This window comes from Nicotiana tabacum, chromosome 9, assembly GCF_000715075.1.
Source record: "Nicotiana tabacum cultivar K326 chromosome 9, ASM71507v2, whole genome shotgun sequence".
Classification (NCBI taxonomy): domain Eukaryota; kingdom Viridiplantae; phylum Streptophyta; class Magnoliopsida; order Solanales; family Solanaceae; genus Nicotiana; species Nicotiana tabacum.
This window is the reverse complement of record NC_134088.1, coordinates 30,292,282-30,436,460: the sequence shown is the minus strand read 5'-3', so window position 1 is coordinate 30,436,460 and position 144,179 is coordinate 30,292,282. Positions and strand designations below refer to the sequence as shown.

The following is a 144,179-nucleotide window of genomic DNA, read 5'->3' as shown; positions in this document are numbered from 1 at the left end:
CATGTTATACACGTGGAACACTTTTTCGATACGCTTTAGGCCGGCACCACCTCCCCCTCTCCTCACCTTCTTCATCCTTTGAGATTTTCTTTTTCTTTCGATTTTGTTTTTTTATCTGATATATTGTTTTGAATCATGACTCTTCTTTTGTGATCTATTTTTGAGGTTTGGAATCATGTCATACTCAAAGAAAAGACTCATTCTTTGTGATATGTTTTGGGGATTGTGAATCTCTTTTTTTATTGTCATATGTTTTATGGAGGTTTTGAATGCTGACTTTTTTTCCGATCTGTTTTTTGAGGTTTGAATCATGCGATATAAAGACTCTTTCTTTCGGATCTGATTTTTGTGGATTTCAATCATGTGATACTCAACTGCTATCTGTTTTATTGGTTTTGGTTCATCTGATATTCGAACTCATGCTTTTGCTACTGTAGTACCTAACAGACCTTAGAGAGTGTCTAGACAAACTCTTTATTATGGCAAAATACCTTAAAAACCCCCTAAATTCAACATGGATTATTAGTTTCAACCCTAAACTATTCGTGCTTTTAATTACCCCTCAACTTGGCCTTTTGAGAGTCATTAACCCCTGTACGTTGATGTGGCAAAGAGTGTGGCTGCACTCGCCTGCCACATGTATTTTTCCGGTATATGTAGCATTTTTTTAAAAATAAAATATATTTTTACCTTTTTCAGTATGTTACTTCTTTAGATAATTTTTTTCGAATACAATTTATAATAAAACTTTGATAGAAATATATTATTTAGGCTAAATATTTTTATTTGGCTAAAAATAATAAAGTTTTAGTTAATCTTTTTTTGAATTTGACATGAAAATAAAGATTTATACAATTGAAATAAATAGTCAAGGCATCTAAAAAGTTATAAAAAATACATAGTTTGAAATTAATTATTTTGGCTATAATCTTTTATATAGCTTTAAATTATGGTGCTCTAAAAATATATTTTTTTACAGATTTTACCTGAAAAGGTAAAAATAAACAATTGAAATAAATAATCATTGCATCAAAAGAAGTAATAAAAAGAGTGTACAATTTCTTCAACTGTGTACAATTTCTTCTACTATAAAAAGAGGACTCTTTTTATTTCTTCTTTTGATGCGGTGACTATTTATTTCAACTGTGTATTTTTACTTTTTCAAGTAAAATATGTAAAAATATATTTTTAGAGCGCCATTTAGAGCTATATAAAAAATTATAGCCAAAATAATTAATTTCAAATTATGTATTTTTTATAACTTTTTAGATGCCTTGAATATTTATTTCAATTGTATAAATATTTATTTTCAGGTAAGGGTGGCATGTGGGCCGGTTAGGACCGGGACCGGCCCAGGACCGCAAGCCCACATGAGTGGTGGGCCTAAACGGTCCTAATCGGATAGGACCTGGACCGTGGGGTGGTGGGCCGGTCTCATAGGCGAGGCCCGCGAGATCGGGACCGGGACCGGGACAGGCTAAGAAGTGGGTCGGTTCAAGCGGTCCTATCCGGGCCCAACGGATAAATGTTTTTTTAAATAAAAATTGACCGTTTGTCCATTTAAAAACTAGCCGTTTGGTCTGCCAAAATAGCCATTTAACCTCCAAACTTTTTATAATTGCACTTTTTTCCTATTTTTAACTATAAATACCCCCTCATTCTTTCATTTTTCTCACAAAATCATCAATCTCTCTCTAATATTCTTCTATAATTGCTTACTTAATTGTTACAATTTGTGCAAAATTGTGAAGTTGGTGAATTGAAGTCTTTAAGTTTTCAACGATAATTATTTTTCAACAAGTTGTTCGTCAATTCGGTAAACTCATTCCAACTCTTAAGTTTTAATATTATAGTTTTGTTTGTTTTATTTACTTTGCTTGATTAATTAAGATGGCTTATTCCTTAAAAAAATGTTTAGTAAAAATAAGGAAAAATCCAAGAGTGGTGAATCTAGTGGCCAATCTATTCCTCCTCCACTTCCCCCGGCTCCCCGGCCCAAACCTGTTACTCGTCCTACACCTCCTATTCTTGATAGCGATAATAGTTTATTACAATTTACCGAGAGTCAATTTTGCCATAATATTGCACCCGGTGAACAATTAAACTATGAATATATGAATGCTCTTTATGGTAATCCAACTATTGATGAAAATGATGATGAAGAAATAGATTTTGATGAAACGCAATCGGATGACGATACACCCACTAGTCCTGCTCCTGAAGTTAACCCAACTAATAATAATCCAAATGATCCCCCGTCTGACCCTCCTGTTACTGCCCCTACTTTTTCTAGACAACCTTCTAAACGGGCAGAAACATCTCTTGTTTGGCCATTTTTTACTCAACTAAGAGAAAAAAATAGGGCTAAGTGTAAAACTTGTGGCAAAGAGTTAGTTTTTAAATATGTTGGAAGTCGGGGAGGGACGGGAAGTTTGACTAGACACATATTGCTACACCCTCAAGATAAAGCTAGATATTTTCGTATGAAAGCTTTGGCCGAGGGGACAAGTGCACCTAGTCAGGCTGACTTTAGTACCGGGTCAAATCAATTTCAACCGGGAATTAACACTGTTACCGGTGGTATTTTATATTATGATCCAAAAAAAGAACGGGAAGAATTGGCAAAAATGGTTACTGTTATGTGCTTACCTTATAGTTTTCCTTCTGACCCTCACTTTGTGCATTATATTAGAAATGTTTATAATCCTACTTATAAAGGTTTTCCTCGCACAACCGTAAAGAGTGATATTTATAAATATAAACATGAATATGAACAATATTTGCGCTATTTATTTACTCATATAAATTATCGTGTTGCTATTACAACTGATATTGGTAGAAGTGGTAATGATTGTGATTACCTTACTGTTACCAGTCATTGGATTGATGAGGATTGGATAATGCAAAAGCGCATTATTGCTTATAGAATAATTAATTCACGTCACACAGGGCAGTTTATTTCTAGCACGATTACGGATATTTGTAGATATTTTTGCATTAGTGATAAAATAATGTCAGTTTCAATGGATAATGCTACTAGTAACACAAATGTTGTAGCCTTGCTTACCACTACACTAAGTCCTGCATTTAGTAACATTTTTCATGTTAGATTTATTTGTCATATTTATCATTTAATTGTGGGTGATGGTATGCGAATTTTAAATGTTGAAATTGAAAAGGTTAAAATGACTCTTAATTGGCTTTTTTATTCAAACCGTAGAAGTAGACTTAGAGAATATTTTAAAAGATGCGATGAATTTGGCCTAAGAGAAAGAAAGGTTCCTAAACCTTGTCCAACTAAATGGAATTACATGTATGAAAGTTTAGTTATTGCATATGAATATAGAAACCCCATAAACTCAACGTTTAATGCTCATGTAAGTGATGATGATGAGCACCTTACAAATGCGGATTGGGCTAATGTTAAAATGCTTGTAGACTTTTTAGAAAAATTTCGTATTGCTACAAATGAATTTTCTGGGCAATATTATCCTACTATTTCTATCTGTTTAGTTTATATTGCAGAACTTGCAAATTTGTTTGATCATTTTTCAGAGGGTGGGAAAATTTATCAACTTGCTATTGATTCCATGAGAAAAAAATTTAAAAAATATTTTTTCCCTATTCCCCCTATTTATGGTGTTGCTGCATTGTTAAATCCTACTATGAAATTAGGAAGTCCTCAATTTTGATATGAAACTGTTTATAATGGTTTAACACTTGAAGATGAGGAGTTGTCTAGACTTGCGGACGCAATATCCTCAATTAAAATAAATGTTCAAACTATTTATAATGCTTATCAAGTTGCATTAGATCATGCTGGACCAAATGTTCCAATTCTTTCTTCTTCTAGTTCTCAATCATCTAAAAGAACTGCGGGAATAAGAGCACTTAATGCTTGGGCAGGGTTCAGGGGTTCTCAAGGTTCTAGTACTAGTGATCTTTCACAACTAAATGAGCTTGAAGTTTATTTGTCATAGGGAATTGAGGAAGTGAATCCCGACGGCTCCTTAATATTTTGGAATGATGGAAGGACAAAGAAAAATACTTTCCGGTTCTTTCAAGGATGGCCCGAGACATTTTAACTATTCAAGATTCAACAGTGGCATCAGAGAGCGCTTTCAGTCAAGCAAGACTTCAACTCGGTGATTATAGAGCATCTATGAGGGAGAGCTTGGAAAAATCAGTACTTTTCAGAGATTGGATCCGTTCGGAAAGAAGAAATTTTGGACTTGCTGAATCATAACCAGAGGTAGACGAAGCTTACGAAGAAATGCTAGCTGAACTTGCGGAGGATGATGCTTCGCCTGGAAGCGGTGATGACCAAGCTTCATTTCCGCCACCACCAACGAAAATTCCTCCGGACCTTGAAGGATTTATAAAATTTGTAAGAGATACCATGTAAATTAATATGTAACTTGTATTTTGGCACATCTTGATTAGTTTATTTTTCTTCTCAATGGTGGTATTAGCACATTGTTGTGCTCATTCCATAGGGGGGAGTAAGACTAAGAAAGATATTGTCATGATTCTTTAATGCTATAATAAAAATATAACGCATTGCTTTGAATATCTCTTTACAATATTTTTGTCTTTTTATATATCTTAAGCTATACATATAGTATAATATAGTATATACTATACTATATATATATATATACATCTTACTATATACATAGTATATAAGCCATATTCGATAGTATACATCTTGATATAGGACCGTTTGAGCCCGCTTAGGTCCGGGACCGGCCCACTTAACATAGTATATATGTATATTCATTTTAATAGGATCAAGTGGCGGGCGGTAATCCGCCATGCCTTCTCAATTAAACTAAAACAGAAATCACCTGTTTGACCGGGAACTGGACTTGTTTCACACCTCTCATCTGGCTTTTATATTCCTGGAAGGTTTCCACCAGTTAAAGATTTCTATCTTAATTTATTTGAGAATTCTTAATCTAGCTAATTCAGTACCCTTATATTTAAAGACTGGCGGTAATCCGCACAATCAGTAAGGATAAGAATTGAAATATACTTGAATTTTATATATAGTTTAATGACTGTATGGAAGGTTAAAAACCTTTACTCAAGCAAGGGGTCTGTCATAATATAATACATACTTTTATTGAGCCCATGTGTCTAGCAGTTCTAACCGTGAAAGAAGATGCTCTTTTAACTCCTTTATCGAGCTGAGGTTCACGACTGGCTAGACGAAGCCACTAAGGCAAAGCCAATAAGAGCAGTGTTATATCAGACTGTACCAACCATCTTGACACCAAGTCAAAACTCTATATATAAAACTCATTTATATTTTAATAGATGTCGTCGCTTTCATGGTGTATATAGGAGTGAAGTTAGATACTCAACATAGATATGAAGTCTCTTAGCCGGACATCGTCATGGCCAGAGAGGAGAGACTAGAAGAAAAGCTAACTAAGAAAGACAAAAATATGTACCTTGTGGCCAAGAAGCAAGGCCCTGAAGATGAAGAACCGAAAACTTTAATTTACTTGTTCTTCTATTACAAGCTACCAGCTACAAACTTCAAACTATAAACTAACTCTTTACTTACAACTTAGAGAGAGAGAGAGAGAGAGAGAGAGTTTAGAGAGAGAGAGTCTCGACTTCTGCCTCTGAAGAATGAACGAATGAATTCTATAAATAGAAAAAGAAAAAGAATTTATGAATAGTAAAAAGTGAGTCTCGTGGGTCCCTGTTACAGTGTATCTACTGTTGAAAAAGTGTATCTACTGTTGATGAACAGTGTATCTACTGTTTGAGTGGGGTCCAGCGACTTCACTGTTGTTGTGGGTCCGGCGGCTTCACTGTTTTTGTAGGGTCCAACTGTTTCACTGTGCTGGTCTCTTTTCCGCTTCTTTCATTTTGCGGATGCATTCTTCTGTATCATTTAAGTCTTCTTCAGATAATATTCTTTCTGCTTCAATGGGCTAAAAATCTTCAACGATATCATCATTGCTTGTTTCACTCTGCATTGACGTATCTGATTTTTCATATTGATTAATGTAATGAAGTAAATTTCTTTTGATCTCTTCCAAGTATTTATTAATTATCTCTGCTTTATCTCTTTCTTGAAAGGAGATCCTTCTGGCAATATGTCTTACTGAACTGTCATCAATTACCTCTTTCTGAGGTTTGCTGGAATATTCTTGGATTTTCATCTCGATTGAATCCAAGAGTTCTTGACTATATAAGGTCTTTGTTTTGGGATCCTTCTTCATTAACTTGTCCTAAAAATTATTGTAAAAAGTCTTGTATAAGCATGGGACTTGTTCTTCAGTGACTCCGACTTCTGGATTCCATTTGTGTATCCAGGGAATAGAAAATTCCAGAAAGAAATAAATCTGGTTGATTTTGTCTGGGTAGCAGATATCATCTGCGTGATATAAATTATTTATAAAAGGAGAAATTTTTATCCATTCTTTGTATAACATGAGAAATGGATTAGGTAAATTTTTTATTGTTGGACCGTGGTATGACCACCAATTTAGAAACCAGTTAGGAATTGGCTCTGCAAATATCTTTGCACATACTTTAATAAACCAAGTATGTTTGTGTCTGTCATTGTTGTAGTATAATATTTTATCAAATGCTTGGATATAATCCCAATAAGTAAAATTCATTTATTTTTGTTAAGGCTTATCTGCCTTTCCTTCATTGTGGATATACCCTAGTCTTCAACAGATATAATCTGTTTAATTATAATCTTCGAGAAGTTATAAACGTTCTCGTCTGTGCTATACCCAGAAAAGTGCTGAAAATCTGCACTGCCAGTACTGGTTAGTATTGTTTCATAGTAGGAACGGGTTTTGTATGACTCACCCGGATAATATAACCCATTTATTAAATACCTTTGGAATATCTTCCATGGTTCTTCTTTTCTCTGAATGTCAGAGTTTTCTAAGAGAAATATCATTTCTCTTTTCGACACTTTCTCGTATGACTTGATATCATCATTGTCATCTTTAGTAATGGAAGCAAAAGTATCACTTTGCTTAACAGAAGTATCTTTCTATTTTTGAGCAGTCAAATATGCCTGCAAATGTGTATATAACGGATTGTCTTCTGGAATATCTTCCAGATGGACGGATGGTCCGATCGATGCTTCTTCTCTGAGAGATATCCTCTCATTGACTAAACTTCTTCTTCCCATTTGTATAACTGGGGAGTTTGATGAGGATCCGTATGACGATCCTGAAGGTGATGACCTTCCTCTGGGTTGTGGGGACGATCTTCCCCAACCTCTACCTCTTCCCCTACCCCAGGGGGGTTCCATCCTGTAAATATTCACGAGATAAGAAATCTGGCAGAGAATTATCAATTCTCTTTATATTGTATTTCAAAATCAAAAGGGGCTAATTGAGCCTGCCATCTTGCAAATATCATTTTCGAGGCATCATGTTTAAAATCTTTGTTAAACATATATTTAACAGATTGTGCGTCAGTTTTTATCAAAAACTTTTGATTGTGTAAGTCGTCTTGAAATTGTAAAACACATTTTACTATGGTTAACATTTCATGTGCCACAGTAGCGTATTTTCTATGGGGTTCAGACCATTTACCAGAGTAGAATCTAATCAGATATTCATGTTTATCATTGGGATTTATCTGTTTCAAAATCCCTCCGTAACCAATATTAGACACATCAGTCTCTATAATCTTTTGCCATGCAGGATTAGCAAGGGTTAAGCAAGGTAAAGATTTAATACGTTGCTTAATATTTTTGACCAAAGTAGTGTGACTATCAGTCCAAGGATTTTTATAATTCTTTTTTAGCCGATCATATAAGGGGGCTAAATCACGTGACAGATCTTTATAAAAAAGCGAAATATAATTTAAACTTCCCAAAAATCTTTGTAACTGAGTTCTATCAGTAATAACATTAGGAAATTTTGAGGCAAAATCAATCGATCTTTGAATAGGAGTAATCTTTCCTTGACAAATATAATGTCCTAAGAATCGAATGTTAGTTTGGAATAAACTCATTTTTTGTTTTGAGATTACCAAACCATTTTGTATAACAATTATTTTGAAAATATCTAAATGCTTAATATGCATTTTAAGTATTTTGGAAAATACCAAAATGTCATCGATATAGACAATGACGAAGTCTAGATAGGGGTTGAAAATATCATTCATAATTTTTTGGAATTCTGAAGGGGCATTTTTCAGACCAAAAGGCATAACATTCCATTCATATTGCCCAAATGGAACATTAAAAGCAGTCCTATAAGTATGCTCTATAAATATTTGAATCTGCCAATATCCAGATTTTAAATCAAAATTTGAAAATATATTGGTGTCATATAATCTAGACAATAAATCTCTTTTATTAGGAATAGGATACCTAACCCACTTCAAATATTTATTTAAGGGCTTATAATTTATGACTAATCTAGGAACACCACGTTCCTTTTCAGCTGCGTTATTAACATAAAAGGTTGTACATGACCAAGGAGATTTTGAGGGTTTTATCAAACCCTTTGATAGCAAACTATCAATCTCTTTTTTGCAAAATTCTACCAATTCTGCGTTCATCTGACAAGGTCGAGATTTAGTAGGAATATCATCCTCAGAGAAATTGTCTTCATATGAAAGAGTGACAATATGCTTTTTTCGATTCCAAAAAGCACTAGGATGCTCAACACAAATATCAATAGCAATTTGCTCAGAAATCAATTTGATTTTTTCTTGTACTTTAGTAGAATTTAAAGTGTCAAATATATTCATACTAAACAATTCTAATTGTAAAGAATCAACATGTTTTTGCTTCATATCAATTAAAGCATTAATATCTCTGGTTACTGGATCTGTAACAAAAGTATAACTTATCTCTTTATCCTTATAGGTAGCAGTAAAACCTTTCGAGTCTATGCTAGTAAAAGGATAAATAGCGTTGATAAACGGTATTCCAAATATAATAGGAGGGTATAAATGGTTTTTTACTAAAAAAAGAAGTGAGGAATACAGACTTTATTCTGACAAATACCCGTATTAGGAAGTTTATACTTTATATCTAAAGCATGTCCGGATGCAGATCTAACCATATGAGTAGTCTTTTGAAAATATTTCGTAGGTACTAAACCTTCTTGAATGCAGCTAACATCTGCTCCACTATCAATCATGACAATGTTTGTAATTGAAAAACTATTATCAATGAGAATAGTACATTTGATATACCATTTATGAGCAGTAATAATTTGCATCATTCCAAGAAACATATCATGTTTAAGATTAAAACTAATAGGTTTTTCTTCAATATCATTTTCAAAAATACCTTTGTTTTTATCATTAGATTTCTCAGCTAGAGAATTGATTTTCTCAATCTGAGTAATCCTATGATCACAAATCATTTGATTTTGTTTAAGAGATTTGATCTCTCCTTTCATGTTATCAATTTCAATTTTTAAATCATCGAAAGAAGAATCTCTTGCTGCAGTTGTATTTTTGTTTAAAAGACGGTTATTAACCTCTAGTAAAGAATAAGGCGAAGAATATTCTAATTCTTTTTCAAAAGGTTTTGAAAAACTAGAACTTGAATTAGAACTTGAACTAGCAGCCAAATTAATAATTTTTTCACGAAGTTTTTCATCAGTAACTTCTTTTAAAAGTTCTATTACATTATCAGAAGTAATAGTTTTCATGTTCAAATTTTCAAATTGTGATTGTAATTTATAAAATTCATCATCACAAGCACATGTATCACCTTTGCAAGTTGTACAAGTATTATCAACATTTTTATCACTATCAGATAAATCAAGTAAATCTATTTCAGCTTCTGATTCTGACTCAGAATAATAATCCGATTCTGATCCAGAAGGGTATAAAAAACCATAAACCTTATCACGTAACTCATCGTCTAGTCCTAAGGTTTTCAGCTTTTGAAGCTTACAATTCGGAGCTATATGGCCAAATTTACCACACTTATAACACTTAATGTCAGCTAGATCTCTCTTAGACCTATATTTGGTAAATCTAGTAGCCTTGCGATGGGCTTTCTTAGCTTCTCGTTCTTCTTTGGATCTATATCTAGATCTCTTTCTCCTATAAGGACTGTCTTGGTTTGGGTATCTATGATACTTATGTTTCTTCTTTTTATGAGTAGAAGTCTCGGGTAAACCGAACTGGGTGCAAAAGTCCCCTAATTGGTTTCTTTCCTTAAGCTTATCCATCTTAAGCTATCTGGACAATCTTAATTCATTGCACAGGTTTAACCCTTCCTGTGTGCAAATTCCTATTAACTTACTATAGGTATAGTCTGTGTATGAAATTTTCCCATAACTACCTCTTAAAACCTTTCTAACTCTTTCGGCAAATAAAGAGGGAAGGCCATCTATGAACTTAGCTTTCCAATGTTCAAGCTTATTTTCAGGTAGTTCCATCACTCTACTGATAAAGGTGTCTTTATACCACCTAAACTCACTTAAAGTCTTACATCTAAGGCTATTAAGGAGAGTACGAACAGTCTCATTCTGATTGGTAAATATACCATTAAAGTGTTCTAATATAGTAAGAATATGAGTGTAAATAGCATCTTCTCTATTTGCTACTAGAGCTATGCCTAAGTTATCATTTCCATCCTCAGTGGCTTTGGCATTAATAACCATTGCCCTTTCATCGATAGTCAAATAATTGTCCCACCAGCCACGAAGTTGGCCAGTAAAACCTGCAACAATCATTCTGCAAATATTTCTATCTGTATTTTTCACACTTTTATAGATAGTTGCATACATAAGCATTCTATTCACAAGAATAGTTAATTGTCTATCAGTCAATCCATCAAGATTCCATTCGTAAATTTTGTAACCGCTGTAAGACGTATTAGTCTGATTCCAATCACGTTCCTCTATTAAAACATCTTGAGGAGTAGGACGATTGTAATAATAAGTCTGCATTCTAGGTTTATCAGCATATCTGCTATCTGCAAACTTACTATTCTTTTTGGGGTAACTTCTGAGTTTATTAAACTCTGACAAAACATCCTTTTTATAGTCAAAAGTAGAATCTAATTTATCAGCAAAATTATTTGATAAATCAATGGGTTTGATATTCAAACCGGATAACTTTTTATCAAGAAATTCTTCTAAGTCACCAAAAGATTTAAATTTAAAATCCTGAATATCAGGGAGTCTTTGAATATGAGTAAGAACAATTTGAGGTTCTGATTTGCTTTTTGAAGAAGAGGCAATATCAGTCAAAGTCTTTCTAGTACTCATATCCTTAATCAAGACTGTTAAATCATCAAGTTAATTATTAAGAAAACTAATGTTTGCAGAATATGGACAATAAAAAACTTTGACTGATACTCAACATAGATATGAAGTCTCTTAGCCGGACATCGTCACGGCCAGAGAGGAGAGACTAGAAGAAAAGCTAACTAAGAAAGACAGAAATATGTACCACGTTAATAATAGAGTGGGTCTCGACTTCTTGGCCACAAGGTACATATTTCTGTCTTTCTTAGTTAGCTTTTCTTCTAGTCTCTCCTCTCTGGCTGTGACGATGTCCGGCTAAGAGACTTCATATCTATGTTGAGTATCAGTCAAAGTTTTTTATTGTCCATATTCTGCAAACATTAGTTTTCTTAATAAAAAACTTGATGATTTAACAGTCTTGATTAAGGATATGAGTACTAGAAAGACTTTGACTGATATTGCCTCTTCTTCAGAAAGCAAATCAGAACCACAAATTGTTCTCACTCATATTCAAAGACCCCCTGATATTCAGGATTTTAAATTTAAATCTTTTGGTGACTTAGAAGAACTTCTTGATAAAAAGTTATCCGGTTTGAATATCAAACCCATTGATTTATCAAATGATTTTGCTGATAAATTAGATTCTACTTTTGACTATAAAAAGGATGTTTTGTCAGAATTTAATAAACTCAGAAGTTACCCCAAAAAGAATAGTAAGTTTGCAGATAGCAGATATGCTGATAAACCTAGAATGCAGACTTATTATTACAATCGTCCTACTCCTCAAGATGTTTTAATAGAGGAACGTGATTGGAATCAGACTAATATGTCTTAAAGCGGTTCCAAAATTTATGAATGGAATCTTGATGGATTGATTGATAAACAATTAACTATTCTTGTGCATAGAATGCTTATGTACGCAACTATCTGTAAAAGTGTGAAAAATACAGATAGAAATATTTGCAGAATGATTGTTGCAGGTTTTACTGGCCAACTTCGTGGCTGGTGAGACAATTATTTGACTATCGATGAAAGGGCAATGGTTATTAATGCCAAAGCCACTGAGGATGGAATTGATAACTTAGGCATGGCTCTAGTAGCAAATAGAGAAGATGTTGTTTACACTCTTATTCTCACTATATTAGAACACTTCAATGGTAGATTTACCAATCAGAATGAGACTGTTCGTACTCTCCTTAATAGCCTTAGATGTAAGACTTTAAGTGAGTTTAGGTGGTATAAAGACACCTTTATGAGTAGAGTGATGGAACTACCTGAAAATAAGCTTGAACATTGGAAAGCTAAGTTCATAGATGGCCTTGCCTCTTTATTTGCCGAAAGAGTTAGAAAGGTTTTAAGAGGTTGTTATGGGAAAATTCCATACACAGACTATACATATGGTAAGTTAATAGGAATTTGCACAAAGGAAGGGTTAAACCTGTGCAATGAATTAAGATTGTCCAGACAGCTTAAGATGGATAAGCTTAAGGAAAGAAACCAATTAGGGGACTTTTGCACCCAATTCGGTTTACCCGAGACTTCTACTCATAAAAAGAAGAAACATAAGCATCATAGATACCCAAATCAAGACAGTCCGTATAGGAGAAAGAGATCTAGATATAGATCCAAAGAGGAACGAGAAGCTAAGAAAGCCCATTGCAAGGCTACTAGATTTACCAAAAATAGATCTAAGAGAGATCTAGCTGACATTAAGTGTTATAAGTGTGGTAAATTTAGCCATATAGTTCCGAATTGTAAGCTTCAAAAGCTGAAAACCTTAGGACTAGACGATGAGTTACGTGGTAAGGTTTATGGTTTGTTATACACTTCTGGATCAGAATCAAATTATTATTCTGAGTCAGAATCAGAAGCTGAAATAGATTTACTTGATTTATGTGATAGTGATAAAAATGTTGATAATACTTGTACAACTTGCAAAGTGATACATGTGCTTGTGATGATGAATTTTATAAATTACAATCACAATTTGAAAATTTGAACATGAAAATTATTACATCTGATAATGTAATAGAACTTTTAAAAGAAGTTACTGATGAAAAACTTCGTGAAAAAATTATTAATTTGGCTGCTAGTTCAAGTTCTAGTTTTTCAAAACCTTTTAAAAAAGAATTTGAATATTCTCCGCCTTATTCTTTACTAGAGGTTAATAACCGTCTTTTAAACAAAAATGCAACTGCAGCAAGAGATTCTTCTTTTGATGATTTAAAAATTGAAATTGATAACTTGAAACGAGAGATCAAATCTCTTAAACAAAATCAAATGATTTGTGATCATAGGATTACTCAGATTGAGAAAATCAATTCTCCAGCTGAGAAATCTTATAATAAAAATAAAGGTATTTTTGAAAATGATATTGAAGAAAAACCTATTAGTTTTAATCCTAAACATGATATGTTTCTAGGAATGATGCAAATTATTACTGCTCATAAATGGTATATCAAATGTAGTATTCTCATTGATAATAGTTTTTCAATTACAAACATTGCCATGATTGATAGTGGAGCAGATGTTAGCTGCATTCAAGAAGGTTTAGTACCTATAAAAAAATTTCAAAAGACTACTCATATGGTTAGATCTGCATCCGGACATACTTTAGATATAAAGTATAAACTTCCTAATACGGTATTTGTCAGAATAAAGTCTGTATTCCTCACTTCTTTTTCCTGGTAAAAAACCAGTTGTACTCTCCTATTATACTTGGAACACTGTTTATCAACGTTGTTTATCCTTTTACTAGCATAGACTCGAAAGATTTTACTGCTACCTATAAGGATAAAGAGATAAGTTATACTTTTGTTACCGATCCAGTAACTAGAGATAATAATGCTTTAATTTATATGAAGCAAAAACATGTTGATTCTTTACAATTAGAATTGTTTAGTATGAATATATTTGACACTTTAAATTCTACTAAAGTACAAGAAAAAATCAAATTGATTTCTGAGCAAATTGCTATTGATATTTGTGTTGAGCATCCTAGTGCTTTTTGGAATCGAAAAAAGCATATTGTCACTCTTCCATATGAAGACAATTTCTCTGAGGATGATATTCCTACTAAATCTCGACCTTGTCAGATGAACGCAAAATTGGTAGAATTTTGCAAAAAAGAGATTGATAGTTTGCTATCAAAGGGTTTGATAAAACCCTCAAAATCTCCTTGGTCATGTACAACCTTTTATGTTAATAACGCAGCTGAAAAGGAACGTGGTGTTCCTAGATTAGTCATAAATTATAAGCCCTTAAATAAATATTTGAAGTGGGTTAGGTATCCTATTCCTAATAAAAGAGATTTATTGTCTAGATTATATGACGCCAATATATTTTCAAATTTTGATTTAAAATCTGGATATTGGCAGATTCAAATATTTAAAGAGCATACTTATAGGACTGCTTTTAATGTTCCATTTGGGCAATATGAATGGAATGTTATGCCTTTTGGTCTGAAAAATGCCCCTTCAGAATTCTAAAAAATTATGAATGATATTTTCAACCCCTATCTAGACTTCGTCATTGTCTATATCGATGACATTTTGGTATTTTTCAAAACACTTGAAATGCATATTAAGCATTTAGATATTTTCAAAATAATTGTTATACAAAATGGTTTGGTAATCTCAAAACAAAAAATGAGTTTATTCCAAACTAACATTCGATTCTTAGGACATTATATTTGCCAAGGAAAGATTACTCCTATTCAAAGATCGATTGATTTTGCCTCAAAATTTCCCGATGTTATTACTGATAGAACTCAGTTACAAAGATTTTTGGGAATTTTAAATTATATTTCGCCTTTTTATAAAGATCTTTCACGTGATTTAGCCCCCTTATATGATAGGCTAAAAAAGAATTATAAAAATTCTTGGACTAATAGTCACACTACTTTGGTCAAAAATATTAAGCAACGTGTTAAATCTTTACCTTGCTTAACCTTGCTAATCCTGCATGGCAAAAAATTTTAGAGACTGATGCGTTTAATATTGATTACAGAGGGATTTTAAAACAGATAAATCCCAATGATAAACATGAATATCTGATTATATTCTTCTCTGGTAAATGGTCTGAAGCCCAGAGAAAATACGCTACTGTGGCACATGAAATGTTAACCATAGTAAAATATGTTTTAAAATTTCAAGACGACTTACACAATCAAAAGTTTTTGATAAAAACTGACGCACAATCTGTTAAATATATGTTTAACAAAGATTTTAAACATGATGCCTCGAAAATGATATTTGCAAGATGGCAGGCTCAATTAGCCCCTTTTGATTTTGAAATACAATATAAAAAGGGAATTGATAATTCTCTGCCAGATTTCTTATCTCGTGAATATTTACATGATGGAACCCCCCTGGGGTAGGGGAAGAGGTAGAGGTTGGGGAAGATCGTCCCCACAACCCAGAGGAAGGCCATCACCTTCAGGATCGTCATACGGATCCTCATCAAACTCCCCAGTTATACAAATGGGAAGAAGAAGTTTAGTCAATGAGAGGATATCTCTCAGAGAAGAAGCATCGATCGGACCATCCATCCATCTGGAAGATATTCCAGAAGACAATCCGCTATACGCACATTTACAGGCATATTTGACTGCTCAAAAATAGAAAGATACTTCTGTTAAGCAAATTGATACTTTTGCTTCCATTACTAAAGATGACAATAATGATATCAAGTGATACGAGAAAGTGTCGAAAAGAGAAATAATATTTCTCTTAGAAAACTCTGACATTCAGAGAAAAGAAGAACCGTGGAAGATATTCCAAAGGTATTTAATAAATGGGTTATATTATCCGGGTGAGTCATACAAAACCCGTTCCTACTATGAAACAATACTAACAAGTACTGGCAGTGCAGATTTTCAGCACTTTTTTGGGTATAGCACAGACGAGAACATTTTTAACTTCTCAAAGATTATAATTAAACAGATTATATCTGTTGAAGACTGGGGTATATCCACAATGAAGGAAAGACAGATAAGCCTTAACAAAAATAAAATGAATTTTACTTATTGGGATTATATCCAAGCATTTAATAAAGTATTATACTACAACAATGACAGACACAAACATACTTGGTTTATTAAAGTATGTGCAAAGATATTTGCAGAGCCAATTCCTAACTGGTTTCTAAATTGGTGGTCATACCACGGTCCAACAATAAAAATTTTACCTAATCCATTTCTCATGTTATACAAAGAATGGATAAAAATTTCTCCTTTTATAAACAATTTATATCACGCAGATCATATCTGCTATCCAGACAAAATCAGCCAGATTTATTTCTTTCTGGAATTTTCTATTCCCTGGATACACAAATGGAATTCAGAAGTCGGATTCACCGAAGAACAAGTCCCATGCTTATACATGACTTTTTACAACAATTTTTGGGACAAGTTAATGAAGAAGGATCCCAAAACAAAGACCTTATATGGTCAAGAACTCTTGGATTCAATCAAAATGAAAATCCAAGAATATTCCAGCAAACCTCAGAAAGAGGTAATTGATGACAGTTCAGTAAGGCATATTGCCAGAAGGATCTCCTTTCAAGAATGAGATAAAGCAGAGATGATTAATAAATACATGGAAGAGGTCAAAAGAAATTTACTTCATTCCATTAATCAATATGAAAAATCAGATACGTCAATGCAGAGTGAAACAAGCAACGATGATATCGCTGAAGATTCTCAGCCCATTGAAGCAGAAAGAATATTATCTGAAGAAGACTTAAATGATACAGAAGAATTCATCCGAAAAATGAAAGAAGCGGAAAAGAGACCAGCACAGTGAAACAGCTGGACCCCACAAAAACAGTGAAGTCGTCGGACCCACAGCAACAGTGAAGCCGCTGAACCCCACTCAAACAGTAGATACACTGTTCATCAATAGTAGATACACTGTTTCAACAGTAAAAACACTGTAACAGGGACCTACTTTTTACTGTTTATAGATTCCTTTTCTTTTTCTATTTATAGAATTCATTCGTTCATTCTTCAGAGGCAGAAGTCGAGACCCTCTCTCTCTAAACTCTCTCTCTCTCTCTAAGTTGTAAGTAAAGAGTTAGTTTATAGTTTGAAGTTTGTAGCTGGTAGTTTGTAATAGAAGAATAAGTAAATAAAAGTTTTCGGTTCTTCATCTTTAGGGCCTTGCTTCTTGGCCACAAGGTACATATTTCTGTCTTTCTTAGTTAGCTTTTCTTCTAGTCTCTCCTCTCTGGCCGTGACGATGTCCGGCTAAGAGACTTCATATCTATATTGAGTATCTAACTTCTCTCCTATATACACCATGAAAGCGACGACATCTATTAAAATATAAATGAGTTTTATATATAGAGTTTTGACTTGGTGTCAAGATGGTTGGTACAGTCTGACATAACAATGCTCTTATTGGCTTTGCCTTAGTGGCTTCGTCTAGCCAGTCGTGAACCTCAGCCCGATAAAGGAGTTAAAAAGGTATCTTCTTTCACGGTTAGAACTGCTAGACACATGGGCTCAATAAAAGTATGTATTATATTATGACAGACCCCTTGCTTGAGTAAAGGTTTTTAACCTTCCATACAGTCATTAAACTATATATAAAATTCAAGTATATTTCAATTCTTATCCTTACTGATTGTGCGGATTACCGCCAGTCTTTAAATATAAGGGTACTGAATTAGCTAGATTAAGAATTCTCAAATAAATTAAGATAGAAATTTTTAACTGGTGGAAACCTTCCAGGCATATAAAAGCCAGATGAAAGGTGTGAAACAAGTCAAGTTCCCGGTTTGACGGGTGATTTCTGTTTTAGTTTAATTGAGAAGGCATGGCGGATTACCGCCCGCCACTTGATCCTGTTAAAATGGTATAATATAGTATATACTATACTATACTATATATATATATATATATATATATATATCTTACTATATACATAGTATATAAGTCATATTTGATAGTATACATCTTACGATATACTATATATACATCTTAATATAGTAAGATGTATATATAGTATAGTATATATATAGTATATCTTAAGATGTATATATAGTATATAAATCAAATATATATATATATATATAGTATAGTGTATATATATATACTATACTATATATATATATATATATATATATATATATATATATATATATGTTTTGGCCCGGGACCGGCCCACTTAACACGGGACTGTTAGTTCGTAGTCCCGATCCCGGACCCGATTCCAACAAGAAGCCCAGGACCGCTTAGGACCGGCCCACTTTGGGCCGGGCCCGCGAAGCCCACTTAGGACCGGGCCCGACCCACATGCCACCTCTATTTTCAGGTCAAATTCAAAAAAAGATTAACTAAAACTTTATTATTTTTAGCCAAATAAAAACATTTAGCCTAAATAATGTAGTTCTCTCCAAGTTTTATCATAAATTGTATTCGAAAAAAATTATCTAAAGAATTAACATACTTAAAAAGGTAAAAATATATTTTATTTTTCAAAAGAATGGCACATATACAGGAAAAGTCCACGTGGCAAGCGAGTGCACCCACACTCTTTGCCACATCAGCGTTCAGGGGTAATGGCTCTCAAAAGACCAAGCTGAGGGGGGTAATTAAGACCACAAATAGTATAAGGCTGTAACTAATAATCCGTGTCAAGTTTAGGGGGGTTTTTAAGGTATTTTGCTCATGGTTGAATTAAACAAGAATGTCATGAGTAACAAAAATGCTAGTAGTGGTAGTACAGCAACTGATAATGAAGTGAAACCTGAAGCTGCAGCAACTACTACTTTTCATGGTTTTCTAGGTAAAGGGTATCCCCAAGATTATCTCTGGCTATGGCCGGCATGGGGTGTTGCCCTCCGAGGCATCTGCTTCTGTCTCAGTTGGTGCTTCTTCTGATCTAGGTTCTGGCAAGTAAAAACCCAACCCTCATTCTCATATATATTTTTGACCCCCCTCAGCCCCAACAACCTTTTCCATGTTCATGTTTTGTACTCATGGCCTTCTTTTTATCCCTCTTTCTTGTGCAAAGATTGTTGCTTTTAGTCTCATGTGCATGTTCTGATATTTGTTTTGATCCTGCTGCTTTACTTATATGTATATATAAGCTTGATCTTGTTGTTTCTTGTTATGTGTTTTTGTACCTTACTATGCCTATCTTATAGTGAACCAAGCAAAGGGTTTGCTTGAGATAAATTATGATTGATTGATTTAGTAGCTTTCAGGGATCAAGGGAACTCTTCTTTAATATTAATAAGCGCCTGTCTCTTTGTCAATACATGTCAGTGATCATTCTATTGTAGTAAATATTAGTTTTTGAAGACTTGACTAAACTTTTGATTTTTTTTTCTATGTCGTTAGCATTTATCTTTGATATGTCACTAGCCAAAGATCCACCAAGTTGTAATGACACCTAACCAACTCGCTAAGCAAACTACCAACATAAAAGACAACCCAAACTGAAGTTCATCAAATAGATAATGAAATAAGAATGCAAAAGTTAGTACAAACTATCCCAAGAACTGGTGTCACAAGTCATGGGCAACACAAATGGAATACAACGCTGGTATGAAGAAAATACATTATCTTACTGAATATCCATAAACAAAAATCCAAGTTCTAATCTACCATGAACAAAATGGTGGCTAATAACTAGAACGCTAATGTTGAACTTCGCAACAACTCAGCTCAAAATCTACACGCAAAGTGCAAAACTGTAGTATGAGTATAACTGACCATATGTACTCAGTAAGTATCAAGACTAACCTTAACAAAGTAGTGACGAGGTTTAGTAAAAATATACTCGCTTTATATAACATGTGTAGTTGACATGCATATACAATAACGGAGAAATCACCAACAAACAGCGAATACCAATAATAAAGTGCATAGCCAAAGAGGAGTATAATAAGCATGTTTTTCCGTAATAAGCTTATAAGCTTATACAAAGTGCGCACCAAATTCGCATATAAATGAGATATGCAATAACTAGTAAAGACTCAAACGTTATATCAATCTGACACCCTTCAAGTGTCAACAGCCTGCTATCAAGTCTCATACATGTGTAGAATGCATGGATCCGCATATGTAGATGATATGTCTGAATGTTTCTACATGAGTGTAGAATGTTTATGCATGATAAAGACTCAAACTTGGTACTAAAACCGACACAAATCCATGTGTCCATTGTGCGCACATTGCCGGGGAGATTTCGGTGTTCAGTGACTCTAGAGGGACAGATTCATATCCACACGCATTCGGTACGTAAATGCGTACGCTCAACAAATGTCTAAACACATGAATGTGAATTCACACACCCAACAAATGTCTCAACACATGAATGTGAATTCACATGCCCAACAAATGTCTCAACACATGAACGTGAATCCACATGCCCAAACAGAACCTCAACACAGGAACATGAATCCACACGCCCAAACAGTCTCAGATGAATGATGAGAACTAGATCTATATGCTAATGTGGTGCATATAAGGAGACAAAAGTGATGTAAATAGAGCTCTCTTCTCGCTAGCAAGAAGCGAAGTGAGGCTCATGCACTTTTTAAGGCTGCTACATCGCGTTTTTCAAAAAGCACCGGCGAGGCGAGTAAGCGCCGATTTTTCATTTTTCTTTTTTAAAAAAAAACTAAGGGACTTAAAAAAAGTTAGGGTTTTCTTCACTTCATAGTTCAAACACTCTTCAGAATTCAGTTGTCGCCGCTGCTCATCTTCGATTTCAGGTACGTATTTCTCCTTCTTTCATCTTCTTTCTTTTCTTTTTCTTTTTTCGGTGTAAGTACTGATTTTCAAGTACCGATTTCTCTATTTTTAGGTGAATTTTCCAGGCAGTAAGTCCTCTCTTCTTGCTTTTTTTCTTTCTTATTTTCTTTATTATTTCTTTTCTTTTTCTTTTTTTGGCGTAAGTACTGATTTCTCTGTGTTCTGGTGACTTTTTTCGGTAGAACTTCTTTTTTTCGTCTTTCTCCTCTTCTTTCTTCTTCACACCATGTATCTTATCAACCACTCTATATTCTATAATTTAAATTAAAATTACATTTAATTTTTATTTTTTCTCTTTAATTACAATTAATTTCTCTTTATACACAGTATATTCAATGGCATCATCTGATGGTTATTTGAGTTTTTAGTTATTTATATATGCAAATTTAATATTTTAATTTTTTGTATTAATTGGTGCTTCACTTCAAAAAAGTGAGGGCTTCTCTTCTCGCCTCAGTGAAGCGGGTGCTCGACGCTTTTTGTTGCTTCTCTCTCGCTATACAAAACACTGGGAGACCCTCTATGAATATGCAATTCTTCCATGTAATACTACATTGAATTTTTAGTGTTAAACTAGCATGTGAACGATGCGTATAACATTATTCTAGCATGAATACGATGCTCAAGTAGTCATACAACAAGTCATGACATATAATATCCTATCATGTTATACTAGCATAAGAGAGATGCCTATAACATGATACTAGCGTATGAAGTTGCGCATAGAGTCATGACACAAGTAAGTCAAGTAAAGCAAATAATGTGAGACATACACTAAACAAGGCACAAAGTAGTCTAAAATCTACCCACAGCATGGTACGACCTCGGCATCCGTGTATACGCTCGTCACCTTCCAAATACGTCACCCCCAACACGTAGCATGTTGCACATAAGTTTATTTTGGGAAAACTTCCCTCAAGTCGAGGTTAAGAAAGATACTTACCCTACATGCTAGCTCTATTCTTCAAAATTTGTCTCTTCTAGCTCCAAATCCATAAACGAGCCCGATCTAGCCCAAAAAGTATAAGTCAAATAAAGCTATAAAAATCCGTTCTAACTTTTAATATTTCCAGCCATGGGAGATAATGTTTTCTTCATTTCAGGTGATAAATCTTTTGAGTTAGTCGACATTAGTGAAGATTATGATAGATGGTTCTTATTAATTGAGCGTAGGAGAGGATTCACTTGCAGCCTTAAAGTTGACGAGAGGAATGTAAGATGGGTCTGTGAAACTCTTAAAGAAGCCTCACTAATTACAGGGAATAGTTGCCAAAGATAGGGGAAGGAAAATCCAGATCTACACATGCAGAGTCTTTTAGAATTTCAATATACATGGTTGTTTTGTAAGAGTGGAATCTTGGTTAGGGAGATATTACAGTGAAGATTATTCGCTTCTTGGGGAAAGGTCACAACCCACGATTCAAGCTAGCCCAATCACATGCAAAGCCATATATTGAAGTTGCCAGAATTATCAAATGGCCTGAAATTCTAGAAGCTACAGCAAGTAGATTTGTAGGTAAAAACTCTAAAAGCCCTCCTACAACAGAGTATGATAATTCCAAATTCCTAGCCAAATGCCTCATCGGGTGTTTCAATGATCCTTTCAATCTCAGCCCAAAGCCGGAGGTAACACAAAAGTGGTTTATAAATAGATGGCAAGTTATTGCAGGTCTCCGGGTAACAACGATTAACCACAACCAATTTTTGTTTGATTTCCCATCGAAACAAGAAGCAATTAGAATCAAAGCAGGGGATTGGTTTTGGAATAGTAGGAAGCTATCACTGAAATGGTGGTTGCCGGTGTCGGGATCAGAGATGATAAGTCAGAATAGTGAGCATCGTTGGGTAAAGGCCTTTAGTATCCCTCTGCATTCTTGGACCCTTGATGCCTTTCGTTCAATCGGAGACAGTTGTGGCGGCTTTATTGGCATAGATGAAGACACAAAGAACTGATCTCATCTATATTGGGAATTCGTACGCCCGAACAAGTATCTCAATAAGGAATTTGAATCCACATGCCCAACAAATGTCTCAACATATGAACGTGAATCCACACGCCCAAATAGAACCTCTATATAGGAACGTGAACCCACGCGCTCAAACAGTCTCAGATGAATGATGAGAACGGTACATCTAAGGAGACAATGTATGGATATAATATAAGTACATTGAATTTGTAATATTAAACTAGCACATGAACGATGCTGATAACATTATTCTAGCATGAATAAGATGCTCAAATAGTCATTCAACAAGTCATGACGTAAAATATCCTATCATGTTACACTAGCATAAGAGAGATGCCTATAACATGATACTAGCATATAAAGATGGCAAAGAATCATGACACAAGTAAATCAAGTAAAGCATATGAAGTGAGACATACACCAAACAAGCCAAAAATAGTCTAAAATCTACCCAAACCATGGTACAACCTCGGCATCCACGTATACGCTCGTCACCTCGTATATATGTCACCCTAAACATGTAGCATGTATCATATGAGTTCATTTTAGAAAACATTCCCTCAAGTCGAGGTTAAAAGATACTTACCTTATCCGATCTTTCTCTATTCTTTAAAATCCACCTCTTCTAGCTCTAAATCCATCAAACAAGCCTGATATAGCCCAAAGAGTATTCGAGGAAGTGAAATAAAGATATATAAATCAATTCTAAATGATAAATAATCTTTAACTAAATCTCAAAAGTTAACTTAGACTCACACGGTCAAATCATAAAACATAAGTCCGTAACCTTACGAGTCCAAATATATGATTAGTTTCCAAATCTGAGTCCAAGTTGTTGTTCGAAACCCCAAAATGCACTTTCTTAACTTTCAAGTCAGAAATCCTCTTTTCCTCTTTTGAATCCTTGATTCTAAGGCAAAATCGATTATAGATTCATGTTGTAATCATAAATTTGATTGAGAATCACTTACCGCACCATCTTAGGAGAAAATCGCTTAAAATATCACCTCAATCCGAGCTCCGTAACTCCCTAAATGACAAAATGAAGTCCAAGTATGAAATAAAGTAATATATACAATTGCAAAAATATTTGGTGCCTATTTTCAGAGATGAAAACATTGGCCTTGCTCACTAAAACAGTCATAACTTTTTTACAAATATCGGAATGACAAACGGTTTGAATTTCTGGAAACTAGATTCAAAGGGCTACAACCTTCATTTTTGAATCATCCCCAAATTCCTTATAGATTGCGATCAATTCTCTTGTTGAAGTAAGGTCAAGTCCAGAAAAATATATTTCAACATTTCAAATCTCTCAAAACTTGCTCCAAACACGCCGAAACTCGCACTGGCCCCTTGGGTCCCCTCCAATCCATCTCAATAAGTTCAAATACCCTATATGAACTTGTCCAAAGGCTCAAAATACATGAGGAAACATCACAATAAAGAATCAAAGTGCAAATCAAACTTAAGAACATTATCTCTCATTTGGCCATAAGTTTTATGCACTTTTTTGCAAAAACAAAAATTGAAAACATTATTTGCGTATAAAATAGTGACCATTTTTTGAAGATGAATTTTTCAAGTTTCAAATAGTGGTTTAGACCAGTTTTTGAAGTTTTCTACCGGCAAAACTTCAAATTCTCCTTAAGCAAATGCATATCCACACACAATTTCAACTTTCAAAAACTATTTTTCTATCTCATCTTCAAAAGCTTGTCTTTTCAAGTTTCAACCAAATATATGTCCATACACTAGCTAAGTGACTTTTGTTACCATCTAAAAAATAACATACTTAGTATATTCCCACAAATGGGGTCTGAGGAGGGTATTATGTACGTAGTCCTTATCCCTACTTTATGAAGGTAGAGAGGCTGTTTCCGAAATATCATCGGCTCGATTAGACAAAATCACAACAGTTATGATAGAGAACTACAACAACCGAAATAGTAACAACCAAAAAAATAAAACGAAGCAAAGAGAACCTCAAGTAAAAAAGTATCGATCTAAAAATAAGGAACACAAGGATAACACTAGTACTACAACTAGGGAAGGGAGTACATGTGTGAAAAGGAAATAAATTCGACTACTAACTAACCTATAACCCTAATCTTCGATCTTCACACCCTCCTATCAAGGGTCATGTCGGTAAGCTGAAGATGTGCCATGTCCTGTCTGATCACCTCTCCTAGTATTTCTTCGGCCTACCACGCCCTCTCCTTGAACCCGCCATTACGAACCTCTCACACCTTCTCACACGGGCATCTATGCTTCTTTTCTTCATGTCACCGAACCATTTCATCCTAGCTTCCCGCATCTTATCCACCACACATGCCACTCCTACCTTATCTTGAATATCTTCGTTCCTAATCTTATCTCTCTTAATATGATCACACATCCATCTCATCATCCTCATCACTGCAACTCTTAACTTCTGAACATGAGAGGTCTTGACTGGCCAATACTCCGCCCCATACAACATGGTTGGTCTAATAACTATTCTGTAAAACTTACCTTTAAGTCTTTGCGGCACATTCTTGTCGCACAAAACGCCGGATGCGAACCTCTACTTCATTCACCCTGTTCCAATACGATGTGTGACATTCTCGTCAATCTCCCTATTTTATTGGATTACGGACCTCACTAAACTTCAATATCAGCCTCCCGAGCCACGTCACTAAACTTGCACTCCAAGTATTCTGTTTTGGTTCTGCTCAACTTGAAACCTTTATACTCTAGCGTTAACACCGCCACGTATCTCGTCAATCAGTACTATATCATGTGCAAATAACATCCACTAAGATAACTCTCCTTGAATGTGTCGTGTCAATTTATCCATCACCAAGGCAATTAGAAACGGGCTAAGCGTTGATCCCTAATGCAACCCCACCTCTACTATGAAGTGCCTCGATTCTCCTCCCACCTTTCTCACTCGGGTCTTAGCTCTATCATACATGTCCTTAATCACTCTAGTGTATGCGGCAGGTACACATCTAGCCTCCAAGCATCTCCATAGATCATCCCTAGGGACTTTGTCATATGTTTTTTCCAAATTTATAAACACCATATGCAAGTCTTGCTTCCTCTCCCTATATTGTTTCACCAATCTCCTAACAAGATGAATAGCTTTTGTCGTCGAACGCTCCGACATGAACTCGAACTTGTTCTCAGAGATAGATACCGCCTTCCTTATCCTCATCTCCACCACCCTCTCCCAGACCTTCATAGTGTGGCATAGTAGTTTGATACCCTTGTTCTTGTATATTGGGATCATTGTACCCACCTTCACTCATCAAGCATTATTGTCGGCCTATAAATGACATTAAACAACCTCGTAAGCCACTCCAGAACTTCCCTACTGATACCAAGCTTGTCACACCCCAACCTAGGGGAGCCAACTAAATTAACCTAGTCGAGCCAGCCTACGTTACATCAACCTCTCCTCATTACTCCTACATTATTTACCATAACATAATTACATCTTGACTTTTAAATTCAATACATTATACATTTGGCTGAATGACCTAAAATTCTTCTCATGATGGATACATAGCTTTATAAATATTTGTAAATACTGTGAGCATAAATACATGACAAAACTATAAACTTAAGTACATGACCCACAGTGTAAATGGAGCTTCTATGACAATAGATACCTAAGTACATAAAACGAACTAGACTCAAATACCCACTAGAACTGTAGTGGGCTCACCACAAGGTGAGTAGTGAGGAAGATCTCTATCAAAGATCCGCATCATCCAGTAGAAGTATACCTGATGCAACGCCCTCGGTAAAAGGGACACAAGTACATGTGGAATAGTACTCGTATGTAAGGCAGACATAACAACATATGAAAATACGGTAACTCAAATAAGAGGCAAATGAAGTAATCAAGAAACTACGAAATGACCCATAGAATCACATGTCTAAGTCTTATACTTACATTATTCTGAACTTATTTTGGAATCAAGTGAACCATATGAATTGTGCGTGGGATACAAAATATAATATAAATGTAACATGTACAAACAAGGGCAATGAAAGTGGCACTTATTGTTCGTGCTGGCTATGCGTCTCACCAGACTGTCCATAGCCCTCTCTTACTATGAAACTATGCATTTCACAAACTGTCCATAGGGTTCACCTATACTATATACCTATGCGTTTCACAGACCGTCCATAGGTTACCACCTATGCGTTTCACAGAACGTCCATAGGGCTCACCTATACTGTACACTTATGCGTTTCATAGACCGTCCATAGGGTTCACCTATACTGTACACCTATGCGTTTCACAGACCGTCCATAGGGTTCAGCTATACTGTACACCTATGCGTTTCATAGACCGTCCATAGGGTTCAGCTATACTGTACACCTATGCGTTTCCATAGACTGTCCATATGGTTCACCTATATTGTATACCTATGCGCTTCATAGGCCATCTATAGGGTTCACCGGTCGATAGGGTTCACCTATACTGTGCACCTATGAGCTTCATAGACCGTCCTTAGGATTCACCTATATCATACACCTATGCGCTTCATAGACCATCTATAGGGTTCACCTATATTGTACACCTATGCGCTTCATAAACCGTCCATTGGGTTCGCCTATACTGTACACCTATGCACTTCATAGACCTTCCATAGGGTTTGCCTATACTGTACACCTATGCACTTTATAGACCGTCCATAGGGTTCACCTATATTGTACACCTATGCGTTTCGTAGCTCGTCCATAGGGTTCACCTATACTGTACACCTATGCTCTTCATTGACCATCCATAGGGTTCATAACACATTATTATGCACATGAGCATATATAAGCTCAAAGCGACATGATTAACATTTCATTTAAGGTCATAAGTTCCCGAATTATTAGAATACTTCATGTTCATGGTCATCATGGAGAAACATAGCTTATTACATTAACGCATGCATGGTGAATCAATAAGTAGATTTCAATGGCGCATGGACCCAATCATTTAGCATAGGACATCTCTCTTTCATCTTGTTATGTACTCTCTTGTCATCTTAAGGTCATTAGCTAAGTTCATGATTCTTGGGGACTTAACAAAGTCGTTTGTATTTATTGTTTTAGAAGCATGCATACTATGATTGAAACCATCGGAACATACAATGCTTCATAATCCTCATTTGGCAAACGGTCACGTTTCATGTTCATACTATCACTTCATTTTACTTGCCATGGGTGACCATAGAACATTAAGAACACTTAGGACATTTAGGAACACCGTAGCTTCTATCTGTCAGAACGTAAGAGCTTATAACACATTGGAAACATTTACAAGGAAACTATACCCATTTTATTTTAAACATAAATTGGAATCAGCCATTCGTTAAATCAACCTCATTTGAAGTATCTTTACAGGAGTGTATAGGGATAGAAATTGAAAAAAGACTTGAGCATATCGACATATGATAAACCATGTCTTCAAGATAATCTAACATGATAAGAATTGGTACTTCGAGTAACCGTACTTGGAGTTCAAAAGGAGATCATGGAATACGATTCTATGGAGGAAGTTTAGCCGACATACATCGCTTGAGATTTCTTTAGATTACTACAACGTCCTGAAACTCCTAGTTCAATATATAGAAACACGATCAAATTGGACCATCATTAGGAAGGGGTTCATAGCATTCAGCTCACTTAGGCATTTTATCAAACATCTAGTATGCATAAATCTCTACGTTTCTTATCCATGGAACTAGTTCATCCAACTACCATCATTTACTAATAATTTATCCCACTATGATCCCTAAGTAATGTATAACTTCCAACGTCACATGCATGTCCAACCATCTACACCCAACCAACAAAATTCGATCAAATAATTACCTTTCAATCTCTACAATGGTTATGAATTTAAATTGGGAACTTATGGCTTTCAATCACTATCCCATAATGAATCCATGCATGTAAGTCTAAGGGTGTAGGATTACCTTTTGGAAGAAATCTTGCAAAAGCCTCCATTGAGTTCTTGAAAAGATTTCTTGAAAATCTAAGGATTTCATGGTGGATTGAATTACTTCTAGTGTAGAAATGATAAGATTCACACCAAGACAATGGGGATTGCTTACCTTGAAGATGGGAGAAGGTTGGGGGTCTTGAGAGAGTGGAGATTAGCCCCAAGAATCGGCTCCAAGAGAGAGTGGACAGGAGCCACTTCTTGAACGACATTCGTCGGAAAAAAGTCATCGAAAAGTTAGCCGGGGTGATGGGATCTCATCGGAACTGGCTGGAACATTGTGGGTCGGGGCAATTTTGAAGAGGCGAGTGCCAAAAAGGGAACTTCTGGCGGGAAATTTACTTGTACACATGCTGCCACGTGGTTTAAACCCGCTGGAAACCCTAGTTCCGCCGGTGCTGCGCGCGCACACACAAGGAGGGGGGAGGAGAAGAAAGAGGGATAGAGTAGAGGAAGGAGAGAAAGAGAAAGGGGAGCCATCATTGGCTCTGGGCAATGTCGCTGGCGATGGAAGAAACAAAAAGAAGGGGGAGAGAGAGACCTTACCTGGTGGTGGTGGTGGTGGTAGTCGTCGCCGATGCCAAAGTTTGGCTTGTCAGCGGTTGTGGTAGGGAGCCGTTAGAGGAAGCAGAATGAGAGAGTGTGTGTTTGAAGAGAGAGAGAGCGGGGATATCCATGGAATTTAATCCATCTCAAAAAAATAAGAAGTTTCAAATTTCTCACAATAGCGCCGAATCACGCCCGAACTCTTGGGTGCTAAACATAATATACATACAAGTCCAAAAGCATCATACAATCCTGTAGGAACTCTCAAATCATGATTTTGAGATCCCTTTACTCAAAATGTTGAATTTGGCCAGCTCTCTTAACTTAAGGCTTCTAATTAGAAGCCAAGTGTTCCAAATCATTTCCTAACCTCTTGGGACCTGAACCAACCATAACTACAAGTCATAAATCACCAACTGAACCTACAGAGTCTCAAATCCAAGAACGGGATGATAGAGCGCAAAATGACCAGTTGAGTCATTACATGATGGGAGGTGATATTTTCTAGCATTCATATGGAAATTCTATGCATGCTTTTACTTTTTGTAGCATTCACATATGATATTCAATTTTTTTTTCTTGTAGTTCTTGAAAATCTAAGGATTTCATGGTGGATTGAATTACTTCTTGTGTAGAAATGATAAGATTCACACCAAGACAATGGGGATTGCTTACCTTGAAGATGGGAGAAGGTTGGGGGTCTTGAGAGAGTGGAGAGGAGCCCCAAGAATCGGCTCCAAGAGAGAGTGGAAAGGAGCCACTTCTTGAACGACATTCGTCGAAAAAAAGTCACCGAAAAGTTAGCCGGGGTGATGGGATCTCGTAGGAACCGGCTGGAACATTGTGGGTCGGGGCAATTTTGAAGAGGCGAGGGAAAAAAAGAGAACTTCTGGCCGGAAATTTGCCTGTACACATGCTGCCACGTAGTTGAAACCCGCTGGAAACCCTAGTTCCGCCGGCGCTGGGCGCGCACACACAAGGAGGGGGGAGGAGAAGAAAGGGGGATAGAGTATAGGAAGGAGAGAAAGAGAAAGGGGAGCTGTTACCAGCTCTGGGCAATGCCGCTGGCAATGGAAGAAACAAAAAGAAGGGGGAGAGAGAGACCTTACCTGGTGGTGGTAGTCGTCACCGATGCCGAAGCTTGGCTTGTCAACGGTTATGGCAGGGAGCCGTTAAAGGAAGCAGAATGAGAGAGATAGTGTGTTTGAAGAGAGAGAGAGAGAGAGTGTATGTGTTTGAAGGGAATTTATTCCATCTCAAAAAAAACAAGAAGTTCCAAATTTCTCACAATAGCGCTGAATCACGCCCGAACTTTTGGGTGCTAAACATAATATATATACAAGTCCAAAAGCATCATACAATCCTGTAGGAACTCTCAAATCATGATTTTGAGATCCCTTTACTCAAAATGTTGAATTTGGCCAGCTCTCTTAACTTAAGGCTTCAAATTAGAAGCCAAGTATTTCAAATCATTTCCTAACCTCTTGGGACCTGAACCAACCATAACCACAAGTCATAAATCACCAACTGAACCTACAGAGTCTCAAATCCAAGAACGGGATGATAGAGCTCAAAATGACCAGTTGAGTCATTACATGATAGGAGGTGATATTTTCTAGCATTCATATGGAAATTGTATGGATGCTTTTACTTTTTGTAGCATTCACATATGATATTCAATTTTTTTTCTTGCCGCTCTTGAATACATTTCTTGAAAATCTAAGCATTTCATGGTGGATTGAATTAATTCTAGTGTAGAAATGATAAGATTCACACCAAGACAACGGGGATTGCTTACCTTGAAGATGGGAGAAGGTTGGGGGTCTTGAGAGAGTGGAGATTAGCCCCAAGAATCGGCTCCAAGAGAGAGTGGACAGGAGCCACTTCTTGAACGACATTCGTCGGAAAAAAGTCATCGAAAAGTGCCAAAAAGGGAACTTCTGACCGCAAATTTGCTTGTAGACATGCTGCCATCTGGTTGAAACTCGCTGGAAACCCTAGTTCCGCTGGCGCTGCGCGCGCACACACAATGAGGGGGGGAGGAGAAGAAAGGGGGATAGAGTAGAGGAAGGAGAGAAAGAGAAAGGGGAGCTGTCACCGGCTCTGGGCAATGCCGCTGGCGATGGAAGAAACAAAAAGAAGGGTGAGAGAGAGACCTTACCTGGTGGTGGTAGTCGTCGCCGATGCCGAAGCTTGGCTTGTCAGCGGTTGTGGTAGGGAGTCGTTAGAGGAAGCAGAATGAGAGAGTGTGTGTGTTTGAAGAGAGAGAGAGAGAGAGAGAGAGAGAGAGAGAGAGAGAGAGAGAGAGAGAGAGAGAGAGAGAGTTTGAAGGGAATTTAATCCATCTCAAAAAAACAAGAAGTTCCAAATTTCTCACAATAGCGCCGAATCACGCCCGAACTCTTGGGTGCTAAACATAATATACATACAAGTCCAAAAGCATCATACAATCCTGTAGGAACTCTCAAATCATGATTTTGAGATCCCTTTACTCAAAATGTTGAATTTGGCTAGTTCTCTTAACTTAAGGCTTCTAATTAGAAGCCAAGTGTTCCAAATCATTTCCTAACCTCTTGGGACCTGAACCAACCATAACCACAAGTCATAAATCACCAACTGAACCTACAGAGTCTCAAATCCAAGAACGGGATGATAGAGCTCAAAACGACCAGTTGAGTCATTACATGATGGGAGGTGATATTTTCTAGCATTCATATGGAAATTCTATGCATGCTTTTACTTTTTGTAGCATTCACATATGATATTCAGTTTTTTTTCTTGCAAATGACACTCACACGTTAAATCATAGCAAAAACAATAATGGATAAAAGAAGTAAACAATTTCAACAGCCACAACCACAACAATCCCTGCCCCATACACTCAATATTTTAATGATATTGGCGGATCTGAAGTGACCTACCAGAGTACTAGATTATTATTGTAATTTTCTCATCCCATTATGTTATTTAATGTATTTTCAATTTTAATCTATGTCAGTCGCTACTGTATTAAATATTTATTTTTATGTTATTTAATGAACATTGTGTTATTTATTAACAATATATTATATTTTAGATTTGCACTTTTCAGTTTTTTGATAGTTATATATTTTTATACAATTATAACTTATAATTTTATATAAAAATAAAATATACGAAAATTAATTTATAAAAATTATACACTAAAATTAAAATATAAAATTAATATCATAAAGATAGTAGTTAGTACATAAAAAGTATAAGTAATTACAAAATATATAATATGTTAAATTAAAAGTGTTATATAATAAAATATTGATGAATAGTAATGGTGTTGATGAATAGTGTTATACCAAATTTGGTGTAACACTGTTCACACACCAAAATGGTGTTGGGTTGGAGCACCAAAATACCAAATCTTACACCAAAATAGCGTTTGGCGTCAAAAATAGTGTTGGGTTGGAGATGGTCTTAAAGAATAAATTTTGCTTCTGACTCTCTTTTTCCCTGGGAAGATGTAATCTTAATTTTTGAGTAGGGGAGTTTTTTTATGTATTTGGAAAGATCTATGTTTGAACTGTGTGCCTATGATAGTTCTCTATTGAGAATATGCTGCATCTCTGGCTTTTTTAAAAAAGTTATATGATAAAATAAAAAAATTAATAAATACAAGTTAGCTGAAAAAATAATGTTCACATTGTGATACAACCCAACATTAGTAATGTAGAGTAAACTATCAAGTCTCTGTGACTTGAACTTTCGAATTTTCTTAGGGACAACGACATGATCCAACCGCACCGGTTGTCATAAAAAGAGGTTTGTCTTTGTCTAACCGAGCCACTAGCTAGTTGTAGATCTTTTTCCGATACTGATTATATATATTATTTGAATTGACATACACTGGTTATAGATCATAGCACACAGAATCGCATTTTTCAGGTTGATGTTACAGTTTATAGGATACAGATGCTCAGTTTTTGCCAACTAATCGGACAGTAGTATTATATTTAAAAATATCCGACATAAAGTACGTGTTGCTTCCCCAATTTTTGCCAAGTAATGACATGAGAGATGCAGACGCCACCTCAAGGGCATCTTCTATTGCCTCTCTCTCTCTCTTCTAATTTGGTTCTGATTAGTTTTTGGTTCTAGGTTTCTTGACGCTCCAGTATTGTGACAGCAGCTTTTAATGGTCATCTCAAAGAGCATATCTAATCTGGTAATTTATAATTACTTGGTTTCTTTTCAGTGTTCTTGAAAACCATGTGCTTCTTGACATGATGCATCAACTTCTTTTTTGTAGTTACTGGAGTTATGAAGAAAGTTCACAAAGAAAAGTACTAACTAAAGATTTTGACAGTTCAGAGGTATGACTGTCAAATCCCATCAGATGGATACGATAACTTGCTTGCTGGGGAATATTTCTCTGTTTTATAGTGCAGAAATTTTTTTTAACTCTGATATAAAAACGGCATTAACTGACAGTAGTTACTGGTGTTCTGCCAACTTTTTCACTTAACAACCTTATGTGTTTTACGCCTCCCCTAATGTTTGACAACTGAAACATTTCATCTCAAAGAAAGTGTGTGAAAAGCAAAACCAGTACTAAAATATAAGTAATAAACTAGCTTCCCGGAATGCTCAAAGAACAAGATAAGTAATGGGGTATGAAGAACCTGCCTGCCTTTTCTTGCAAATAAAACTGATGTTCACACTTCATTTTCTACCTAAATCTGTGAAACACTTAAAGTTCAATGCTATTACATCTCAATTCTTTGAATGGCAACTCCTGCCACTTTACAGAGTTTAGAAAGCAGTATATTGCACGTAAAAGTTTAGAATGTAAGAGTTTAAAAAGCAGCAGGTCTATGTAGTTATCACATGTTATTACTGTAGGTTTGCTTAAGGATAACTGCATCGACCCACCACCCCTTCTAGTGATTTAACCCGTCGAGATGCTGTTGGAACTGTGCATTATCTTCATTCAAATATGCAGCCATTGCTGCAATTGCTTCTGGGTTGAAAAGAGCATCCATTGGTGCTTGTGGGTCGGGCAAAACATTCATTAGTTGAGGTGGAAAAGGTTGCCCACCAGCTCCATGGCCAGGGCCTTCAGCTTCTTCACCCCCTGCTCCATGGCCAGGGCCATCAGCTCTATGGAGTTCGAACAATGCATTATCTCCATCCAAATTTGCAGCCATTGCTTCTGGGTTTAAAAGAGCATCTACATTCATTGTTGCTTGTGTGGGTTGAGCAAACCATTTATTTGTTGAGCAAGATTAGGCTGATGCTGCCCTTGAGGTGGAAGAGGTTGCCCTTCAGCTCCTTGACCCCCTGCTCCACGACCAGGGCCTTCAGCTCCTAGACCCCTTACTCCATTCAATAATGCAGCAATTGCTACCAGAAGGAGAAGCCTGCAGAAGTTCACATTATGTTATTGTATTCAATCAATATGGAGAAGCCTGGTGCTCATACTTAACCTGCTAGCAATTTAGACATCTCGCTAAATACTCAACTATGTCCTTCTCCATCCGCCTCCACAAATAATGCTGCCTCAGGCCGCGATACATCTTTGTAGAACCTGGATGAATAGAATATTGAGAACTGTGCACCTCATCTAGAGCCTTCTCCCTCAAGCCATGAACATTAGGAACACATAGGCGACCCTGGCACCATCATGTAGTACTGTCACTCTAAGAATCACCAAGTGTGGATCATCGTACTAACGAGCCTTAATCTACTTAAACAAATGCTGCAAGCTACGATGATCGGTGTAAACCGTACAGGAAACCTCAAAAAGATAATGCCTCCAAATATTGAGAGCATGAACTATCGCGGATAACTCCAATTCATGTACGGGGTAATTCTTCTCATGGAGATTCAGCTGACGTGAAGCATATGCAATAAATCACCCCTCTTGAATCAATAACAACCCAAGCCAACATGTGAAGTGTCGCAATACACAGTATACATCCCTGAACCGGAAGGCAACACTAACATCGGTGCTATAGTCAATGCGGTCTTGAGCTTATGAAAGCTCGCCTCACAATCATCAAACCATCTGAACGGAGCATCCTTCTGGGTGAATCTAGTCAAAGGTTCTATAATAGATGAGAAGATCTCCACAAACCATCAATAATAACCTACTAACCCAAGAAGCTCCTGATCTCGATCGTTGTAGTAGGATGAGGCAAACTCTGGACTACCTTGATCTTCCTGGGATCTACCTTAGTACCATCACCTAATACAACATGTCCAATGAATGCCACAAAATCTAACCAGAACTCGCATTTGGGGAACTTAGCATATAACTTCTGTTCCTGCAAGGTCTGAAGCACAACTCTCAAATGCTGCTCGTGCTCTTCCATACTACGAGAGTATATCAATATGTCATCATTGAAGAAAATGACAAATGAGTCATGATATGGCCTGAACACCCGATTCATCGAATCCATAAACGTCGTCGGGGTGTTGGTCAAGCCGAAGGACATCACTAGAAACTCATAGTGCCCATATCTAGTCCGTAAAGCAATCTTTGGAACATCTGAAGCATGAATCTTCAATAAATGATACCTAGATCTCAAGTAGATCTTAGAGAACACCCTGGCACCCTGCAACTGGTCAAATAAATTATCGATGCGCGGTAACAAGTATTTGTTCTTAATGGTAAGTAATCAATGCACATCCGCGTACTCCCATCTCTTCTTCACAAACCGTCACGACCCAGCCTAAGGTCATGATGGATAACCAATACTAAGTGTCGATCATCACTAAACTTGCTGATAATCTACTAATCATAAATATAAACGGATAAACTAAACAAGCATAAGCATAACTGATAAGAACTGTACAATATGGAAAGCTGACAAGGCTAACACAAGCTAACATATAAAAACATATTAACTACACAGGTACATATCTACAGAGTGCTGAACTGAAAAAGAGTATTTGACGGAACAGGGGCCCGTCATACCCTAACTACCTAACAGTACACATACCAAAAGATAAGTAACTACGGGAGTAAACAGAGTGGCTGTGATAGCTGGTGGATGGCCTACTGATGTGGCTCGAATGTTGATCTATTTGTACCTGCGCGGTATGAAATACAGAGCCCCGAAAGGGACATCGTACGATATGCACAAAGTATGTAGGGTGGAAAGCATATGTAAAGAATATTAAAGTATGACTATAAGATGGAAATATGAATATAAACTGAAAGCTAAACAAGAGTCTGAATTAGCAACTGATCTGGAACTGAACCAAAGTTTACGCTGAAACTGAACAACTATCTGAACTGGTACCTGTCTGATTTTATGGGCTATATCCCCTAATCAGGGAACTATAAAACTGAACTAGCCTCATATATAGTCATGCAATGCAAATTGTTGCTATATATACGTATATAACATGCATTACTGGTGCTATGGGCTATATCCCCCCCCCCCCAACAGGTAAATATATAATCAATAGGTGCGGCTAGTGTTATGGGCTATCTCCCCTAGCATATAATCAATATGCCTCACTGGCGTTATGGGCTATCTACCCCCAGTATATAATCAATAGGCCTCGCTGGTGTTATGGGCTATATCCCCCCATCATAATCAATGTAAGCATGTATGAGGCGTAAGACTTGTGGCAACATCATATGGACCCAAGAGATCATAAAGGAAACCATAAACGAAATCACAAACGTAATTTGACGCTCGTTGTCCATAAGTTGGATGGAGGAGCCTATCTCCATTTTAGGGAGAAACTGAGTATGTACATGAGATACTAAGGTTAGTTAACTCATTAGGATTCCTCTATAATTAATTTAGAAGCAAGGTACTCAAGATTTGTCCAACTCTTTAAACTTCCAAAAATTTCGACAATGTTTCCCTTAAAACTGGATGATCCCGAAAAACAACAACAAGCACCACAATATACATGGGAATGGATACCCAGCCAAGATGATATTATAAAACTAAAGTACATCCAGTTATACACAATAGTGTCAAACTATCGACAAAAAGGATATGTGAATGTGATGTCGACTCATAGTGGATAACTTGTGACATGAAAGTCTAAATATTATTTGGGAATAATCTATGCATCAACACATGAAACTTAAGCTTATGTAATCTTCAATGAAGCTATTAGGATCATATGGGGGTTAGGTATACATAAAAACATCAAAGTAACGGAACAAATGGAAGTCCGGATGGCATAGGCCAAATTGGCGATTTCCCTTTTATTTTGTTATGTTTTTAAATTCTAACCTAAACTAGTGTATTCCACACTTCACATATAGAATTGAATACTATACAAGGATACCATACATGCTGAAATTTCCCTTGAAAAACACTTAAAAGATCAAGAAGAAGGCTAGAACATAGCTAAACCAAATCATGCCAAAAATGAAACGAAAGCCTTACATACCTCTTGTGTTCTTGCTTCCAAACCTTGTTCCCTTTGATCCACATCCTTACTTATGATTTTATAGATACCATAAAAAGGTAACAAGCTTCTTTATCCACAGATCTATTTCCAAACCTTGAGATATAAGGATAAAGGAGGACAAAAAAGTATTACTTATGTCATAAGGATCGCGTTGATGTGTTCGCCTCTTGATTTTGAGTTGCGGATGATGGAATTGTTTCAAAACCATAGGGATGTTTTTATGATGTATAGAGAGAATTTTTAGATTGGATTTGGGTCGAAATAAGTCTTAGAGAATAAATCCACAACTTTATATAGTAAGATAATTCCTAACCGACCTTGTGGGTCCCAAAGGCAGTTGCTTGCACAGTCTTGCAAAAACGTGAATACCACTCCAAAAGTACGGGTTATAACATTCTCAACCGGATGACTTTCAACGAAATGTATTTTCTTCGATTCGTTTAGCTACTAAACCTTCCAACCCTATTGGTACTTGCAGTTCATGATCATAAATATTTATTAGCTCCAAGATAACATGATTAACTTACTTTATGTACTTCCAAAGATGATCTCATTTCCGAGCTTACGTCAACTAACTTGCGACGTACGTTTACGTACGAAAAGATGGGGTGTAACACAATTAATACCGGTGGATCCCAAGGCGACATACTCGGCCTGACGAACCCCTTCGCGAGCAATTCATCAAGTTGTTCCTTTAACTCCTTCAACTCTTTTGGATCCATGTGGTACGATGGAATAGAGATAGGCTGGATACCTGGCGCCAAATCAATACTAAAATCGATATCATGATTCGGTGGCATGTCTGGTAGATCAAAAGGGAACACATCGAAGAACTCCCACACCACGTGCACTGAATCAATCGCGGGAGTCTCTACATTTGTATCCCAAACATAAGCCAGATAGTCCAAATAACCCTTCTCGGTCATATGTCGAGCCTTCAATAAAGAGATAACCCGGCTAAATATACTGATAGATGAACCCCTCTACTCCAATCGAGGAGACTCAGGCATCGCCAAGGTAATAGTCTTGGCATGGCGATCAAGAACGGTATGGTATGGAGACAACCAGTCCATGCCGAGGATGACCTCAAAGTCGGTCATCTCGAGCAATATAAGATCCACTCTGGTCTCATAACAACAAAAAGTCACAATACAGGACCAATAAACCTGATCTGCAACAACATAATTGCCCATTGGCGTGGACACATATACAGGAGAACCTAAGGACTCACGAGAGACATCTAGAAAATGAGCAAAACAGAGATAAAAACATATGAATATGTAGACCCTGGATCAAATAGTACCGAAGTATCCCTACCGCAGACAGAAATAATACCAGTGATCACGGTGTCTAAGGATATTGTATTCGATCTCTGTGAGGAAGATGACAGACCCCGAGTCTGACCCTGGGGACCCAAATACCCACTGGAAGAACCCTAAATAGACGGTTGACGGTAGGAGCTCTAAGAAATGGCACTGATGAAGGGCCGTAGTGGTGCATCCCGAGAAGGTGGCGGTGCTGAATAAGTTGGCCTGCTGGACTGACCCCTCATGAACTGACCTCTACCCCCAGACGGGGCACCATTGAATTCTCTAGAATGACGAGTCCTTTTTTTCCCATCGTATACAATCAGCCCTATTTGCAGATACCCTCAATCCTCCAAGCTATTTCGACAACCAGCTCGTAAGGAGCCCCCATCTCAACCTCTCGGACCATAGTAACATGAATACTATAATTCAAGCCAGCAATAAACCTCTACACTTTCTCTGCATTGGTGGGGAGTATCATAAGTGCATGGCGAGACAACTTAGAGAACCGTGCCTCATAATCGGTCACAGATATCTGACCCTGTTGGAGCCGCTCGAACTGACCCCGTAGCTCTTCATTCTGAGAGGTTGGAATATATCTCTCCAGAAAGATACATGTGAACTAGTCCCAAGTCAAGGGAGGTGACCTTGCTGGTATGCTAAGAAGATAGGGCTGCCACAATCTACAGGCCCTACTCTCAAACTGAAATATGGCGAAGTCCACCTCGTTAGCTCCAATACTCTCATGTTGTGCAGCCTATCTCTGCATTGATCAATAAAATCCATGGGGTCCTCATGTCGCTCACCGCTAAAGGCAAGAGGATGTAGCCTGGTCCATCTATCCAACAACTTATGCAGCTCGACGGTCGCAGCTTGTCTGGGCTCTGGTATAGCCACTGCAACTGGCTGAGGCCCTGCCTGTAGGTAGTGCACCTGGGGTCTGACATACGGTAGCTGCGTGTCCTGGAGCCTGAGCAGTAGGGGTCTGTGCCCCCCCTCCGGCTAAGATGTGGCTGGGTATGTTGGAAATAAACTAGCATGCGTCATAGAGTCTATGAACCGCAGCATACGACCCATGACCTCCTGAAATACCGGTGCAGACATGAAATCTATAGGAGTCAGCTCAGCTGCAGGCGCCTCACCCTACTCCTTAATGACAGGATCCTCTACTGAATCTGCTGGTGGTATAACGAGAGCAACTTTATGACACCCTCATCCTCTAGCTGGAGCTGGATCCCACCCTCAGCCTCTAGCAATAGGGGGAGCAGCTCCTCCACCGCCATGTATATCTTTCTCACGCGTTCTCACTATCTTTGAGAGAATAAGAGGAAGATACTTAGTACATCATCAACTGCACAATTGGAGATAGAGAAAGAGAAGTTTCCTAACACCCTATAGACTCTCGAAGAAAAGTACGGATGTCTCCGCACCGATCCGCAAGACTCTATTAGGCTCGCTCCTAACTTGTGAGATCTATGTGAACCTAGTGCTCCGATACCAAGCTATCACAAGCTAATTTCAACTAAAGGCCGTGATGGTGCCAAACGTCGCCCCTAGGTAAGCCAACATTGAACTATCCATTTAATTGTTCATTTTAATATTTGTAAAGTCATTGATTTTATTTAAAATAAGAATCAAGAGTAAGTGAACGTAGTAATATAAGGCATAAAGTAAACACAAGAGTGAAGTAGTGAAATTAATAGACAAAGAAACCAAGAGTATCTACTAGAAATTTCCTAAAATCCGGTGTCACAAGTGCACGAGCATATAGTAGAATATACAAAACTTCCTACAACTAGGGTCTGAAGTGGAATAGATAAAAATAATAAATATAACAATAGGAGACTTCGGGTGCTGTAGAATAGAGCATGGAAAGAAGCTCACCACTAGGCCTCCGGGTAATGCGGATGTGTCTTGGACGAACACCAGAAGTACCTACTTCAGAACCTAGACAATTTGTGCAGAAGTGTAGCGTGAGTACGTAAACAATGTGTACCCAGTAATTATCTGGTCTAACCTCAATGAAGTAGTGACGATCGGTCAACATCGACACTTACTAGTGGTCAATATACATAAAGTGCAAGAATTTTTAATAGGCATGAAATACAACAGTAACAATGAAATAAGAGGAAATAAATAAGTGATTCTTTAACAAAAATAACAAGTTAAAAGTACCCAAATATCACATTCCAATTTTAACAAGTAAAGGCCAAAAAGATTATAATTTCTCAAGTCATGAAGGAAATATCGAGTATAATCAAACTCCTAACAACAACACACATGAGTTATTCCGAGGTCGAACGGCCCGCTCCATAATAATCATGTACATACACAGGCGAGGTCGTACGACCCAATCCATGGATGCATCTCATAATATATAAATATTCCCAAGGTGTTCGGTCTGATCCACATGAATAGGGAAACTCTTCGGACTGTGAAATATGTGTTTATAACACCAAGGTAAGCCCATAAAGGAGCATAAATTTTTCATCAATAATTATGCATTCCGCCAAATATCTGAGTAATGAAGCTCGATCTAGCATAATCTTGTAACGACTCAGCCAGTAGTTTTGAAAACTTAGGTCATATTTGGTGGCATAAGGTCCTAAAAATCTTCGTATTATGTATATTGATTTGCGTGTGTGGCTGAATTTAGTTACCGGATGATTCGGAGTCGAAACGGAAGAAGGATGCAAGTTTTGGAAGCTTAAGTCTTAAGATGTTTTACCGTAGTTGGAAACTTTGTGAAGACGACTCCGTAATGAAATTTCGTTGGTTCTGTTAGCTCTGTTGGATTTAGTCTGTGAATTTGAGTCTGTGAATTTGAAGTCTATAGCAGATTTAGGCTTGAAATGGCGAAAGTCAAATTTTAAGAGATTTTGACCGGAAGTGAACTTTTTGATATATGGGTCGGATTCCGATTTTGGAACTTGGAGTAGGTGAGATAAATCAGATGTGGTTTGATAGGTTTAGACATCGGTTGTAGAAATTTGAAGTTTCAAGTTCATTAAGTTTGGATTGGAGGGTGATTCGTAGTTTCAACGTTGTTTGATGTGATTTGAGACCTCGAGCGATTCCGTATTAGGGTATGGAACTTTTTTGTATGCTTGGACGGGGTCGCAGGGGCCCCGTCTGTGTTTTAGACGAGTTTCAGATATTTTTCAAAGTTTTGAACAGGTCTGGTTCTGGTGTTTTCGCACATGCGACACTTTGGAGCGTAGGTGCGACTCCTCTTCTGCGTGAGCCTGGTCGCTTATGTGGTCATGGTGTCCAGGAGGATGGCTCTCTTCTACATAAGCAAGAACACAGGTGTGAATTCCTCTTTTTCGGTCCAGCGGTCGCACCTGCGAAGAAGCTCGCTTCTTCGTTTCCCCCTTGCGCTTCTGCGGTGCCCCCGGTGCCGCTGTAAATCCGTAGAAATGACCTCTAAGAGTACCTCCTCGGACTTATATGTTGAAATTGTCCTTTTAGAGTTCTTAGGTCCTTGTATTCACTGATTATGCAATTGTTATGTTATGAATACGTCTATTAATTACTAGTTTCACCTCTACTTGCTTTAAGTAGAAGTAATTGCTTCATGATCTGCCCTTGATGCTTATTTGAGTCATCTGTGCCATAATTGAAATTGTTATCTCTTCTATTGCCATGTTATCTTTCCCCCAACTGCTTATTTTTATTTGAAGTATTAATTATCTCTTTTGTAATTGTTCATCTTTATTTGAGGCTATGATTATCTTTTTCTGCTTATCCCTAAATGAAATTGTTGTATCTCTTTCTTAATTTCCAACCTTAGAAGAAGCTAGATATCCTATATTTGAGTTGACTTGTCCTTATTTGGAATTATTCGCCTTGTGTTAACTCCCTCATTGTAGAACTGTACATTGTGGATCGTTGTTGCATAATATTTCATTTCTTGTTGAGTTGTTCTTATTATGACTAGCATTCTCTATTTTGGCCACTCCTTGTGAATTAATTCCTCCGTTCCTTTGAGTTATTGAATTTCTAAGTTGATTTATCTGTCGTACCCTTGTATTAGTGTTATTGTTGATGTTGTACTTCTTGTTCTTAAATATTTACTTTGGGACTACGAGGCGGTAGAGGTCCCTTGAACTGATGGAGCACGGGACGAACTCTGGGCCGGAAGGGCATTGAGTGATGAGTGGCCCTGATGAGAAATGTGAGAACCATGGCCAGATAATGCACCACGGTGAACTGGGAGGGCTAGATGAGCATGCCTGAATGGACGGCCTATGCCGTGCTAGAACTGAGCCCCATAAGAAGTACCACTAAATCCTCCCTGTCCTCGATGCCTCTTGGCCTCCCTCTCAATCCTCTCCTGACCGCGAACCATCTCAATCTGCCGAGCAATGTCGATAACCTCATCAAAAGTATCACCAGACACCCTCCCTCTAGTCATAAGCAACCATAGCTGAAAAGTGAGACCATCTATAAACATTCATGATCCTTTTCCTATATGTGGGAACCAACCAGATAGCATGATGGGCCAACTTCGAGTATCACATCTTATACTGCATCACAAATATATCACCCTGGCAAAGCTGCTCAAACTGTCTGCGCAGCTCCTCTCCGCGGGACTGAGGCACGAACTTCTCCAAAAAGACCACAGTGAACTGCTGCCAAATAAGGGGTATTGCGCCAACAAGCCTACACCTTTCGTAAGTCTCCCACCATCTGAGTTCAGCCCCAGAAAACTAAAATGTAGTGAATGAGACCCAACAGAGTATCCTCTGACACTTATCCAAGAAGTCCTGAGCATCCTCTCTCTCTGTATGCCACTGAAAAGTTGAGGCTAGAGTCTCCCAAACCTCTCCAACCTAAGCTGATCATCCTCGGGTATAGTAGGAACTACATAGTCCTAAGCAACTGCAACCGGTTGGGCCAGTGGTGCCCCCGGTGTCTGGAGTCTCTAAACAACCTATTCGGGAGTGCGAGCGGCGGGAGTCTTAGTGCCTCCCCCGGCCTGAGAAGTGCCGGTACACACTGTCAGAATCTGAGCTAGGGCTTCCTAAAGGCCTGGAATCTTAATAGGCACAGGTGGTGCGTGAGCTGGTGCATCAACAACTAGGATCCGATCCTGATCTAGGGCAACTGGTGGGTCTGCAAGTACTGCCCCAGCTACTGTGTGGGCTGTACCTCTGCTCCTACCCCAACCTCGGCCTCTCACGGCCCTAGTCGGTGGTACTAGTGGGTGTCCATCATGTCCGGTAGTACGATTCCTCACCATATGTGAGAGAATGAAACAAAGGATGTTTAGTTACTAGAATCAACAGATTCGAACAAAAAGAATTCAGGAATGTGGAATTTTTCCTAAAGGTTCTACAGCCTCTCGAAGATAAGTAAAGAATTCAACAGATGTCCGCTCATGACTCGTGAGACCTATGTAACCTAGGCTCTGATACCAACTTGTCACGACCCCAAAACCTAACGTGTCGTGATGGCGCTTATCGGTGGTACTAGGCAGGCCGAACTTTCCAAAATACTTCTAAACTAAATATTAAAGTAAAGTAAAGCTGTCCATATCAAGAATGTTTCATAAAATCAAAGTTAAACTCAAAATTGGAACTAAGTGCGGAAACCGAGCCCCAAACATCGGGGTGTCACCAAATCATTAACGTCTATGTACTTAAAAGTATAACAGTCAATGTCTAAATATCAGTACAAAATGGAAAGAAATGTGGAAGGAGTAAGAAGTTTTGCGGACGTTAGTAGCTACCTTACAGTCTCCGAAACTCAAACAAGCCTGGAGTCAACAATCTCCGTGCTCAGACACACCTAGATCTGCACATGTAGTGTAGGGTAAAGTATGAGTACAAACAACTAAGAAAGTAACAGAGATAAATAAAAGCTGAGAAGTAGTGACGAGCTAAATGTACGTTCATATCACAAATAATTAGTAAAGTGCGGCATGCTTTGTAACCAGAGTTTAAGTCAAATCAGCTTGTTTAAATCAAGTTCAAGTAAATCAATTAGAAATATCTTTCAACAGTTCTCAAACAAGGACTCAAAGCAACTATGAGCATGGATGATGAAATCATATAGTGCCCCTTGGACTAACATCACTCAGTCCTTCCAATCACTCAAACCTCACAATTACTCATGCCTCACCATCACTCATGCCTCACAATCGCTAAGTACTCGGCACTCGCACTCAGAAGGTACCTGTGCTCACTGGGGATGTTCAGACTACGGAGGGGCTCCTACAGCCCAAGCACTATAATTTGTATGGACAACTCACATTCTGCACAGACAACTCACGTGCTATAATATCATATCAAAATACGCATGGACAACTCACGTGCTAAGGTACAATACCTCACAAACAGGCCCTCGACCTCACTCAGTCATTAACCTCTCCAGTCTCTCGGGCTCTCAGAAATCAAACAAATTAGCCCAAACAACATAAACATGATGCAACAAATAGAATAACAAAGACCGAGCTATGATGTAAGAATGCATGAACATGACAGAGTACGGGATATCAACTAAAGCAGTGAGAGGACAGCAAGAAACGACCTCTAAGAGTACAGTCCTCGGACTTATATTTTGAAATTGACCTTTTAGGGTTCTTAGGTCCTTGTATTCACTGATTATGCAGTTGTTATGTTATGAATACGTCTATTAATTACTAGTTTCACCTCTACCTGCTTTAATTAGAAGTAATTGCTTCATGATCCGCCCTTGATGCTTATTTGAGTCATTTGTGCCATAACTGAAATTGTTATCTCTTCTATTGCCATGTTATCTTTCCTCCGACTACTTATCTTTATTTGAAGTTATAATTATCTCTTTTGTAATTGTTCATCTTTAATTGAGGCTATGATTATCTTTCTCCTGCTTATCCCTAATTGAAATTGTTGTATCTCTTTCTTAACTGCCAACCTTAAAAGAAGTTAGATATCCTATATTTTAGTTGACTTGTCCTTATTTGAAATTATTCGCCTTGTGTTAGCTCCCTCATTGTCGAACTGTACATTGTGGGCCGTTGTTGCATAATATTTCATTTCTTGTTGAGTTGTAATTATTATGACTAGCATTCTCTATTTTGGCCACTCCTTGTGAATTAATTCCTCCGTTCCTTTGATTTCTGGAACTTTTGAGTTGATTTATCTGTCGTACCCTTGTATTAGTGTTATTGTTGATGTTGTACTTGTTGTTATTCTAAATTTAATTTGGGACTATGAGGCGGTATATCGGGAGATCCCCTTGTCTTGCATATTTACTTTTGGGACTACGAGGCGATACCTAGGGAGATCAAACTTGTCACGACCCCAAAACCTAATGTGTCGTGATGGCGCCTATCGGTGGTACTAGGCAAGATGACCTTCCCAAAAATACTTCCAAACTAAATATAAAAGTAAAGTAAAACTTTTCATTTCAGTAATTGTTTATAAAATCAAAGTTCAACTCAAATTTGGAAACAAGTGCGGAAAACGAGCCCCATACATCGGGGTGTCACTAAGTCATGAGTGTTTAAGTACTTAAATCTATTACATCCAATGTCTAAATATTAGTACAAAATGGAAGGCAATGTGGAAGGAGTAACAAGATCCTGCGGACGCTGGCAGCTACCTTGCAGTCTCCGAAACTAAAATAGGCCTGGACTCAACAATCATCATGCTTAAACACACCTGGATCTGCACATATAGTGCAGGGTGTACTATGAGTATAACCAACTCAACAAGTAATAGAAATAAATAAAGGCTAAGAAGTAGTGACGAGCTTAATGCAAGTACCGTTCATATAAAAAACATTTAGTATAGTGCGGCATGCTTTGTATCATTCACTGATTATGCAGTTGTTATGTTATGAATACATCTCTTAATTACTAGTTTCACCTCTACCTGCTTTAATTAGAAGTAATTGCTTCATGATCCGCCCTTGATGCTTTTTTGAGTCATATGTCCCATAACTGAAATTGTTATCTCTTCTATTGCCATGTTATCTTTCCCCCAACTGCTTATCTTTATTTGAAGTTATAATTATCTCTTTTGTAATTGTTTATCTTTAATTGAGGCTATGATTATCTTTCTGCTGCTTATCCCTAAATGAAATTGCTGTATCTCTTTCTTAATTGCCCACCTTAGAAGAAGTTAGATATTCTATATTTTAGTTGACTTGTCCTTATTTGGAATTATTCGCCTTGTGTTAACTCCCTTATTGTCGAACTGTACATTGTGGACCTTATTGCATAATATTTCATTTCTTATTGAGTTGTTATTATTATGACTAGCATTCTCTATTTTGGCCACTCCTTGTGAATTAATTCCTCCGTTCCGTTGATTTCTGGAATTTTTGAGTTGATTTATCTGCCGTACCCTTGTATTAGTGTTATTGTTGATGTTGTACTTGTTGTTCTTGCATATTTACTTAGGGACTATAAGGCGGTAAATCGAGAGATCCCCCTGTCTTACATATTTACTCTTGGGACTATGAGGCGGTACCTCGGGAGATCCAACTTGTCACGATCCCAAAACCTAACGTGTCGTGATGGCGCCTATCGGTGGTACTAGGCAAGCCGACCTTCCCAAAAATACTTCCAAACTAAATATAAAAGTAAAGTAAAGCTTTCCATATCAGGAATATTTTATGAAATCAAAGTTAAACTCAAATTTGGAAATAAGTGCGAAAAACGAGCCCCATACATCGGGGTGTCACCAAGTCATGAGTGTTTAAGTACTTAAATCTATTACAGCCAATGTCTAAATATCAGTACAAAATGGAAAGAAATGAGGAAGGAGTAACAAGGTCCTGCGGACGCTGGCAGCTACCTTGCAGTCTCTAAAACTAAAACAGGCCTCGACTCAACAATCTTCGTGCTCAAACACACCTGGATTTGCACATGTAGTGCAGGGTGTACTATGAATACAACCAACTCATCAAGTAACAGAATTAAATAAAGGTTGAGAAGTAGTGACGAGCTAAATGCAAGTACCGTTCATATCAAAAAAAATTAGTAAAGTGTGGCATGCTTTATAACCACAATTTAAGTCAAATCAGCTTGTTTAGATCAAGTTCAAGTAAATCAATTGGAAATATCTTTCAACAGTTCTCAAATAAGGACTCAAAGCAACTATGAGCATGGATGATGAAATCATATACTGCCCCTTAGGCTAAAATCACTCATTCCTTCCAATCACTCCAACCTCACAATCACTCATGTCTCACCATCACTCATGCATCACAATCACTCAGCACTCGGCACTCGCACTCAGTAGGTACATGCGCTCACTGGGGGTGTTCAGACTCCGGAGGGGCTCCTACAGCCCAAGAGCTATAAACTGCACGGACAACTCATATAATATCATATCATAATCCGCACAGACAACTCACGTGCTAAGGTACAATACCTCACAAATAGGCCCTCGGCCTCACTCAGTCAAAAACCTCTCCAGTATCTCGGGCTCTCAGAAATAAAAAAAATCAGCACAAACAACATTAACATGATGCAACAAATAGAATATTAGAGACTAAGCTATGATGTAGGAATGCATGAACATGACTGAGTACGGGATATCAACTAAAGCAGTGAGAGGACAACAAGAAACGTCCTCTAAGGGTCCAAACAATACTGGCATAAGTCCTATACATGGTATCTAGCATGATTTACAGTAAATCTTCCTAAAGCACATATAGAGCATATAGCTACAACAAGTTGTTCAATGTTACAGTTGCTACGGGGTGGACCAAGTCACAAATATCCAATGGTGCACGCCCACACGCCCGTCACCTACCAAGTGCGTCACCTCCAAATAGTCACATGACACAAAAATCTGGGGTTTCATACCCTCAAGACTAGATTTACAACCGTTACTTACCTCAATCCGAACAAATCTCTACTCCGCAATGCCCTTGCCTCTCGAATCGGCCCCCGAGCGTCCCGAATCTAGTAACAAGCAGTACAATACCATTAATACATGCTAAATGAATCAATTCCACAAGAAAACTACTAAATTAGACTCAAAACTCGAAATCGACTCAAATTCGACCCCCGAGCCCACGTCTTGAAATCCGACAAAAGTCATAAAACCCGAAATCCCATTCACTCACGAGTCTAACCATACACAATTCATCATAATCCGACATCATTTGTCCTCTCAAATCCCCAAATTACTCTCTCCAAAATCTCAAGCCTTAACCTCTTTATTTCACTTCACAAATCCTACTAATTAGTTGAGAAAATAATAGGAAAACACCATAGCTAATGATACTAGAGCTCAAGCAACTTACCTCAGTGAATATCCTTGAATCCCCCTCAAATATCACTCCAAAAGCTCTAAGGTCCGACTAGAAAATGGTGGAAATGAACAAAAATTCGCAAAGTCTTCTATCTACAGGTTCTGCCCAGGTTTTCACACCTACGGCTCAAAACTGTGCACCTACGGAGCCGCTTTTACGCCCAAATCTCCGCATCAATGGAAAATCACTTAAGTGCCCATCTATGCGCCTGCGCTCCCTATCCGCTTCTGCGACCTCGCAGGTGCGGAAAAGACCTCACACCTGCAGCCACTGCTAGTCCTCCTCACTTCCGCATCTACGACTCAGCCTCGCATCTGTGGGCTCGCAGATGCGACCAATCTTACGCACCAGCAGTTCCAGCCCAGGTCCTCTATGTCCGTATTTGCGGTTCACTAAGTGCACCAGCGACCTCGCACCTGCAGCTCCCCCTCCACAGGTGCAGAAATACCAGTAGCAGTAGTTTCAACTACATTTTTCCAACTTCAAACAATTCGTTAACCACCTGGAATCACCCCGAGCCCCTCGGGACCTCAACCAAACATACCAATAAGTCATATATCAACATACAAACTTAGTCGAACCTTCGAATCACTCAAAACAACATCAAAACTCCAAATTACCCTTTGATTCAAGCCTAAGAACTTTTAAACTTTCAAATTCCGCAAACGACGCCGAAACTTACCAAACCTTGTCCGAATGACCTCAGATTTTACACACACATCAAAAATGACACCACGAACCTACTCCAACTTTTAGAAATCCATTCCGACCCCAAGATCAAATTTTCCACTGCCGACCAAAATTGCCAAGTTTCTAACTTTCGCCAATTCAAGTCTAATTCCACTACAGACCTTCAAATCATATTCCGGACGCGCTCCTAAGTCCAAAATCACCTAACGAAGCTAATGGAACCATAAGAATTCAAACCTGAGACTGTTTACACATAAGTCAACATCCAGCTGACTTTTCCAACTTATGGTTTTAAATAAGAGACTAAGTGTCTCAATTCACTCAGAAACCACTCCGAACCTAAACAAACTAACCTGATATATCATAATATTGCTGAAAAGCACAAAAGGAAACAAAAATGGGGGAAATGGGGTTATAACTCTCGAGGTGGTACCTTGGGAGATCCCCTGTTGAGAATTTACTTTTGGGACTACGAGACGGTATCTCGGGAGTGCCCTTTGTTGACATCTCTTTGTTATGGGGTTACACGAGGTTTCTGCCGTGCTATTGTTACTATTGATATTTGCACATGCGGCGTGACAAGGCGGGATATATATATGTGGGTTGCGCATGTGGCGAGACAAGGTGGGAAAATTATTATGCACATGTGGCGAGACAAGGCGGGCAATTACTTTACTATTGCGAGACAAGGTGGAATATTATTATGCACGTGTGGCGAGACAAGGCGAGTGTTTACTTTACTATTACACATGTGGTGAGACAAAGTGGGCTATGTCAGAGATTGATTTGTGAAGATTTGTGATGGCCTGGGGGCATTCTTGTTGTTGATATTTGTTTAGTGGTACACTTATTTGTGAGAACTTTATCTTGTGAAAGTTGTGAGAAAACATTCTACGTGTTGTCCGTTCTTTTCCTTATTCTCACTAGCTGGTATGAACTATGTTAGGACACTTGCACAAGTATACACGTAGTTAAGCACTCTTATCGGATAAGAGGTTTTCTTTATATTGTTGAGTATAGATGAACACCCTTGCTTACTTGCCTTCTAAGTGAGAATGGCTCTATTTGGCACGCGAGTCATTAGAGCGGTTATGAGGTGAAATGAGGGCACAGGATGCCAAGTATTAGGGTTTAGGTATTGAGACCCATGAGTTGTGATTTGTTCGAGGTTGGATACCTCGTGGAGTTTATTGACTAAAACCCGGGGTGAAAATTGTCGTATTGTTGAGTTGTTACTTGTCCTTTATTTATCTGTGATTATCGGATGTAGGTTGTGTTTCCGTTCATTCTTCTATGTCATTATTATGGTATTTCGCTGATAGTTGTTGTTTTCCTTCCTTATTTCATCTACCATATTAATTGCCACTTCGCGTAGTCTTTATGTTGATATCATACTCTGTTGTTTCTATACTTGTACTTGTTCAGGTTATTTAGTCTAGTAGGTGTCTTGACTGTTCCTCGTTACTACTTCACTGAGGTTAGTCTTGATACTTGATGGGTACCACCGTGGTGTACTCATACTAAACTTCTACACATTTTTGTGCAGATCCAGATATTTCAAAGTCAGTTGATCATTAGCTAGTTGTGCGGATTTGTTGCTATGGAGACTCAAGGTAAACCTGATGTTGCGTTTGCAAGCTTCAGAGTCACCTTCTGATTTGTATTCACACTTTTTACTTTATTTCATACAGTTGTATTTTAGAAAACTGTAACCAACTCTATAAAGCTTATGACTTGTACTACCAGTTTTGGGAATTGTAAATTTTATAGAGATTTCTATTTCAAAAGTTGTTAGATGTTATTTATTATTGTTGTTATTCAGTAAATATTAGGCTTACCTTGTCCCTAAGACTAGGTTTCATCACGATACCCAACGGAGGGGAAATTGGTCGTGACAAGTTGATATCAGAGCTCTAGGTTCATAGGTACTACGAGTCATAAACGAGTTTAGTAGAGTCTTGCGGATCGGTGCAGAGACGTCTGTACTTATCTCACAGATGGTACAGATGGTGAGGACAAGAGCTGCAGTTACCAATGACGCTACTCCCGGAGTAAGTGTCGCTAGGGGCAGGGGCAGAGGCCAGCGAGGAGCATGTGTCGCAGCTAGGCAACCTATCAGATCAGCAGTTGAGGAGCCACCAGTAGTTCCCGTAGGGGGACAGGTACCGGAGGCGCCTCCTGTTACCCCTGGACTTCCGGAGACCTTAGCACATTTCCTCAGCATATTTGGTACATTGGCTCAGGTGGGGTTGATTCTGGTTGTGGTTAGGACATCAGCGTCTGAGGAAGAACATCTTAGACTTAAGAGGTACAAGAAGTACCACCCTCCTACCTTCAGTGGATTGGCGACAGATGATGCCCAAGGTTTCCTGCAGGAGTGTCACCGCATTCTCCGTACTATGGGTATTGTGAAGACGAGTGGGGTTGGTTTTACTACGTTCCATCTCAGAGGAATGGATTATCAGTAATGGCGGGCATATGAGTTGAGTAGTCCGGACAACTCAGCTTCACTAACATAGGTTCAGTTTTCAAAGATGTTCTTGAGAGAGTTTGTACCTCAGTCCCTTCGAGATACATGGCGCGCAGAGTTTGAGCAGCTGCGCTAGGGCACTATGTCAGTGTCAGAGTATGCCTTTAGATTCAGTAATTTGGCTAGACATGCACCTCCTTTGGTCGCTACAAATAGAGAGTGTGTCTGTAGATTCATTGAGGGGCTCAGGCATGATATTAGGTTCAGCATGGCTCGGAAGTTAGAGTCGGATGTTTCGTTTCAGCGGGTAGTAGGGATCGCTCGTCGAGTAAAGGGCATGTGGTATCAGGAGAGAGGAGACAGGCCATGAGAGAGAGGACAGGCGAGGTTAGGAGAGAGAGGACAGAGAGGCGAGGAGGCCTCGTAGATTGGAGAGATCTACTGGTCCTTATTTTGGAGGCAGGGTACGACATGGTAGTGGTTTTATGGGTCATCCAGCTCAGTTTGCACTTCAGGCTTCGCATAGTGTTTCAGGTTCTCATGGGTCTCAGAGTACCTGTACCGCATAGTTCCCACAGCCACATCAGTATAGAGATTGCTTCGAGTGTGGAGATAACAGCCACAGGGTGAGAGATTGTCCTAGACTCCGGACAGGTGTGTCACAACGGAGTATTCAGGCGAGTAGACGGCGCCCAAGAAGGGAAAGTCCCGCCCTTTGATGTGTTTCATATAGTAGGCTTGAGACCACTACCCCTGATGATGTCATACAAGTATGCTTTTGATCTATTACAGAAGGGCACCATTCATATTTTGATTCGGTTCCGCTTATCGGGGCCAGTTCCCATATTTGTTGTCCCACCTATGGGTGAGTTTATGACCTAGTATTATGTTTATGTATTTGCCCCTGTTGGGAGATTCTATAAGTGATAGTCATGTCTATTGTTGTTTTAATTCATTATTGAAAGTTACTGTGGCAGGTTTGATATGATTCATGAGTAATTTGGTTACGATTTGTGATTTGATACTCCACTAGGGTGAGAGTTCAGTAAGTGTTGTGATTTTATTGGCAGAATTGAGTTAGTGGAAGATTTCAATTGGTATGATGTGTATTCGGCTTGTGATTCAGAGTTGAGGGTGAGACCCTCGCGATTCCTTGTGATTTTTTCATACACTTTAATTTTTCCTTCTAAATTGATTCATAGGATGGTACTAATAGAGAGTTGTGCATGTTGGGCTTGTTTGATATTTCTCTTATGTGTCTGTCTTTTCATATTTATTCCTTTTCACCTTATGCTTAATTGAGTTTTAGTTTACGAGGTGTGTGGCGGTGGTGTTAGATGTGACTTGTTGATCCGGGTGCATAGTTATGAGGTCTTCGTGTTGCTTGCATCATTGTCAGCATTGTGGAGGTTTGAAATGGGTTGCTAACGGATATGAGGCAAATTGTTGGTGATGGTTGTGATTACGGGAAGCTATTGTGATCAGAAATGTTATTATGGGCCTATGTGTGGTATGTCATGTTGGGTGGTCGTACCTTGTTGATGTAGTCATGAGTTGTTACAGTTAGTTTAGACTGATATCGGGTATGGATTTAGAATCGAGTCTTTTGGAGATGAATGAAAGGTGAGAATTTCGACTCTAAGGCTTATCGATGTTGGTAAAAAAAGTGAATTACAGTTGAGATGGTGTCGTCATATTTATGTGGATTGGGGTGACATGGGGTCACCCGCGGGTGTATGTTGGATATTTGCGTACAGTGATTTGAAGACTTCGAGATAATTCTTGGCACGTTCGAGGACGAACGTTTGTTTATGAGGGGAAGGATGTAACGACTCAGCCAGTCGTTTTGAGAATTTAAGTCCCGTTCGGCATCATAAAGTCCTGAACAGTAACGTATTATATGTATTGATTTGCGTGCATGGTTGAATTCAGTTACCGGATGATTCGGAGTCAAATCTGAAGAAGGATACAAGTTTTGAAATCTTAAGTCTTAAGATTTTTTACCGTAGTTGGAAACTGCGTGAAGACGACTCCAGAATGGAGTTTTTTTCGGTTATGTTAGCTCCGTTGGGTGATTTTGGACTTAGGAGGATGTCCAGACTGTGAATTTGAAGTTTGTACCTGATTTAGGCTTGAAATGGCGAAAGTCGAATTTTTGGAGATTTTGACCGGAAGTGGACTTTTTGATATCGGGGTCGGATTCCTATTCCAGAAGTTAGAGTAGGTCCGTAATGTTGAATATGACTTGTGTGCAAATTTTGAGGTCAATCGGACGTGGTTTGATAGGTGTCAGCATCTGTTGTAGAAATTTGAAGTTTCAAGTTCATTAACTTAGGATTGGAGGGTGATTCGTAGTTTCAACGTTGTTTGATATAATTTGAGACCTCGAGCGAGTCCTTATTAGGTTATGGAAATTGTTGATATGCTTGGACGGGGTCCCGAGGGCCCCGGGTGTATTTCAGACGAGTTTCAGATATTTTTCATGGTTTTGAACATGTCTGGTTCTGGGGTTTTCGCACCTACGACACTTTAGAGCGCAGGTGCGGCTCCTCCTCTATGTGAGACTGGTCGCTTCAGTGGACATGGTGTCCTGGAGGCTCGCTCACTTCTGCGAAGGCCAGCTCACAGGTGCTAAGGCCGCTTTTGCGGTCTAGCGGCCGTACCTGCGAAGAAGCTCGCTTCTACGTTTCCCCTTTAGGCTTTTGCGGTGACGCTGGTGCGGCTGTAAATCTACAGATGCGGTTCCAAGCCTGGCTAGCTGAGTTTGCAGATGCGGACTCTTGTTTGCAAATGCGTTTGCGCAGGTGAGCCTCCTTGTCCGCAGATGCGGAAATCCTGGCAGAATCATTTAAGTCAAGGGTTTGGGCATTTTCTTCATATTTTGAGTTTTAGACTTCGGCTTTGGGAGCTTCCTTGTGGGTCTTTTGAGAAAACCGATTGGGTAAGTGTTCTTCACTTAGAATTTAATATATTCCATAATTTTATCTTCTTTTGTATCATTTAAATTGTGTTTTGAGTTGAGGAAAATAGAGGTTTTTAAAGCAAAATTCCAAAATGAAAACATCATGATTTGAGGGATGAAATGGTATCGGAATTTGATAATTTTAGTATGGATGAACTCGTATTGGAATAGGTGTTCGGGTTTTGTGAAATTTGTCGGGTTCCGAGGTGCGGGCCCGAGGGTCGACTTTTGGGTCGATTTTTAGATTTTGATAAAGATTGAGGCTTTATGATCCGGAATAATTTCATATGAGTTTTACTTGTGCTTTGAAGTTATTTTGGTTAGATTTGTGCCGCCAGGAGGTCATTTCACCCGAGAAGTTCATTTTAGAGTATCGGTCTGTCTTCTTTGAGGTAAGTATCTTGCCTAACTTCGTGTGGGGGAACTACCCCTTGGGATTTGAGTTTTCTATGCTAATTATAGTCCGGGTAGGCGAGGTTACGAGTACGTTCTCAGACTTATATGTGGAAATTGGCCTTTTAGAGTTCTTAGGTCCTTGTATTCACTGATTATGCAGTTGTTATGTTATGAATACGTCTCTTAATTACTAGTTTCACCTCTACCTGCTTTAATATGAAATAATTGCTTCATGATCCTCCCTTGATTCTTATTTGACTCATATGTGCCTTATCTGAAATTGTTATCTCTTCTATTGCCATGTTATCTTTCCCCTAGCTGCTTATCTTCATTTGAAGTTATAATTATCTCTTTTGTAAATGTTCATCTTTAATTGAGGCTATGATTATCTCTCTGCTGCTTATCCCTAATTAAAATTGTTGTATCTCTTTCTTAATTACCAACCTTAAGAGAAGTTAGATATTCTATATTTTAGTTTACTTGTCCTTATTTGGAATTATTCTCCTTGTGTTAGCTCCCTCACTGTCGAATTGTTCATTGCCGACCATTGTTGCATAATATTTCATTTCTTGTTGAGTTGTTATTATTATGACTAGCATTATCTATTTTGGCCACTCCTTGTGAATTAATTCCTCCGTTCCTTTGAGTTCTGGAATTTTTGAGTTGATTTATCTGTCGTACCCTTGTATTAGTGTTATTGTTGATGTTGTACTTGTTGTTCTTGCATATTTACTTTGGGACTATGAGGAGGTACCTCGGAAGATCCCCATGTCTTGCATATTTACTTTGGGACTACGAGACGGTACCTCGGGAGATCCGCCTGTCTTGTGTATTTACTTTTGGCACTACGAGGCGGTACCTCGGGAGATCCCATGTTGAGCATTTACTTTTGGGACTGCGAGACGGTATCTTGGGATTGCCCCTTGTTGACATCTCTTTGTTATGATGTTGCACGAGGTTTATTCCGTGCGATTGTTACTATTGATTTTTGCACATGCGGCGTGACAAGGCGGGATATATATATGTGGGTTTCCATGTAGCGAGAGAAGGTGGAAATATTATTATGCACGTGTGACGAGACAAGGCGGACAGTTACTTTACTATTGCACACGTGGCGAGACAAGGTGGGCTCTGGCAGGGATTGATTTGTGATGATTTGCGATGGCCTGGGGGCATTCTTGTTGTTGATATTTGTGTAGTGATACACTTATTTGTGAGAACTTTATCTTGTGAAAGTTGTGAGAAAACATTCTACGTGTTGTCCGTTCTTTTCCTTATGCTCACTAGCTGGTATGAACTATGTTAGGACACTTGCACAAGCATACACGTAGTTAAGCACTCTTATCGGATAAGAGGTTTTCTTTATATTGTTGAGTATAAATGAACACCCTTGCTTACTTGCCTTCTATGTGAGAATGGCTTTATTTGGCACGCGAGTCGTTAGAGCGGTTATGAGGTGAAATGAGGGCACAGGATGCCAAGTGTTAGGGTTTAGGTATTGAGACCCGTGAGTTGTGATTTGTTCGAGGTTCGATACCTCGTGGAGTTTATTGACTAAAACCCGGGGTGAAAGTTGTCGTATTATTGAGTTGTTACTTGTCCTTTATTTATCTGTGATTATTGGACGTAGGTTGTGTTTCCGTTCATTCTTCTATGTCATTATTATGGTGTTCCGCTGATAGTTGTTGTTTTCCTTTCTTATTTCATCTACCGTATTAATTTCCACTTCGCTTAGTCTTTATGTTGATAACATACTCTGTTGTTTCTATACTTGTACTTGTTCAGGTTATTTAGTCCAGTAGGTGTCTTGACTGTTCCTCGTCACTACTTCACTGAGGTTAGTCTTGATACTTGATGGGTACCGCCGTGGTGTACTCATACTACACTTCTACACATTTTTGTGCAGATCCAGGTATTTCAAAGTCAGTTGATCATAAGCTAGCTATGCGGATTTGTTGCTGTGGAGACTCAAGATAAATCTGTTGCTGCGTTCGCAGGGTTCGGAGTCACCTTCTGATTTGCATTCACGCTGTTTACTTTATTTAATACAATTGTATTTTAGAAAACTGTAACAAACTCTGTAGAGCTTATGACTTGTACTACCTGTTTTGGGAATTGTAAATTTTATAGAGATCTCTATTACAAAAGTTGTTAGATGTTATTTATTATTATTGTTATTCAGTAAATGTTAGGCTTACCTAGTCCCTAAGAGTAAGTGCCATCACGATACCCAACGGAGGAGAAATTTGGTCTTGACAAATCTCTAATCAAGTTTTACTTATTAATACAAGTAATTAAACTAACAAGTTGAGTTCAAATAGTGCAAGTATTGCATAATAAAGTCCTATGTCTACCCGAACATAACATGATTTTTAGTTACGTACGGACTCTCGTCACATCGTGCGTACGTAGAACCCACAATTTAGTAGCAAATAACAGTTTAGACACCTATAGGGTTAATTCTCTCTTATAAGGCTAGGCAAGAGACGTATCTCATTTTCAAGTCCACTTCCTGGTCCACAAATCACACTAAAAAGCCTCAAGTCGGTGCCGAGCAATCCAAAACTAGCCAAAAATTGTACAAACTAATCAATATTTTCTCAAAAGCTCATAATTACCTCACCCAATTTGGAAGATTCCTAAAATTCATCCCTGGACCCACGTGCCCGAATTTTGGTTTTTTCGAAAATAAATATTACCCATAACCTCACGAACATAAATATATAATTTCTACTGAATTCCATAATCATGTTCGTGATCTATCTCATTTGTATCAAAACCTAAGTTTTTTTCAACAAAATCCTATAATTTCAACAATTTACATGTTAAAATCTACCCAAAATCCATGCATTAAACTCACATAAAGTAGTAATTACTTACCATAAAATGCTAGGTGAAAAATCCCTCTACAAGAGCTCCAATATCGGCTAACCCAAAGTGAAATAAGAGAAAATGAGCCTAAATCTCGATTTAAATCATGTTTATGCCTAGTGGTCCATACTTCACGATCGCAAAAAGGGCCTTGCGATCGCAAAAGCTAAAATGCCAACGCTTAGAAAAAAGCTCTTCGCGAACATGAACGGACCGTGTCCTCGTGATCGCGAAGGCTAGCCCAGCCCATGCTTCGTAAATGCTACCTGCCCTTCATGAACGCGAAGGGCAATGACCCACTGACCACAAGCCTTCTTATCCTTCAACGCGAACGTGGACGTACTGTCGTGAACGCAAAAGCCATAGGCTTGACCTTTACGAATGTGATCACGTGATTGCAAAACGCGAAGAACAAAAATGCACATCCCTGGATTCCTTCTTCGTGAACGCAAACCCATCTCGACGCCTCGAAACACATAAAACAACATCGAAACTAAGACTCGCACCCCAAAACCAAATTGATCAACTTAAGAACTTCACATTTCTTCAACTATCTCCCAACACGTCGAATCATACTTAGACAACTCAGAATGATGCCAGATTTTGCGTACAAGTCATAAATCACCCTACTCACTTATTCACAGGCTCGAACCAAATTTAAAGAACTTGAAAACCTTCAATGTGCCAACTTTCAACATTAGGCACCGAAACGCTCCTGGATCACCCGAAACTCGATACGAACATACACCCAAGTCAAAAATCATCATATAAACCTAGTGGAACCATCAAATATAGGTTCCAACATCGTATATTTAATATGTTGACTCAAGTCAAACTTGGTCATCTTAGGCCACTATTAAGGAACTAAGTATTTCGATTTCAGTCCGAATCCTTCCAAACACAAACCAACCATCCCCGCAAGTCATAAAATAGTAAAAGCATATATGGGGAGTCTTAATTAGGCAAACGGGGATCTAGAAAGCAAAACGACTGGTCGGGTGGTTACAAGTAGAATCTAAACTTGGTTTCAAAATATTATCTAGGCGAATTTGATGGTATTTGATTCCAAGTTTTGGATATGTTTTAGATATTAAAGTCTAATTTTCGAGAAATCAAAAAGTTCATTATTTGGATTTTTCCACAGCAAGATATGAATCATTTTTTGCAAGCGCGTAAATTTGATGATTTTAAATGTGACTAAGATAAAAGGCGAACAATGTAAAGCAAAAAAGAAGCAATATTACCTATGATGAATTTAATATCCACTAGTTCAATCTAACATAAAGATAAAAAGGGAGATAATGCTAATAGTATAATCTAAATAGAACTTGTAGTTGACCAATTCTTGATAGTTAGTCTCCAGGTTCTTCTTCTTCTCCTCGAGATTGGCCGAATCATCAATAATTAGCAAATTTACATTGTCATGTGAAGAGACCTTAGTCTCGGCAGCTGAAACTTTTGCTTGAATATCTTCAACCTCGTTTTGAGTCGCTTCTATAACACCTTCGAGATTCTCCCCCTCTTGTTGTAATGTGTGCAACCGCTTTACAACTCTCTTCAGTTTCATTTCTATAGAGAAAACTTTCTTGACTTTCTCGCTTGCTTCAAGTTTGAATGATTCTATACGCCCCTTAGCTTTGGAAATCAGCTCTAGCTTCTTATCTTCACTCGTTTAATTAGCCAAATTGGATCGATCTTGGTCATACGTAACGGCAAGCTCGAAAAGAGAATTCAGAAAAGTTTCTAATGGGGAAAGAACCAAAACATTCACCTTCTTCATAAGATCTCAGTGATTTGCTCCATATAAGATGAGAGCAATTATGCACGAGTTTTGGAGAGTCTATCGCAAATATCCTCCTAAATTCCCAAGATGAATTCCTTTTTTCGATAAATAGAATGCTCTTTCCTTCAGAAATAGATACTGTTGCATTTATCGTTCGTAGAACACAAGTTATCTCATTTGTAGTTTCTCTTTTTAGGGCTTTTTCATGAGAGAGAGATGATGCCTTTGAAGACGACTTTACTTTAGACGTAGGCTTTGTAATGGATTCATCACTAACTTGCGCCTTATCATGTGGGGATGCCATCGGGTGCCCAATGGCCTTTAGCTGCACAAGGAAAAGGCAAAGAAAGAAAGTAATATTTGTTCAAAAAAAGGGACAAAGGCGAGATTATTTTATTCTACCTCTTTGTTACAAGTTGTATGCGTTCTTGAGGGACTACCAAAACTTGGAACCTCTACAATCTCTTTTGGGTTAGGCCTTTTTATTTTCCAGTGTTGATCTTCGTTGGTACTTTGGTTTGTATCTTGTGGAACTCGCATGCCAAATGGAAGATCTTGAGGGTGTTTCTCAATATTGTTGAAGTGCACACTACCTCTTTCAAAGACGCCTTTATGGATTTAAGATTCCTTTTCTTATGTTGTGTAACTACTTTTGGGATTGGAGTATGTGGTTCATTGACTTTTTGAGAGCCTATTTCCAACACCTTGATCTTCATCTCCTAAAGGGGTAGTAGAGTTTGGCCCAACGTTGTCTACCAAAGCTTGTAAATTATCTTCAAGAAACTTCCCATGCGCTTTCTCCCACCAAGAAATATAATTGGTGTAGAAAAGCTTCTCTACAAGATCTCCCGTTGGGGGAAAAGCCACATGTGACATAGATTGATACAGTGTGCAAATCCTCCAAAATTTGAGTCCTTCATATAGAGAAGCGCCACAGATATCATTCTCCAAAAACCTGGGGACGTTCTAGTAAAACCCAATTGACCGACCAAACCGATACGGACTATATGGCTCAATAATGAATGAGTTATCATACCTCAAATGGAGGTAATTAAAACGTAAGCTCATGAAGTAATTTGACTCAAACTCATGAGGGGCCTCGTTATCCATATAATAATAAGGACGAGAATTAGTTAACAATGTTGGTGTCTAAACTATATTCTCTTCATCGTGGATGCATTTCTTGCATCTTTCTTATCAAAATAAGTCGCGGCGCCCTCTCCTGAGTATGCCACCATCAAAAGGACAGATGGGCCCTTAGCTAGTGCGCAATGGGTTTTGAGGTAATGGGCAAGCCAACCGTAAACATAATGGATAGGAAAACAAACTATGACCTGATCAAGTTGGGAAAAACATGACATCTTATTCAAGCCATGATAGATACTCGCCAAAACTGAGACTGCAAGGCTAATCTTTCGCCCGCTTGCCATCTTAAAAGTATCGGGACGAATGAAGTTCTCTACCTTATAGGGAAATACAAAAGCACATAGACAACATGATAAGAAGGTTGTTAGATATGTTTAATCTTTCTTGTCAGACCTCACCTTAAGCTTGGAAAATATAACTTCTTCATCACTTGACCACCTAGTTATCTCGGGGATAACTCCGTTAGGATTATGTGTTGACTTTAGGTGCGCGAATTTATTATCCTTCCGCAGTGGGGAATGTTTATATATTAAATATTTCTTATACCAAAACATTGTCCACTTTCTCAAAGAGACCTTTTGGTTGACACCCGTACCTTCCTTAAGATGATGAAAATCAACAAATAAATACTCGCAAGATCGAGGAATGAATATCATTTGTTTTTCATCTAAACATGTGAGTTCCCTTGTATTACGTATCATTTCTTCGTATGGAAAACCTGCAATGGGAAAACCCCCTAGAATATGTAAGTCCCAAAGAGAGATATATAGCTCCCCAGCTTATGTAAGAAGTGTGTTCATCTTGGGGCACCAAGCATCACAAAATGCTTACAAAATGTTCAAGCTTCGATCATAGGTAAAAAGCGAGGCATACACAGCATCACAAAACTTTGTTGTACTCAGGTTTTGTTGGCTTCTACCAAGTACATCCTCGGCCCATTCCCAATATCCTAGAATGTGACAATACTCGCCCTCGATCATTACCTCCTCAATGCATTTCTCCTTGAATTATGCAACGCCCTAAATTCGAAAGAGTTCTAGCAATGTTTACGTAACGAAGGATTGGCGCTTGGAGGGACCACGTCTTGGACAATGGATTAGAAGTAGACTTTTGCTCCAAAGTCCAATTTTCTATATGGAGCGGGTTTCTCAAGGAATGCCATGAGGATGCATACCGGCCAACTTGTGGGGTGTGAATCAAAAATTGGTTTTTTCTATGCCATCTTCATGCTCGATTATGAGATATCTAAGTTTGGAGGAAGGTGAGGTATAGTCTCTGAATTTACCATCTCTTTGGACTGCAAAGAAAAAAAAGTCATTAATGTCTTAATCAAGAATAACTGAATGGGTACAAAGGTCCTAATGGATGAAGTGGCCTTTGATTTTCGGGCGGGGGTGAGTATCTATCCCTTCACACCCTGAGAGTAATCTCTCTGATGTTCATACGGGGATGAGTATCCATCCCTTCACACCCTGAGAGTAATCTCTCCTATATTCGGGATGGGATGAGTACCCATCCCTTCACACCCTAAGTAATCTATCCGGTTTTCGGGCGGGGATGAGTATCCATCCATTCACACCATGAGTGTAATCTCTCTAATATTCGAGTGGGAATGAGTACCCATCCCTTCCTTGAGATCAATCTCTCCGATATTCGGGCGGGGATAAGTCCCATCCCTTCACACCCTAAGTAATCCCTCCAGTTTTTGGGCTGGGATGAGTATCCATCACTTCACACTCTAAGAGTAATCTCTCTGATATTCGGGTGGGGATGAGTATAACAATTAAAGCATTTAACAAGTAATATTTGAAAACAATAAATAAATATTCCAACCCTCTTGCTTAACGCGTTACTACATATATACTATCGTCACCTTACATATACGCAGTCCCCACACATAAATCAAATAGTAAATAATCCAATCAAGTCCTACTTTCCACAACTCAAAGTTAGATACGACACTTACCTCTTTGCGCAACCAACTCAACAATCAACCACACCTTCTCCTTTCGAACAAGCCTCCAAACCAACCAAATCTAGCCAAATATCGTCCAAACAATTCAAAAAATCTTTAGAAACTACCCACGGATGAAAAGATTCAATATTGGATAAAATTTAAAGAGTCAACAAAAGTAAACCCCGAGCCCTCTTGGTCAAAATCTGAGATCTGGACTAAAATCCGATTACTCATTCACCCCCGGAGCCCGATTATGTGATTTATTTGGAAATCCGACCACAATTTGATGTCTGAATCTCAAATTTATAAAATCCCTAAATTCTACCAAATTCTATATTTTTACCATGAAAATCCCATATTTGATATTAAAAACTCATTAAAAGTAATGGGGAACTGAAAGAATGTGGATTAGAGTTGCTTACCAATGATTTTAGGAAGAAAAGCTCTCAAGAAAATCACCTCTAGAGTATTTAGGGTTGAGAAATTGAGTAAAATAAGTTAAGTCCTTATTTTCCCATCTTGTACCTAGTTGCAGGTATCGTTATTGAGAACTAATGTTCGCAATTGCGACCATCGCAAATGCAAAAAACTGGTTGCAAATGCGAAGAGAGCCCCCAAACTGCTAAAGTAGCAAATGCGACAAAACATCACATTTGTGATACACTCCTTCATCGCAAATGCGGTCAAAGGTTTGCAATTGCAAACCTGACTAAGTCTAGTGCCTAGTCGCAAAAGTGACCAAGCATTCGCAAAAGTGATATAGTGATGTCCGCAATTGCAGACAACTCTTCGCAAATGCGAAGACTGTCGTGCCTAGTCCTTTTTCGCAAATGCGATCTCGACTTCGCAAAAGCGGAGTTCGCATTTGCGAACAGGTCCTCGCAAATGCGAGACTTGCAGATCAACACTAGAAACTGAAGCACACCAACTATCTCAAATCATCCAAAACTCATCTGATACACACCCGAAACTCACCTAAGCCCCTCGGGATCCAAACCAAGTGTCATAACATCCTAGAAAGTTGATCGCTACCTCAAATCATCAAAATAACATCAAATAACATGAATCAATCATCAAAACTCATGATTTTCAACTTGAAAATGCATTTTCATAATTTTTCACATAACGCGCCGAAATGCGCTTGGGTTTCCCTGTACCGCAACCAAATGTGCGAACAAGTCTAAAAATAGCATACGAGACTACTGCAATCGTCAAAACACCTATCTGAGGTCATTTACCAAGAATGTTGACTGTGGTGAACTCAAGTCCAAATTTAAGCCTAAAATCATATTCTCTTCAAATTCTTACGTAAACACTTTCTGAAAAATGACATGGACCACGCACGGAAATCAAGAAACATCAAATGAAGCTAATAGAGGTCTCGAAATACGGAATCAAAGTATAGTACCTAAAACGGTCAATCAGATCGTCATAGATGATTAACAAGTGAAGAAAAAGAATATTTGAGAGAAAAGGAGCTAGAGTAAGTAAAATAGCTCCTTAATTTTGTATCTTATAAATTAATATTATATACTGCCGAGGGTTATGATGAGATGGATAGAATCTTTTTATTTTTAACTAGAGAATTAGGGTTTGAGCACTTATAATGGAAAAAGTTCTAATAGGAAGCATTCTCTCCTTTAATGTACTTTATGCAGCATAGTTCCAAATTAGTAGAGGCCCCAATGAGGATATTAAATACCAGGTGAAAAATAAAAAAGTACTCTGAACATTTTAGAGAGGAACAAAGAGCATACATGTTAGAAGCAATATAGTGAAAGTGGGTAAATTTCATTAATGCATGGTACTTATTTATGTGAACCTATTTCTTTTTTGGTCCGTTCCAAAAAGAATAACCCATTTCTAAATTTGGAAATAATTTTGCTTAAACTTACAATTCTACCCTTAATGAGAAGCTTTTATAACCACACAAATACTCTGGGGGCCTTTTTGACTTGTTTAGGACCACAAATTTCAAAAGTCTTCATTTTTTCTTAAACTCCGTGTCCAGTCAAACAGGTTCATATAAATTGGAACGGATGAAGTAATTATTAGGTACTTACAAATAATTCTCCTTGGAAAAGATATTGATTTTATTTCTCTAATCTATTTACTTGAGCTTCCAAGCTTTTCCCCATTCCATATTGAATCTCTTTAGTCTTCCAAAAATCATAACAACAATGAGAACCATTTTACCTTCATCACTCCATCTCCCTGCAAATCCATACGATTTATTCTTACAAGTTGGGTTTGGATTTATCAACCGATCACAACTATATCCTTTTGAGAAACCAACATTTCCATATGCACTACCAAAAAAAAAGAAAATTAAGAATCAAATTAGGAATTATTCTACAACTTTAGGTTTCTTTGTTTATCCTTTTTTCTTTTCTTTTTTTATATATAGAAATAGACAAATAAAAAGATGGAAAGAAATACTTCGTAATTTACCTTATGACTTCAAATGCAATATTAAATACATTGAAGTTGAGTGGATCAGCTTTCAAACTTTTCCTTTCCGTGATGCAGATAAGAATAATAAATATGACAATATAAGAAAGCTGAGAAAATATGACATTTTCTGCAAGCTTTCCTCTTTCTTTCTTTTTCCCTGGAAGATCTTCTCGATACTCTTCAACTCCTTTTACGGGTAAAAATGTAGTATATGGGGGAAGATACCTGTAAACAATTAAAGAAATTTTCTATGTGAGAAACACTACAATTCACGTATTTTAAAAACAAATTTTGAAATTTTAAAATAACCATCACAAAAGAAACAAAATTATTCTTACTCATATGCATGGCTACTTAAGTCAACGAACCACACAGTCAATCTCGAAAGTTTCACATGGAAGTAAGATCTTTAGGTAAACAAAATATGTAAGTCAATGTCATGAAGCAATAATTGCTAGCATAAAATAATTCCACGACATTGGATAGTGATGACAGTTCTTTCTTCCAATAATTTAAGCATGGTTATATCACTTGTGACTCGTGGGCCTTAGTGTTTCTAGTACTGTACTAGAAATTGGAACAGACAAATAACATGTTATGTCAAAATTTTGATCATGAAATTCTCATACATATTAGCTGGACAAAAAAACTCAACTTCGATAGAAAGTATATCTAAATCACATTACATCCACCTTAATTTGTAACCATTGGGCCAAGATTTGACCGACATATCATGTCAGAATGAAAAGTTTTGTTTTCTTAAAAGAAAATTAGAAGTGGCAAAATTAACTCAGACTTATTTGACCCACCTAATTCGCTCAAGTTTTAATAGGTTTGGGCTTGAATAGTTTTGAAGATAGGCTGTTTTGGGCTAGCCCAAGTTAACCCATAAAAAATCATCACCCCTAATGGACCCATGATGATGCCTAATCTTTACCCTATGGAAATGCTCAATCTTAAAATTCTACCTTATCCTTGTTTTTGAAAATATTTTCTAATTCTTCCATGTTAGTTTAAATGTTTGAAAAATATTTTTTTTATGAATTCGTTTTCTCAAATTGGTGGAAATTTTTTTCTATATCAAGAGAAGGGACAATATTTTTTAAAACTTTTTTTCAATCTTCCACATCTCCACCGAGCCTCACCACCCCCATCAACCACACCAACCCCACCCAACTCCTACCACATCCCCATCCCCACCTCGCCCCCACTCTCACACATGCACCACCCAATCCCATCCCTACCCCGACCTCATCCTAGATATATAAAAATATTATTTAGAGTACTTCTGTTCATATGATGTAGAAAAAATATTTTCATTAAAATCAACAAAATGAGTATTTTTTTCATGACGTAGAAAAATTAATCTCTTTCATTTCAACAAAAAATATATATTATTTTCATGATGTCGAATGATTTATTTAACTAACTGTTATAGACAAAAATAATCATCCAACATGAAAAAAAAACCCTGAAAATAAAGAGAAACACATTAAAATAACAACTTACCCAATATTATTCCACACTATGGGGTCTGGGGAGGGTAGTGTGTACGCAGACCTTACCCCTGACCTTGTGAGGATAGAGAGGTTGTTTCTAATAGACTCTCGACTCAGGAAAGTATAAGCACCACATTAATGAAAATATAGACAAGGGACAGTACCAAAAATCATATAAAAGCAAAATAAAACAACAAGATAGTAAGGTGATCAACAATGAAAAAAATAACGGTTAGTCATAAAAACCTATTACCAACAGAAAGTGAGATTGTGTGTCAATACTATTGTTACGAACACTCTAGACTACCTACTCTACTACCCTAATCCTCTACCTACATACCTTCTTATCAAGGGTCATGTCCTCGGTCAGCTGAAGTTGCGCCATGTCTTGCCTAATCACCTCTCCCCACCTCTTTTTTCGCCTACCTCTACCTCTCTGTAGGCCCTCCACTGTCAACCTCTCACACCTCCTCACAGGAGCGTATGTGGTCCTCCTCCTCACATGACCAAACCACCTAAGTCGCGCTTCCCGTATCTTATCCTCAATAGGGGTCACACTCACCTTGTCGCGAATAACTTATCATATCTAACCTGGTGTGCCCGCACATCCATCTAAACATCCTCATCTCCGCTACCTTCATCTTTTGGACATAAACGATCTTGACTGGCCAATACTCAGGCACATACAACATCTTTGGTCTGACCACCACTCTGTAGAACTTACCTGTAAGTGTCGGTGGCACCTTCTTGTCACAGAAAACACCCGAAGCGAGTCTCAATTTCATCCATGCCACCCCAATATGATGTGTGACATCTTCATAAATATACCCACCCCCCTGAATAATACATCCAAGATACTTAAAACTTCCTCTCCTAGGGATGACTTGCGAGTCCAACCTCACCTTCCCTCCCATCCTTGAGTCTCGCCACTAAACTTACACACCATGTATGTTGTCTTGGTCCTGCTCAACTTGGAACCTTTATATTCCAAGGTCTGCATCCATACCTTTAATTGCGCATTGACATTGTGTCGAGTCTCATCAATCAATACAATATCATCTACAAATAACATGCACCACGACACCTCACTTTGGATTTGGCGCGTCAGTACGTCCATCGCCAGAGCAAATAAAAAGGGTTGAGTGGCGACCCCTGATGGAACTCCATCATAACAGGAAAATGGTCTGAGTCCCCACCCACCATCCTCACTCGGGTCTTTACTCCATCATACATGTCCTTTATCAACCTAACGTAAGCAATAGGGACATCTATAGCCTCCAAACATCTCCACAAAACCTCCCTCTGAACTTTATCGTGCCCCTTTTCTAAGTCGATGAACAGCATATGCAAGTCCTTCTTTCTCTCCCTAAATTGCACCATCAATCTCCTAACAAGGTGGATGGCTTGTGTTGTCGAACACCCCGGCATAAACCCAAACTGGTTCTCAAAAATAGATACACTTCTCCTCACCCTTAGCTCTACCACTCTCTCCTAGACTTTCATATTATGGCTAAGCAGCTTGGTACCCGATAGTTATTACAATTTTGGATTCATAACAAATAAAATTTATGTCATTAAAATAACGAACGGTACTTAGCTATTTTTTAGGTATCACAAAAAAATAAAAGTAAGCACTCAAGATATTTTTCCTACGACAAGAAAAGAAAATATTCTTTTTGTTGAAATAAAAAAAATACTACCTCCGCTCCAATTATGTGAACCTGTTTGACTGGGCACGGAGTTTCAGAAGAAATGAAAACTTTTGCAATTTGTGGTCCTATACAATTCAAAAAGGGCCCCAGAATATTTGTGTGGTTATAAAATCTTCTTATTAAGGGTAAAATTGTAAGTTTAAGCAAAATTGTTTCCAAATTTAGAAAGGGAGGTCATTTTTTTTGGAACGGACCGAAAAATAAATATTTTCACATAAACTGGAATGGAGGTAGTACTTTTTTCTATAACAGGAAAAGAAAGTGCTCATTTTGTGAAAATGAACATACTTTTCTACATCATGAAAAGAACGTACTCTTTTTGTTGAAACAAAAGAAAATATTTTTTCTATAACATGAAAATAAAGTTCTTATTTTATGAAAAAGAAAATATTTTTTTGACATCATAAAAAGAAAGTATATATTTTATTAAAATAAAATAACATACTTTTTCTACATCATAAATACAAAAATTTTATTTTGTTGAAATGAAAAAGAAAATAATTTATCTACAACATTAAAAGAAAATACTTTTTCTACAACAGGAAAAGAATGTACTCATTTTGTGAAAAAGAAAATATTGTTTCTCATGAAAAGAAAGGATTTTTTTTTTGTTGAAAGAAAAGAAAATATTTTTTCTTCAACATGAAAAGAAAGTACTCATTTTGTGAAAAAGAAAATAATTTTTTTACATCATTAAAAGAAAGTACATATTTTATTGAAATGAAAGAAAATACTTTTTTCACATCATAAAAAGAAAATATTCATTTTGTTGAAATGAAAAATAAAATACTCTATCTACAACACTAAAATAAATTACACTAAATAATATTTTTATTTAGAGTAGGGGTGGGTGTTCAGGGGTAGGGTGATGGTTGGGGTGGTGGGAGATGGGTTGGGGTGGGCGAAAATTCTAATGTTGCTATTTTCTTATTATTCTGATCTTTATTATTTTTATTCCAAAACACAAATAATTTTTATATATGCTTGTTTAAAAGTTGACAACACTACAAAGATTTGGGTCAATTTGGGCGAATTAGATTTCAACTCATTGTTTAACTCATCTTAACTCAACCTAATCTTAATTCAAGTGAACTTTGGGTAGGATTGGACGATGACCCATCTAATAAGTCAGTCCATCATGACGAGCCCAAACAACCCATTTGGCACCCCTAAAGAAAATATAATCCTTTGAATGTGTGTTAGGTTTGTGTGGTAAAGTCCTTTATGTAGAGATTACAATATTGAGGATTGTCATATTATGCCGACTAGGAATACCGAATTGCAGTGGCGGACCCAAGTGGTGGCTAGCGGGTTCAACTAAACCCGTTTAACAAAAAAATAATACTGTGTATATGTATAAATTAGGATTAAAGCTGTTTAAATTTTGCATAAATATTTTATTTGAACCCACTTGACAACTACTATTTTACGACTAAATTTATATACTTCTAAGATTGAACCCGCTTGCACAAAATCTTAGGTCCGCCACTGATATGGGCTTATGTCATACTTTATACTTAAACTTAAATAGTTGCCTACACGCAACAGATTAAAAATAAAAATAGTCAGAGTGAACATATGATTCATGTATAATTGTGTTAATATCAGTTTATAATTTATTTATATCTCGGTTAGAAAAGTAAACAATAAATTGGGTTAACTATTTGCGTAAAGATTCCTTCCTTCACCCCCCCCCCCCAAAAAAAAAACAAAACTTGAGCCGTCGAAAAATTTATTTTTGCAAGTCAAAACATGCTATACTATTTTTGGATTGGATTCTACAACAATAATTTTGTTATATCTTCTATTTCCTTTGTTAATGCACTTTACTATGTTAATATGGGTTGTCTTTTTTCTTTTTTCCTTTTTGTTAAATTTTACTGCACCTACCAAAGACAAACCCCTTATCAGCCAGGGACCAACCAGACAATAGAATCCTTCCAGCTACCCTCAAATGAAAAGAATCTCAGAAAAATAAATCAGATGGAACAGGCCCCAAATCAGCTACATTTAAACTTTACTATAGCGGACCGGAATTTTAGTAACTCAGCTATGTGAACTTTTACCTTGTTAGCTAGTGTTTAATACCATTTCTCCTTCCCCTCCTCTATGAATAAATAGCAAAAACATATGTCGGTTAATGGTGCGATTTGAGAAAAATTATTAGGCTCATATTCTCTCCCTCCTATAATGCTTATAGATAAAGTGCTTCTTTTCAGATTAGTTCTTGTTGCAATCGCTTCGATCCACCTCGATAAAAAAAATCTAATATGCCTTGAGAATTTTCTTCCGACAGACTTCCCTATACTCAAAGTGAATTATCTAAGTGCTATCCTTTCTTTCATTGGTTATCTAGTAATTATTTGATTCCGCCTTTAAAGTTGGCTCCTACTCCTCCTCCTCCTTTTAAGGTTGGATCAGGGGTCGTGGTATGCCTAGGTCGGAATTGAAAAAATGGTACAAAATATTCAGTTACAATATATATGACTAACAGGGAAAAAAACCCTATCTCATGTGTTTTATATTATCATTTCCTACGTCTTTAACAAAAGATCTCCTATAAAATTGATCATTTAACCCCTAAACCCGTCGAAATCCTCCATTCTTCAGAACTAAGCGTACAGTTTATTGCCATTTTAAGAACGTAATTAATCAAGTATCAAAACCAAATGATAAAATGTAGTACCAACTAAGAAGCAAAATTATAAAGATACTTACATCATTGCCATGAGCACTACCAAAACGGCTGGATCAATGGCAGAGATATCTACGACGGACTCACCAGCGTGTCTTGTGTTCACAACTTGGTAAAATGAACCCACAATTTTCTGGTAACTATTTAGCCCATTCAGGGTATCGGAATTCCATTCATAAGTGCAAAACAAAAATAACTGCAATGATATGAACCCAAACACCGTAACCACTAAAAATCTTGAACTTAGGCCAGGAAACAAGTGGAGATGTCCTATCTCTCTTGAATTCTTCAACAAAAACTTAGCTTCCCTTTTTTTGAAGAATTTTCCGACGAACCAAACAGAAACTCTCAAACATGCTGGATACAATGTGTTTCCAAACAGTATTGAGGGAATTAGAATCAAAAGAAGTCCTGAATTCTTGCTAAATGCAGCCATATTTTCGTTTGTCGGAACGAAACCACAGCTTGCAAAGGTAGAAACAACTGTGAAAATAGCGAAGGTGGAGGTTTTTAGCCCCTTGTTTCTTAGTACATCTTTTGTACTTGAGACACAGGCTAGGTACACTAGAACTGATGAGATACCAAGAATGTGCATGACTAAAAAATATACTAAAACTACAACCCCTAGGAATTTAATAGAAATGTACTTGAGAGTTTGAGTATCTGACGATGAACCAAAATCATCTTGATCAAATTCATCTTTTTCTAAGTTGGATTTTGGGGAATCAGGTATTACCACAATGTTCAACTCAATATCGTCATTAAAATTTGTGTTTCTTGGAGAAGTGGTAGCACTACTAATTACTGACTCAATTTTGCTATCTTTTCTCCATGGCTTAAACTTAGGCCTAATTAAATGAAGACCAACCATAGAAGTGAAGACCTCACCACCTATTAGCATCAAAAATGTTATAAGAATAAGTTGTGAATTGGAAAAGACTTCCATTTCTACAGTGGACATGCTCGAGACTGTCACAGCAGAAACAGAAGTGAAGTACAAGTCTAAATTCCTAGGTGCAAAATCACCACTAGTACTCCTTGATTTCAAGATTCTGAGAATCCAAAAACCAATAAGGGAGATGAAGATGAAGTAAAAAAGTTGTACGAAAAATTTGTGAACTCTAAGAAGAATGAATTTGTAAAAGCAAGAAATGAGGAAGCATGTTGATCTAACAAAGCAAACAAGGTTTGAATATACGGAGTTACAAAGATGTTGTAGCTTGTTTCCAAAATAAGATAAACTCTTCATGGTTTTAGCCCAATAATTAAAGAAAAGCTCAAAAAACTTTCTTCTTGGGGTTTTGTGAAATAATATGTGGAAAGGTATATATAAAGGTAGTAATCATGAAAAATGTTGAACTTTCTTGGATATAATTGTTATTTCTAGTTAAAAAAAAAAGAATATATATATATATATATATATATATATATATATATATATATATATATATATATATATATATAGCCAAAGCCACTGCCAAATGGCTCATTTGCCATTCGTTTTTTTTTCTTTAGAGCCGTATCAAATTGGGAAAAGAAAGATAAGCAGAAAGCTGTGGATGAAAATGAAGAAAGAGTATCCACCTCTTTTTTGGATGGTGGAGTGCAGAGTTATTGGCCAAAAGAAAGCAGCTGATCACGTGCAAAGCACATGGGATGAAATGCAAGTTATTGAAGCATATGTAATCTAACCACCCACATGGAATCTTCGACCAACAGACCAAAACATGAGATATCCATGCCCGCGTAATGATTGATTCCTTCAGATTTTTTTCTTTTTTGTCTGTTACTGGGTCCAAATTAAGAAGAGTCCCTTAGACATTTGTTTGTACTTAACGGAGGTCTAAATTTTAATCATTCAGATCTGAGATGTTAAATGCGTTTGTTTTTAAAGTGTGAATCTTAATTATTTAAATTTTAATCATTAAGTATTTTTTTTTTATTTCACAACCACTTAATAGGTCCGAATAGGTCTGTATGATTAAGATTTATAACAGATACTTAATTTAATTAAGATACTATCATCCATATTCTTTATTAATTGCCGCATCGCCTACCATTATCAACTACCACCACCACACCACCATCATCATCATTACATAACCTCCACCATTATCGACTATCACCACCCACCATATCCATCACTGCCGCCACCATCATTCTCAACCACAGTCAACACTCATTCATCTCAACTACCACAACTAACTATCCCATCAACATCAACATCAACAACCAGAGCCGGCACTATCCATCATTATAACCTACCACCACCCACCATCATCTTCCTCAATCACAACTACCATCACCACCTGCCATTATTAACTATCACCACCCACCACCACCATCCCCAATCATAATCGCCACCATTACCAATCACCATTAGCTAGCTACTACTTTGAACCACCACCATCAACCAAAACTACCTCCAACCATCGCCTCTAGTTGGCATTCACCCGTTAGCCATCACCAACAACAACTATCATATTTTAAAAAATTATATATTTTATTGATAGAATATTAGATTAATTAATATTTCATTTGAATTTTATGTTTATTAATTTTCAAATAAAGATAAATCTTATACATTCAAATGTTAAAAATCAAACAGTCTTAATTATTTAGTATTCACATCTTAATACACATCTTGATATTCAATTGTGTATTCAGATTCAGATGTCTTAATCTTAATTCACATCTTGATATTCATACGTGTATTAAGATTCAAACGTCTTAATCTTAAATAAAACAAATGAGGCCTAGTCTTCATTTTATATTCTTCATTATCTAGTAATATGTATGTTTATCATGCAACTTCACGTGCGACCAAATATATTGTGAAAAGTGCACTAATTCATGCGCCAATAATAGGTGATAGTGCGATTGAAATCCAGAATCTCGGTCCACTCTAATATCATATAACATCGCATAAAACACTTTAGGAATTGATGATTTCATTCACACACTGGTGCTACATCATGTACGCGGTTTAATTAGAGAATGAACAAAACAGAGTAATAAGGAGAGTTAGGGTTGTGATATAGTTCAACTACTGCAAAAGGCTATCTAGAGGAGTTTGACTTGGGATAACTCCTTGGTACATATGTCATCCAATAACATTACTCTCTCCCTTCAATTCCAAAAAGAATGTTACGGTCCAGAATCAAATGAGTTATTCTTTGCTCGTAACTTTTTTTATATACATTTTAAATATTCTGAAATATTGTATATATATTATTTTTAAAATTTTAAAGATTTTATATCCGAATTCGCAATTAAAATTAAGAAATTTGACTCAATATCAGAACTGTATAATTCTTTGGTATGGAGGGAGTATCAAGCTAATTTGTTTAGCAAAATAATTTGAGATAATGCAATTTTGGTCCTTTTACGTACTATTTGTAGATGAATTGATTCGACAATGACTCAAGTAAATATGCTTATTTGATTGGATATTCTTCGATTTTCAGTTTGTCTCATTTTCAATTATCCGCGTGCTAAAATTTGAAAAATTGGGGCCGAAAGAAAAATTGGGCAAGAAAAAAGAATAGTATTATAGTGACAAAATAGAAGCCAACTGCATGAATGGAAGGCTCCGCGTGAAGAAAGTGTACGCAGGTGCATGCGCGAGAAGTATGCCAGATTAACGCAGAGCTGTGCCAAACAAGTCCGCTCGACTTAATATGAAAGGTGAATAAAGACGCATCCAAGATTTAAATGCAATGGGTGTAACTTTGTATTAAATTCATTCACTACTGGAAAATGACAGAATTCCGACAACCAAAACGGTCAGAAATCGGTCGGAAATCACGAATTTCCGACTACTTTCCGACCAAAATTGGTCGGTCGGAAAACAGTCGACTGAATCCGTCGGTGATTTGCGATCAAAGTAGTCGGAACGTTCAAAAAGGTCAGATTACAAAATATTTTCAAACTTCCGACCAAAGTGGTCGGAATTTTACCGACCGAATCAGTCGTAATAATATAAATAAAAATAAATATTTATTTAAAATTAAATAATAAAAATATAAAATTTTCGATCGAATCGGTCGAAATTAATAATTAAAAAATAAAATTTATATAATTTCCAACGGAATCCGTCAAAAACTGTTAAATATTAATTTTGTTTTTAATTTTCGACCGATTCGGTCGAAAATCTAGGTGTTTTTGGAAAAATCTAGGAAGCTGTCCGACTGTTTCTGTCAGAAATCAGTCGAAATTTTCTGTAAAACTGGCTAGAATTCTGCTCAATTTTGAGCTTCACCACCTGTCAAACTATTACAATACAATAACGCCAATAACCAATCAACAAATATAACATTTAAACCAACAATACCAACCATTAACACAATCTAAACCAACAAAATCCATTAAACCTAATAATTTTGGGCATAAAACATCCAAATAGTATCCCACATTCAAGTTTAAAAACAAAACCTAAAGTTATCTCTCACAATCAAGTTTACCAATCAACCAAAACACTGCACCTAAACTACTACACAATAGATTCAGTTTGTTCATCCTCATCATCAGATAGATCATGCCCATATTTTCTCATGAATTTCTGCATCTTAACGAATGTTCCGAATTGGAAGTCCAATTGTTGCTTCAAATCACGAATTTCTTTTCTCATATCTTCCATATGTTCTTGATTTTGAGAAGAAGAAGAATTGGCTAAGAGTGGATTTGGATGACCTGTAGGTCGACGTACTCCAAGTCTGTAGACTTTGCCTTTGTTTACTCCACCCGCCACCTCTATCCACAATGAAGCCATATCATCATGTCTTGGTTGAGTTGAAGGAGGTTGAGTTTGTTCCCATTCTTTCACCATTTTATGATAATCTTCCTGAAATGAAAACATAACTATTATGTAAACAAACTGATATTAATAAATCATAAATAATTATGAAGTTAGTATTTTACATATGTGTCCGACGCACACGTCTCCACCAAGTGTTCTCTTGTACCGTCTCTTCTTTTTCTTATGTGTCTCCTCGAATACCTCAGCATGACTCATATCTCGCCCTCTTTTCTTTTCCTTCATAACAAAAGGTATGAGTTAGAAATTACAATCGTAAAATTCTATATGTAAATCTAAGAAAATTTTTATAAGTAATTACCAATCTTAGTTTGTGTGCCGCAAAACTAATCGAACCTCATGTGTGCAAATATGCTGACTACCATAAACGCTCGGGTGTGCAGCAGCTGGTGAGCCACCATGTTGACTACCAAGAAAGTCAGGTGAAGAAGATGGTATAGAAGGTGTGGGTACAAAGTTAAAAATAATGTTATTTTGACCTCCTTTGGCAGACATATAATAATACTAAACTGAATTATTAGATGGAGGGGGGATAGTAAACATGGTAGATGGCAATTAAGTTGACTGATGAGGATGAGGAAGAGGATTTCGAGGAAGAGGAGGACTCATATTTGGCATACTAGAGGTAGTTGGAACAAATTATTCTTTCTTCTTAGATTTCATCTTTTCCTTCCCCTTAGATGTCATATCTATAATATAATCATAATAAGTAAAAAAAAAAAAATACAACAAGTGATAGTAAATATAAAATAATTATTCTACAAATTAAACGACTAAAGAAATAAATAAACAACCTAACAAGTCATCAAAATATAAAATAATTTTGCAACATAATAGATAATTAAAGGAATAAAATGCTTAACATGTCATAAAAAAATATACAACAATTCTTCAAATATATTATACTATTATATATATATATATATATATATATATATATATATATATATATATATATATATATATATATATATATATATATATATATATATATATATATATATATATATATATATATATATATATATATATATATATATATATATATATATATATATATATATATATATATATATTAAATATTTTTCATTAGGGGTGTACATAGGTCGGATTGGTTCGGATTTTTCAATTACCAAATCAAGCCAATTGTGACGGGTTATTAAATCTAAAGACCAAACAAAATCAATAAAAGTCAGATTTTTTAATCTTGGTTTTTCTCGGGTTTTTCAAGTTTTCGAATTTTTTTGATTTTTTTTCATAATGTATTCATAGCACAAAACATAGAATTTGTGTTCCAAATATGTAACGATCCGACCAATCGTTTTGAGTATTTTAGCCATGATCACCTATTTATTGCCTCCTCTATGTTATGTTGTGGTTATGTGACTTGCCGAGATGTTTGGTTTTGGTTTCGGGGGAATTTCAAAGTGAAATGAGACACAGTCCCTAAGTTGGAGTTTTAAGTTGAAAGAGTTGACCGTAGTTTGACTTTAGTGTAAACGACTCTGTAATGGAGTATTGACGGTTCCAATAACTTCGTATGGTAATTTTAGACTTAGGAGTGTGTCCGGATATTGATTTGGAGGTCCGAAGGTTGTTTCGACTTGAATTGGCAAAAATTAGAAAGTTAAAGGTTTGGAAGGTTGAGAAGTTTGACCAGAAGTTGACTTTACTGCTATCGGAATCGAATTCTAATTTCGGAAGTTGGAATAGGTCTGTCATGTCATTTATGACTTGTGTGCAAAATTTGAAGTCAATCGGAGTTGTTTTGGTATGAATCAACATTATTTTTGAAATTCGGAAGTTCATAGTTTCAATAGACTTGAATTGAGTTGCGATTCTTAGAATCGATGTTGTTTGATGTGATTATGGCCTCGATTAGGTCCGTAATATATTTTGAAACTTGTTGGTATATTCGGACGGGGTCTCGGGGGTCACGGGTGTGACTCAGATTGAATCGAGAAAACATTTGGGCTTGTGTGATTGCTAAAGCTTGGGTGTGTCTGGTGCAATTGCACCTGCGCACTTTGGGCCGCAGGTGCGGCACCGCAGAATCGACCTTCGAGCCGCATAAGCCAAGTTGACCTTGCCCAGCTGGGATCGCAGGTGCGGCCAGAAGCACGCAAAAGCGGACGCGCAAATGTGAGTGGCTTTCCACAGATGCGGTTGCACATATGCGCTTATGCCTTCCTCAGGTGCGAGCCTTGAGTGCTTGAATTGGAACTGCACCTGCGATGGATTTTTTGCAGGTGTGGTGTCGCAGGTGCGACTCCATGCATGCATGAAGCGAAATCCCTGGGCAGAAATAGGGTCTTCGAGGGTTTCATCTCATTTTTTATTTTTGGACATAATGAGCTCGATTTGTTGCGATTGTTTGAGAATATTTCGAGGGAATCATTGGGGTAAGAGATTCTAACTCGGTTTTGGCTATATTATATGAATTCATTATTATTTTCATTATTTAATTAGTGATTTGAGTTGAAAACTTAGAAAAGAATTATGAAAACTTCTTTGACTAAATTTTGGGATTTTGAAAGGTGATTTGAGGTCGGATTTGAGTAATTCTTGTATGGTTGGACTCGTTATTGAGCGAAACTTTATTGTTCGAAATAGTTTCCTATAGTTTATGTTTATGGTATGAAGTTGTTTTGGCTAGATTCAAGCAGTTCAGAGTTGGATAATCGAGGGATAATCGCGGGAAAGGCTTACTAGTGGATTGAGTTAGCATGTTTTGAGGTATTGTCTTGCCTAACTTTGTGTGGGAGAATTACCCCTTAGGATTGGTGTTATTTTGTGTTAATTGTGATGTGTGGAAGCCATGTACCCAAGGTGATGAGTGTGTACACGGGCTAAATATGGTAATTGTCCGGTTCTAACTATGTAGATCCTTTTTATGCCTTTAATTGAGTTAACATAATAAGTTATATTCATCATCTTTAGTCTATCTTCACATGCTTTACTTGTCTTATCTCTTACTTGTTAATTGCCCTTACGTGTTTAGTTGAAGTTATTCTTTCTTCTATTCCTTATTCATTATTTAACTGTTGTGTTCCTTACTTGAAGTTCTTATTCTTGGAATACCTTATTGTTGAAATTGGTATTGAGTTATAAAGTCCGCGATTCACATTGAGGCAAAGTTATAAAGTTATAAAATACCATTCCTCTTGAGTTATTCACTTTCGGTTGTTATTATAAGACTCTTGTGCATATTATGGTTGAGCCATTGACTATTTATTGTGGAAATACCATTATTGTTGACTTCTTTGGTAGGTTCTGTTATTGGGCACTTAAGATGCGTTTTGTGATATTGATACGTATGCGGTGATATAAGGTTTGTGGTTGAAATGCATGCGGTGAGATAAGGTGGGCTTGATATGCGTGTTGCTAGTAGGGGAACTACTTGAAGCCATGCAATTTGATAAGGTGGGCTAAAACACGAGATGTTATTTCGGGAAAACATATTTTCAAAACTAAATGGATGGCTCCCGCGGTGATATAAAGAAAGATTGTAAATTATTTTGTTATTTGATACTACGAGGCGATACCTCGGTAGTGCTTCTTGTTGATACTTTTCTATTACTTCACTTGTATTTTGGTTGCTTGTTTCCTTGACATATCATTCCCTGTTTTTTTCCGTGATGTATTATTTGCCTTAGTTCGGTGTAGCAAATATTGGTATATTTCTTTATTGTTTCATTTCGATTGTTATCATTATTACACTGTTATATACCTATTTAGTTTCTCATTTATTGTAGTAGGGCCTTGACCTGACCACGTCACTACTTTACCGAGGTTAGGCTTGACACTTACTGGGTATTGTTGTGGTGTACTCATGCTATACTTTTGCACATCTTTTTGTGCAAATCCTGGTACCTCTTACCAATCCAGGCACCATTGTGACGAGCTCAGCTTCGAAGACTTCAAGGTATACCTGCCGGCGTCCGCAGGCATTAAAGTCCCTCTTTATCTAGTCTACTTTATTTTTAATTCCCTTTTATAGATATTGTTGTATAGGGATGATCAGTACTTACTCGTAGAGCTTGTAACTTGTTATCACCAGATTTTGGGAAGTTTGTTTATGTTGAGTTGCGAAATTTTCTTTATAATAGCTATTGAGTATTGAGAGTTTTATCATTATTTCAGTCATATTTTGCATGTATATTAGGCTTACCTAGTTTTAAAGATTAGGTTCCATCACAACATCCTATGGAGGAAAATTGGGGTCATGACAAAATATTTATTTAATCCTAGTAAGAGAGAACTATATAAGGTATTTTTCAATAAAGTAACATAAATATGAGATGAGTCATGCCATTATATTAAAATATTCAATAATAAAGATAATAAAATCGCATAAAAGAATTATTATTAATAAGCCATAATGAAAGCAAATATAATTTAAAATTAAAATTACTAAGTTTCTAAAATAAGTACGACTAATAAGTACTATTATTTACATAACTAAACATTAAAAGAAAAATAGGTTATGCATTTTATGTAAACCATGAAAAAATTAAGAATACATATCCAACACTATTTTTATTTCATAGTACAATTGAATTGCATGTCTACGTTTTCATCTAGAGGCGGCCCAACGGTAAAGCAGATGAAGAGACTTCTTTGGGCCGCCTACCGAATTGTTGTAGTTACATATGTAAATTTTTCTTTAAGAATATTAGAAATAAAGTAAAAAAATTTCAAGGTAAGATGGGACCTTTGGAGAGGAAAGTAGTATTTTGGGATTCACTCCCTATTTAACGGTGTGAATATTTACCTTCTTGACTTATTTTTTTAATATATAAATATTACTATTAATGAACCCACATTCTTTTTATCTCTTTATAACCTTTCTATGTAAAAGTGCATTCACTTTTACTATTCTACACTCGTTTGGTCTTCTCTAGAATCCAAGTGTTAATGTATGAGTAACTATTTTATAAGCTATTCATAAAATAAAAGAGCATAAATACAATTGTGACCTCTTTTGTTTGTTCTCAATTTTTTTCATTACATCAAGAATATTGAAGCAGTAAAAATATATGTAGTTATATCTATTTGTTAAGTCATGTGAATAACAGTTATATTATTATTCTAGTATGAATAAGAAGCTCAAGTAATCATACAAACAAATATAACATGCAACATGTAAAGGCATATAGTAAAACAAGGCATAAAAGGCCTAAGATAATACCCCAAGCATGGAAAGCATATGGTACCCATATATACGCTCGCCACCTGAAATATATGTCACACCCAAATACGTAGCATATAGCACATAAGTTCATTTTTTTAAAAATTTCGCAAGTCGAGGTTAGGCACGATAATTACCTTCTCCAAAGAAGCTTCAAGGGCACCTTTTACTTTTTCTATGGCCTCCAAAAGTCTACAATCTGCCAAAGGATACTTAACGAGATCAATCATGTTATAGGAATTAATCCCATAAGAAAAAGACTCAATCTTTAATAAAATTACAAAAGTCAATAAAAAGTCAACCCCGAGTCCATTTAGTCAAATTCTAAAATGAGAGCCAATCTCGGTGACCTATGATCCTACAAATCTAAATATATAATTAAATTCTCATTTGGAGTCTATTTGGATAATCAAAACTCAATTTGGGTGATTGTAGTTATTGGTCTCAAAATCTTCAATTATCCTTGTTCAAATCCATGTTTTGATGTTAGATCTAGAGATAAATTCATGCATAAACTATAGGTTTAAGTTATAAATACTTACCCCCAAGCTTGTAAATGATGATCTAGGTCAAAATCCTCCAAAATTGAGCTTCCAATTCTCCAAAGTGAAAACTAAATTTGAAGTCATAAAAATCGAACCCCTTTTATACTTGCTAGAAGTTTGATTCAGTATTACAGCCACCGTGCCACGGAGAACTGGGCATTGAAGCTTTCAAGCTTCAGTTCCAGTGCTACTGCCTTCGTGCCATAGTGCTCTTAGTGCTGAAACTAGCAACTTTCTTCTCCAAATGCCCGAATCTCACCCTCCCTCCTCCCTCTTTGGGACCCCTTCAAACCATCACAACTAGTCCAAATACCCTATATGAAGTTATCTCAAGGCTCAAAACAGGAAGACAAACACCATAACTCAAAATTAAATCCCTAATTAAACTTATGAATCTTTATTTTTCAACATTCATGCAATAAGTGCCAAATTACATCCGAGTCTCTTAGGTCCTAATCTGAACATACATACAAGTCCAAAATCATCATATGAACACATTGAAAATTTGAAACCATGAATCTTAGCTCGTTTATTCAAAATATTAACTTACGGAAAGTCTTAAATCATAGTTATCCCCTCTTGACCCGTTCCACCTATACCGGCATCATAAATCATCAAATAAACTTACGGGAAGTCTTAAATCATAAAATGAGATGTTAGAATTCAAAATAACTAGTTAGCTCTTTATTCTCTCTTACTTAAATTAATTTTTCGTTCTCAAACATGCTAAGAATCGTTCTAAAATTGTCGAATAGCTATATCACCTGGCTACATAAATATCTACGAGTGATCTCATGTCAACTTTGTACAGATAATTTCGTTAACAAATCTTGACTGAAGACTCATCCACTAACCCTAACTTATAAGCTTATAATCCTTTAAACCCAACTTCGATATCAAACATCATTTTGATTCTTGAATATATTCACCGCATCAATCTCAATATCTGTGTCGAGTAAAAAATATACTTCTAGAGAGAAATCCTATATTATATCATATACTTCAATAACCATAACTAACCTTCCATTTAGGCAACCTCTTAAATAAAACATCAAACAATTGCTAAACTTTGTTCCGGCAAAATGCCTTGATCTAGTCTTACCTTACTTCTACGATATTATTATGCCCCAAATGAAAAAGAAACTTCCAAGGACATACAACGATCTACCACAACTCTAAGTCACGTACTTCTCTTGTCCCAAAAAGAGCTTTTGTCTTTTTCTGAACTATCTTAAAGTATTTTTGTTCCAAAACATTCTTAACCTAGTTCGAATATGCTAATTTTAAATTGTTAACTTTGTCTTATCGGGTAAAACAATCCAAACCATACACACCATAAATTCTACACCAATCTTTAGATGACATGGTTTGTGTATTATATAGTAGTAATTGCCTTAACATGTCATACCTATAGAAAATAACAGATCATCTCAATCAACCCCTTAGTCAATAGTATACACTCTCAACAGGTTTTTGATTGTCTATACAACTTACTCAATCTATCTGTCAGGTAACGGATAAGCAAACCCAACCTAACTTAACTCGTGCATCCAACCACATGACACAACTTTCATGATCACACAGTGAGTTGTCACTCTATCAAATCTGAAGAATCAGGCTTGTGCAATTTACTATTCCCTCCCTTCTAATTTACGTGAACCTGTTTGATTGGACATGAAATTTAAGAAAAAATGAAGATTTTTGGAATTTGTGGTCCTAAACAAGTCAAAAAGAGGTCCACAGTATTTGTGTGGTTATAAAAGCTTTTCATTAAGGGTAGAATTGGAAGTTTAAGCTAAATTAATTCCAAATTTAGAAAACGTCATTTTTTTTTGGAACAGACCAAAAAAGAAATATGTTCACATAAACTGGAACGGAGAGAGTACTATTTAGACAACATAACAACCTTTCAGATGATATCTCGGTAGTAAATACTACTCCCCCGTTTCAGTTATGTGAACCTATTTCCTTTTTGGTCCGTTCCAAAAAGAATGACCCCTTTCTAAATTTGGAAATAATTTAGCTTAAACTTACAATTCTACACTTAATGAGAAATACTATGAACCCATTTTTGATTTGTTTAGGACCATAAATTTCATAAGTTTTTATTTTTTCTTAAACTCCGTGCTCAGTCAAACATGTTCACATAAATTGGAACGGAAGGAGCATGTTGTATAAGCAAGTGTGACCCAACATAGGATACACAATCTTAATGGGCCTTTCACTAGACATCCCAAATTGATTCAAAATCATTCTAAAATAGGTAGTAAGTTTTCCACAATTCCTCAGTGACTCGTCCTAACTTCCACTCATGCGTATCTAGCAAGTTTCTAACCTACCAGTATCAACTCAAATATCTAACTAATATCAACTCACTTATGGAGAAGCAATATCTTGTATTGCAATATCTTTTATCATTTCCCTTCATGTCCTTCCAACTACATAGAACACAAATGAACTACTATACCTTCACACAACCTAAATTCTTTGAATGATCCCAATAGTAAGTCTTTGAAGTCCTTACTTAACCCAGTTACAATTACAATACAAAGAAATAGGGATTATACCTTTATGGGCCTTACTCCTCAACCAAAAGATCTCCAAATGAGGTATCTCGCTACAGTTAGGCAGATCCTTCCCATATCAAGTACTATTAACCATATGCCCCGTCAATCTCAAGTCTTCTCAAGTCTTCCTTTTTAGATACACGCAAACGACTATCTAACCATTAGCACATTTTCACTTACCACAAACCAAAGATATTTCCGCCTCTACAAATTTGATCTCTAAACCTTAAAATGCGAGAATCCTCATCCCAGTGATCTCTAACTATCTACCCAAATACAACTGTAAAGTCACACCTACAAGTACATCAAAAAACGTATTTTATTCAATCCTTCCATGTAATGCAACAAAAATCTGAATCTCATTGACTACCTATCACACAATTACCATATAACTTAGTCAAATTGTCTATAGACTTCATTCATGATATGTATTATACAACCATATTCTTCGCTGGTGATGTAAGATCGTACAACCATACCCTTAAGAAACTCAAATCTTCCGTTTTCTCTCCAACTCAAGATCTTCTGTCCGAAGGTGAATAGCAACCTTTACCAATCAGTGTAACCTCACATAGCTCACTATGACTTAAATGAGACCACCACTCAAGTATGATAACTCTACTATCAACTTCAAATTCCCTAATAGGATAGTTCTTCTCAATAACACCTCATTATCTTAGAAGCGTAGATCTTAACTTAATTTGTGAGACAATTCCCAAAACTTGCAATAAACTCTCCAATCTTGTAGGCAACATAAACTTTAAAGTTATGGTCAAAATCATCTCGAGCTCCTCGAAGCTGACTTCAACACAATACAAATATTAAAACGTAATCTCTCTAAGTCAACCAAGTTGCATTGGTTGTCAAATCCAAAAGCCTAGATACACGGAGCCTGTAATTGTAACAACCCCGCTGATCGCTATCTGTATTTTAGTCCCATTACCCTATTTTATGCTCCATGTATATGTTCAGTGCTATGTGACTTGTGGGGATGATTGGCTTGGGTTCAGGGAGGTTTTGGTGTGAATCGAAACACTTAGTTTCACGGTAGGAGGCTTAAGTCGTTAGCGTTGACCAAGATTTGACTTTTGTATATTTGACCTCGGATCAGAGATTTGATAGTTCTATTAGGTGTGGATCATGATTTTAGACAAATGTGTATGTCTGTAGTTGGATTCCGAGATTCCTTGATTATTTTGCCTTGAATTGGCGAAAGTTGAAAAATTGAAGGTTTAGAAGGTTCATAGATTTGACCGGGAGTTGACTTTGTTGATACTGAGTTCATATTATTATTTCAGAAGTTGAAATAAGTTATGTTATTTGGGACTTGTTCACAAAATTTGAGGTCATTCTGATTTGATTAGACATGGTTTGACATGAGTTTTGGAAAGTTGGAAGTTGATATGTTCCTTAGGCTTGAATTGAGGTGAAATTCGTGGTCTTGATATTATTTTGTGTAATTTGAGGCCTCGAGTTGGTTCTTGTTATGTTTTGAGATTGGTTGGTGTGATTGGACTGGGTCGTTAGGGACTTAGGTGCGTTTTTGATGATTTTATGATTATTTCGATGTTGTATGGCAGTTCTGGCATGCTTTTTTCACACCTGCGATGTATTGGGCACATGTGTGAGTCTGCAGAAGCGGACTTGTGGCTAGGGAGGCTAAGTGTGTAGATGCGGAGTTGAGAGCGTAGAAGCAAAGGTACCTCCCCAGAAGTGGATGCGCACGAGCGATAAGGAGTCCCCAGAAGTCCCCAGAAGAGAATGGACGAGATTTAAGTGACTTCCGCAGATGCGGTACCGTAGAAGCGAGATTTTGGTTCGCAAATGCGAGGACTGTTGGATAGAATATTTATTTTGAGGTTTTGATTATTTATCATTATTTAGAGTTTTGGAGCTCGGCTAGAGGCGATTTTTGGAGGAATTGTCACTACAATTTGGAGTAAGTAATCTAAACATGATTTTGATATTGGATCTTATCTCCCCATGGGTTATTACACCTAGACTACAACAACAATAACAAAAACTGTAATTAAACAAGTAGAGTCTAGGGAGGGTAATGTGTACGCAGACCTTACCTCTACCTTATGAAGGGGGATAGACTGTTTCCGATAGACCCTCGGCCTCTTGTATTTTGTAACCAAGGACAACTATTTGTCGAGCAAAAAACATTACAGCTTACAAAGGGTACACCAAGACTTTGTGGCCAAAGGATGAGATTGATCACTGAACCTACTCTCCTACGTAATATGCTACTACAACAAACCTTAATACACCTAGTAAGTAAACATAAATCTAATAATTTTAATTAAGTTTGAAAATGAAGATGTCAATATGTAAGGAATCTTGGAAAGAGGACCTCTTTGCCATGCCAGTTCATGTATATCATTCACAATATCAAAGACTGAATTAGGTTGTGCAAGTTTCAGGGCGTTCTCTGACACCATTTTCAGTTCATCACGTTTGGTGGTAACCATTCTGCAACTATCCGAGCTGTTTCCTAGACTATGTGATTTAAAGGAAAAATTTGGGGATTTTTGATTTGATTTTTGGAGAGTGAAAATTGGTGATTTGGGGGTCGGTTTGAGGTCGGATTTGGGTGAAATACATATATTCGGACTCATATTGGAATGAGTGTTCGAGATTTAAAAATATATTGTGTTTGCGGAAGCGGGCCCGGGGCTGAATTTTTGGTAGACTTTGCGTATTTATGTAAAGATCAAAGCTTTGTTGTCACGAGCCTAATATTTCACATTTCTGATCGTGATGACACCTAGTCTCTAAGACTAGGTAAGTCTACCATATGCTGAGATTTAATAGAAATAAACAACTTAATTATTAAAATAAAATGATAATGAGAGTCAACAATAGTCATACATCCCCAAAATTGATAGTACGGAGTCATACGCTCTAATGAGAGTCAACTAGAAATCTCAATACAACATTGTTTTGGAATGAAAATTAAACAGTAGTAAGGTAAATATCAGAAGGTGACTCTGAGGCCTGCAAGCGAGATGACAGGTATACCTTGAAGTCTCCTCTGCTACTCAAACAACTAGCTAGAATATGACATGCTCCAAGGTACCTGGATCTGCACAAAAATATGCAGAAGCATAGTATGAGTATACGAAAAATAGTACCAGTAAATATCAAGACTAACCTCGATGGAGTAGTAACGAGGTTCAAGTCAATACATTCACCATACATAAAAAGAACCTATGCAGAATATAGGTATGAAGTTAATAACGGAACTAAATAAATAAATGATAACAAAGAGTTAACATGATATAAAATAACAAATAATCAAATCACAGTTAAATACAAGTGAAAAAAATTAAGGAAAGCAATAACACTTCAAATAATCAATCCATTCTGACACAAGATTTACAACAAGAACCATTCCGAGGTACCACACCTCATGTACACGTCTTCCACATAATTGAAATAGTACAATTAAACCAAATCCTACGGAGTAGTTCCGCCATACAAAGTTAGGCGAGATACTTACCATAATTACACCAAATCAACACTCAAAAATAGCTTTTCCTTTAAAATTCACCTCCTCACGGCTCAAATCTAACTAAAAATGACTTTATATCATCAAACAATTCAAGAGAAGCCAATTTTGATTACTAAAGTTAAGATCCTTACACAATTCCCCAAAAGTCAACAAAAATCAATCCCGGAACCACCTTGGTCAAAAACCCTAGTCCAAAGATAGATTTCGACAACCCATAACCCCACGAGTCCATATATGTGTTTTGTTTTTATGTTCGGATCCAATTCGACTCTCAAATATCAAATTTTTATTTCTTTAAAGCATAGACAAAATCCCCCAAAACTTCTCTTAGATTCTCATGAATTAGATGTTAAATCTCATAAAAACTCATGTAATATAATTGAAATTATATCAAAATAACTTTTTCAATAGTTGTATATGAAAATATCCCCCCAAAATCGCCTCCTACCGAGTGTAGGGTTCTAAAATGTGATAAATGAAGCTAAATCCCGAAAACTCACTATTTTTTCAGATGCAAAAGTCGCAAATGCGATATGGGGTTCGCAAATGCGAACCCCGCAAATGCAAAGATTCCCTTGCAAAAGCAATGCCTTCTGAACTCAGGGGATATTGCAAATATGGCAAGGACTTTGCATTTGCAAAGTCTACCCCAAAGCGATCATTTTATCGCAAATGCGGACTTCTCTTGCCCAGGTGCCTGATCGAAAATGCGATCGATAGTTCACAAAAGCAAACCTGACAGCCTCCCAGCCCACCTTGCAAATGCGACTCCCGCCTCGCAAATGCAAGGTTCACAAATGTGTACAGTGTTTCGCATTTGCGAGACCTGCAATACCTGCCCAACGATAGAAACTATGAAACATTACCAGACCAAGACGAAACGCATCCGAAACTCACCCGAACACTCGGGGCTCCATACCAAATATCCTTACAAGCTCAAAAATATCATACGAACTCGCTCGCGCGATCAATTCACCAAAATAATGTCTGGAAGCACGAATCGAACATCTAACACATAGAAAATCACAATGAACTTAAGAAACGCTAGAAACACAACCATATTTCTGATTCCTATCAAACCAACTTGGAATGACACCAAAATTTGAAGACAAGTTCCAAATGACAAAATGAACGTATTTCAAATCCCGAAACCAAAATCCGAACCTACAGTCAAACTTAAGATATTTCTAAACTTTCAAATTTCTAACTTTCGAAAAAACAACCCAAATCAACATAGGAACCTCCAAATTCAATTTGGAACCTTCAAAACACCATTACAGGGTCCTTTTCACAAAAATTAAACTCGATCAATATTTCCAACTTACGCTTCTAAACCAAGAACCAAAGGATCCAAACCAACCCATAACCTCCCTATCCTCACAAGTCATAAAACCACAAATTTACATACGGGAAGCTTCAAGATGGGAAACAAAGCTCAAATACACAAAATGACTAGTAGGGTCGTAACATTCTCCACTTCTTAAAACAACGTTTGTACTCGAACAAGAAAAGAGACATACTTGAAGTGAACAACGTTCGTCTCCTCGACGGCTGACCTCTTGAACCTTCACTGACACAATTTTATTTGACCTTAACTTCAGGACCTGCCTGTCTAAGATAGCCACCGACTCCTCAACATAAGTCAAATCCTTGTCCAATTGTACTGAGCTGAAATCTAATACATGTGAGGGATCACCATAACACCTCTGGAAGCTGGGTGGTATTGCAAGTCTATAGGCCACCTCACCCACTCTCTCAAGGATCTCAAATGGACTAATATACTGAGGGATCAACTTTCCCTTCTTCCCGAACCTCAATATACCCTTCATGGGCATAACTCTGAGCAAAACTCTCTCACCAACCATGAATGCCACATCACGAGCCCTCCGATCTGCATTAACTACCTGGACAGTGCTGTACATAGCCGATCATGAACCAACTTCACCTTCTCCAAAGAATCTTGAACCAAATCAGTGCTCAACAACCTAGATTCCCTAGGCTCAAACCATTCAACTGGAGAATCACATTGCATCATATATAAGGCCTCATAAGGAGCTATCTGGATGTTTTATTGATAGATGTTGTTGTACGCAAACTCTGCCAGCGTTAGAAACTGATCCCATGAACTGCTGAAATTAATAACACATGCACGTATCATGTTCTCCAAGATCTGAATATTGCGCTCGGACTGCCCGTCCATCTAGGAATGAAATGTCATACTCAGCTCGACATGAGTGCCTAGAGCACACTGCGTGGCTCTCCAAAAATGTAAAGTGAACTGCGTGCCTTGATCGGAGATAATAGACACCGACATACCATGAAGACAAGCAATCTCCCGAATATAAATCTGAGCCAGCTTCTCTGAAGAGTAGGTAGTCATGACTGGAATGAAGTATGCAGACTTGGTTAGTCTTTCCATAATAACCCACACTACGTCAAATCTCCTCAAGAACCGCGGAAGTCCAACTACAAAATCCATAGTTATATGTTCCCGCTTCCACTTCGGAATATTAAGCCTCTAAAGTAAACAAGCCGGCCTCTGATACTCGTACTTCACTTGCTGATAGTTAAAATACCGATCAATATACTCCACAATATCTTTCTTCATTCTTCTCCACAATATACTCGGGTGAATGGAATACCGCGAACTATGGGGCTCCTCAAGAATCAGCTCTCACAATCCATCTACATGGGGCACACAAATCCAGCCCTGCATCCACAACACCCTATCCTCTCCAATAGTAACCTCCTTGGCACCATTGTGCTACACCGTGTTCTTTAGGACAAGCAAATGAGGATCATCATAGTGACACGTCTTGATGCCCTAAAAAAAAGACCGAGAAACCACACAAGCAAGAACTGGTCTAGGATCCAAAACATCCAACCTCAGAACCTGTTGGACAACGCCTGAACATCCAAATCTAATGGTCTATCCCTAACTAGAATATCTGCAAGACTACCCATTCTTTCAGCCTTTCTACTCAAAGCATCAGCCACCACATTGGCTTTCTCAAGATGATAAAGAATGGTGATATCTTAGTCCTTTAGCATCTCTAACCACCTCTGTTGCCTCAAGTTCAGATAATTATGCTTAAACAAGTGTTGTAGACTCATGTGGTCTATGAACACCTCACAAGACAAGCCATAAAGATAGTGCCTCAAAATCTTCAGCGCGTGAACAATGACTACCAACTATAAATCATGTACTTTACAGTTCTTCTCATGCGGCTTCAACTAATGTGAAGCATAAGCGATCACTCTACCTGAATGCGGCACCCTTCTAGGTCAATATAGTCAAATGAGCTGTGATGGATAAAAAAAATCCTCCACAAAGCAGCGATATTACCCAGCCAAGCCTAGAAAACTCTAGATTTTGGTAGCGGTAGAAGGTTTGGACCAACTTTGAATAGCCTCCACCTTCTTCGGATCAACCATAATCCTCTCATTAGACATCATGTGGCCCAAGAATGCCACCTAATCAAGCCAAAACTCCCACTTGGAGAACTTAGCATATAACTTCTTCTCCCTTAAGGTCTGGAGCACGATCCTCAAGTGCTGCTCATGATCCTCCCGACTGCGAGAATACACCATATGCCATCAATTAACACGATGACAAAGTAATAAAGAGATATAGCTAAAATGCATTATTCATCAAGTGCATAAAGGTTGCTGGGTATTGGTCGGCCCAAAAGACATCACTAAAAACTCATAATGGCCATAACAAGTCCTAAAAGCCATCTTCGGAATGTCTAAAGCCCAGATCTTCAATTAATGGTACCCAATCTCAAGTCAATCTTTGAGAATACCCGAGCACCGTGAAACTGATCGAACAAATCATCAATACATGATAGTGGGTACTTGTTCATGACTGTAAGTTTATTCAACTGCTTGTAATAAATAGTGCCATCTATTTTCTTCCCAAATAGAACTGAAGCACCACAAGGCGAGTCACTCGGTCTGATAAAACCCTTATCAAGAAACTCATGAAGTTGTTCCTTCAATTCCTTCAAATCCACTAGGGCCATGCGATCTGGTGAAATAGAGATGGGGTGAGTGGTCAGCAACAAAATTGATTTTCGTATCAGGCAGCATGCACTACACGTCTGCTAGAAACACGTTTATAAACTCTCTCACTACCGGAACTGACTCAACGATAGAGGTATCAGCACTGACATCCCTCACAAAGGCTAAATATGCCAAGAACCCCTTCTCAACCATCCAATGTACCTTCAGAAAGGACACCATCATACTCAAAACATGACCCAATATACCTTTCCACTCCAATATCGGCTACTCTAGCATCGCTAGTGTCACGGTTTTGGCGTGACAATCAAGAATAGCGTGATAGGGCGACAACTAATTGTTGATATCCAATTTTGCCCTCATATTTTTCAAAATACATATATACTTTCAAAATAGCATTTTTGTATCATTATTTAGTTTACAAACTTATACAAGCAGTTTATATAATTTTTCATAAATTTTAGATCTTTAATATAATTTTCTTGTATTTAAATTATATGTAAATATCTAGTAATTATCCTTTTAAATTATTTTGTAATGACTTAGTTACCTAAAATAATTATTTTGCATATATAATATATTTTTCAAACATTTTATTTCATTCCATATAATTACATTAGCATTTTAAGCTATTTATTTAATTATATAATAATGGCCTATATTCATATACAAATGCTCCCTATTTATACTATTTGTGTAAAAAATAGCATTTTATATTTTTATAATGTTAAATCATTATTATTAATCATTTTAGTGCATAAAAAATATTTCACTCAATTACTAATTATTTTTATAAGTTATATTTGCTAAATTACATGTGTTTAAAAGGATGGCCCAATTTCTAAGTGACTTTTCGGACTAAATTAGCCCAGTACCTTATCCCAATAACCCCAGTCCAAATCAAACAACCTTTATAACCTAACCCGGTCGCGACCCATCTAATTATACCGCCCCAATCCCTATTTAAATTATGGTCGTTGATCTCTAAGATCAACAGCCCACAACTAGCCTACCCTTTTATTTGCCCAACCTCCAAACCCTAATCCCAATTTCCCTCTCACTCGCCGCCCTGGAACCCTCCCCCTTCTCTGAAGAACCCTAAATCACCGCCACTCCCTAAATACCTCTCCTAATAGGATTCTCTTCTCATTTACTTGCCATATCAGTGCTTTTCCGCTACTGGTTGTTCCTCCATGGTATCACTTAGCACTTGCTTAAACATGGCAAGTACTATCTATCTGATTCTTCCCATTCAATTTCAATCATTTCAATCTGGGCCATATCTCGTCTACATACGTTCAATACAATATTGTGTGAGTCCGATTACGTTTAGATTTCTGATGATTTACACTTTCCCTAAAAAAACTAGGGTTTTTTGGATTTCTTTATTAAATCGATTTCAAATTGATTTGCATGTTTTCTTTCCTTATTTGTTATTTAATTTACTCTGTTTCCTTATGGGTTTGTTCGATTTTTGACTGCTATATAAACCCCTTCATTTTCCCTTTGAGTGGGGAGGGGACTGAAAAGAATCGATTCTTACTAAAATTTGGGGGTTTTGCTACTCTCTTGCTTGGTATTATGTACTGGCCGGCTGAAAGCCAAGGCCATTAGCATTTTGTTACCTGTTCTTGGTGCGAGCATTCTCCTAAGTTCATCGAAGCTCTTGGAAACTTTGACGCATCGAGGTTTCTGGGTTCTTGTGGATATTTTATTCTTTATTGTTGTCCGTTAACTGGTAAGCTACTTGACTCTTGCAATTTCATCCCTATGTACCTTTGATTTGCATGTATTCTCGCCTCTAAAATTCCCGGCTTAATATGTTTTTCTGGATTACTTTTATGCACAATTTTTTTATTTCTACTTTGTTCTAAATATTTTAGCATCTAACTTCTTCCTAATGCTACTAGTTCTGAGTATGCCTAAGTCCAACTTGGATAATATGATCCTCTTAAGTGTAAGGGTGTCTGGATGTTCCCAAATACATGCTTACTTACTTTGTCCTTAATCTCTATAGTGAATTCTTCATACTTGTGTTAGAGCTTCCTATGTTAATTGTGAATTGTTTACCTGCTCTTCTGTCACTCAGCATGATCCCCCTACCCCATTAGTGATTGACTAATATCTTGATAGTTATCTAAACTTGATCTCTTTACCTTGTTTGAACTATTTTTCTTTATGACATAACTTAGATCTTCTCTAGTAGATTAGTCTATTATATTAATCCTAGAATACCTATATGTGTTTGCTATCACACACTGTCCTGAATCTCTGCAATGTCTGTCTTGCATGTACAATGTGTTGCAATTTGTATTAAAATCATTTTCTATCGACTATGATCTTGCTTCCATGCTAATATGTTTCCAGTCTGTCTTTTGTTCATTTGATACCATGTCTCTTCCAATGTTTATCACAATGTCTAAATACTTATCAGCATGACTCTAAGATGCATGATTAGCTTAATCCGAACCTCTTAGGTCTCAATCGGTTTAATGTCATGAATGATAATCTATGTATATCTTGCAAACCTGTTTCTTCCACAATTTCTTTCAATATGAGGCTATCTATGTGGTGCTTTGCTGTCCTGCTGAACCTACTGGCCTATTTGATTAATTACTCTATATGCTCAATTTGGCTATGTCTACTTTAGGATATGAATGTATCTCCTAACTTATATCCATTTTCCTCACTAGCAACTTATGCTATTCTAAATTCTCATTCTTAACCGGCTGAAAGCCAAGGCTATCTAGGTTCTATTGTTGGCCTCCCTAGTTTGAGCATTGCTTGGGGTCCCATTGATGCCCTTGTGAACTCTGACACACTAGGGCTTGGTCCTTAGTCACTCCCTCAACCTCCAAACAGTTCCTACTATTCCACTTCCCCTGTCATGTACTGTGTATCTGAATTTGGTTGTTTCAAGTGGTGCAACACTTGGTGTTGTGGTTAAGTGAATTAGTTTGGATTCTCCTATGGACCCTTGAGTCGTGTATTGAACGTGGCTCTCTGTTGAAGGCCTGGGTATGCTGTAAGAGATGTTGAAGGCCCAGGCAATGCTGGGTATTTATTTGGGCCTACTGTGGGCCTGTTCACTATTATGTAACATTGTTACTTTAATCATTATTGGGTCTGTAATAATCTTTGTATAAATAATTGGGGTTGTTAGTAAAAGGGAACGGGGTAGATTTTAATATTTACATGCGATGGGTAGATAACATGCCTATAGGACTTAATAATGTGTTTGTTATATGTGTCATTCACTCTCTATGTACACTATAGAAATCATGCCATTAGGAGAAGCACACACTCATACCACTTGTCTACTAGCAAAGCATGAGCTCAAATGCTTCAATTATCCTTTTTGCTACATGTTATTAGAAAACATTCCCATAGGAAATAAATATCGTTGAACTTTCCTTCAATTTGCATTGCTGCAGCATATATACTAGAAATCATGCCTATAGGATTTGGATCACTTCATTTGCTACTGTATCGCACTGATCACTAGAAATCAGGCCTATAGGATTTTGATCATTTCATTTTCTATTGTATCGTACTGTTCAACTATTAGAGATCCTGCCTATAGGGTATAATTACTCGTTCTATATTAAGGATGGACCTCTAAAATTGTTTACTGCTTGTTTATGCCACTGTCATCAAGCATAAGTAATTCTGGGCTCCTCCCAATAATCTTCATTACTCCTTACTGCATAAGTCTCCTAGACACAACAAGGTTAATCCTGTAATCTCAATAATCAACATGTATAATCCTGTCTATGAGCAATGCCTGGCCTCTGAAACTATTTATGTGCTTTGATGCCTTGTCACATAGAAATCGTGTCTATAGTGTTTAAGGTTCTTAATTCGGAATTTCCTAACATGAAAACTTGCCTTGCATGAATTTGTTGCTTAAGTGTGGAGGCAAACTTGAGCCCTTAATTGTCCATACTTGAAGTCCAATGTGTTTTTTGTATGTCGCCTAGTTTTGACATTTCTGAGCAGCCTAAGTAAGGTCTAGAACCACCCAAATAGAGGTCCAATACCTCCTGGGCCATAGGTATGGGACGAGTAGTGCACGCATAGGGTACGACTTAGAATTATATTAGAGCGCTTTTAGGTAAACAACTTTAACATAGTAATCGGGTAGCAGGAGATGATAGTCGCTGAATAATATGAGTAACTCCCTATCTTAAGGGAATTGCAAAGTATTAGTTATGTTGCACGAGGTGATCCTTTAGGCTAAAATACTTAGGACCCCCCTCTCTTTATATGTTATTATTAGATCTAAATAGTTGTATCCCTATATTCGCACTAAGATCTGTATTAATCATGTTGTAATAAAGTTCTTTGACTTCTAAATTCCCTTCGTTTATTTGATTACCTAGATTAATCGTAATCTACATAATCTTAAGTTCGGCCGAGACCCGCAGTTCTGGACCTCGAAGAGTGCATAACACCTTCTCTTTGTTGTAATTTGAGCCCTTACCCGATATTTGGTGACGTTGACTAGTCAAATAGAGTTATCTGCATAATAGGTGCCCTAACGCACCTTAAAAATCGTTAGGTGGCAACTCTTCTCCTTTAGCACTCTATCCCCCATTCTAAAAAGAGTTGTCACGTGTCGAAGCCCGCTTTCGCGAGGAAAATTGGGTGCCACAGCATGGCGACTCTGCTGTGGATTTACTCTTAGGCTCTTACCATAATGAACTTGGCTTATGTGGATTAGTTTTCTTTTTTATAAAATGCACATTCCTTTTCCATCTTTATTTGTTAGATTTTCTATTACATGCACATCCTTTCCCTTCTCCACCTTTATTTGCTTAAATTTGTTATAACATGCACATCCATTTCCCTATTCCCCCTTAGTTGCTCTAACTGCTATTTATTAGCTATATCATGTCTCTCTCACCCCTACTCCCATGATTACTTCCCAATCGTGCCCAACTAATATCATAGCGGCACTTGATGAGTGTCCACGCTCTTTCAAAATTATCCTTTAAATTAGAAAGGCTTATTTGCGGTAAACTAGTCGATCGGCGGTGCTGTCGACGTTTCTGTGCCTTTCCCTCTCAAGTTGTCCACTTGAGAGTACCGGTCTAGACCCTTCTAGAAACCTTGCTCCAGTATCAACTGTGCATACATCATGTCAAACCTAGTATGGGTTAGAACGTTATTCGCATGATAATCCACTTAGATAAGCCCTGTCTAAAGCCCGACGGGATTTCCATAATCCCAATGGACACCATCACGTTATGTGCATTACTTGGAGAAAACATGCTGGTATGTTGATCATTAATGTGTAAATAGTCAGACCTAGAGGGGGAAATGGCTAACTCTATTTGTTTTACAGAAAATGAGGCACGAAGTCCCCAGGTTCGGCATGGTTCAAAACATCCCACCTTTGCTGCTTGATTGGTGGAAGAACCTATCACATAGTGACAAGAATCATGTGAAAAAGGTCCTCAGAAATTTACATTCTTTATTGGACATTCGGCCAAATAACGCATTGATTGAGGCCGCCACTATGTTTTGGGATGAGAAAAGAGTTGTCTTTCGCTTTGGTGATGTAGAAATGACCCCTCTCTTAGAGGAAATAGGAGGCTTCGCTAGGCTGCCATGGGATAGTCCGGGTTTATTAGTACCAGAAAATCGCACTCCCCGCGGTTTTTTTAAAATGATGGGTTTCAAGAAAAATGATGAGTTACTCTGTCTAAAGAAGTCATACATACCATTTGAATTCCTTTATGAACGTTATGGGCATAGCAAGTCATATCGCCTTCACCATGATGAACTTGCCATTACTTATTTGGGTTGGACACACCGCCGAGTTTTTGTGTTCATTGTCTGTTTCTTGGGGTTGTTGATATTTTCGATGAAAAATGGGAGGATCCACACTCGCTTAGCCATGGTCGCTAGGAATCTAATGGAAGGAATTGAAGGAAAAACTTACACTATCATCCCCATGATCTTGGCCTAAATATAGCGAGATCTAGATCGATGCAAGTAGAGGTATGGGCATTTCGAAGGCTGTAATCTGTTGCTGCAGGTTTGGTTATTAGAACATTTCCAGAGAGGTGAATATCATCAGGAACTTCGGCGACGATCATTGAATGACTACATAGCCTACCATCATCCAAAAAGAATGACATTTATCCCAGATAGGTTCGCGCAACCTGGAAATGCTATGAGCTGGGTGCGTTTCTTCAGCAATTTAACTGACGAAAGAGTACCTTGGATGTTCGAATAGTTCCCTAGCAGCGAGTTCATCATCCGGTCAAGAGAAACTACTCATTTAGTACTGATCGGGTCAAGAGGAATCTATCCTTATGGTCTTATAAGGGTAATAAGGCAAGCAGGAAGAAAGTAGGCTATACCTCGAGTTTCCAACATGATCCAGTACAAAGCAGACTTTAAAGGGAACATCATTCCGTTCAAGTTCGAGGCACATCATATGTGGAATCAAAAGGTCATTGTAGAGAAAGACACTATCGAGCCATACAGGTACCATAACTACCATGTATACTTCTACCCATCATGGTTGGTAGATGATATAGCGGGAGATGTCAAGCCAGGGATTAATCTGAAAAATAAGGTTATAGATGAAGCTGCTGAAGCACAAGTCAAGTATAGGATGTTGCGCAAGAGGGTTTTCGTGTCTGAAGCTAGACATTTGGAACAACACAAAGTGGATATGGAAGCAATCAACGAATGGAAAGAAATTGCTACTAAATCAACAGAAAGATTAGAATATTTGGAGCAAGGGTTAATGTAACTTGAGGGGAAAATGAGGAAGAGGCTCTCGGATTGTCAAAATAGGGAAGGCAATGGGGGAGGGCACCTAGCAAGGGATTACCTACTATTGGACATGAACGACCTGGGGAACTTGATTGATGGATCCAAGAAGGCCAAGCATGGATAAGGTCCCTCTGGGCCCAAGTAGATTAGGAAATGATGTTCTTTACTACTTTTTAGCTTAGTTTTAGATTTCGATTGTAATAAGGCAAATGCTATTAGTAATTTTCTTATTATTGTCGTTTTAGTATGGATCTGATTCATTTTCCCATTAATGAAATGACACAGTTATTGGCATCAATTTTCTTCAAGTCTATGTGTCGCTTAGGCCTACCTCGGGCACAACAAGGTCTCCCAAATTATGATGCGAATCTGTTACATGATTTTGCAAAGCATGTTCAATATTGCAAGCATTCTTTCAATATCCCTTACTAACTTGGTTACCTTTTTGTTTTTCTTTTCTTTTGTTTATTCACATTCCCCAAAGGTTGGTTCGTGCATACTTGCATCATCCGCATATCACACTAGATCAAGAGGTCCTCCTCCTCCTCCTCCACCAAGTGATCCTAAAGGCAAAAGCAAAGGGAAAGGAAAGATGGACGATTTAAGTGGTATCAGAAAGGACAATGCAGAGAACGTTGAAACTTCGGACGGTCGAAATACTCCAGCATAGAATGAATTAGTCCTACATCTGGAACAATAAATATTGGAGCTACAATGGGAACTTGAGCAGGTCCGAAACTTGGCAAACCTTTCCCTCACCCTAAACGTCCCCGGCATTAACTAATAAAACACATACTCCCAAAACCCGGCACCTCCCCAAAACACACAAAATCAAAATCCGTAAAATCCTCCCGCACCACATCAATACGCCACACCTCCTCAGAACCACAACCTCCATCGGTACCTACTCCTCAAAAACACCATCACCACCCAACTCAATACACACAAACAACCACATACCACACCTCATAGAATGCACCACAACCTACTCGTGACCTGCAAAACTCAACCAATGACCACCATTATGCCCAGATTCTGGGAGTCCACCAAAGCAATCCCATATATGTGGAAACTTTACCCCACACCCCACAACAGACCCTATACATACCCGAATCCGCCGTGAAGGACCTGCTCATCAAGAGCACGGTGGAAGAACTCAAGAAACTTACTGGCAGAGTTCAAAGTGTCGAAGGGGGAAAATGCATTGAGGGTTTGAATTATAAAGATTTGTGTATTCAGCCAGATGTAGAACTGCCAGAAGGTTACAAACCTTCTAAGTTCGAAATGTTCGACGGGACTGGTGATCCAAAGGTGCACTTGAGAACGTATTGTAACAAGCTTGTAGGCATTGGCAAGGATGAAAGAATCCGCATGAAGCTGTCATATGGAGCCTCACCGGAGAGTCCCTATCTTGGTACATCTGTCAGAACCCAAAGAAATGGAGTAATTGGGTGAGCATAGCATCAGATTTCATGGATCGGTTCAGGTTTAACACAGAAAATGCACTAGATGTTTTCTACATTCAGAATCTCAAGAAGAAGTCAACAGAAACTTTCCGCGAGTATACTACTCGGTGGAGGTCTGAAGCTGCAAAAGTAAGTCCAGCACTGGAAGCAGAACAGATGAATAAGTTCTTCGTCAGAGCTCAGGATCCGCAATACTACGATAGACTGATGGTTATTGAAAACCATAAATTTTCTGACATCATCAAATTGTGAGAAAGAATAGAAGAAGAGATCAAAAGCGGAATGGTGACAAATTTTGAAGCACTTCGAGCCACAACTAAAGCCTTACAGTCAGGAGGTATCTCCAAGAAGAATGAAGTAGGTGCGGTGATGGTAGCCCAAGGTCTAAAGTCTTCACTTACATACCAAACACCCCCACCCACATATCAGCCTTCACCTCCCAGATACCAACAACATACCGCCACTTACCATACTTATAACACCCAACCAACCTACTACCACTCACCACCAGCTCGCCAAAACTATCCAAATCCTAGACCAAATTTCGACCGCAGACCACCCAGACAATACACCCCAATTGCTGAACCCATAGACCGCAGACCACCCAGACAATACACCCCAATTGCTGAAGGCTGTCGGTTATGTCACTCACATCCCTGTTGTTGCTATGGAAAACTCCTCCCAGTGGATTAATCCAAATAAGACACGTGCTTATCACTCATGCATGAAGGGTCATACTATTAATGAGTGTCGTACTTTGAAGGATAAGATTCAAACATTAATTTATACCAAAGTCATATAGGCAAAAAAGGCTGCACCCAATGTCTGTAACAATCCTCTCCCGGATCACAAGGGTGAACGGGTAAACGTGATAGATACCGATGAATAATGGGACTTAGAGGGGTCAATTGGACTCATTCGAGAAAGGGATAATCCTAAAATATCTCCAGTCACAATCACACTAATACAATCTCAGGCACCGATTGAAGTAGAGGTAGCCGCACCAACTCTGTTTGAGGTTGAGGTAAAAACACCCTTCACCATGATGGTGGCACCCACACCGTCTTTTAAGTCTAATACTATACCTTGGGATTATGTTGCGAAAGCAAGAAGGGAAGGAAAGCAAAAATGGAAGAAACAGGTGAATCGTAAGGCATGACCAGAACTTGTAGGGTTTATACACCCGAGCATTTGGGAGGCATAAGAAAAGAAGTCGCCTCTAAGCCGGCTGTCATTGAGATTGGCCCGGATGATCTTTGGAGAAAGTTGCAGACGATAGAGTATTCTGTGGTTGATCATCTGAACAAAACCCCTGCTCAAATATCCATTTTATCACTGGTGCAAAACTCTGAGGCGCATAGGAATGCCTTGATAAAGGTGTTGAATGAAGCTTATGTACCCAACAACATCACTAGTGGAGAGTTGGCCAACATGGTAGGGCAAGTGTTGGAAAGCCACAAGATCACTTTTCATGAAGACGAGCTGACACCGGAAGGGCTAAGTCACAATAAGGCACTACATATCACATTGCAGATTGAGGACAAATTCATTTCCAGGGTCCTGATAGATGGGGGTTCGAGTCACAACATCTGTCCACTAACTACTTTGAAAAGGTTTGGTAAAGGTCTGCACGAGATACGAGCAAGGAGTATGAATGTGAAAGCATTTGATGGGTCTCAAAGGGCCACAATTGGGGAGACCAACCTCAGCTTACAGATGGGCCCGACCTGGTTCAATGTTGAGTTTCAAGTATTGGATATATCTGCTACATACAATCTATTGTTGGGGCGACCGTGGATACATGCCGCTGGGGCCGTGGCTTCTACACTACATCAGGCTGTGAAGTTTAAGTGGAATCATCATGAAGTGATCATCCATGGGGATGGAAGTAATCCCATTTACACCAATCAAACTGTTCTGGTCATCGAGAATAGAAGGAAGTTGGGTGGGGAAACATACCATCACGTCGAGCACGTCAACGCAATTGAAAAAGACAAATGGTAGAGCAGTAACATAGAAGGCATATTGGCATGGGTAGGGTATGAACCTGGCAAGGGTCTCGGTAAGAATCTCTAGGGGATTACCAAACCGATAGAGCTAAAGCGTCACGTCACAACTTTTGGGCTTGGGTATGAATACACCTGGCACGAGTATCAGAATTGGTCGCCACCATGGTGTGGTCCTTATTACCCTCTAGAGCAGCCAATACCACATTTGAGCCACTCGTTTCATCAAGCTGACATGATATGGGGGTCTGAAGAAGATGAAGCTCTAGCTGGCATAGGGAAGCTATTTTTGGATGACAAAGACATGGACTATAGTGTGATAGTTTAGGAGGAGGAGGAAGACCTTATTATTCAGACAATGGAGAAGGGAGCTGTAACACCCCGGAAATTTTGAAGAACTTAAGTGTAAAGCCAGGTAAAATTTGCAAAGAAAATAATGTTTCATGGTGCCGGACTAGGATTACGTGTTTGTGGATTGTAGAAATTCTTCGCGGCGAGCTTGCTCACCGCGGCTCGGACCTTTTGGGTTGAAAAATGCATGGGAAAGTAAAGGAAACCTTTTGGCAGAATAGTGCATTTCTGCGCTCCATTATACAATCGCAGAATCACTCTACGGATCGCATAATAGCCACATAGTGAGGCAGTTAATTGGGTCAGTTGGAAGCAATTATTCGGTCGACTATGCGACCGCATAACTGTTATGTGGTGTAATATACGACCGCATAACTGTTATGTGGTGTAATATGCGACCGCATAACTGTTATGTGGACCGCAAACTCAGGCAGATTTTTGGTCATTTTGGACACCAATTATGCGACCGATATGCGGTCCGCAAAACCATTATGCGGTCACATATGCGACCGCAGAACCTATTTCGAAGCTTCATTTTTGGGTTTTTAAAACCCGACCCTACTTCGTTAAATACACGCAAAGGGTCATTTTTGAGCAAATATTCTGATATTTTAGAGAGAAGGGAGAGTGTTTTAGATAGAGAGAAAAATCTAGGCTAATTATTCATCAAGTCTTGCTCAAATCTTGGAAGATTAACAAGGAAAACCCACAAGTTCTTCATCTAAGAGATTGGGATTGCTAGAATTTCTGGAATGTTGTAGTAATTTAAGGAAAGCTCAATTGAGGTATGTTGGCTAAACTTTCTCTCTTGGAATTGAATTCCATAATGTTACCGTGAGTTTAAAAGTATGAGTTGCGTATTAAAATGTTGTGGCTTTGAATCGTATTTCACATGAAGGCTAGTATGCCAAATTGTGTGAGAAAATTTCAATATTCTTAAGACTCTTAATTGCTTATATGTGTACCTAAAGTCTTGATTAGGAATGTCTTAATGTTGATAACCTATAAAGATGGTTGGAAGTGAAATCAGTGAATTGGGGATATAAAGTGTGGCCAACGTGCCAATAGTGAAAGGTATACTTGTGGCCAATGGTGCCGATGTAATGAAATAATGTGAGAAAGATTATGAAATGAGCTTTGACTCAACTATTCCAAAATTGACTTCGACAATATAATCGGCTAAAAGTTTATGAACTCAAGTGATGCCCATATGTGGCTGTTTTAGCTAATGCTATGCTTTGTAAATAATTTTCAATGTGCTTTGCATTCTTACATATTCATGAGTGGAAATTGTGTACGATTTTAATTTGTGCTTCGATTGCCAATCATTTTACTCCATTTATTGGAAAGAAATCGATTATGTTTAAAGCCTTCATTACTAATGAACTTAAAGTTGTGATTTCTGGAATATTCTACTTGTTGATAATTATGGTGATGATCTATGAAAGGGAAGAAATAAAAGTGTGGAATATAAAATACGGCCATTGCGCCATGAATAAAGAATCATACGTATGCCCAAGAGAGCCAATAAAATAATAATGTTATAAGTGGTTGAAAGTACGGATTAGGTGATATGTGATATGAAAGGTTATGAGATGTACGTATTTGTACTTTTGTTTCCAATGAGTTATGAAACCCTATGGACGGTCTATGAACACATAGGTATATTGTGTTATGAAATCCTGTAGACGGTCTATGAACGCATAGGTACATTATGATATGAAATCCTGTGGACGGTCTATGAAACTCATAGGTACATTGTGTTATGAAATCCTGTGGACGGTTTATGAACGCATAGGTATATTGTGTTATGATATCCTGTGGAAGGTCTATGAAACGCATAGGTACATTATGTTATGAAATCCATTGTGATATGAAATCCTGTGGACAGTCCATGAAACGCATATGTGCATTGTGTGTAAGAGGTATAGATGTACAGTATGAATAAACACTATGGACAGTCTATGAAACGCATAAGTGTATAATATGATATGTGAACACTAAGGACGGTCTAATGAGACACATTATTAATGCAGACAATAGGTGCCCCTTTTGTTGTCCTTGTTTGTACAGGTTGTTTCAATGACATTATATTATGTGTTCCACGTATAGATCATATGGGCATTCTATTTTGAAAGAGGATTTTTAGCTATACATACTAGTGCTATTCGACAGTACTAACGTCCCTTTTGCCGGGGTTGCTGCATCTTTAATAGATGCAGGTAGTTCTACAGCAGGTGGCATTGATCAGTAATAGCAATACACTCCTTTCAGCCGATTTGGTGAGCCCCACTTCATTTTGGGGTCATGTATCTTTTGTTTCTCATGTACTTTGTGGTTGAGGTATAGCCGGGGCCTTATTGCCGGCATTCCCCTATTACTCTTCAGTTGTACTTAGAGACTCCGTAGACAGGTTGTGGGTGGTATTTGAATTTGGGAATTGGATTAGAACTGTTGGTATTTGGCAACATATTTTTCATAAAATCTATAAACTCGTACTATTTTGGAAATATTAAATGATGCTATTAATGGAAATGAAATGGAAGCGGTTAATAAAATATCTTCAGTATTTGATTAATGGAGTACATCTCCTCTTTATTAACGGATGAATTTGGGTAGAATGAAATATAACAGGCTTGCTCAGTCGGGTTCACTCGGTTGAGCGCCGGTCGCGCTCCTCAGTTTTGGGGCGTGACAAGAGCTATTCTCAAGAATTGGACTGTTGCGCCATCAAGGGCCCGTCGAGTTCCTGGGTAGCCTGGCAATCAGCATCAATTATTTTTAAAAAGCAATTTTATAAGCATCTAAGACATTTTCAATATTTTGTTCTGAACGTATTTTGTTTTGAAATAATTGCTCGAGTCATCGAGCCGCACTTGTTTGACGTTTTCAAGATTTATTTAATGCATTGTTATTTTTAGTATTTATTATTATTCTTTATATTTTTCTCTACAACATTATTATTACCTATCCTGATAAACCTATGACTGTGACATGTAATGAGACAATACAACATAGGGATAATGATTCAGAGGATCTGGAAAAGGATATAATACCCGAGGAAATTGTCAGAGAAGTGGAAAATTTTGAAAACAAGCCTAAGTACAATTTGGATGAGACTGAAACCGTTAATTTGGGAGACTCCGAAACAGTCAAGGAAACTCGTGTAAGCATTCACCTATCGCCGTCAGAGAAAGAAGAATACATCCGGTTCTTGAAGGAGTATGAGGATGTTTTTGCATGGTCCTACGATGATATGACTGGTTTGAGCACGTCCATAGAGGCTCATAAACTACCTACCAACCCTATGTGTCCGCCTGTAAAGCAGAAGCTCAGAAAGTTCAAACCAGATATGAGTCTGAAAATAAAGGAGGAAGTCACCAAGCAAATCAAAGACAAACTTCTCAGAGTGGTTGAATATCCGACCTGGTTGGCTAACATTGTGCCGGTTCCAAAGAAAGATGGGAAGGTCAGAGTATGTGTCGACTATCAGGATTTAAATAGAGCGAGTCCCAAAGATGATTTTCCTTTGCCCAATATACACATACTGATTGACAACTGTGCCAAGCATGAACTTCAATCCTTTGTGGATTGCTTCCTGGGATATCATCAGATCTAGATGGATGAAGAGGATGCCGAAAAGACAGCCTTCATTACACCATGAGGAGTATATTGTTACAAAATGATGTTGTTTGGCCTAAAGAATGCTAAGGCCACTTACATGAGGGCCATGACAACCATTTTTCATGACATGATACACAAGGAGATAAAGGTCTACATGGATGACGTCATCATCAAATCCAAGAGAGGCACATATCATATAGAAGATTTACGAAAATTCTTTGATCGACTTTGAAGGTACAATCTGAAACTGAATCCCGCAAAATGTGCCTTCGGAGTCCCTACTGGAAAGTTGTTAGGGTTCATCATCAGTCGCCGAGGAATTGAGCTAGACCCGTCAAAGGTCAAGGCTATCCAAGATTTGCCACCTCCGAAGAACAAGAAATATGTGATGAGTTTCTTAGGGCGTCTCAATTACATTAGCCTTTTCATAGCACAATAAATTTTGATCTGTGAACCGATTTTCAAAATGTTGAAGAAAGACGCTGCAACAAGTTGGACTGAAGAGTGCCAGAAAGCCTTTGACAAGATAAATGGATATTTATCCAAACCACTTGTCCTAGTCCCACCGGAACCTGGGAGACCTCTGCTACTCTATGTATCTGTACTAGATGGGCTTTTCGGCTGTGTCTTGGGACAACATGACGAGACGGGAAGAAAGGAATAGGCCATATACTATCTGAGCAAGAAGTTCACACCCTACGAAGCACGGTATTCTTTGTTGGAACGCACTTCAAAAGTTGAGGCACTACTTCTGTGCCTACACCACATATCTCATATTAAGGATGGATCCGTTAAAATATATCTTCCAGAAACCCATGCCTACCGGAAAGCTGGGAAAATGGAAAATATTGTTGAGTGAGTTCGACATCATCTATGTAACTCAGAAGGCAGTCAAAGGGCAAACATTGGCAGATATTTTGGCAGAAAATTCTGTAGACGGAGAATATGAACCATTGAAAATGTATTTTTCCGATGAGAAAGTATCATTTGTGGGATAAGATATCACTGAAGCATACGACGATTGGAGGATGTTCTTCAATGGAGCCGCAAACTTCAAAGGAATAGGTATTGGAGCTGTCTTAGTATCAGAGATAGGTCAACACTATCCAGTATCCGCAAAGCTCAGGTTTCCATGTATCAACAATATAGCAGAATATGAGGCTTTCATCTTAGGACTCAAGTTGGCCATTGACATGAACGTTCAGGAATTGATGGTAATTGGTGACTCAGACCTTTTGGTACATCAGGTTCTAGGATAATGGGCTACAAAGAATACCAAAATACTGTCGTATTTGTACTATGTACAAGAATTGAAGAAGAGAATCCAGAATGAGTTCGCAGATACATTGGCCACTCTATCTTCCATAATACAACACCCAGACAAGAATTTCATCGACCCTATCCCAGTAGGGATTCATAATCAGCCAGCTAATTATGCTCATGTTGAAGAAGAAATTGATGGAAATCCATGGTTCCATGACATCAAAGAATATTTGGCAAAAGGAGAATACCCGAAGCACGCAAATCATACTTAGAAACACACACTCCGAAGATTATCTAACCACCTCTTCCAAAGCAGAGGAATTTTGTACATAAGGACTCCAGATCTGGGGTTATTACAGAGTGTCGACACCAAGGAAGCATCCAAAATGCTCAAAGAAATACATGCCGCAAATTGCGAACCACACATGAATGGCTTTTTCTTAGCTAAGAAGATATTAAGAGCAGGGTATATTTGGATGACTATGGAAACAGACTGCATCAGGTATGTCCAAAAGTGTCATCAATGCCAAGTACATTCCGATATGATACGAGTACCACGCAATGAACTCAATGCAATAAGTGCACCTTAGCCTTTCTCCGCTTAGGGGGTGGATGTCATCGGTCCAATCGAACCTGCCTCTTCAAATGGGCACATGTTCATTCTAGTATCCATAGACTATTTCACAAAATGGGTTGAAGCCGTATCTTACAAGGCTATAACTAAGAAGGTCATAGCAGATTTCATTAGGGATCGTATTGTCTGTCGATTCGGGGTACCAGAATCAATCATCACTGACAATGTCGCCAACCTTAATAGTGATTTGATGAGATCCATGTGTGAAACCTTCAAGATCAAGCATAAGAATTCCACAACATATAGGCCACAAATGAATAGAGTTGTGGAATCCGCCAATAAGAACATCAAGAAGATATTAAGGAAGATGGTAGATAATCACAAACAATGGCACGAGAAGCTACCATTTTCCCTACTTGGATATCGTACCACAGTTCGCACATCAACTGGGGCAACTCCTTATTTGCTAGTCTATGGTACTGAAGACGTCATTCCCGCAGAAGTAGAAATTCCTTCTTTGAGAATCATACAAGAGGCTGAACTCAGTTATGCAGAATGGATACGAAGTCGTTATGAACAACTGGCTCTCATTGACGGGAAAAAAAATGAACACAGTATGTCATGGTCAACTTTACCAGAACAGAATGAACAGAGCTTTCAATAAAAGGGTCAGGCCCAGACAATTCACACTAGGGCAGTTGGTTCTAAAATGGATCTTCCTGCATAAAGATAAAGCCAAAGGGAATTTTTCACCCAATTGGCAAGGGCCCTACATGGTTCATAGAGTACTAACAGGAGGAGCGCTCATACTTGCAGAAATGGATGGAGAAGTTTGGCCAAAACCTATCAACTCAGACGCACTCAAAAGATATTATGTTTAGATTGTTTGCAGTTCTTCATCTGATGTAACTGAACTACGCTTGACCTGATTCCCATTTAAGAGGGGATATGTAGGCAGCCCTGTGGGTTCGGTCACATCTCAATAAAATCTTCATTTGGGCTATGGTCAGAAACTGTGGCAGAATTTTGAGGAAGACCCTCAAAACTCTGAAGCAAGTCTAGCCAACTTCGTCATATGCAAAACAGTCAAAGAATTGCTTTTTAAACTGGGGCAAAATTTTGAGGAGGACCCTCAAAATTCTAAAGCAAGGAAGTCGCAATGTCTCTAAAAAGTGTCATAGTCATTGGTCCATCTATATTACTTGATATTGCATTCCACTATATTTTAAATAACTATATTATTCAAATACAAGCATATTTGTTTTTTCGAAAACTTTATTTTTATCAACAGCCAGATGCTGCGTAGGGTAACTCAAATAGGATATCAAGGCAGGAGCAAAGGCAAAGCGAGAAGGCGAAAGCACGGATCAACCTCCCCCACAAAACTCACAATTTTGTTCTTTAGATGTAGGCACAGTAAGACAATAATATCTGCAGACACATCAGGTTACTACCTTCAAGATAGAAAATCATCTATCCCAAGCATCTCCAGCTAAGAAATACTCTGCTTTCTCACTATCACTCATTGTTTTTGTTGCATGAGGCTAAACCCTGCCTTCTTAACTGCATAAGGTTAAGCACTGCCATTCTTTGTATGAGACTAAGCATTGTCTCCTATTTGCATGAGGCTAAGCATTGCCTCCTTAGCTGTATAAGGCTAAGCATTGCCTTTCTTTGCATGAGACTAAGCATTGTCTCTTATTTGCATGAGGCTAAGCCCTGCCTCCTTAACTTCATAAGGCTAAGCACTGCCTTTATTTGCATGAGACTAAGCACTGTCTCCTATTTGCACGAGGCTAAGCCCTGCCTCTGTAACTGCATAAGGCTAAGCACTACCTTAATCGCATGAGACTAAGCACTGTCTCTTATTTTGCATGAGGCTAAGCCCTGCCTCCTTAACTACATAAGGTTAAGCACTGCCTTTCTTGTCATGAGACTAAGCATTGTCTCATATTTGCATGAGGCTAAGCATTGCCTCCTTAACTGCATAAGGCTAAGCACTACCTTTCTTTGTATGAGACTAAGCATTCTCTCTTATTTGCACGAAGCTATGCCCTGCCTCCTTAACTGCATAATGCTAAACATTGCCTTCTTCGCATGAGACTAAGCACTATCTCCTATTTTTCATGAGGCTAACCCCTGCCTCCCCTTCTTGCATACGGCTAAGCAATGCTTTTTCCTCAAGATTAAATACTATCTCCATTATGCTATTTAAGACCTAGCACTGCCTTCTATTCGCCTGCGGCTAAGCACTGCCTAAGCTCTGTTTCGTTTTACATACGACCTAGCATCATATCTTTGCATCTCATGGGTTAAAACATCGCCATCTTTGTCCAAAGGCGTCATAGTCCGAAGGCATCATAGTCCGAAGGCATCATCCCCATAGCCGGAAGACACCATTCAATGGCCTGAGGATCTCCCAGTATTGTACATCATTATTCAAAGGCGTCATGGTTCAGAGGCACCATTTTCATGGCCCGAGGATATCATTTCATGGCCAGCGAATCCCTTATCATATGATTCATGGCCCAGGACGTCATGGTCTAAGGACATCATCCTCACCGTCCAAAGACAACTTTCATGGTCCAAAGGGAATTTGCATAATGTTTAAATTCTCACTATAATCCATATATACTTGCATGCATCATGTTTTAAGTTTTGCAGGTAATCCAGGAAGTAACCGAACGGGAGAAATCTTCGCTCCAATTTCTATTCAACGTTCACATCCTGCAATTATTTCGAACACAACCAACCACCATCAGTTACCCACTTTTACGTGATAACTATTCAAATACTCATTTTGAGATACATCCATAACATTTCAGATTCACATTCATGATTTCGCGCAAATTCATCTGATATTGTCCTACCCAAAGAACCCTTTCCGAAGCATACGACCGTTCCTATAACAACTCCATCAGTTCAGTTCACCATTAGATCCAGAACTACACACGACCTGATTCCCGTAACACCAGGGATATGTAGGCAACTCGGGAACCAGGGTTCGGCCCCCATTTTTTCAAATCACACCATCCCTCACTCAATTTGGCCAAAATTGGTCATCATATTCTTTACCCGACAATTCTTTCATCATTCCCGGGTAAAGAGGGGCAACTGTTGATACCCAATTGTGCCCTCATATTTTTCAAAATATATATATACTTTCAAAATAGCATTTTCACATCATTATTTAGTTTACAAACCTATACAAGCATTTTCTATAATTTTCCATAATTGTTAGAGCTTTAAATTAATTTTATTGTATTTAAATTACATGTAAATATCTAGTAATTATCCTTTTAAATTATTTTGTAATGACTTAGTTACCTAAAATAAATATTTTGCACCTATAATATATGTTTCTAACATTTTATTTTATTCCATATAATTACATTAGCATTTTTAAAGCTATTTATTTAATTTTGCAATAATGGCCTATATTCAAATACAAATGCTCCTTATTTATACTATTTATGTCAAAAATAGAATTTTATATTTTTATAATGTTAAATCATTATTCTTAATTATTTTAGTGCATAAAAAAATATTTCACTCATTTACTAATTATTTTTATAAATTATGTTTGCTAAATTACATGTGTTTAAAAGGCTGGCCCAATTTCTAAGTGATTTTTCGAACTAAATTAGCCCAGTACCTTAGCCCAATAACCCCATCCCAAATCAAACAACCTTTCTAACCCAACTTGGTCACGACCCGTCTAATTAACCCACCTCAATCTCTAAGATCAACGGCCCACAACTAACCTACCATTTTATTTGCCCAACCCCCAACCCCTAATCCTCATTTCCCTCTCACCCGCCGCCCTGGAACCTTCCCCCTTCTATGAAGAACCCTAAATCACCATCACTCCCTAAATCCCTCTCCTAATGGGTTTCTCCTCTCATTTACTTCCCATATCTGTGCTTTTCTGCTACTGGTTGTTCCTCCAAGGTATCACTTAGTACTTTCCTAAACATGGCAAGCACTATCTTTCTGATTCTGCCCATTCAATTTCAATCATTTGAATTTGGGCCATATCTCATCTACATACGTTCAATACTATATTGTGTGAGTCCGATTTCGTTTGGATTTATGTTGATTTACACTTTCCCTAAAAACTAGGGTTTACCGAATTTCTCTTAAATCGATTTCAAATTGATTTACATGTTTTCTTTCTTTATTTTTTGTTTAATTTACTCTGTTTCCTTATGTGTTTGTTCGATTTTTGACTGCTATATAAACCCCCTCATTTGCCTTTGGGGGGGGGGGGACTGAAAAGAATCGATTCTTACTAAAATTTGGGGGTTTTGCTACTCTCTTGGTTGGTATTTTGTACTGGCCGGCTGAAAGCCAAGTCCATTAGCATTTTGTTACATGTTCTTGGTGCGAGCATTGCCCTGAGTTTATCGAAGCTCTTGGGAACTTTGACGCATCGAATTTTCTGGGTTCTTGTAGATCTTTTGTTCTTTATTGTTGTCCGTTAACTGGTAAGCTACTTGACTCTTGCAATTTCATCCCTATGTACCTTTGATTTGCATGTGTTCTCGCCTCTAAAATTCCCGGCTTAATATGTTTTTCTGGATTACTTTTATGCACAATTTTGTTAATTCTACTTTGTTCTAAATATTTTAGCATCTAACTTCTTCCTAATGCTACTAGTTCTGAGTATGCCTAAGTCCAACTTAGATAATGTGATCCTCTTAAGTGTATGGGTGTCTGGATATTCCCTAATACATGCTTGCCTGCTTTGTCCTTAATCTCTATAGTGAATGTTTCATACTTATGTTAGAACTTCCTGTGTTAATTGTGACATGTTCACCTGCTCTTCTGTCACTCAACATGAACCCTACCCCATTAGTGATTGACTAAGATCTTAACAGTTATCTCAACTTGATCACCCTACCCTATTTGAACTATTTTTCTTTATGACATAACTTAGATTTTCTCTAGTAGATTAGTCTATTATATCAATCCTAGAATACCTACATGTGTTTGCTATCACACACTGTCCTGAATCTCTGCAATGTCTGTCTTGCATGTACAATGTGTTGCAATTTGTAATAAAACCATTTTCTATCTACTATGATCTTTCTTCCATGCTAATATGTTTCCAGTATGTCTTTTGTTCATTTGATACCCTGTCTCTTCCAGTGTTTATCACAATGTCTAAATACATATTAGCATGACCCTAAGATGCATGCTTAGCTTAATCCGAACCTCTTAGGTCTCAATCGGTTTAATTTCATGAATGATAATCTATGTATATCTTGCAAACCTGTTTCTTCCCCAATTTCTTTCAATATGAGGCTATCTATGTGGTGCTTTGCTGTCCTGCTGAACCTACTGGCATATTTGATTAATTACTCTATATGCTCAATTTGGCTATGTCTACTTTAGGATATGAATGTATCTTCTAACTTTTGTCCATTTTCCTCACTGGCAACTTATGCTATTCTAAATTCTCATTCTTAGCCGGTTGAAAGCCAAGGCTATCTAGGTACTATTTTTGGCCTCCCTAGTGTGAGCACTGCTCGGGGTCCCATTGAGGCCCTTGTGAACTCTGACACACTAGGTCTTGGTCCTTAGTCACTCCCTCAACCTCCAAAATTTTTCCTACTATTCCACTTCCCCTGTCATGTACTGTGTTTATGAATTTGGTTGTTTAAAGTAGTGCAACACTTGGTGCTATGGTTAAGTAAATTGCTTTGGACTCTCCTATTTTCCCTTGAGTCGGGTATTGAATACGGCTCTATGTTGAAGGCCTAGGTATGCTGGGCCATAAGTATGAGACGGGTAGTGCACGCATAGGGTATGACTCAAAATTGAATTAGAGAGCTTTTAGGTAAACAACTTTAACATAGTAATCGGGTAGCAGAAGCTGATAGTCTGTGCCCGTAATATGAGTAACTCCCTATATTAAGGGAGTTGCGGAGTATTATTTATGTTGCATGGGGTGATCCTTTAGGCTAAAACACTTAGGACCCCCTCTCTCTTTATATGTTGTTATTAGATCTAAATAGTTGTATCCCTATTTTCGAACTAAGATATGTATTAATCATGTTGTAATAAAGTTCTTTGACTTCTGAATTCCCTTTGTTTATTTGATCACCTAGCTTAATCGTAATCCACATAATCTTAAGTTAGGCTGGGACCCACTGTTGTGGATCTCGAAGAGTGCCTAACACCTTCTCTTTGAGGTAATTTGAGCCCTTACCCGATATTTGGTGGCATTGACTAGTCAAACAGAGTTATCTGCATAATAGGTGCCCTAACACACCTTAAAAATTGTTAGGTGGCGACTCTTCTCCTTTAACACTGTATCTCCCATTTTAAAAGGAGTTGTCGCATGTCGAAGCACGCTCTCACGAGGAAAAGGGGGCGCGGCACTAATCCATGCCCAAAATCATGTCAAAGTCCACCATATTAAGCAGCAGAAAGTCAACCGTTGTCTTATAACCCCCGATAATGACACAACATGACATATGGACATGGTATACCATAATAGAATTCCTAACATATGTAGACACATAAATAGGGGTATCCAAAGAATATGAATAAGTGGATCATAGATCAAATAAAACTAATGCATCCCTATGACAGACTCGAACAATACTTGTGATGGAAGCATCTGATGCGGCATCCTTAGTCCTACTTGAAAAAGCATAACAACGGTCTTGGCCTCCACCTCTAAGACAACCTCTTCTCTCCTGACCTCCACCCCTAGCTAGCTGTGTAGGTGAAATAGAAATGGAGAAGCAACCATAGCATGTGAACCCTGTGGAGGTGCACCGCTCCTAAGTCTGGACAGTTCCTCACCATATGCCTAGTATCACCACACTCGAAACAACCTCTCTATAGGCGTGGTTGCTGGAATTGAGTTTAACCCGATCGGCTAGAATGGCCATTTTAGGTACCCCGTGCCGGAGGTACATTGGAAAGTGGATATGCAAAATGGGCTCTTTTAGGCTCTTTCCTAATTTACTCTGACACCGTCATGGTTCAATGGCGCAACTGCTCAAACTATGTGCCCCACACACCCAAGAGTGTCTATGGGACGAACACCCTAAAACATAGATCAGAATTTGAGCCCAAGTAAGTGGCATTGAAACAACTTGCCAACCCTCCACATAATCCTGACACTACATGTATGCTGACCCCGTCACCTGGAAAGTAGTGAGGTCGGCCCCGCTCATCTCTACTATGCCCATAGTGTGCAAAATATGGTGACACTTGTCTAGAAAACTCTTTCATCCTTAGAAGCTCTACTTCTAAAAGTAGGAGGAAAATACTTCTTGAACTTCTAAAGCCTCTTCTTCTCCTTCTCTTATTCCACTGGCCAGACCTCAGGTTGAACCGCGATTACAGGATAAACCAGTACAACACTCAGAACCTAATTGACATGGACCCGCTGCTCTAGAGTACGAGTGACGGGAGTTTGATCTCCTTCCCTAATCTAAAAAGTAGCCGGTGCAACAGGTATATATCCCACGTGAGCAAAAGTGCCGAACATGCTTAGAAATGTGCCAAAGGCTCCTAAAGTTCAGGGGTAGCAACAAACGCCTCGTGTGCCTGCCCCTTAATCGAAGCTATTGGTGACTCCTCTGTCTTTTCTCTTGTAGGTGCTCTAGTTGTAGCAAGTGCTCCTCTTTAGCCTCTGTAATGACCCAATTGGTTGTTTTTCTTTTTAGATTCCCGTTCCTCTAAATAAGACTCCTCGTAGGTGCTTTCACCTTTTTGTGACCTGCAGAGATGGTTAGTTCAAGATTTGAAAAGGGTTCGGGTTAAAATCGGAACAGCTGGTTCCTTGGTTTGGCTTTAAAAGGCTAAGTTTGACTTTGGTCAACATTTTGGGTATGACCTCAGAACCTATATTTGACGATTCCAATAGATTCGCATGATGATTTTGGACTTGGGTGTATGTGTGGATCGGGTTTTGGATGACCCGGGAGTATTTCGGCACTTAATGTTGAAAGTTGACTTATTGAAGGTTTAAAAGTTCTTTAAATTTGGTTTGGAGTAGGTTTTGGTGTAATCGAGGTCTGTTTGTGATTCCGAGCTTCGGAATAGTTCCGTATCATGATTTAAGACTTGCACGTAAATTTTGGTGTCATTCCGAGTAGTTTAAGTATGAATCGGCGCATTCGAAGTATGTTTTCGTGACGAAGAAGTGGGCTCGCAGATGCGAGACTTCGCACGCAGAAGCAGAAGGTGTTGATTTAGGCATGGTCCGCATCTGCGAGGCTTTGTCCACAGAAACGGAGACGCAGATGCGGCCATGGATCTACAGAAGCGGAAGTCCTGGAGGTAGAAGGCTTCATTTAATACTGGACTTAAGCCATTTCTAACCTATTTCTCTCACTCTTTGGGCAATTTTGGAGCTTCTTGAGAGGGGTTTTCACCTAGTAATTTGGAGGTAAGTAATTATTATCCAATGTGAGTTAAATACATAGATTATGGGTATATCTTAACATGTAAATTTGTAAAAATTATAAGTTTAGATGAAAAATATAGGTTTTGATAAAAATAGGATATAACCACGAAAATGGTTGTGGGTATGAGTGAAAATCATATATATGAGTTCGCGAGGTTATGGGTATCATTTATCTTCGAAATTGTTTTAAATCTGGGCATGTGGGCCCGGGAGTAAATTTTAGGATTCTTCCAATTTGGGTTGGGTATTTACTCTAATAGCTAACTTATAAATTGTTGAACACGTGTTGACTAGATTATATAAAATTTGACTAGTTTCGAGTCGTTTGGCACTGAGTTAAGGTTTTATAATGAATTCGAGGATCGGAAGTGAGCTTGAGAACGAGGTAAGCCTCTTGCCTAACATTGTAAGAGGGAACTCTTCCCCTTAGGGGTATTTTGTTGTGAATTACTTATGGGGGGGGGGGGGATCTACGTGCACACTTGGTGACTAGAGCCCGTGCGTAGCTTTATTCCACGGGATGTCCGGGTAGTCTTAGATTTACATCATGTTTTGTTTGAACTGTTATATTGATTATGCACATTAATTGCTTTGAATAGAGTTGAGATCAAGGATTTTAATATTTAAAGTCTCTAGTTTAGATTTCTTATGTTTGGGAAGAATTGAAGGATTTTATAATAACTCTGATAATTCCATGTTCACTCGCATTGCAAGTATTTCCGTGAGCGAGGTAAATTTTCTCTACTCTCATGGGAGCGGGCTATTCACCTCGGCAGGTTAATAAATGCATCTATGGTTTGTGTCGTTCGACCCTCGGCAGTGCATACAGTATATTTCTGGATCGGCCCGTACGACATCGGCATAAATCGTGCATGATAATACTCAGAGACTAATTATACTTGACATTAATTTATGGCTTGAGAGGTTATAATTATTTAAATGATAGGAATTGACTTGGAATTTATTATTAGTGAAAGGATTATTATTCACTGCTTGTTACTGAGTTGCATTAATTATTTACATGATCCATGCTTATTTATAATTCCTGCATGTTATTGTTTAGCCCACAGTAAGTGTCGATGTCGACCCCTCGTCACTACTTATTCAAGGTTAGACTAGATACTTACTGGGTACATGTTGTTTATATACTCACGCTACACTTCTGCACTAACCATGCAGGTTCTGAGGCAGGTGCATCTAGTGGTTATCCCGGTGCGTACTCCTAATACTCCGGTGAGCTGATTCCCGAGCCCGTTCTGTAGAACCCGAAGTCTTTTTTTGTATTTACTTTATGTCTACCTTATTTCAGATAGTAGCTTAGTGTTTTGTATATTTTATATTTCGAAGTGTTTTAAGACCATTAAGAAGATTGGCAGGTATTAATTATATTAATTCGGGTACGAACAAAACTAATAATATGAATGATATCAATTGATCATGATAATATATGTATGAGGTTCATTAAGAATGGTTTCTGGTCTAAGAAGATCCCCAAGGCTAAGTCAAGTTGGAAATTATACGATGGTTTCAAGTAAGTTTTTACAAGACCTAATTTCAAACGAGCATAACTCTCAAGATATGAAGTTTCATATGGTTTATGACCTATCTAATGAAAGGTCTATGTGTATAGTTTCTAGTACTTCAAACCGTTTGTCATTTGGAGATTCCTACAAGAAGTTATGGCCTTATTACTAAAGGGTGACAGAACAGCTACGCGAGTCTTGCGTAACCTACGCAGCATAGTAGCGTAGCCTATGCACCATTGCGTAGGCAAATCCAGCAACTTCTAATTGAAGGGGAAGCTTCAAGGGTCATTTTAAGGAGCTGAAAACGTGGGTTTAGATAGAGAATGTGTTAGTTCTTCATCTTGTAATGGATTTCTAGAGAGAAGGAGGAGTTCTTCCACCATGGATACACTTCAAGGTAAGTTATTTTGGCACAAGGATTATTATATAATATCATTTAGTGATAACACTAGCATTATTATAGATCAAATTCATAGGAAATGAGTTGAATCTTTAAGAACACCAAAAAGAGGAAAAGTGAGATTCTTCCACCAAGAAGTAATCCCTTCACTTAGAGCTTCATATATATATGTCATATTGGAGTATGGGTAGCATGTTTATGAGTTTTATTTGAAGTTATAAAGGGATATTGTATGAACCCTAAGGGTGGGTCTTGAGAATGCCATTTTTGGGTAAAGAAGAAGATGAATAGTGATGAATTGATATAAATACATATGTCTTGAGTTTTTAATGATTCCAATAGACTTGAAAACTTAATTGATGAACGAATTTAATTGAGAATCACCATTTGGATAAGATATAACACTAGTTCTTGAAATGGATGTTCTTGAACCTAGAGTTCTATTGGAGAAGGCAATGAATAGTGACTTGATGATGTTGGGTAATTAACATAGTATTATTAATGACTCCAAATGAGTATTAAATGATAAGAATTAAATTGAATAGGCTAATGGATGAGCGTATTGGATAATTTGGGATGGTTGAAGGCTTGGTACCGAATTGTGAAGCATAAATGGATATTTATGAATATTTTCGTATTTATTTTGATGTAGTTGGGATATCTAATGCTAGGTATTGAATTGTGGGTGATATTTGGACATTTTAATCAGTTGAGCATTGTAGTATTTTAAGGAAAGTTCAAATCGAGGTATATTGGCTAAACTACTCTCTTAGAATTGAATTCCATGATGTTCCCATAAGTTTCAAGTGTGGTTGTCTCAAGTTCCTTATTCTATGTTCCGACATGTTCCCAATAAATTCGATTGTCCCGAATAAGAAAAGTGTCGAGAATTATGTATTCAAAATGTGTCACGAATGTTCCTATCACATTATGTTATCCTTTGGGAATGTGTTCAAGAATAATATGTGTATTAAAATGATGTCTTTGAGTCATGTTTCAAATGAAGGCTATGATGCCAACTTGTGTGAGAAATCTTAATATGCTTAGAACTCTTAATTGCTCATATATGTACCTAAAGTCTTGATTGGAAATATCTTATTGTTGATAATCTATAAAGATGGTTGGAAGTGAAATAAATGAATTGGGGGTATAAAGTATGGCAACGTGCCAAGAGTGAAAGTTATACTTGTGGCCAATGGTACCAATGAAATAAGATGATGTAAGAAAGATTATGAAATGAGATTTGATTCAACTGTTCCAAAATCGACTTCAAAAATAGAATTTCCTAAAAGCTTATGAACTCAAGTGATGCCCATATGTGGTTGTTTTAACTAATGCTATGCTTTGTAAGTATTTCCAATGTATTTTGAGCTCTTATATATTCATGAGTTGAAATTGTGTATTTCCCTTTTGGGGGAAAACTATTTCAAGAATAAATGGCGTGTTACTTGTTTACGATTTTAACTTGTGCTTCGATTACCAATCATTTTATTCCATTTCTTGGAAATAAATCCACTGTGTTTAAAGTCTTCATTACTAATGAACCTAAAGTTGTGATTTCTGAAATATTATATATGTTGATATTTGTGATGATGATCCATGAAAGGAAAGAATGAAAGTGTGAAATATGAAATACAGCCATTGTGCTATGAATGAAGAACTATATGTATGACCAAGAGAGCCAATGAAATAATGATGTTCAAAGTTGTTGAAAGTGCCAATAAGGCTATATACAGAATGAAAGGTTATGAGGTAAAGGCATTTTTATTGTTGTTACCTTAGTGTGAAAAAATAAAAATAATATTTTTGGGAGTATCGATAGTCACCGAGGAAGGGTAGGTTGAAATAACCTAACCCTGAAACTACACATGCCGGTGTAGGAGTGAATTGTAATTATTCCCCTTATTTCAGATGAGATTGATGTGATAAAATTATTCCCCTTAATTGGGAAGAGATGATTGATGGAAATGGATGATGTCGATCCACACAACATTGTGGTGAGATGGCCTAGCTGATCGGGTCGTGATCGAACACCATGCCGCAAACATGGTGGTGATTGTGCTGGAAATTATAATTGAAATTTTGATTGTGGTTGATGTCTCGAATGAGACGGCCTAGCCAATCGGGTCGTGATCGGACTCCGTGCTAAAAGTACGGTGATATTGGTATTAGAACATTGGTATTGTGAACAGTGATATATCGGTGCTAAAGATCCCCCAACCAAAAATATATAATATTATCTTCGTATCTTGAATATTACTATGTTTTTACTTGGCCTTTGGATATCATTTATTGTTAATTGTGGTTTCCATGGATTTCCCTTTCTTACATTGGCATTGTATTTTGAAAGAGGACAATTAGCTTTACATACTAGTACTATTCCATATGTACTAATGTCCCTTTTGTCGGGGGCGCTGCATCTTCAATGGATGCAAGTGGTTCATCAGTAAACAACTTTGGTCCTCATTAGCAATCACTCTCTATTCAACAGATTTTGATGAGGCCTAATCTATTCCGGGTCTGATGTCATTTGAGTTGTACATTGTGTTTTAAGGTATAGTCGGGGCCTTGTTGCCAGTACTTCCACACTACTCTTTTGTTGTACTTAAAGGCTCCGTAGAGAAATTGTGGGTGGTGTTTGACGTGAGGAATTGAATTAGAAATATTGGTATTTGGTAAACATATTTTTTATTATATCTATAAACTTGTAATATTTTGGAAATTTTGAATGAAGCTTCTAATGAAAAAATGGGAGTTGTTAATAAAAATATTTTCAATGTTTGATTAATGGAGTTCATCTCCTCTTTATTCATGGATGAGTTTTGGTAGAAGAAAATATAACAGGCTTACTCGGTCGGGTTCACTCGGTTGAGCGCTGGTCGCGCTCCCTGATTTCGGGGCATGACATCACTACTCCACCGAGGTTAATCTTGATACTTACTGGGCACCGATTGTGCTGTACTTATACTACACTTCTGCATATTTTTGTACAGATCCAGGTATTGGAGATATCGGATTCGTACAAAGATTAGAGTGTGATCACAAGGATTCAAGGTAGGGCTGCTTAATCGTTGCAGTACCTTGGAGTCTTTCCATTTTTATTGTACTGTCCACTCTTATTCGAACGGTATTATATATTCGATCCTTGGGATCACTGCATGTACTCAATTAGAGTTCCTGACTCTGTATTACCAGTCTTGGGAGGTTGTTATAATTATTTTCAATGTTGGTTTCGACACTTGTATTAAATTATATGTTTAAAAAAATGGCTCGAAATGAAATTGTAATCCGCTTACCTAGTCTTAGAGACTATATGCCATCACGACTCCTGTGGTGGGATTTTGGATCGTGACAAGTTATTCATTTGTCTTCGGCGTGTGAAGCAGTGGCGGGATCGATATATATCGCTTGAGCTCCTCCAAGGCCTATTGGAACTCCGGGGTCCAGGAGAAGTTATTCTTTTTCTTCAATAGTGAGAAGAAATAGTGGCTCTTGTCATACGACCTCGAGATAAATCGTCCCAATGTGGCTATGCATCCGGTTAACCTTTGTACAACCTTCACGTTGTCCACAACAGTGATATCTTCTATGTCCTTTTATCTTATAGGGATTGATCTCAATCCCTCGATTGGACACAATGAATCCGAGGAATTTACCGGGCCCGACTCCTAACGCATATTTCTCCGGGTTCAACATCATATTGTATTTATTTAGTATGAGGAAGGTTTCCTGCAAATGTTTCAAATGGTCCTCTGCTCGCAGGGACTTAACCAACATATCGTCAATGTAAACCTCCATTGATTTTCCTATTTGTTCTTCTAACATCTTATTTACTAGGCGTTGGTAAGTGGCGTCAGTGTTTCTTAATCCGAATGGCATCATGTTATAGTAGTAGGTGCCGTACTTGGTGATGAAGGAAGTTTTTTCCTAATCACCCGGGTCCATCCGAATTTGATTGCACCTAGAATAAGCGTCGAGAAAACTGAGAATCTCATGGCCGGCCATTGCATCGACCATGCAATCAATGTTAGGCAAAGAGAACGAGTCCTTGGGACACGCTTTATTCAGATCTTTATAATCAACACACATTCTTAATTCGTTCTCCTTTTTGGGGACTACTACTACGTTTATCAACCAGTACGGGTATTTTACCTCCCGTATGGACCTTATTTTAAGTACTTTAGATACCTCATCCTTAATGAAAGAATGGTTGACCTAGGACTGAGGCCTCATCTTCTGCTTGATCGGGTGGAACTTCAAGCCCAAGCTCAGTCTGTGAGTGGTTATTTCCTGCGGGATCCTTATCATATCAAGGTGGGACCAAGCGAAACAATCTTCATTAGCTATAAGAAATTGAATAACTTTTTTTCTGAGCTCGGGATTTAACCCCGTAACCAGGTATACCTTTCGATCGGGCAAGCGTTCGATCAATACGACTTGCTCTAGTTACGCGACCGTTGATTTGGTAGTATCAGAATTATCAGGGGCTACGAAAGACCTGGGAACCCCATAGTCGTCGTCCTCACATATCTCCTGCCTCTCCGGTCGGGATGGAGTTGGTGTCGGTAATTGCTATTTTGTTTCTCCCTTGGTAACCAGACCCATATCGAAAGTGTGGATATTGGGACCACCTCGTCAACTGCGAACATCTCTTTTGTAGACGGTTGTTCTTCGCAAACTGTTTTTATTCCTTCCGGTGCCAGAAAATTCAACACCTAGTGCAGAGTCGAGGGGACCGACCTCGTGTTGTGAATCCTAGGTCTCCCAAACAAAGTATTGTACCTCATGTCCCCTTCGATTACATAGAACTTTGCTTCCTAAACGGTCCCGGCGGTGTTCATCGGTAATGTTATTTCTCCTTTAGTGGTCTCACATGCCATGTTGAACCCGTTTAAGACTCGGATCACGGGCACAATCTGATCTTGCAGCCGAGATGTTCCACGCCCCTCGATTTGATGATGTCGGCTGAGCTACCTAGATCAATTAATACACACTTAACTTGAAATTTATTTATAAGTACTGATATTACCAGTGCATCATTGTGGAGATGCACGATCCCTTCAGTGTCTTTGTCGTTGAAGGACAAGGTTCCTTCCGACATATAATCTCGAGTTCGTTTTTCCCTTATGATAGTAATTTGGTGTGCTTCAGTATCGGCTCCTGGGGAGCATCGACCCCACCGATGATAATGTTGGTGACGTGTTGAGGCTCCTCATGTTCGGTCTATTTACTAGAGTCTCTGTTCCTAAGTGGTTCTTACCTCGATCGCTCAAGAACTCTCAGAGATGCCAGTTATTGAATAGCCAGGCTACTTCCTCTCTCAATTGTCGGCAATCATTTGTCTTGTGATTGTGAGTGCCATGATATTTGCACATTAGGTTAGGGTCCCTTTGGGCTGGATTGGACTGCAAAGGCTAGGGCCATTTAGTGTCTCTGATACGTCAGATGGCGGCGGCGGCGACGTTAAAGTTGTACTCTGATAATCTTTGTGCTTTCTTTGGCCCGATGAGCCAGTCAAAGACATTTTTTCTCATGAGTCCCCGATTTTCTTTACCTCAGTCACTTCTTATTTCATTTTTACGGGGTTTCGTCCAAATCCACTACCTCTTCGGTCTCCATTGTATGGCTGATACCGATCCCTATTTGACTGTGGTTCACGATCATTGTCTCTCCTGACTCTGTCAACTGTTCTGGAGGGATAAACATACTCGTATGGGGATCCGAGTTGATCATCTTCGACCCTGATTTTGGATTGATACCGATTATGCACATCGGCCCAAGTGACAACCGGGTATTACACCAGATTTTGCTTCAACTGCTACGATGCCAAAGAGATTCGAACATTGAGTCCATGGGCGAAGGCCTGAACGGCCTAATCATCTGCGACTGGAGGCAAGTCCATACATTCCATTTGAAACCGGGACACGAATTCCCTAAGCATCTCATTATCCCTTTGCTTTACTTTGAAAAGGTTTGACTTCCTGGTCTCGACCTTGATAGCCCAGCGTGCGTATTTACGAATGAATATGCAAGCATGGCAAACGAGTCAATAGAATTAGGAGGTAGGTTGTGATACCATATCATAACTCCCTTGGATAAAGTTTCTCCGAACCTTTTCAGCAGGACATACTCGATCTCGTCATCCTCCAAGTCGTTTACTTAGATGGCACATATCTAGGAAGTTACATGCTCATTCGGATCGGTTGTTCCGTTGTACTTAAGAATTTCGGGTATGCGGAACTTTTTCGGGGTCGATAGGTAAATTTTTGTCGATGGCCACATGTGAATTAGCGTCAATGGGGTCCGCCACCAAGACTCCACTGAGATCGACTGGGTGCACCTTGTTACCGGGTGCTGCATTATTGTTTTTGCCGTGGTGGCTGGACTCTGTGTCTGTGTTTAAACGGAAAGAGTCTGGGTTTGACATTTCGATTTTAACGTGGAATAAAAAATACTTCAAAGAACAAGTGTAAAATAGGGCATGTTCTGGGAATTTGTATCAAATTACCGCTATTATGCTTAGCTCCACGGTGGGCGCCAAACTATTTACCCTCAAAATCGGATAATAATTAAATTTGTAAGTGATTTTAAGGATATGCGGATTAGCTTAACACAAAACAAGAAATTAAGTTGCAATTGAATAAATAATGTCAAAGTAAATTCAAACCACACGAATTGGACAATTTCAGCCTTGAAGGAACAATCACCCTCGAGCCGGATTTACAACGATCAGTCTCAAGATACAGAAGAACAAGAGCTTAAAGAAAGAGAAAATAACAATGTATTGCTTTTTAGTGCGTGTTACAATGTCCGTTATGAATTATCAGACCCCCTTTATATAGTAGATGAGTCCTATTTTAGGTACAATTCTATAAAAGGTAAAAACTCTTTTGATTTACTGATTGCCAAATCTTTATTGATATGTGTCGAGATTCCCACTGTAACATCCGACCGGTCACAGATATTTCGATCTTCTGTTGGCTATACTGACAATGTTTATTCGAAGTCGTTCAAGGCTTGGGCCGATTCCGGGATCAAGTCCTCGATATTCTCGAAGGCAGATGTCCTGCCCCGGGTTTTATCCCGGTGGAACTTGGGGTCGATATTCAGTCCTTTATCGCATGTCTCGAACTTGGCTTACCATGTCAAAGACTAGAATACACCACGAACTCGATTTCGACAGTATACAAAATTAATCTCCTAATCATAACTACACTGGGTACGATAGATTTCGTCCAATGTATGACTATCGAACCCAGGACACACCAAGAATAAGTGTTATAAGCTCCATGGCAGTCCTCAAAATCCTCAAGCTCTAATCTGTACAAACCACTTCTAGTTCCTTCATTCAAATACAATCCTCAATATCAATAGCTAAAATAATTTTTTACATTCTTTTATATTTGTTGTTTGTCTCTAGCAGGACAGGTAAATCTAAGTTTGTGAGTCAGTAGATATAGAGTAATTTGCATCCACTATTAATTTGTGCAACTGCTTATGAACTAAGAACAAATATGTAATATTTTCAAAGATTTGATAAATAGATTGATAGCTAAAATAATTTTTCACTATTTATTTATTTGTATTTAATTAATTAGTTATAAACAAGATATTTACTTTAGTTATCTTTTAGGTTAAAAGAAATAAGCTACTATAGCCAGTTATTTGTTATCGCAGCTCGCCTTAATTTGGTGTTGTAAAGAAACTAACAGATGTCAATGAAACGTTTAACCGGATGCCATATAACTTTACATATTTTTTTATGACCGTAGTGTTTGGACCAGCTTACACCCACCTCGATGAATTCCATGAATACCTATTACCTTTATCAGCATAGACATATTAGGATTTGAACCTAAATCTCAAGATTCTCAGCTTGCTTCATTGATCATCAACGGCGGATGTATGTTTGATGGTTATGGATGCTCAAACACCCATAACTTTTGGAGTCATGAAATATTATTTATATAAAAAAGCTAGTAATTCTTACAAATATATTACTTGAGCATCCAACCTTAAAACTAATTTTTAGATAAATAATAGTTCAGCACCCACGACTTAAAAATTCTAGATCCGCCACTGTTGATCATTAAGTCATATCATTGGGTGCATAGCTTTACAGATACCTAATTAACTTAACTAGTTTTACACTACGATACTATGGAGTAAATTTTATGTGTGATCATTCAACTTGTTGTTCATTACCCAAAAGTTATTTTTTTTACTTTTGTTACGTAAAAGTCATTCAACTTTGTGTTCATTACCCAAAAGTCATTTTTCTTTCTTTTGTTACACAAAAAATATTTTACTATACTCTAGTTATCACAATAATCATTTTGACCAGATTTTACATACCTTTCACTTGAAAAGTCTATTATGCCCTTGACATTATAAATCCTCCCATTTATGTAATATATTTGTACATTTAATTTTTTCTTATTATTAATTTTCAAGATATATAAGTAGCATTATTAAATTTATCAGTAAGTTTACCGTGAACAAATATCAAGTCCACGTTCTTAATCATGATTAATGAAATATGTTTAATAAAAATTAAAAAAATCAAAGCTTATTGATTTATTAGCCAAGTCATACCCATTAATTTAATAAATAAAATACCCATATTTAGCAAAATGGCACGTCAGATTAATACTTTTAAATAAATAATATTAACAGATAAAGTTTTAAAAAAACTTAATATTAAACACAAATATCATTGAAACTTTCTTTTAAAGTTTTTATTGACTATAAAAAATATCATTTGTTAAACAAATCTGTTTTTATTATTTTAAATAAATATTAAAAAATAAATATTTTTTTAATCAGTATTTTTTTAATCATTTTTGAATATGATTAAATAAATTGACTGCCATGAAAAATTAAATGTATGGATATATTATAAAAATAATAATTAAAATAATTTAAAGTTATTTTATTTATAAGTAAAATACCTAGGTAAAAATATATTATATAATATATAATTTAGAAGGTATTACATAAATGAGAGGATTAATGTCAAGGACATAATAGACTTTTCAAGTAAAGGTATTATAAAATCTGGCCAAGGTGACTTTTGTGATAAATAGAGTAAAGTAAAATAATTTTTGGGTAACAAAAGAAAGAAAAATGACTTTTGGGTAATGAACACAAAGTTAAATAATTTTTTACGTAACAAAAAGAAGAAACATGAATTTCGCGTAACGAACTCAAAGTTGAATAACCACTCATAAAATTTAGTCGATAATATGTAAGAAATGAAAAGGCAAAAGAAATTAAAGAGGGGGCCGAGAACAGTTGTACTCTGAGATAGTTGCATTTTTTTAACTTACAATATAATTTTATACTACACTGGGTACAATAGATTTCGTCCAATGTATGACTATCGAAGCCAGGACACACCAAGAATAAGTGTTATAAGCTCCATGGCTGTCCTCAAAATCCTCAAGCTCTAATTTGTTCAAACCACTTCTAGTTCCTTCATTCAAATACAATCCTCAATATCAATAGCTAAAACAATTTTGTACATTCTCTTAAATTTGTTATTTGCCTCTAGCAGCACAGGTAAATCTAAGTTTGTGAGTCAGTAGATATAGAGTAATTTGCATCCACTATTATTTTGTGCAACTGCTATGAACTAAGAACAAATATGTAATTGTAACGACCCGACTTGTCGTTTTAAGAATTTACCCGTTCAGTGACTTAAGGTCTTGAGCAGCTTTGCAATATGTATTATGACCCACTGGTGTGGTCGAATTTGATTTTCGGAAGATTCGGATTTAAATAAAAAGAACAATTCTTATTTAGAAATTTAAATGAAAAGAGTTGACCGGGGAGTTGACTTTTGAGCAAACGACCCCGGAATAAAATTATAATTGTGTCAATAGTTTCGTATGATGATTTCGGACTTAGGAGTATGCTCATATTTGGATTTGGAAGTCCGTACGATAATTCAGTGCATTTTGGCGAAAGTTGAAAAATAGAAGATTTTGGAAAGTCCTACCGAAGGTTGAATTTTTGATAACGAGGTCAAATTTCGATTCCGTAAATTTGAATAGCTCAATTTTATCATTTATGACTTGTGTGCAAAATTTGAAGTCATTACAGATTGATTTGATACGTTTCGGCGCAAAAACATAGAAGTTGGAAGATTTGAAAACTCATAATTCGATTCGATGCGCGATTCATAATTTCGGCGTTGTTTGACATGGTTTGAAGCCTCGACTAAGTTCGTATTATATTTTGGGACGTGTTGGTATATTTGGTTGAGGTTCCAAGGGCCTCAGGTGGATTTCAGAAAGTTAACGTATCAATTCGGACTTGAAGAAAAGCTGCTGGAATTTCTAGGTAGCTTGTTATTTTTTTTCACAGAAGCATGAACAGTGCCCGCATGTGCGTGAACAGTGCTCGCAGATGCGAAACTGGGCAGCAACATAAGGACTAAATATCAGTCACTTTTGTCATTTTCGATTGATATAGATTTTGGAGCTCTATATCCTAAAGTATTTATATTTCATGAATCCATGATTATATGTAGCGACCCGGCCGGTCATTATGGGAGTTATAGCCCCGTTTTATTCATTTCTATTTTCTTTATACTCTTAAGCTATAATATGATATACCGGGTTAGTTAGTTCGGGTGCGGAGTGGACTCGGAGTGAAATGAGACACTTAGTCTCATAATTAAAAAATTTAAGTTAGAAATGCGGACCGGATATGGACCTATGTATAAACGGCCTCGGATTTGAATTTTAATGATTCCAATAGCTCCGTATGGTGATTTTGTGCTTAGGAGCGTGTACGGAATATTATTTGGAAGTCCGTAGAGGAATTAGGCTTGAAATGCCGAAAGTTTAATTTTTGAGAAGTTTGACCACGGGGTTGACTTTTTGATATCGGGGTCGGAATCAGATTTTGGAAATTGAAATAGCTCTGTTATGTCATTTATGACTTGTGTGCCAAATTTAAAGTCATTCCGGATTCATTTAACATGTTTTGGCACAAGATTTGTAAATTAAAAAGTTTGGAAACTCAAAAGATCGAACCGAGGTGTGAATTATAATTTTAGCGTCGTTTGACATGATGTGAGACCCCGAGTAAGTCCATATGATGTTTTAGGACTTGTTGGTATATTTGGTTGAGATCCCGAGGGTCTCGGGTGAATTTTGGGTGGTCAACGAAATATAATTTTGGCATTTCAAGAACGTTCGACGTCGTTTCTTCGAGAATAAGTAGTATCACATTAAGCAAATGAGTTCCAAATTAATATTTGATTGAAGAATTAGATCCGTATTGAAATTTCTGAGCCATACCAAAAAGAATCATCTAATTCGGACATCGTATGAGAGAGTTATGCCCATTTTCGTATCGAAAAAGATTTTCCATCGCCGCTAGCGCCCAGGGTAGCATGGGGCGCTAGCCCTGGCGCTGGGATATTTAAGGGTACTGGAAAGTGCGTCACAGGTAGCGTGGAATGAGAGGCTCTATAAACGGGTCTTTTGGCCATTTTTGACATAAAAATAGTTTAGGAGCTCGGTTTGGGCGATTTTCAGAGGCAAACTTCACAAATTGGACTGGGGTAAGTGATTTTAACTTGATTTGGTCCGTTATTCATGAATCTAACATTATTTCCAGCACATATTTCATGATTTGGGGGATTAGAATAGAAATGTTTCAAAAATTGATTTGAGGGTTTGAAGGCCGAATCGGAGTCGGAATTTAGAAAATTTTGTATGGTTGGACTCGTGATTGAATGGGCGTTAATAATTTGTAACTTTTGTTGGGTTCCGAGATGTGGGCCCCACTGTAACTTTTCATATGGAATTGATTCCTACACCTCGTGTTGATTGTATCGAATTATTTTGATTAAGATTCGAGGCGTTTGGAGGCCGAATCGCGAGGAAAAGGCTTAGTAGAATAAAGAATTGCTCGGATTGAGGTAACTAACGATTGTAAATCTAGTCCTGAGGGTATGAAACCCCGGATTTTGTATCATTCTACTATTTTTAGTGACACACATGCTAGGTGACGGGCGTGTGGGCGTGCACTGTTGGGGATTCGTGACTTGGTCCATCCCGTAGCAACTGTAAAGTTGCATACCTTGTTGAAACTATATGATACTTATATGTTTTAGAAAGAATTTCTGTAAATCGGGTTGAATGCCATGTTTGGGCCTTGCGCCAATGCTGTTTGGACCCTTAGGGACTTGGGATGAAAGATCCCCTCCGGAGTCTGTACACACCCCCAGTGAGCACAGGTACCTACTGAGTGCAAGTGCCGAGTGCCGAGTGCTGAGTGACTGTGAGGTATGCCCGAGTGGCAAGAGTGATTGTGAGGTATGCCCGAGTGGCAAGAGTGACTGTGAGGTTTGCCCGATGGGCTGTATATGAGTGATGTTTTGCCCGAGGGGCTGTTTATGATTTCATCATTTTTGCTCACCTTTGCATTGAGCCTTTGTTTGAAAAACTGTTGGAAAGATGTCTTTAAATGATTTTCTTTTTTACTGGAACTGGGTTTAAACGAGATGTTTGATTCAAATCGTGATTTTTAAAAGCATGTGGTATTTTACTGAAATTTCCTGATATGAACGTTATATGTTTTATTGCTCGTCACTACTGCTCAGTCTTTATTTATTGTTGTTACTTACTGAGTTGGCGTACTCACGTTACTCCCTGCACCTTGTGTGCAGAATCAGGTGTGGCTGGACACGGTAGCAGTTATTGAGTGTTCTGGTTGCAGATTTTCTTGGAGATAGCAAGATAGATGTTTGGCGATTGCAGCCCCTACTCTTCTCCCTCTTGTCTTCCTCTAGTTGTATTTAGCTATTTTCTAGGCTGAGTTAGCCTTGATATTGTTAGATAGATCGTAGTAGATGCTCATAACTAGTGACACCCCGATGTCGGGCTTTTCTTTTCCGCACTTCTATTTTTCTTTGATTTAAACTCTTTAATTGGAGGTTTTATGTTAAATAACCTTGAAATTTTCTTTGAAATGAAATTATCGTTTTACTTTGGAAATGAGTTGGCTTGCCTAGTTCCACGATAGGCGCCATCATGACAGGTTAGGTTTTTGGGTCGTGACATTATATTTATCATTTAATTCGAATTTAAATGGAAGAAATCAAGATTTTTGCAAAATCTTCCAAAAACAAAAATTTAAGATTTGGAGGTAGAGTTGTTATTCGAATTCGATAAAATTGGTATGGTTGAACTCGTATCGGAATGGGTGTTCGGATTTCGTAATATTATGTCGGGTTCCGAGAGGCGGGCCCCGCGTTGACTTTTGTTGACTTTTTGGAATAAATTTTTAAGTCGACGTATTATTATCCAGAATTATTTCCGATGAATTTTAATGAAGTTATACAATTTATTTGGATAGATTTGAGCTGTCCAGAGGTTAATTCAAGCAAGAAGGCGATTTTTAGAATATCGACATAACTTCAAAAAGGTAATTGTTTTGCCTAACTTTGAGTGAGAAATTACCCCTTAAGCATCGAGTCTTGTGTGCCATTGGTGAAATGTGAAAAGCCGTGTACGCGAGGTGACGAGTACGTACTCGGGCTTATATGTGCTAAACTTATTGAGTTAAAAGTCTTGGGCATTTTGGGTAGTAAATTGGATAATAGTTGGCATATATTTAATCATCTGTTTTCCATACCTCAAATCACATTTATTGAATTTGTTTTTATATGATAATTTGATGAAATTATTACTTCTATATTTATGTGAATTTCGTGAGTTTGATCGTTAATATTTCTTGGAATTTAATTTCATTATGGATTTTTTCTCTATAAATAATTAATTAAATGAACTTAAGAAGAGGTGTTAATATAATTATCTAGATTTGGATTAATGAAGGTGTGCCCTATGTTGATTATTTTTCTATCTCTGTTGATTGTTTTGAGGTTTTATATATACATTGTGTGGAGCCTTGGGCTATTTGTTGCGAAATTAATGGATTTTGTTATATTTTTAGAATTTGGTTGTGGCCATTGGGCAAATTGTGATATGAATTGATTTTGTTATGTTGTCGGGATAATTTTCAGTGTAAATTGTTGTGTTGTGTGAGTTATTATTTTGGGGAGATAAGGGTGGCATTTCACCATTGATATTATGTGGGCATAAGAGTAACATTTCACTGTTGTTGTGTTTGTTGGAATATTGTCTGGGCGGAGCGATAAGGATGGCTATAGGAGCGAGACAATATGAGCGATAAGGGTGGCTATTGATATTGTCTGGGTGGAGCGATAAGGGTGGCTATATGAGCGATAAGGGTGGCAATATGAGCGATAAGGGTAGCTATTGCCAGGGACGATATGTGATAATGTGGAGTTGTGGTATTGGTGATTTTCATGTGATGTTATGATTTTCTTGTGTTTATTTTTTTTCCTTGTGCAATTTGTCTTGTTGTTGATAAATTGATAATAATCTGATTTATGTTGAAATTGAGAGTATGTGGCTATTGCCAGGCGGATTATAAAATGAAATGGTGGCACGAGGTGCCGTGAGTAAATAATGAGGATATTGACACGTGAATTATTCGTGCAGTTGTGATATGAAATGTGGGCACGAGGTGCTGTGATTAAATGATAATGATATTTGGCACGTGAATTGTTCGTACAGTTATGATAAAACAATGAGGGCACGAGGTGCTGGGAAAATAATATGATATGATTATGCGCAAAAAGTGCCGTGGAAATATGAAAAATGGGTTGAGACCCGCGTTTACGAAAAATATGAAAATGGGCTGAGACCCGTATTTTTATGACTATGAAATGAGGTGTCACATGGTGACCTTTTTAATTGAAAGAATTATATTCAAAATATTTATTTGAAAGGATTTTTATTCAAAAATAATTATATGAAAGAATTGTATTTGAAATATATTTATTTGAGAAAATTATATTAGAAGAGATTTATTGAAAGAATTATATATTCAAAATATGTTTACTTGAGAAAATTATATTTGAAAAAGAGTTTTATTCGTAAGAATTATGTGTGAAAGATATTTAATTGAAGAACTTGATTTAACTAGGTGTAATTGGATTTATCAATTGTTGAGCGATATTAATGGTGATATTATTGTCTTACTGTGCACATCACTGGTTGTTTTATGTTGCCCTTATTGTTATTTATTTCCAATTATTTTGTATACAATATTGCACAGGTTATTAGAATAGTGAGTGTCTCGACTGTACCTCGTCTCTACTCCACTAAGGTTAGTCTTGATACTTATTGGGTACCGACCGTGGTGTACTCATACTATACTTCTGCATATTTTTGTGTAGAGTCAGGTATTGGAGGTATCGGACTCGAACATAGTTAGAATGGGATCGCAAGGATTCAAGGTAGATCTTCCTGGTCGTCGCAATCCCTTGGATTCTTTTCATTTTATTGTACTGTTAATTTTTTATCAAACAATACTGTATTCGGTCCTCGTGATCATTCTATGAATTCAGTTAGAGTTCGTGACTAAGTACTACCAGTATTGGGAGGTTGTTATATTTGTGATTATTTCCGCAGTTGGTTTATATATAAAATAAATGGCATGAAATATAATTGTAATCGATTTACCTAGTCTTAGAGACTAGGTGCCATCACGACGCCTCTGGTGGGATTTTGGGTCGTGACAATAATAGATTCATAGCTAAAATAATTTTACACTATCTATGTATTTGTATTTAATTAATTAGTTATAAACAAGATATTTACTTTAATTATCTTTTAGGTTAACAAAATAAGCTACTATAGCCAGTTATTTAATTTGTTATCGCAGCTCACATTAATTTGGTGTTGTAAAGAAACTAACAGATGTTAATGAAACGTTTAACCGGATTCCATATAACTTTACATATTTTTTTTATGACAGTAGTATTTGGACCAGCTTGCACTCATCTCGACTAATTTTATGAATACCTATTACCTCTTATCAGCATAGATATGTTAGGATTTGAACCTAAATCTCAAGATTCTCAACTTGCTTCATTGATCATCAGTGGCGGATATATGTTGATGATTATGGGTGCTCAAGCAACCATAACTTTTGGAGTCATGAACTATTATTTATATAAAAAGCTAGTAATTCTTACAAATATATTACTTGAGCATCCGGCCTTAATACTAATTTTCAGATAAATAATTTTTCTGCATCCAGGACTTAAAAATTCTAGATCCAATCATTAAGCCATACCATTGGGTGCATAGCTTTACATATACCTAATTAACTTAACTAGTTTTACACTACGATACTATGTAAGAAATGAAAAGGCAAAAGAAATTAAAGAGGGGGCCGAAAACAGTTGTACTCCGAGATAGTTGCATTTTTTTTACTTACAATATAATTTTATACAGATAATAGCTAAAGTAATCATAAGATGTCATATTAGTTTCCAAGCTTTGCCACCATTTTTATTGTACTTCTTCAGCCTTCCAAAAAACATGACAATAATCAGAACGAACTTTCCCATATTACTCCATTTTCCAGTAAATCCATATGCTGCATCCTTGCAATGGTCATCTGGTTTTAATTATTCTTATATATTCAATAATCTACTGCTTTAAATTGTTGTTCCAATTAAAAAGAATATAAGTACAGGGTTGATATTCGATAACTTGGGTAACGAATTAAGTTATGAGTAATCCTCCTCATAAAATTGCGGAGTGCCTACATTCAAGAAACCTAGTGCAATTATGGTCCATATATATTAGTTATCTTCTGCTTCGAACAATTTCCACCTGTGAAAAAGAAAAAGGGGGGAGGGGGGGAATTAATATTCATTTTCTGGTTTTCGATCAATTTCCGATACTTGTATTAGGACCCAATTTTAATATGGATTTGCGCCGGAAAATCTCATATTAGAGGATAAAGCGCTCCTTAACAATGGTAACTTGGGGCTCGAACTCGATACTTATGATTAAATATGAAGGACTATTTACCATTTCACCACAACTCTCGGTTGGTGAAGGAAAATTGATGTTTAAAAACCTCTAGTGAAAGAAGAAAAAGTCGAAAATTTCATTAAAATTATGTTTGTTTAATTCCGAAATTAAAATCTAGAGGTTGTACAGAAAGGAAGAAAAATATGTTAGGGATTTACCTGACGACTTCAAAGACAATTTTGAGTACGCTGAAGTTGAGGGGATCATTCTTCATTTTGTCTCTCTCTGTAATACAAATAATAACGGTGAAAATGACCAAATAAGAAATCTGTGAGAGTTTGAGAAGAAAGAACATGACTGATAATTTGAATGAACATGACTGATAATTTGAATGATATTAATTGATCATGATAATATATGTATGAGGTGCGCACAAGACCATCAATTGAAAATTTCTTGATAGGCTAAAGTTTCAAGTGGGTACGCACAAGATCACACTTTAGACGAGCATATCTACATATATATATATATATATAAGGAGTTATGTGATGTGTCACCTATCAAATTAAATCTCTTGGAGTCTAGTTTCTAACTCTTCAAACCGTTCGTCATTTGGACACTCCTACAAGAAGTTCTCACCAAATTACTATAGGCTGACCTAATGCAATTCTGCGACCAATTTTGCGACCGCAGAAGTAGTTATGCGACCGCAAAATGGTCGCAAGACCTGTCGAGTGAAGCCCATTTCTGAACACCAGTTTTGCGGTGCATTATGCGACCCGCATACCAATTTTGTGGTCCATTATGCGACCGCACACCTGAATTCGGAGAGTTCATTTTCCTATTTTCATAACCCGACCTTATTTTGATTAATAGCCTTTGGGGCTTATTTTAGGGTATTTTTCTGAGGGTTTTAGATAGAGGTAAGAGCATTTTATAGAGAGAATACGTTAGTTCTTCATCTTGAAATGGATTTCTAGAGAGAAGGAGGAGCTCTTCCACCATGGATACACTTCAAGGTAAATTATTTTGGTACAAAGAGGATTATATAACATCATTTAGTGATAACACTAACATTATTATGGATCAAATTCATAGGAAATGGGTTGAATCTTCAAGAACATCAAAAAGAGGAAAAGTTAGATTCTTCCACCAAGAGGTAATCCCTTCCCTTGAGCTTCAATATATGTCATATTGGAGTATGGGTAGCATGTTTATGAGTTTTATTTGAAGTTGTAATGGGATATTGTATGAACCCTAAGGGAGGGTCTTGAAAATGATATTTTGGGCAAAGAAGAATATGAATAGTGATGAATCGATATAAAAGGAATTGTTTTGAGTTTCTAATGATTCCAATAGACTTGATAACTTAATTGATGAAAGAATTGAATAGGTAATCACCATTTGTACAAGATACAACACTAGTTCTTGAAATGGGTATTCTTGAACATAAGTTTTTGTTAGAGAAGACAATGAATAGTGACTTAATGATGTTGGGTAATTAACATAGTATTGTTAATGACTCCAAGTGTGTATTAAATGATAAGAATGGAATTGAATAGGCTAATGGGTGAGCCCGTTGGATAATTTGTGATGGTTGAAGGCTTGTTGCCGAATTGTGAAACCTACATGGATATTTATGAATCTTTTCGTATTTATTTTGATGTAGTTGGGATATCTAATGGTAGGTATTGAATTGTAGGTAATATTTGGATATTTTAATCAATTGGAGCATTGTAATAGTTTCGGAGTTTGAAGGTTGAGGTAAGTAATACTTCTAACTTGGTTCTGAGGGTATGAATCCCTGAATTACATGTTGTATGAATTGTTTGGAGATGACGCACACGCTAGGTGACGGGCGTGTGAGAGTGCATTATAGGAATTGTGACTTAATTGATTCCGTGGAGTTGCATAATTAAATAAATGACATTATCTGCACATTCTCCACGTGTTAGAGAAATTGAGCTGAAACTCATATTAAAGATCATAATTTGGCTACGCGCCGATATATTTTGGGACCCCCATGAGTCATATTGTTGTTGAACTATTTGTTTAAATTTATAATTTTGTACTCGGTCACATCTATCACTTGCATATCATATCTCAGTCTCTGTTGTCATTCATTGATACTTTATATCATCAGGTCGGGTTGATTCTTCAGGTCATTGAGAGCTTGAGAGACTGGAGATTTTGAGTGATAGTTATGTTATTTATTTATGCATGAGATTCTGAGTGATAATTATGTTTATTTATTTATGCCTGGATCTGGCTATTATAGCGTTTGGGCTGAAGGAGCCCCACCGGAGTCTGCACCCCCACAGTGAGCGTAGTTGATACATATATATATGTGGGGGGAGGGAGGGGATGGATCTTCCCTGGGCATGGATCTTGCCATATATATATATATACACATTGAGGGATGGATTTTTTCTGGGCATGAATCTTGCCCGAAGCATTTATATTGAGAGATGGATTTTCCCTGGGCATGGATCTTGCCCGGAGCATTTATATTGAGGGATGGATTTTCAATCATTGATATTCGGGGATGGATCTTCCTCTGGGTTGGATTGGCCTTATACAGTACTGAGTGACTGACTGTCAGTTGATGTATATACATATATATTTGGGATATATTTTTCCTGGGCTGGATTGACCATATACAGTACTGAGTGATTGAGTATTTTAGATTGTGAGTACACAAAGTTTTACTAAGGTGCATCTGCATTGGCATGTAGATACAAAGATGTCATATTCCTCATATTGTTCAAAATTGATCTATTTTATTTGTACTGAGAGTAACTGCTGAACTTGAAAGCATGCCTATATTTCTGTATTGTTATTTTTATACTGGATTGTACCTGTTGAGCTTATCACTACTTTCAGCCCAAAGGTTAGCCTTGTTACTTATTGAGTTGGTTGTACTCATACTACACTCGGCACCTCGTATGCAGATCCATTTGCTCCTGGATATGACGGTTGCTAGACTTCTGAATTTATTTTGTGGAGATTATCAAGGTAGCTGCTTGGCATCTGCAGACTTTGACTCCCTTCCTTTTTAATTATTGTACTGTTCTATATTTTCAGACAGTGATTTTATCAGTCAAACCTTGTATTCATTTTAATGCTCATGTACTCAGTGACACCGGGTTTTGGGAGTGTTTATATATGTATTTGTGAGATTTCTTCTGCTGAATTTAAAATTTATGTTTTCAAACTTAAAATATATGGTGATTTTTTTAGATTGTCGGCTTGCCTGGCATTAAGATAGGCACCATCATGACAGGTAAAATTTTGGGTCGTGACACCACGATATATTTTGGAGTCTTACAATAGTAATTGCTTCCTAATAGCTTAGCAAGTCCTGTTATTTTCTGCTGACATAAACTGAGAATCTTGCTAGTTTGGGTTTAACTTGTTTCCTACTAAAATATGTGATTATCGCATCTAAAAACTTAAGTTGGTAAAGGAACAATCACTTATATTTAAGTAATGATATATTCAACAAATAAAATTATGCGTATTCAACATATCCCCTTATTGCATGACTAATTCTTTCATTAGTCATGCATGTCAAAAATAATAATAATAATGATTAGCAATGAGACCTGAACCAAAGACATCTATCTGTCTACTATAGTAGAGGAGACGTATCGGTTCAAGGGTGATTAGTTGAACCATCTTCGCCAAAAAATATATATTGTATTTATAGAATAAATTTTATTGTGTGACAATGTAATTTAAAAGTTTAAACACTTAGAGATAAAACATATTTTTATCTATTTAATTATATATATATTCAACATCCCTCTCATGGGAGCCTGACGGTCTTTCGCGAGACTTCTTTCACACAACATATTTTGAAGCCACGATAAAATTGTGGGGTCCATCCCATTGGTTGGCAATAGCCTTGTGCCTATTTTGCTTATGAATTTACTTTGGCAGAGAAGTTTGGCGGAAGATTTTACTTGGAGCCAAAGTATGCAAAGATGTGGAGGAGAATTAAAATTCTCCTTAGCACACTTGGAACCCACGGTTATTTTCTCCTACAAAGGCAGGAGCTCTCTCACTTCTTCAAACACACCAAAAGGCAGAGAGAATTAGTAGAAGTTAGAGAGAGTAATCTACAGATCGTAGTCTGTGAGATAAATAGTGAGTGCGAGTAATATTGTTGTGAGGTATTTAAATAAAGAATGTTATTTCTTTCGAAGTTGTAGTAGTCTCTTGACATTACTAAGTTGTAATATTATAATGGTAATATTTCTCTGTTCGGGTATTGTATTTTACCCCGTTAAAAGATTTGGTATCTTTGTTACTCTCTTGTGTTATTTTATTTATCGTGGATATTATTCCTGGGCGGGATTATTAATATTTTTCCAACAACGTGGTATTAGAGCCATGGAAAATAATGGTCCGTTGTCTTTTCAGTACTCCCGTCTCATAAAAGATGATTATGAGAAATGGTGTCTACGCATGAAAGCCATTCTTGGCTCCCAAGATTTGTGAGAAATCGTAGAGCGAGGGTATGCCATATTTGAGAAGGTGGCATATGCTACCACCTCAAAGGAAGCTTGGGAGATTTTACAAAATTCTCTCCAAGGAGTTGACAAGGTGAGGAAGGTAAAATTTCAAACTCTAAGGGCTAATTTTGAAATTTTAAAAATAAAATAATTCAAATGCATTTCGGATTATTGTTCAAAAATGAAGGCTATTGTGAATCAATTAAGAAGATACGTGGAGGACATAGAAGATGTCCATGTGGTAGAAACGATCCTTCGCACTTTAACTCCTAAATTCGATTTTGTGGTGTGTACTATTGAAGAGTCTAAAGATTTAGACTATGTGATGGTGGAGCAATTGGAAGGTTCTTTACAAGCAAACGAAGAAAATATCAAAAGGAGACAAGAAATGTCATTGGAGAAACTTCTTAAAACTCATGCATCCTTAAAGTATTATGGATGTGGAAAGAGCTATCGGGGGAATGTACGGGGACGATGTCGTGGCAGTAATGGAAGAGGAAGAAGTAATAGTAACAAGTTCAACTATGAAGTTAAAATCCACCAAACATTCTTTGATCGTGGTCATGGACAAAGAGGAGGAAGAGGACGTGGCTACTACCAAGCAATTAATGGAGGTATGACAAATAAAACATTGAGTGTTATAATTATCATAAATTTTGCCATTACTCTTGGAAATGTCATAGCAATGTTGAAGAAAAAACTAATCTTGTTGAGAACAAGAATAAAGAAGATGAGTTGACATTGATGTTGGCACTCAAGGAAGAAGATATGGATGATTGTAGCTCGTGGTATTTGGACAATGGGGCAAGTAATCATAAGTATAGATGCAAAGAGAAGTTTGCGGAGATTAATAAGACGGTGAGAGGTAATGTCTCCTTTGGAGATACCTCACAGATTCAAATCGAAGGGATAGGTACGATTCTGATCTCCTGTAAAAATGGTGATCACAAGTTAATTCAAGATGTTTATTATGTCCCAAACTTTAAAAAGTAATATTTTAAGTTTGGGCCAACTTCTTGAAAAGGAATATGACATCCACATGAAAAATATGCATCTTTGGTTTAGATATTCAAGTGGAATTCTAATTACTAAAGTGCATATGGTAAAGAATTGATTATTTTCTCTAAATCTTAAGACAATTGATGCAAAGTGTTTGAAGGTTAATGTGACGGATGAATGATGGTGTTGGCACATGCGATTTGGGGACTTGAATTTTGAACCGCTCAAATCAATGGGAGAAAAGAACATGGAGCATGGGATACCATCAATCAACCATCCCAATAAAGTGTGTGAAGCTTGTTTTCTTGGAAAACATGCAAGGAGGAGTTTTTCAAAGGAGTCCATATCAAGATCAACTAAACCGCTCCAGCTTGTTAACATTGATGTGTGTGGACCAATCAATCCATATTCCTTTGGTAAAAGTAAATACTTTTTGCTTTTCATTGATGACTTTAGTAGAAAGACTTGGGTTTATTTCTTGAACCAAAAATCTGAAGTTTTTGCTTCTTTTAAAAATTTCAAAGTACTTGTGGAAAAATAAAGTGACTATGAAATAAAAGCTTTAAGGTCCGATAAAGGAGGCGAATTCACTTCAAAAGAATTTAATGACTTTTGTCAGTCTCATGGAATTCGTAACCCTCTAACGGTACCTTATTCACCCCAACAAAATGGAGTTGCATAGAGACAGAATCGAATGATTCTTAATATGGCTAGATGTATGTTGAAAGATAAAAGTATGCCCAAGGAATTTTGGGCCGAAACTGTTTCTTGTGCAGTTTATTTGAACAACAGGTCTCCAACAAGAAATGTTAGAGATCAAACCCCTCAAGAAGCATGGAGTGGAAGAAATCCAAATGTTAAGCATTTGAGAATCTTTGGGAGCATAGCATATGCTCATGTACCACAGTAAGAGAGGCCGAAGCTTGACGATCAAAGTGTCAAGCATCTGTTTGTTAGCTATGATACAAGTTCAAAAGGCTACAAGTTATACAACCCAAGTAGCGGCAAAGTGGTAGTTAGTCGTGATGTTGAATTTGATAAAGAATTAGCATGGAATTGGGAAGCTCGGGAAGAAACTTCATATGATTTTCTTCCATACTTTGGTGATGAAGAAGAAATAGAGACCGTGGAACCTATGCAGGATACAACTCCACCTCTTTCTCCAACCAATATTGCATCTCCTTCTTCTAAAGAAAGTTTAAATGAACAGCCGTAAAGGACGAGGAGTATTCAAGAGCTCTATGAGGACAAATAAGATGTTACTAATTTTAATTTTTTATATTGCCTCTTTGTTGACAATGAACCAATGAACTTTGATGAAGCTGTTAAAAAATAAAAGGTGGAGACAAGCCATGGAGGAGGAGATCGAGTCAATAGAGAAAAACAACACTTGGGAGTTAACAACTCTTCCCAAGGGTCATCGGGCAATTGGAGTAAAATGGGAATACAAGACAAGGAATAATGTTGATGGAGATGTGGAGAGATACAAGACACGACTTGTAGCTAAAGGCTACAAGCAAAGGCAAGGAATTGACTATGAAGAAGTCTATACACATGTTGCCCGCATGGAGACGATTCGTTTATTGATCTCTTTGGCGGCGCAAATGAAGCGTGAAAGATCCATCAATAAGATGTCAAGCCAGCCTTCTTGAAGAAAAAGTCTATGTTGAACAACCGCTCGGATTTGTGGTTAAAATCCATGAAGCTAAAGTGTTGCGGTTGAAGAAAGCTTTATATGTATTGAAGCAAGCCCCACAGGCATGGAATAATTGCATCGACAAGTATTTTCAAGACAATGAGTTTACTCGTTATCTCCATGAATATACTTTTTACCTTAAAGTTCATACTAATGGAGATATCTTTCTTGTTTGTCTCTATGTTGATGATCTTAGTTTTACGGATAATTACCCAAGTTTGTTTGGAGCTTTTAAGAAAGATATGTCCCGTGAGTTCGAGATGATGGATCGATGTAGGGCTCATATCATACTACTTGGGCCTAGAAGTGAAGCAGATGGAGGATGACATTTTTATGTCTCAAGAAATCTATACAAAAGAGATATTTAAGAAGTTCAATATGCTCGATTGCAACCCCGTGAACACGCCAATGGAGAGTGGGACAGAATTGTCCAAGTTTGATGCAGGAGAAAAAATGGATCCCACATTTTTCAAAAGTCTTGTGGGAAGTTTGAGGTACTTGACTTGTACCAGGCCAGATATACTCTTTGTAGTTGGAGTAGTAAGTCTCTTCATGGAAGCTCCTAACTCCACTCACTTGAAAGTCACTAGAAGAATTCTTCGTTACCTAAAAGGTACGACTGATTTTGGGCAATTTTACTCTTCTTCTAGTGAATTCAACCTTATGAAATTTTGTGTTAGTGATTATGCGGGAGATATTGATGATAGAAAAAGCACAACTTGTTTTATGTTTTTCTTCGGTGATTCTGTTATTTCTTGGAGTTCAAAAAAATAATCAATTGTTACTCTCTCGGCTTGTGAAGCTGAATATGTAGCAGCAACATCATGTACATGTCATCCTATTTGGCTGTGAAAATTATTGAAGGATTTCAATTTACAACAGATTAAAGCTACAGAGATT

At 37.4% G+C, this 144,179-nt stretch overlaps 1 protein-coding gene and 1 long non-coding RNA gene across 9 annotated transcripts; one reads left to right on the top strand and one right to left on the bottom strand.

The window, feature by feature from the left end:
- Window positions 1–33,232: 33,232 nt before the first annotated feature.
- LOC142164201 (uncharacterized) lies at window positions 33,233–59,944 on the top strand. The gene is made up of 3 exons (XR_012694823.1): window positions 33,233–33,682; window positions 33,767–33,830; window positions 51,703–59,944. It is a non-coding gene; the product is annotated as an uncharacterized LOC142164201 (long non-coding RNA).
- On the bottom strand, window positions 46,582–73,485 carry LOC107787555 (cation transporter HKT1;3). Of its 8 annotated transcripts, none has more exons than XR_001648440.2 (5): window positions 72,125–73,484; window positions 66,193–66,420; window positions 65,805–66,050; window positions 63,751–63,820; window positions 46,582–46,864 (listed from the first exon to the last, which is right to left on the bottom strand). XR_001648440.2 is itself a non-coding variant. In XM_016609145.2 (4 exons), the coding sequence occupies exons 1-3, from the start codon at window positions 73,348–73,350 to the stop codon at window positions 65,852–65,854; spliced, it is 1,653 nt and encodes a 550-aa protein (XP_016464631.1). In that variant the 5' UTR covers window positions 73,351–73,484; the 3' UTR covers window positions 46,582–46,864; window positions 65,805–65,851. The 8 variants fall into 8 exon arrangements, 4 of the variants coding, with proteins under 4 accessions (XP_016464631.1, XP_016464630.1, XP_016464632.1 ...); XR_012694820.1 differs by lacking the exon at window positions 46,582–46,864 and adding an exon at window positions 47,819–49,113; XR_012694822.1 differs by lacking the exon at window positions 46,582–46,864 and adding an exon at window positions 47,819–49,113 and having other exon boundaries at window positions 65,805–65,955; window positions 72,125–73,483.
- Window positions 73,486–144,179: the final 70,694 nt, after the last annotated feature.

Bases quoted from the DNA above. Each gene is read 5' to 3' on its own strand.
- LOC107787555 (XM_016609145.2), bottom strand. From the start codon at position 73,350: ATGAAGAGTTTATCTTATTTTGGAAACAAGCTACAACATCTTTGTAAC. The intron at 66,421-72,124 runs GTAAGTATCTTT...AATTGTTTACAG, and splicing joins GTAGTGCTCATGGCAATGAT to GTATCTTCCCCCATATACTA. The intron at 66,051-66,192 runs GTAAATTACGAA...TTTTTTTGGTAG, and splicing joins ATTGCATTTGAAGTCATAAG to TGCATATGGAAATGTTGGTT.